The sequence below is a fragment of the Lissotriton vulgaris genome, chromosome 9, assembly GCF_964263255.1.
Source record: "Lissotriton vulgaris chromosome 9, aLisVul1.2, whole genome shotgun sequence".
Classification (NCBI taxonomy): domain Eukaryota; kingdom Metazoa; phylum Chordata; class Amphibia; order Caudata; family Salamandridae; genus Lissotriton; species Lissotriton vulgaris.
In genome coordinates, this window is record NC_141697.1 from 570,421,628 (window position 1) to 570,541,445 (window position 119,818).

At 45.6% G+C, this 119,818-nt stretch overlaps 1 protein-coding gene across 1 annotated transcript; it reads right to left on the reverse strand.

The window, feature by feature from the left end:
- Nucleotides 1-35,195: 35,195 nt before the first annotated feature.
- On the reverse strand, nt 35,196-118,242 carry LOC147691845 (forkhead box protein N2-like). Its single transcript, XM_086938123.1, has 5 exons — nt 118,109-118,242; nt 108,384-108,842; nt 68,281-68,384; nt 66,767-66,840; nt 35,196-35,705 (listed from the first exon to the last, which is right to left on the reverse strand). The coding sequence occupies exons 2-5, from the start codon at nt 108,822-108,824 to the stop codon at nt 35,401-35,403; spliced, it is 924 nt and encodes a 307-aa protein (XP_086794249.1). The 5' UTR covers nt 108,825-108,842; nt 118,109-118,242; the 3' UTR covers nt 35,196-35,400.
- Between the last annotated feature and the right edge of the window lie 1,576 nt (nt 118,243-119,818).

Genomic DNA, 119,818 nt, shown 5'->3' on the forward strand with positions numbered 1-119,818 from the left:
TGATCAGCCTGTGGTGCCAGTTTGGAGGGACAGCCAGGGGTGGCATAATACATGCTGCAGCCCCTGGTAGGCCTTGGATGCACCTATGCCCTGGGTACCTATGGTACACTATACAGGGGCTCACAAAGGTGACCCAATACCCAATCAGGTTTGTACCTAAAGTAGATGGTATCAATTTAGAGAGAGAACAGCTGGGCTGTGAGTCTGATTAGCAGGCCCACAGCCACACTAAAGTCGAAAAACCAGAGAATGACAGCAAAAAGTGGGGGTGACCATAGGAAGCAGACCCTACTCTCCTACGCACCAGGCTAACTTCTCACATTGGTGTGCAGCGGATGGGATAAGAGCTTGCTGTTGTTTTACCATATAATCTTAAGATATCATTTGAAAGATCACATTAAGGTACCTGTAGGTACATATAAATCAAGTTCTTATAATAAGTTCTACTGAACTTAGCAGTTATAGAGGATAAGGCTTAGCACACCCTGACTGCAACTCCTAGATAGGTTCTAGTCGGAAACCATTTAGTGTAGGTAGGTGCACACCTCACCTCACCTCACTAGAAAATGTCCTTGGAAGCAGGCCCTAGTGGACCTCTTCAAGAAGATACCCAGGGGGTGCCTTCTAAGTATGACTCATTCACTTTTAATGAACTTAGAAGCCTGTGTGCAGTCAGAAGGTTGAAACAAGGACAGAGTCCAACCCTTACCCACCTGATAGATGTCTTAGTGGCTCATGGTGTAGAGAATGCATCAGACCCAGGGAACGTAGGTAGTAGAGAGGGGGGCCATCCATCAACAGAGGAAAATTAAACTGGGGAAGATCCAGTGGTCTCTGATGGGGATGATGACCAGGATACAGTAGATGAACCTGACCTGGGCAACACAGGACTATCTGGAGGTGGAGAGGGCCAAGGTAGGTCCCCCTCTAACCTTCCAAGTAGGCCTAACCGTGGAAACAGAAGGAACAGATCACTGTCCAGTGGTTCTGGTCATTCTGATTCCTAAGTAGGGTCCAGTGCCTCTGCTAGGAGGAGGATGACTTCCCTTCAGAATAGAGAGCACAAAGCTAGGATGAAGGAAGTAAATCTTAGGATCAAGAGGCAATAAATTGCCCTTGCAAAAGAGACCCTGGCTCTTGCAAGAGAGCAAAAGTTGAGTGGGTTAGAGCCCACTGGTGGCAGCAACATTCCTAGAGATAGGGAACGGTCTTATGACCATAAAAACCTAAATAAGATTGTCCCTCCCTACAAGAGTGGGGATGACATCCACAACTGGATAACTGCTTTGGAGAGGGCCTGCAAAGTACAGCAGGTAACCCAAAGTCAGTAGGCAGCAATCTTATGGCTCTCCTTTTCAGATAAAGGAAGAGACAAGCTCCTCACAGTTAGTGATGGGGATGCTAACAACTACACTGTCCTGAAGAGTCCTCTGATAGATGGGTTTGGCTTAACTACTGAGCATTATAGGTTGCTGTTCAGAGACACCCAGAAGACATAGACTCAGGACTGGACTGACTTTGTAGATTGTGCTACTAAGGCTCTGGAGGGCTGGTTACTGTGCAGTAAGGTCAATGACTATACAGGATTGTATAATTTGATTATGAGAGAACAGATTCGTAATAATTGTCAGAACAAGTTATTGCATCAACACCTGATTGACTCTGATCTGACCTTTTCCCTAGAATTGGGTATGAAGGCAGACAAATTGGTCAGAACCAGGGTGAAGCAGAAGGTACAGAACCAAGGTGGTGATCAGAAGAAGCAAGACCAAAAGGGTGGGCGGAAAGCAAAAGACCAGAAGTCTTCACCAGGTCCCCCAAAAGCTTCTAATGATGGGGGTTCTAAGAAATCCAAAAAGAAAGAAGGTCCAAAGAAACCATGGTGCAACTTTTGTAAGGTTAATACTCACTGGACCAGTGATTGCACCAAAAAGGTGGCAGCTCCAGCCACCATTGCCCCTAAGGCAACTGTTCCCCCTAGTACAGCTAATAGTGGTGGTTGTCAACAAAAGGGTGTAGTAGGGTTGACCCTGGGAACTGAGGTGGATTCTGGCCTAGTCAGAATACCAACTCAAGCTATTCTTGTCTGTGATGTGGACATGGCTATGTCCTCTACTGTGAGCCCCAGTAACTTGGGCAAGTACAGACAGACTCCTGTAATTAATAACAAAGTGGCTCAGGCCTACAGGGACACATGTGCAAGTGTCACCATGGTGACAGCCAACTTTGTGGACCCTAGACAGATCATACTAGGTGACTATTACCTAGTGACCAATGCAAGCGGACGCGCTTTCTGGTGAGGCGCTAGCTGCTCTTCTTCAGAGCGCCCTGTTTGCTAATTTGCACAGACTTTTTGTTTTAAATCCCTTCATGCTGCCTAATAGTGCCTAATATCGCTCCTTATTCATATTTTGCACAAGCCGCTGATACTGTTTTAAATCTGAGGAGACTTATACTCTTTTTAATATACTGTTTACCAAGTGTATTGTGTGTTTTTTATCTACTGCACTTTGGTTAAAACGCTAGTCATCAGCCCCGTTCCACCACGGCTGCTGCTGCTTGAGTGGAGGGCTTACCGACCTATAGCTGTGCTCTCCTTGGAGTGACCTACTTCCGGGGACGGAGCAGGTGGGCCTTCCCGGGTGACTGCTACTTGATGGCTGGCGCGCCAAAGGCAATCCCGTCTGCGCCCGTCCGCGCCAGGTCGGGCCCAGGGGCCAGGACCCCTGGTCCCCCCTTGGTATACTCTAGGCAGACCGTGGTGTGTTGTGATTCTGATGCTCACCTACTGCCCGATAAAACACTATCGAAACTCAAGCGGGAGGGGCTTTTGAGACCTCATGTAAGTCCTAAGCTGGTAATTAGGGCCCTCTCCCCAGCTATCCCGCCAAAGCAGGTGAGCAGGCAGGGGTGTAGGTTTTCACTACTCAACACTCGCTCCCTACAGAAGCACTGTCTGGAGGTCTTTTCCCTTTTACATGAGGATATTTTGGATTTCCTCTGTGTCACTGAATCCTGGCTTAATGAATCATCGACGCCGGATCTGGTGGCAGCCTTGCCCCCAAATTTTATTGCTATTCATGCTAACCGTCCAGATAACATCAGAGGGGGGGTTGCTTTCCTTTCTAAGGACACTCTGAAAACCGAAATAATCTGTTCAGAATGCATTGAAGGCGCAGATGTTCTGGGTGTGAAGTTCTGCTCCCCCACGGACTGTGTTGTATTCCTTTTAGTATATCGCCCTCCTAGCACAACAATTAGGTTCATGGAACCTTTTTTGAAAGTGGTTCATGACCTTCGCACCCGCTATGAAGGATTGGTGGTGCTTGGTGATTTCAACTTTCACTGGCAAATAACCCTGAAGGACGTCCAGATTAAACAATTTGAACAGGTCCAAGTATCTCTAGGACTTACTCAGCTGGTGGGGGAACCTACACATGAGAGGGGTCATACTTTGGACCTGATCTGGTCATCTCGCCCACTTTTGGCCCCGCTCGTGATCTCCCCTTGTCCCTGGTCAGACCACTGTTTGATTGAAGGTCAATTTCCACTTTCTATAAGACAGCGGGAAGTTAAACCAGACTGGAAATGGCTGCGCAGTTGGAACCAGGTGAAAGCTTCTGACTTAACAGCTATTCTATCACAATCTGCTTATCCCCCGTCTTCGGTGGTTGACCTGGAAAGTGAAAGTACTGCCCTGGTGTCTATACTTAAGGAGGCTATTGAGGTAGTTGCTCCGGCCCATAAAATCAGACTGAGAGATAAGGACAAAGGAGCACTATGGTTCAATAATGCTCTCAGAGAACAAAAAGCAAGTCCTCCGCCAACGCAAGAGAGCTTGGCGTACATCTCGCACGCCTAGCGCGCGGGATGCATATACTGTGCAGTTCGCAGTATATAAAAAAGCCATCCGCCTGAGGAAGGCCGATTTTTATGAAGCAGCAATCTCGGAGGCGGCCAACCCGAAGAAAGAAGTATTTAAAGTCTTAAATGATCTGCGTATGGTGAAGGGGCCAAATCCGACCTTTAATTTAAAGGACTGTCAAGATTTAAAAAATTTCTTTTTGAATAAGATAAAGGACCTGATGGTAGAAATTAGACAGACCCCTACTTTTCCTTGCGCTAGCGAGCCGCCCTCTATTCCCCCGAGGCCAATATCGAATTTCTTGTTGGGGTTGCCAGCCCTTACCAAAGAGTCTTTACTCACTATAATGAATCGGGTGAAATCAGGCTCCCCAGCGGACCCCTGTCCTTCTGTGGTAAATATTTAATTACCGTCCTAATTTCTATGCAGGTAAGTACTAAAAATAAAATAACTCAATCGGAAGGAAAGACGCAGAGTCCGTGGTGTTAGAGTTCTTAGGGGTTTTATTCCTTAAAAAGGAATGGTTCTTGAACCGGATATCGGGTTCCTGACACCACTGGGGTTCAGGAAGGGATAGAGCAATGCTTTATTGATAATACATAACTTTTATACTCAAATCATATAATGGGAACCAATACAGTAGGCGTAACAGCTGAGAGAAACACGATAAGAGCACACACGTGTTAGCAATACGTAATCAGAAGGCGTGAACTAGGCGTGAACATAGAGGTGTGTGCCAGAAACGTCACATGAAAGTGTCACAAGTGGGTGGATACATAGCAGAATCTTGCAATGTCAGCAGAAATCTGAGATCTGGATGCGCGCGCAGCTGCATGACGTGTGATTGACGTGAAGTTGGAGGGTGCAGGGGATTTGACATTTACACTAGAGGAAAAAGACAGAAGTCTGGTATGTCAGATCAACTTGTTCCTATATCATATCTGATATCTGATGTTTGGGAACCATATTATCTAGACGGAAAGGTCTCTTGGGCAGAGGCTATTCTATACTGACTGTGAGTGCGTGTATAAGCGTCTACGTGTCTGCATGAGATGCGAGGGGCATGGGCCTACCATGGTAACAGGAGCTATGAATTACTTGCACGGAGACAGTGAGGCCGGGCCCTTTGCTCTGCAGCTGGAAGGATGTTTACTTGAACTAGTAGGCAGGAATGTATTTTTTGAGGAGCGGAGCAGATAATTCGAAGGTTGAATACAGTCTTGGCAGGCAACAGGCTGAGCTAAGCGCCGTTAGCCGCGCAGGGAGTAAGGTAGAGGTCACGGGTACAGAGGCAGGCCCAGGCTGAGGCATTCAGAGTCAGAAGGCAGGAAAAGGCTTGATGGCAGAATTCAGGGCCTACTTCGCCAGAGCTGAAAAACTTGTAAAATACACCACATAAAGACGTTGGCAAGGCATACTTAGGAACGGAATATTCAACCCGTTCAGGGTGGATCTGAAAGAGGACATGTTAACGGTGGACGCAAATGTATTTGCGTCTTCATAGCTGGCACAGGAGGGAAGTTACATGCACTTTAAGCTCGTACATGGAGACGGTGGGGTACACGTTAGGGAACATTTCTTGACCATAAAATTTATATTTCCTCATTCCCTCCTTGTTCCCTACGGACCCTTCATGATATATCGATCCTCATGAATCGATCAGTCTGTTCATGTAACATCATTTGCTCTTCTTTCTTCTTTTCGCGTTTTGAGTGGAAACTTGAATGCGGAATACATGATGTGGCACACAGACCACAAATCGCTGGCCCACATTGTAGGCACAGGCAACAACTGAATACTACGAGAAGGGCAATGCCTAGGAAGGATAGGATCTTCCATCCCCAAGCGGTCAACGTTGTCCAGAACCAACCGGACCAAGTCCAGGTGCCTGGATTCTGATGTATCAAACTTGCAATTTTATGAAGACGTGTGATAGCCTTATATACTGTTGGCGCGTTTTCTGGAATGAAAACACAGCAACTCGACCCGATGACCTTACAGGCTCCGCCCCTATCTGCTAGGATGACGTCAATAACAAGACGATTTTGAAGAACAACAACCCGCATGGCAGATTGCTCCTCTGTTAAGTTGCCTAGAGCGGAAGTAGTTTCATTCACTACTGCTTCGAGGGTTCTAGTTAATTTTCGTATCAGTTTACTATTAAAGACAGTACCTAAGTAGGGGAAGAAACCTTTATTGAAGTCTGTGTATTGCTCCCATGCCGTTTCAGTATAATCGACAATCGGGAGATCTCTTCGGAGTCTATTGTTTACTAGATTTGTATTTCTGTGATAATCAGGAGGGGCTAGAAAAACAGGTGGCAGAAGGAATGCAATGTAACAGGTACCATCCCAATCTGGAGGTAAGCGTATGTATGCGGTATGGTCACAAACAAAGTAGGAATGACGAGTAGCTCTAAATGTAGACTTGCCTTGATCACTGAATTCGACCACAGTAGTACATTTACTATGACCTAAGTGTACTGAACCCTTCTTTCTGACACATAAGTCACCCGTGACTGGTAATACTGACATAGCAGGGAGAACTGGTGCAGCTTCGGATTCAACAGTAAGAATCATGAGGTTAATTGTATAATTACCTAATCCATATACTTCATTTTCTAGATCAGTTCCTGTCCTAGTGGGAAGTCCCTTCTCGTCAGGGTAACAGGCCTTAAGCAGAACTAAGTTCAGGTTTCCCCAAACCCAATTTCCTTCGAAAACAGCAATATCAGAATCTAAAGAATTAATTAATCTAAACCATGCACCACATGAGCCATTGTGAGTGAACGGGTATGGAAAGAGAGGCAGAACTCCCTTGTATTTCTGATAGGGAGGGAGTCGGCCACATATCCAACAGTTTGTAGCATTATTAGTCTGATGGGAGTGATGTAACATGCTAATGAATGTGTTGTTGCGCAGCGCAAGTCTGTAAGATAACTCGTGTGGGGGTAATTCACTAAAAGAATGTTCGGTAGTGACATTGTAAGCAGATTGGGCACGCTTGAAGATAGGGTAATATATATGCAACAATATACTGGCAGCAATCATCAGAAGGCTTAGAAAAAACATAACCAATAATGTCACTATACAGTGACTACGAAGTGATTTACAATATGCACGTTTCTTGAGTTGTCTCTCTCTCTCTCTATCTCGGTCTAGGGGATACATGTCAGAAACTAATTTAACCGATTCACCTAGGGGAGGACTTAAACAATTAAACTGTCTGACTTGCTAGAACGCAACTTTGATTTATACTCCTCTTGCGGAGTTTTCTCTCTTTTGGGAACTTTAAAGTCACTAGAATCGGGGCAGTCCTTTGAGGGGGTGGAAGAGTCAGTCTCTGGCAACAGTTCATTACACTTTTTAATATGACTCGTATGAATCCACCCCTTTCGGCCCTCAACCTTGATTGCAGTCCTCGTGGTCAGAAGGACGAGCCTCGGCTCCTTCCAACGGGGCTCCATGGGACTCCTCCTATCGAAATTTCGTATCAGGACAGTATCTCCAGGACGGACATCGTGTGGCTTCACATCAGTGTTGTCGGGAAAGGCTGCGGCAACCTGTGAACGACATGATTGGAGTGCAGACATCAAGGAGGCAAGGTAATCTGTCAGCATATTACAGTCAACATCGGTTATTTTCTTAGGCATGGGCGTCCCCCACATATTTGGTGGTCGGCCAAAGACCACCTCATACGGGGATAGTCCTGATCTCGAATGTGGGACCATTCTCATGTAGAATAGTGCAACTGGCAGGGCGACTATCCAGTCGACCCCTTTCTCTTTACATATTTTAGCAAGACGTGTTTTCAGTGTCTGATTGTGCCTTTCTACAAGGCCAGCTGCCTCGGGATGTCGGACGCAATGGAATTTCCACTGGTATCCTAGCAGAAGTGAAACCTGCTTCATGAGCTCGGATGAGAATGGCTGTCCGTTATCTGAGTACACGATACGAGGCAAGCCGTACCGTGGGAAGAATTCTCGAACCAGCTGCTTGGCAGTGGTCGGGGCAGTGTAATCTGGGACTGGGTATGCTTCGGTCCAACGGGAAAGTGCACAAACAAATACGAGGACGTACTTGAATCCTCGACAACGTTCCATCTGGATATAATCTATCTGGAGGACTTCAAAAGGGTGATCGGGAGGATGAAATCCACCTTGCTCTACAGGGACACTTTTACCTGGATTGAACTGACAACAGATCATGCAAGTACGCACTTTCTGTTTTGCTGCTGCTCGTAAATGTTTGTTGTACCAGAGATTCTGTAAACTGTCTAACATAGCTTTTTCTCCTAGGTGTGCTGGACTATGTGCTGTATTTATTATGACTTGAACCATAGAGTCGGGGAGAAACCATGTAGATTTTCCCTTCGTCATCCATCCCTGATCTGTCTGGATCCCTCCTAGTTCAGTCCATTTCTTTATTTCATCTGGAGTAGCATGTGTCTGAATATCGATTACATCTAGTGTGGGATCCCTTACTGTCATACAATGTGTTGGCACTATGATCTTTGTTACATCAGTTGTCTGGGTGTGAGTCAATGCTGTATGTTTTGCTGTTTGGTCTGCCAGGTCGTTACCCTGGGAAATAGAGTCTGTAACTTTAGTATGTGCTTTACACTTCATGATGGATATGCCTGAAGGCAGATGTATTGCTTCTAACAGTGCTTGAATAAGGGGACCATGTTGGATCTTAGCACCGTGAGAGGTCAAGAAACCTCGTTCTTGCCATAACACTCCGAAGTCGTGTACGACTCCGAAAGCATAACGTGAATCGGTGTATATGTTAACATTTCTGTTCTTGGCTAGTATACAGGCTCGGGTCAGAGCAATAAGCTCTGCTGCTTGAGCGGACAGTGTATCTATACGATGTGTTTCTTTGACTTCAGTTTCAGTGGTCACTGCATATGCGGCTACTAATTCTCCTGTGTTTGTTCTCATACATGAACCGTCCACGTAAAGTGTCAGGTCTGGATTTGTCAGTGGAACATCTGTTAAGTCCCGTCGGGGCTTTGTTACTGCATTAATGATCTCTATACAATCATGCGGGGCTGAATCTGTCATAATCGAAGGTAACAATGTTGCAGGATTTAAAATGTTACAGCGTCTGATTTCTATGTGTGGCTGGAATAACGTTAATTCATAACCTGTCAGTCGTGCTATAGTCAGGTGTTGAGTCTGTGTTCGGTTTAGAAGGACCTCTACAGAATGTGGAACTTGTACTGTCAATGGATGTCCTAATACTATTGAGTCGCTTTGTCTGATTGCTAGGGCTGTTGCTGCAACTGATTTTAAGCACGCAGGCAGAGCCTGGGCCACTGAATCCAATGTACTTGAAAAATAAGCACAAGGCTTATGTGAACCTGCTTGATCTTGTGTGAGGACAGACAACGCTGTACCATCACGTTCTGTAACAAAAAGTGTAAAAGGTTTGCTGTAACATGGTGTCGCTAAAACTGGTGCTTGACATAAAGCTTTCTTTAATTCCTCAAAAGCCTGTGTATGTTCCTGAGTCCAAGGGAGGGCAGTCGAAGTCGCTGCCTCCTGTGTTGTCAACTGAATGAGTGGTTTAGCTAGAAATGCATACTGAGGAATCCATTGTCTGCAGTACGAGGTGAGGCCTATAAAGGCCCGCACTTCCTTTTGTGTCTGGGGTTGTGGCATGTTTACAATTAACTGGATGCGGTCTGGAGTGAGCTGTCTCCCCACTTTGGACAGCAAGTGACCCAGGTACACAACTTGCTGAACACAGAATTGTAGCTTCGAAGGAGACACCTTGTGTCCCTTGTCAGCCAGAAAATGTAGAACTGTTAGTGATGCTTGTTCGCATTCGGGTTCACTTCGTGCGGTGATCAGCAGATCATCGACGTACTGTAGTAAGGCAGTGTTAACTGGCATTTGGATACAGTCAAGTTGTCTTTTCAGTGCTTGGCTATAGATGCTGGGGCTTTCTGTGAATCCTTGAGGTGCGCGTGAAAATTTGAAACTTCGGCCATTTAAACTGAATCCGAAGAGATATTGGCTCTCTGGATCAATGGGTACACTGAAGAAGGCGTTCTTGAGGTCAATTACAGTAAAGAACGTCGCTTCTGAATCAATAGCAGTCAATAAGGATGAGATGTCGGGAACCACAGGATACTGTGGAACAATGCATTTATTCAGTTCTCGTAAATCAATCACCAGCCGATATACTGGCGGTGCATGCGGATCAGTACGTTTAAGAATTGGAATGATAGGGGAATTACAGATATTGGAGTCGGTTTCTACGACCACTCCTTGGGCAATGAGCTCTTCAATGATTTCCAGTAAAGCCACTACAGCGTCGGGTGGTAACTTGTATTGTCTGATTCGTGGTAAAACAACTCCTTGTTTGAGTGTAACACGGTATGGTGTGATGTGCATACAACCTACATCGGTCGGGCCTTGTGCCCACAGGTGTTTCGGTACATTTTTCAATCTGACATCAAACTCTCGTAATACATAGTGACCCTTAAAGTCACGCAGAAAAAGCCTAACTCCTTCCGGAGAACAACATATCACTGCTCCTAGAGCCTTCAACGTTTTGATACCTAGCAAGTTTTCTGGACATGATTTCGTGAGTAACAAGTCTGTAACGCGTGATAATGGACCTACTGCTAGGGGGACTGGTTTCGATACTTCATTTACAATAGGCTGTCCTGAAAAACCAAGGCAAACATTCTGTGAGCCTGAGAGGGGTGCCCCTGGGACTTCATCATGGCTGATTGTTGTGCGGCTTGCCCCTGTGTCAATTAAAAACTTTCTGTCTTTTCCCAATACTTGACTGTGTACATAAGGACCCTCTTGATCTACAGGAATCTCAATAAGAGGCAAGCCAACCTCCCTCTCTAGGCTGTTTCATGTGTATCGCTGATAATCGGGGTAATCAGATTGGGCATACTGGTACATCTGCTGTGAAACTTGCTGCGTCGCGGCAATGGGCTGTGGCTGTGATACCGCTGTGGTCTGTACTGTATGTGGTGGAGCATGCATAGGCTGTGTATTCTGTGAAGTCTGTTGCTGGACCTGGTCTTGTCTAGGCTGACGCGGTCTTTCTTTAGTTTTACCTGTTGATATATTGTGTTTCAGGACTGGACATTCATGTACGTAGTGACCTGGCTGTTTGCAATAGTTGCATGTCCCTTTAACGGGAGCTGCTGAATTACCTGTCTGGGTCGCACCCTTTCTCTGACCGTCGGCTGGAACCGACTGGGCCACTAACATTTTCATTTTCGTGTCTTTCATACGTCTCTGTTCGTGATCCTGTTCTTCTCTAATTCTGTTCTGGTGATATTGTAACATTTGTAACATCTGGGATGGCGTATTTGCTTGCCATGTACTTTCAACTTTATATACACGGTTCTTAACTTGTGTCAGGGAATTCTTGACTAGTTTTGTTACGAAGAGATGTGGGTATGACTCGCTACCTGGTTTCAGGCCACTAATAATAATAAAACATTTCTCGAATCTTGAATAGAAGTCACTAGTATCTTCATCGTGTTTCTGTTTACAGGCTGAGATTGCGTCCCAGTCTTCCTTTTTAGTTGTCAATAATCTTGGCAAAACCTGTACTATTAAACCTGGTAATGCTTTAGCTTTGTCCCCAAGGCCTAGCCCTGGAGTACGAGCTTTTTCCTCGTCTTCTATTTCAGTCCAAATAATCTTTTTATCTCCCACCTCCCATTCTTTTTCCTTCAGTTTCTCGTAGATGCCGGTGGGCAGCAGTACTTTTAACAATTTCATAATATCCGTATACGTGTAATCTCCCATGAGTAACATGTCCTTAAGTTCTCTGTGAAAACCTGCAGGGTCTTTATCATGACAGGGTACTAGTTTCTTCATTTCTAACAATTCCAACTTTGTTAAAGGTGTGTACACAAACACACGTTCCAAGGTATTATCGGCATTCATAACTGGGTGTACTTCTCGTAAAGGATTCTGCCTGTCAAAATGAAACATTTTTCTTTCTGGGGGCGGAGCTGAAACATATTGTGGGCCTAAGAAAGCGTTATATCTGCGCCGTTGTTCTAGAATTATTTGAATTAACTTGGTACTTAGGCCTCTCCATCTATTCATAAGTAGTGCTTCCAATGTATCAGGTAAGGGACCTGGATCAGAATGTTGTTGTCTGTATAACGTGATGAGATGCTGAATCATGTACACACCAGCTAGTTTCTGCTCGTCTGGGGAAAGGTTCAGAAATGTCTGTGCTACTGTATCATCATTGTATATGCTAGGATTGTCAGCCCATAGTACTGCTGACCGGGCTAGTTCTTGTTCATCCATAGAATTGAGTACATGGTACCCCATTTGTTCTTGAAGAATTTTATCGGTACCTTGAAACAGATATTCAGGAGAACTCGGTTTTGATATGCCAGAGAGAAAAACTCTCTTGCTTTCTGGGCGAATGCCTTTCTTAAGGTAATTTCCCTTACCCACATACGCTATCATTTCTTTAGCCGTGTCAGGTTCTTCAGGTCCGTCCTCCTCGGAGGAGTCATTCCTGCCGCTTCCTTTTTCTTTTTCTTGTTCTTTTTCGTGTATTTCTATTACTGTTTTTCTGATTTTCTTGTACATGCTTGCTATACAATTCAGTTTATCATGTTTTCCTTCGGCTATATTTTGACCCCACCTGTTTAGTGCTTCCATCTCTTCCTGGTCTACTCCAGGCCTGTCTCGTTCTCTTATTAAGCAAGTTATGAAGAAACGTAATATACAACCTTGAGTGTCAACTTTCTGATGAGCCAGGGCCTCTTTAATACTTTCAGGATCTTCCCCAGTCTGAACAAAATGATATATTCTATCTAGGTGTTCAGTCATTCCTGGAAATAACACTAGGTAATCTGCAACTTTTCGTAAGCGTAGCGATGCTAACAACATTCTATCGTCTTTACCTGGTACTGGATCATACCTGCAAATTGGAAGGGGTTCTTTAAGCATGTCTAAACGTGGTGTTTGGGGTGTACGTTGCTTCATTATGTCCCTAAGGTTTAATCTGTGTGTTGATGGCGGAGTCTGGAAACCTCCTGTCGCACCTCCTGAGACGGAGGCTTGAGCATTATGTGTCTGTGGAGTCGGTATCTGTACCTGAACTTGTCTCTTACTAGGATCAGGCGCAAACGGATTTAGTATATTCCTGCTAGATGTGGGAAGTGGTGGAGGTGGAGGAGCAGGTGGAGCAGATTGTCGAACGGGTGAACTTTGTTGCGGTAATGGCGGGGCATTGTCTTGGTGTGGGTTGCCACCTCCGTCACCGTCAGCAGGCGGTACGTGGGCACGTGGATTGGTGTAAGCGGGAGCTACATCGTCTAGATAGGAAGCAAGGAATATGTCCTTGGTGGTCCTGTGACTTACTTTAGTTGGAACCAATGGTGGCGGCAGATCTTTCGGTATTTCTTAAGTGGCTTTAGGCAAACCCTCGGCCACAAAGTACATGCCATTTGCAAGAGTGTTTCGCATGCGGTCTACTTGTTCTGCTTTTACTCGGATCCCTTCATTAACTAATTCGTTTTCTCGGACTTCATCCGACTCTTCTCTATGTTTATCTTCTTTTCGGAGTGCTTTTTCAGCACGTTTATGTGATTCTTTACGCCACAATTCTATGGCATCTTTCTGGGATTGTCTGGCTTTCTTTCTCCATAGCGCTTCTTCTACTTTCATGATGCACTCAGCATCCCACGTTTCTGTAACAGGCCACCTGTGTCTCTCTTCTAGGTGCTTGGTATAATCGGCCCATAAATGTAGGTACAGTATGGCATCTAAGCCATGCTTATGGTACATAAAATTTCCAGGAGTGTCCCTAGGGGGGACAGGAATTTCTTCCTCTAGTATCCCTTTCCTAGTTCCTATCTGTCTTAATTTATTGAAAAACGGCATCTTGTTACTTAGTACTGGATACTCGATACTTGTTACTTACTCTGAACACAGCTAGTTACACAAAAACACAGTAATGTACATCAAACAATCACTCATACCACGACATTAATCACATGAAAACATTTTGAACACATATGACTACCCTTGATACTAGATGTACTGCTAAACAGTACAGATACACTGTTGAGATCAGTGCAAGAACTTGAATGCCTGATGTACTGCTAAACAGTACAGATACACTGTCTAAAACAGTGCAGACCGTGTTTGTGTACCCAAACCCGTCTTTACCGGATACATAAATGCACCCGTCTAGATGCGTCCCCAGCAATGGTACTCACCGGGAAGCACGGAACAGAAGGCCTCGGAAAACTCGACTGGACTGGACCGGACTGGACTCGACTCGACTCGATACGTGAATACTTCGGAACTGGTGGGCCTCTTGACACCTCGGACCTTGCTTCTTTCGGCTAGGCTCTGGTCGGGATCCTCCGCACTCCTCACCGCCTCGTCTGGGTGCTGATCGCAGTCTCCGTCACCTCCGTAGGCCTGAGGGAGATACAGGAAATCCTGCAGGTACGCGTAACTGTCCGTCTTGACTTATGGCAAGGGGCAAAGGTTGCAACGCACCAACCGGCGCGTGAGGTGGGGGAGGGGTCCCTGTTCGGGCGCCAAAATAATGTGGTAAATATTTAATTACCGTCCTAATTTCTATGCAGGTAAGTACTAAAAATAAAATAACTCAATCGGAAGGAAAGACGCAGAGTCTGTGGTGTTAGAGTTCTTAGGGGTTTTATTCCTTAAAAAGGAATGGTTCTTGAACCGGATATCGGGTTCCTGACACCACTGGGGTTCAGGAAGGGATAGAGCAATGCTTTATTGATAATACATAACTTTTATACTCAAATCATATAATGGGAACCAATACAGTAGGCGTAACAGCTGAGAGAAACACGATAAGAGCACACACGTGTTAGCAATACGTAATCAGAAGGCGTGAACTAGGCGTGAACATAGAGGTATGTGCCAGAAACGTCACATGAAAGTGTCACAAGTGGGTGGATACATAGCAGAATCTTGCAATGTCAGCAGAAATCTGAGATCTGGATGCGCGCGCAGCTGCATGACGTGTGATTGACGTGAAGTTGGAGGGTGCAGGGGATTTGACATTTACACTAGAGGAAAAAGACAGAAGTCTGGTATGTCAGATCAACTTGTTCCTATATCATATCTGATATCTGATGTTTGGGAACCATATTATCTAGACGGAAAGGTCTCTTGGGCAGAGGCTATTCTATACTGACTGTGAGTGCGTGTATAAGCGTCTACGTGTCTGCATGAGATGCGAGGGGCATGGGCCTACCATGGTAACAGGAGCTATGAATTACTTGCACGGAGACAGTGAGGCCGGGCCCTTTGCTCTGCAGCTGGAAGGATGTTTACTTGAACTAGTAGCAGGGATGTGGAATTCCTATAGCCCGACTCCCAGGACATATTGTTTGGGGTCAAGGGCAACAAGTTTTAATGTGCATTTTGTCCTTGGGACAAGCAGGCCCAATCCCCTGCAGCACAAACCCTTTGGCTGCCAGTTTGCAGTACCACATTAAGGATCAGGGAAGCGCACTGCCTGCAGTTCAGTTAATATTTGTGTGCATATGTTAATGCTGTTCAAAATTGTATTCATGGTTCATTAATTGAGAGCCTTTATTATTAGGCTGAGCGCTCTCAGTAAATGTAAGTTCTGACTGCACTACTGACAGTAGTTCCAGTATAAAAATGTGGACACACGGTTTCAAAGTTTAGCAATATGAGGCTATGCATAATGCTCCCAGAAATCTCTCTGATTAGATGCAAATATTTGCAGAAGCTTGAAAGCAAGATTAATGATTCTTTGCTTTCAATATAAAATGTTCCTAAAAAATGAAAGTAGAAAAAACATTTTTTTGCTAAACTGCTGTAAAATTTCTTTGCAGCATCATTTAGTAAAATGTGTTGATGCATGCTAGTACTTTCCCAAAATATTCATATGAGAAAATCAGTGTAACCAGTTTTATTAAGATTTTGGGAAACATAAAAATAAACAAGCATTGGCAAAACCAGTAGGTCTGAAATGGTGGTCAGCTTTTTAATTTTGGCAATGCGTGACTTGTTTTGGCATGTTTTTTGTAAAACCTTATTGAAGTGAGAGCTGCCGGACCCTCACCATTATAACAAACATTGGCAAAAGCAACAATTGGTTTTGGTCTCAAAAAAGCACACACTGCCACATTAGTTACTGGCACTGAACAAAACTACTTTGTGTGCTGATATGCTCCTTGTGAAAGAGCAGAATGCGGTCACTCAACGTGAATCCATCCGATACAGAGAGAACATTTTAACAAACACAAAGGGTTCCAATTATTAAAGAAAACTTAAAAGCGCACCCTTGGTATATATACTTGCATTAAGGGCAGCTATATGACTTTCGTGAATTCACAAGAATGTACAGCAGTAGGGCAAGAAATAGTACTAGAAAATATTTGTCAACTGCATTTTAGCATGAGCAAATATGCATGTGTAGATTTGCTCATGCGAAAACCTGAGTGTTTGCAAGTTTATTTTCCCTCCAACCACTTTTTTCCCCAACTCTGGAAGAAGGTTTACGTCTGCCATTGTCAGGAGTAAATTTCCAACATTTCTCAGTTTTGGAAAAGATTAGAGAAGAGTTGTTGAAAACCCTTAAAACATGCAATTTAGTAGGTTTGCACAGACTCAAAAGGACATTCCAACCCTGGAACTATTCTTTACCCCCTACCTTCAGTCCCAGTATGTAGATCTGCGGAAACGTAGCAACATAAAGGGATTGCTAGTATTCAAACACTACTATGGTATGAGCCCTGGCATAATCAGAGAGGCTATATAAGAGCTCTTATATAATGAGATTGCTGCCATAATTTGTCGCCGCACAACATGGCACCAAAGGGACAAGTGGATTTTGTTACAGGACAAGTAGATTTATGAAGCAGCCTGCCCCATGGACAAGTAGATATTTTAATAAATTCCACACCCCTGACTAGTAGGCAGGAATGTATTTTTTGAGGAGCGGAGCAGATAATTCGAAGGTTGAATACAGTCTTGGCAGGCAACAGGCTGAGCTAAGCGCCGTTAGCCGCGCAGGGAGTAAGGTAGAGGTCACGGGTACAGAGGCAGGCCCAGGCTGAGGCATTCAGAGTCAGAAGGCAGGAAAAGGCTTGATGGCAGAATTCAGGGCCTACTTCGCCAGAGCTGAAAAACGTGTAAAATACACCACATAAAGACGTTGGCAAGGCATACTTAGGAACGGAATATTCAACCCGTTCAGGGTGGATCTGAAAGAGGACATGTTAACGGTGGACGCAAATGTATTTGCGTCTTCATAGCTGGCACAGGAGGGAAGTTACATGCACTTTAAGCTCGTACATGGAGACGGTGGGGTACACGTTAGGGAACATTTCTTGACCATAAAATTTATATTTCCTCACGCCCAGGATCTTCAAGTTGGGTTGGCCTAGGATGGAGGACAAAGTCCTTGCCCTGCTGAACCGCTCTTTAGAGGTGGGACTTGTCCCCTCCAATTTTAAAGCAGCACGGGTGGTCCCCCTTTTAAAGAAACCAGGTGCAGATTCTAAAAATCTTAAGAACTTTAGGCCCATCTCTCAGCTACCCTTTCTTGCTGAAATCCTGGAGCAACATGTTTAGCATTATCTCACACACTTTCTCGAAAGCAATCATCTTCTTGAGCTCAATTAGGCGGGTTTCAGAGCTCACCACAGCACGGAATTGGTGATGCTCTTCGTGCTGGATGACCTGAGACTTAAGGCTGACAAAAAAAACCCTTGTGCCCTGGTCCTCTTGGACTTATCCGCGGCGTTCGACACAGTGAATCACTGTCGACTCCTATCGTGGATTAAGGATCAAGTGATTCAGGGCACGGTCCTGGCCTGGTTGACCTCCTTTCTCAAGGATGCTCACAACGAGTTCAACTGACTGACCTAGTGTCAAAACCTGCCAAGTAGATGTGTGGCGTGCCCCAGGGTTCAGCTCTTTTGCCCCTGCTCTTTAATATATATCTACAACCTCTGATTGCAGCCCTGAATCAGATGGACTGCAGGGTTTACAATTATGCCGACGATACGCACATTTTTATCCAGATTGAACATTCATCCACGGCCTACCTGAGAATGCAAGACATTCTCAAGTTCACGATCAATTGGATGTCGGACAATTCTCTTAAAATAAACCCAGACAAAACGGAAGTCCTGGCAGTTACCACAGCAGCCAACCCGTGGAGTGATCTATTCTGGCCGGCCGAACTGGGGCCATTTCCAGAACCGGCAGTGGCAGTAAAGAGCTTGGGTATCAGAATTGATGCTCTGCTATCTATGACACAGCAGGTGTAGGCGGTGGTAGGCACCTGTGTTACCTTATTACGCCAGCTCAGGAAACTATCTTCACTGTTATTCTTTTCCACCCTCAGGCTGGCTGTCTCTGCCCTGATCCTGGCACGGCTGGATTACGGCAATTCCTTATATTATGGTCCACCAAATAACCTTCTGGCCAGACTTCGGGTGGTGATCAATGATGCGGCTAGGCTCATCTTCAACAAACCTAGGCGAACCAGGGCCACGCCCATACTTCAGGCCCTACATTGGGTGCCAATTGCTCAAAGAGCAGCTAAATTTAAGAGCCTCTGTATTGCACATAAAGCCGTCCATGGCTCAGCCCCTAGTTACATCAAGGACCGGCTTATTAAATACACGCCAAGTAGGACCCTTCGATCCATTGAAGCATGTAATTTGATGTGTCCTCGTTTCAATCTTGTATCCAAGGCTGGCAGAGCATTTTCAAGCACTGTCCCCCGAGCATGGAACCTTCTGCCAGCTAAACTTAGGAAAGAAACTAATCTTCTCCTCTTCAGGAAGAATCTGAAGACTGTGCTTTTCTTGGAGGCATGGGGACCCCTGTGAGCGGCTGGCTTAGTGTCCTTACTGGTGTTGTGTGTTCACTGATAGTGCTTAGATACCTCTGGGTGATAAAGCGCTCTACAAGCTTATACTAACATAACATAACATAACTACCACCCATAGTATGGCAATTGTTAATTTCTCCTGGGGAGGGGTAACTGGTCTCAAAAGAGTTGTTGTTAGTTCAGATCTCCCTGTAGAATGTCTGCTTGGCAATGACCTAGATTCTTCAGTCTGTTCTGAAGTGGAGTATCTGACTCATGCAGAGATGTTAGGTACATCAGCACATGTCCTTGCTATGACCAGGTCACAGGCCTAAAGGTGCAACACTGAACAGGCCCTGGATCCTGAAATAATGGACCAGTTGCCTACCAGGAGGAGAAGCAGTAGGGTTAAGGCAGTGCCTTCCCCCTTGCCTCAGAATGAGGATTAGCCTTCCAAGGAAGCTGATTGTGAGACCCAAGAAGGAACTGTCCCAGAAGAGCTTGAGCCTGATCAGGTTGAGTGTCTTGGGACAGGGGGACCTTCATGGGCAGATCTGAGGCAGGCACAGTTGGACTACCCTTCTCTTGAATCCCTCAGACAGCAAGCTGCTGCTGAGGCTGCTGGGAATGCTGCTGGTACCCATAGGGTGTATTGGGATTAAGGGCTCCTGTATTCAGAGGCTAGAGACCCCAAGCCTGGTGCTTCCAGGAGGTTGGTCATACCTTTGGCATTCAGGGGCTTCCTTCTCACCTTAGCCCATGATATTCCCCTAGCAGGACATCTTGGCCAGAACAAGACTTGGGACAGGCTTGTCCCTCACTTTCACTGGCCTCACATGTCAGAAGATTCCAAGGAGTTTTGTCGCTCCTTTGTCACCTGCCAAGCCAGTGGCAAATCAGGTGGCACCACAAAGGCCTCCCTAATACCACTACCTGTGGTGGGGGTTCCCTTTGAAAGAGTTGGGATAGACATTGTTGGACCAATGGATCCCCAAACAACACCTGGGCACAGGTTTATTCTGGTGGTAGTGGATCATACCACCAGATACCCAGAAGCTATTCCCCTAAGGACAACAACAGCACATGTTGTGGCAAGAGCCCTCCTGGGAGTTTTCCCAAAAGTGGGTTTTCCGAAAGAGGTTGTCTCAGACAGAGGTGCAAACTTTATGTCTGGATATTTGACTGTTATGTGGAAAGAGTGTGGAGTGAACTACACGTTCACCACACCCTACCATCCACAGTGCAATGGTCTAGTTGAAAGATTCAACAAGACCTTAAAGGGCATGATTAAGGGTTTACCTGAAAAGCTTAGGCAAAGATGGGACATCCTACTGCCCTGCCTTTTGTTTGCTTACAGAGAGGTCCCACAGAAAGGGGTTGGCTACAGCCCTTTTGAACTTCTGTTTGGGAACCCTGTAAGAGGACCCCTTTGTCTGGTGAAGGAAGGATGGGAGTTACCTCTCAAAGCTCCAAAACAAGACATTGTGGATTATGTACTTGGTCTCCGCTCCAGGATGGCTGAGTATATGAAAAAGGCATCCAAAAACCTTGAGGCTAGCCAGGAACTCCAAAAAGCCTGGCATGACCAAAAGGCTGTGCTGACTGTTTACCAGCCAGGACAGAAAGTGTGGGTGTTGGAGACAGTGGCCCCAGCAGCACTCGAAGACAAATGGTCTGGACCCCACACTACTGTTGAACAGAAGGGAGAGGTAACCTATTTGGTTGATCTTGGAACTCACAGGAGCCCCCACAGGGTGCTTCATTTCAACAGATTGAAACCATATGTTGACAGGGCAGACATGGGCTTGCTCATGGCTACAGATGAGGGACAGGATGGGGGAGAGTTACCCTCTCCTAGACCTGCTTTCTCAGAACCCTGATGATGGTTCAGTTGATGGTGTAGCCTTGGTAGGCAGCCTCACTGAGCAGCAGCAGAAGGACTGCAGACAAGTTCTACAGTCCTAAAGACAGCTGGTGCAACCATGAGGTGGACACTGGTGACAGTCTGCCTGTGAAGAGTAAAATCTACAGGCAACCAGATCATGTCAGGGACTGTATCAGGACAGAGGTTCAAAAGGTGTTGGAGTTTGGAGTCATCGTGCCCACAGAGAGTCCTTGGGCCAGTCCTGTAGTCCTAGTGCCTATTTACTTATTTTATTTATTTATTTTGTGAGTTTATACCGCGCTGGAATCTGACTCCCGAAGGAGTATCTCCCCGCCAAATGCCTTGTTGGGTAGACTACAGACAAAGAACAGTGTATTTAAGGCTATTAACATTGAAATAACAAGGTTTTCAATTTCTTCCTGAATGCTAAGTGATCACTGCATTGCACCAAGGGGAGTTTGTTCCAGAGTGCTGGACCAACAGAGGACAGGTCTCTACTACCTTGTCTGGACTTCTTTACAATGGGTGCCTGAAGAAGGAGCTGGTTGGAGGATCTGAGATTCCGGGAGGGATTATAGGGGATACATTTTTCGGCCAGGTAGGAAGGTCCTAAATCAGGCAGTCCTTTATGGACAGTACAACAGATCTTAAATTTGACCCTTTGGCAGATGGAAAGCCAATGTAGTTTTACTAATAAGGGTTTTGAAGGCGATCTCGGGGGAGCATTTAGGACCATTAGGTGTGAGGTTTAGGCATTAAGGAGGCCTAAACCTCACACCCAAGATGGTAAGAGGGAGATGAGGTTTTGCATGGATTACAGAGGCCTCAATGCTGTCACTAGGACAGATGCCCACCCAATACCAAGAGCAGACAAGCTCATTGACAGATTGGCCTCTGCCAAGTTTTTGAGTACATTTGACCTGACAGCTGGCTACTGGCAGATCAGACTAGCTGATGATGGAAAAGCCAAAACAGCATTTTCAACCCCATGAGGTCATTATCAATGTGTGGTAATGCCCTTTGGTCTGAAAAATGCACCTGCCACATTCCAAAGGTTGCTGAACCAAGTCCTCTCAGGTCTGGATGACTATTGTGCAGCTTATCTCGATGATATTGCTGGGCCCGATTCACAGAACTAACTTAAGACAAAATCTTAAACTTACTACCATTTTCGTATTCACAGAAGGCACTTACTCATTTTGGTATTCACAGAAAACGCATACTCATTTCAGTATTCACAGAAGTTAGGAGTCCTAACTTTAGAATTCCTAAATGCCGTCTGTGAATACTGAAAGTCTTAAAGTTAGGATTTTTCTCAGTTTAGTAGTAGTAAAGTTAGTACTCCTAACTTTAGGACTCCTAAATGCCTTCTGTGAATACCGAAAGTCTTAAAATTAGGATTTTCCTCAATTTAGTAGTAGTAAAGTTAGGACTCCTAACTTTAGGACTCCTAAATGCCTTCTGTGAATACCGAAAGTCTTAAAATTATGATTTTTCTCATTTTAGTAGTAGTAAAGTTGATAAAAAATCCTAATTTTAAGACTTTCGGTATTCACAGAAGGCATTAAGGAGTCCTAAAGCTAGGAGTCCTAACTTTACTACTACTAAATTGAGAAAAATCCTAATTTTAAGGCTTTCGGTATTCACAGAAGGCATTTGAGGATTCCTAACTTTACTACTACTAAATTTAGAAAAATCCTAATTTTAAGACTTTCGGTATTCACAGAAGGCATTTAGGAGTCCTAAAGTTAGGACTCATAACTTTAGGACTCCTAAATGCCTTCTGTGAATACCGAAAGTCTTAAAATTAGGATTTTCCTCAATTTAGTAGTAGTAAAGTTAGGACTCCTAACTTTAGGACTCCTAAATGCCTTCTGTGAATACCGAAAGTCTTAAAATTATGATTTTTCTCATTTTAGTAGTAGTAAAGTTGATAAAAAATCCTAATTTTAAGACTTTCGGTATTCACAGAAGGCATTAAGGAGTCCTAAAGCTAGGAGTCCTAACTTTACTACTACTAAATTGAGAAAAATCCTAATTTTAAGGCTTTCGGTATTCATAGAAGGCATTTGAGGATTCCTAACTTTACTACTACTAAATTTAGAAAAATCCTAATTTTAAGACTTTCGGTATTCACAGAAGGCATTTAGGAGTCCTAAAGTTAGGACTCCTAACTTCTGTGAATACCGAAATGAGTAAGTGCCTTCTGTGAATACCAAAATGATAGTAAGTTAAGGATTTTGTCTTAAGTTAGTTCTGTGAATCGGGCCCGCTGTCTTTAGCTCCACTTGGGAAGATCACCTGATCCACCTGAAGAATGTTTTTGGGCCCTGCAAAAGGCAGGCCTAACTATCAAGGCTACCAAGTGCCAGATAGGGCAGATCAAGGTTGTAATACCAGGGCCACCTTGTAGGTGGAGGTCAGGTTCAACCATTGGAGAGCAAGATCCAGACCTTAAAGGACTGGACTCCTCCCACCACCCAGACACAGGTCAGAGCTTTCTTGGGCCTGTCTGGGTACTACAGGAAGTTTGCTAAGAACTATGGGTCCATTGTGACTCCTCTTAATGACTTAACTTCAAAGAAAATGCCAAAGAAAGTACAGTGGACAGTAAGCTGTCAAAAGGCATTTGATGACCTGAAGCAGGCCATGTGCACTGCACCTATTCTGCAAAGTCCAGACTACTCCAAGGAATTCATTGTTCAAACAGATTCTTCTGAATTTGGGTGTGGGTGCTGTTCTTTCACAACTGAATAAAGATGGTCAAGACCAGCCAATAGCTTTTATTAGCAGAGGGCTGACCCCTAGAGAGAAACGTTGGCCTTCTATTGAGAGGGAGGCCTTTGCTATGGGTTGGGCCCTGAAGAAGCTGAGGCAATACTTGTTTGGTACTCACTTCAAGATTCAGACAGACCATAAGCCCCTCTTGTGGCTAAATCAGATGAAGGGTGAAAATCCCAAACTGCGTAGGTGGTCCATTTCCCTACAGGGGATGGACTTTACAGTGGAACATAGACCTGGGACTGACCATGCCAATGCAGATGGACTCTCCAGATATTTCCACTTAGAACATGAAGACTCAACGGGTCAAGGTTAGTTTAATCTCCCTATGTTTGTGGGGGGGGGGGTTGTTTAGGCGAGTAGGGTCTGCTTCCTATGGTCACCCCCACCTTTTGCTGTGATTCTCTGTTTTTTTTACTTTAGTGTCGCTGTGGGCCTGCTAAGCAGACCCACAGCCCAGCTGTTTTCTCTCTAAATTGATACCATATACTTTCGGTACATACCTGATTGGGTATTGGGTCACCTTTGTGAGCCCCTGTATAGTGTACCATAGGTACCCAGGGCATAGGTGCATCCAAGGCCTACCAGGGGCTGTAGCATATATTATGCCACCCCTGGCTGGCCCTCCAAACTGGCACCACAGGATGATCACTCAGCTTGGGTAAGGTGGTTTAATCACCCCTTACTTAGATATAGTATATCTATATCTACCTTATATATAGACACATAGTAAGCTATAAGTCACTCCTATGGCAGGCCTTAACAATCCTGGAGGCAGAGTGCTTGGTTTTATGTGATAAGGTGCCTTAGCATGAGCTGAGCCCCTCTGCAGCTTTCGGAACCATCTTCTTATAGCTGTCCTATGATATAGCCATACCATATACTCTTAAGTGCATTATAATCCTCACGGTTAATGCTAACTTTAGTTTGGCTTTATCAAAACATGTCGTGTAAGGTGTCAAACACTTTGAAATACTACCCCTCCCCCACCAGTTCTGGTGGGGCGGGTAGCATTCCACCCTTCTAGAGGGAAAAGACATGTATGTTCCTGCTTTACCCGGTTAAAGTTAAACAGAGCCCCAGCATCACAAAATGGAAGCTGCTGCCACAGACACAAGTCTGACCTCCTGCTGCTGGGGGGAACTCTAGCAAGGGAGGCCTGGACAATAGGGTTCCTGTCGAGGGAGATGCTAGCACCTCCCCAGACAGCCTGTAGTGTATTGGGGCAGGGTGGGTTGAATAGAAAGATGCTTTTCCAGACACTGCGTGGGGCACACTAGGTGCTCCATGCATAGCCCGGTTCAAACCAGTTGCTGGGGCACTCCAGCCCCGCTCTGGCGCAAAACTGTACAAAGGGAAAGGGGTGTAACCACCCCCTTCCCAGGTCCACCCATAGGAGGGACCTAGCATGTAATCCAGCCCATTTTTTTAGTATAAAGATAGGAGCTTTGTCCACAGACTTTAGATTATCCTGGAACGAAACTCTGATATGAAATTCTTGGACCTTCGACGTTCTATCCTGACTAGAAGACTGAAGACATCTCCCTTGTGGTCAAGGAGTGATCACTCTGTGCAAACAGGCACCACCAGTAACTTTTCAGTGTGCTTTGTCGATGCTCCCGCCGGAACCCGAAGACTCGGCAACACAGGAACTGGACTCTCAGACTTCTCTGACTCCGACCCACATCCACAGAAAAGCTGAGACCCGTGGCGGACACAAGAGATGTGGGACCGGACACCCTGGACATCCTGCATTTTACTAACAGTGCAACTACCGAGGCACCCTCGCAGTTGTGCATTGGGGTACGAGAAGCCCCAGACCAGAGCACCATTTGCACCGAAGCTCAGCCCTCCATACTCCACGAGTGCCGCGTGGGGCCCGCTCTTGCATTTCAGCTCAACACGGTTTTCTGGTTGCTAGCCTGCTGGCTAGTGAGCCCTCCGTAGATGAACCTTTGAAACTAAACTGCTCTCCTGGTTGCTCCAGGCTTGCTCCAGCTTCCCTGCAAAGGAGAAGCCCCTCAGACCTTGCTGGTCTGACCCGAAGCCAATCTTGACTTCCTGTGTGGATTGCGTTTGCCAAGGCTTGTTGGGTCCAATCCAGATTCTTACACCGCAGTCAACTAGATCCTTCATGGAACAGCTCGAATCCAGCTCCTGGTCGTTGTCGATGCCTCCTGGTCCTCGTGGCTGCAGAGATAAGCTTCACCTCTTCACCTGAGAAAATCGCGACATCGCCTGGTTCCTTCCTGGTTCCTTCCTGGTCACTGGCTAGTGACCCAGACTCTGTCCCCTCTGCTTTCAGGTTCTTCACTCCTTCGATCCACCCTTGGATCCACCCGGACACTCTTCCACTGGCCGCCTGCAGCACTTCTTTTGCAGATCTCCATTGAAAGCATCGACAAAACCAGACACGAAAAGACACCTTTGCACCCAGCTTCCCTGGGTGAGGTAACTTGAGTACTCCGGTGCTCCCATGGGTAGTGACTCTCCAAGTGTCCTAGTTTAAAGGAGTTTTATCATAGTCCATCCAGAAGTGCCCTTAAACAGTAACTTTGTAACTTCTTCGTTCTCCATTATAAGTCAATGGTAACTTGTGACTGTGTTTAGACACTGCACGCGTCTCCCGTGGGTCTCCTACTTCCTAACCTTTGGTTTTCTAGCGTAGCCCCAGCGATTCTCTAGGCCCTAGGGCTATTCACTATTTCTGAAGTGGTTCTTATACCACTTACTTAGTATATGGTTTGTGAGGCCCCTAGGGCAAAACTGTATTTGTGCAACCTATCGTATGCTAATTGAGTAACTTGTGATGTACTTCGATCTCTGACCTCATAAAGAGTTCAGAGCGGTTGTGTTAGAAATAAATACATATATATTTGATATATACCTTGTGAGTTGTCCTTTCATTTGGTATTCAGGGGATTATAATTGGTAAAACAGCTTGCTTCACATGCTTTCTGAGATCTTAGCCTAAGACTGCTGGTCCATACTACCACTAGGATAGCTTGTCTATAAGGTTGACTTTACAACCACCATCAATAAGGGTTGTTTAGACTGGTGCAAGGTGCCCACTAGAAAAGTGGACATCATATGCCAGGCTAACTTCTCACATTGGTGGCAGCGGTGGGATACTACCCCCACCACCGTGCAGGCTGCTACAGCTTTGCCGGACCCAGACAGGGACATCTTAAGGATTTTGGGGGCCCTGGGCCAAACAGATGCGCGCAGCTGACAGCGGTAGGATTTAGTGTTTCCTGCCCTGCTACTAGGTTTGTAATGCCTTTTAAATTGCATATGTGTGACTGATTTACTCTGTGCTTTTAAACAATTTCTCCTACTTACGCGCACTTTCACTTTACTTGATTCTGCTTGCCTACACCTCCTTAGTTGCTTTGATTTGCATCTCGCTTTTCCACCAGCCCAGATCTGCAGCATATACGCCGATTGTGCAGAGGGCTGGGGCTACTATCGGGCTCCTCAATTCCGCCTACCCAGTTTCCACTTCCTCAGCTGCGTTAACGATCCAGTTTGCATCATAGTCATTAGCCTTTATATTCCCGATACAAATGGACGCGTGCAGCGGATGCGCCAAAGGCAAGCCCGTCTGCACCCGAAGTCGTCCAGCGCCAACCATGCTGCCCAGTTCCCCTCCGGTGAGTTTCTTCCACTATATTACAATAGGGAAAAACTGCTTAACCTTAGGCTACCATTATGTCAGTGTACAGCGGCTAATCTAAGCTTAGAGGTGGACCTACGATGCAATAAGTGCAACTGGTCTCTCCTCCAGCCCAGGAATGTCACACCCAAGATCCTGCCTCACAACAATAAGTGTAAAAAAAGTATGAAAGCAAAGGACTTAAAGGCTACCCTTTTAAATTGTCGCTCTATGCAAAAGCATGAGCCACACGTTTATGGCCTACTTTCAGGGACATTTTAAGGATTCTGGGGGCCCTGGGCCAAAAATGTTGTGGGGGCCCCTGTTCAGAACAGCTTTGAATTCATGATCCAATTTGAGCCCCTGTTTCCCACGCAGTTTCCGCTTCCTCAGCTGTGCTAGCGATCCAGTTTGCATCATAGGCATTAGCCTATATATCCACGATGTAAATAGACGCGTGCAGGTAACATCGGTAGGATTTAGTATTTCCTGCCCTTCTACTAGGTTTTTAATACTTTTAAAATTGTATATGTGTGGCTATATTACTCTGTGCTTTTTAACAATTTCTCCTACTTACGCGCACTTGAACTTTACTTGATTCTGCTTGCCCACACCTCCTTAGCTGTTCCGATTTGCATCTTGCTTTTCCTCCAGTCCTTGTCCACCACGGCCGACACGCAGAGTGTGCGGAGGGCTGGGGCTACTATCGGGCTCCTCACTTCCACCCACGCAGTTTCTGCTTCCTCCGCTACTTTAGCAATTCAGTTTGCATCATAGGTATTAGCCCATATATTCCCCATGCAAACAGATGCGCGCAGCTGACAGCGGTAGGATTTAGTGTTTCCTGCCCTGCTGCTAGGTTTTTAATACCTTTTAAATTGCATATGTGTGGCTCAATTACTCTGTGCTTTTTAGCAATTTTTCCTACCTAGGCGTACTTGTACTTCACTTGATTCTGCTTGCCTACACCTCCTTAGTAGCTTTGATTTGCATCTCGCTTTTCCACCAGTCCTGGTCTGCCGGAGCTTATACTCCGATTGTGCGGAGGGCTTGGGCTACTATTGGGCTACTCACTTCCGCCCACGCAGTTTCCACTTCCTCAGCTGCATTAACAATCCAGTTTGCATCATAGTCATTATATTCCCAATACAAATGGACGCGTGCAGCGGGTGCGCCAAAGGCAAGCCTGTCTGCGCCTGGAGGCGTCCGGTGCCAGCCATGCTGCCCAGTTCCCCTCCGGTGAGTTTCTTACATTATATTACAATAGGAAAAAACTGCTTAGCCTTAGCGGGCTATCAATATGTCAGTGTACTGCGGCTGGTCCGAGCTTGGAGGTAGACTTTCGATGCAATACGTGCAACTGGTCTCTCCTCCAGCCCAGGAATCTCACAACCAAGATCCTCCCTCCCAACAATAAGTGTAAAAACAATAAGAAAACAAAGGACTTAAAGGCCACCCTTTAAATTGTTGCTCTATGCAAAAGCATGAACCACACATTCATGGCCTACTTTTAGACAAATAGCCTGATTTTTTATTTCTCACTCAGACCTGGCTGTCTGAAGCCTCCAATCCTACTATCACCTCGGCCATCCCTACAGCTTATAAAATCCTTAGGAGGGACCGACCGAGTGGGGGTTGGGAGGAGGGGGGTTTGCCATAATTTACAATAAAAAACTAGACTGCTCTCCCATCCCGATGGAAAACATCGAGGGAACAGAGTCCTTAAGCTTCCGCTGTTCCTTATCCCCCCATCATAGCATAGCTGTTTTTCTGATTTACAGACCTCCCAGAGCAATTGGACATTTTATTACTATGCTTAATACAGCCAACACCCCCTGGCCTTACAATACAACAACTGCCTTATTCTGGGAGATTTCAATACACATATGGACAATGGAAAAGACCCTCAAACAAATTCCTTGTTGGAGACGCTGCAGGCATGCAACATGTTTCCATCAATTTCTTCAGCCACTCATGAAAAGGGCCATACCCTAGACCACATCTTTCACTACCTTGACATATCAGTAAGCCTACATTTTCCCATTATCTGGTCTAACCACTTCCTATTAAAATGTGTCATTCACAACTCTGCCACAGCCCCTGGGCTAACGTAGGGCAGAGGGTCCCTAATTACAGGACGTTCCATAAAATATAGATCCCGATGTTAGCAGAGGCCCTCGGTCGTTCCTCACCGGAGCTGTGTGGCTGCCCCGACTCAGATTCTCTCTCAATAGATTCATGGCTCCGAACCAACATTGATGCAGCGGTACCAGTTGTTTCCCTCTGCTCAAAGAGGTCGCCCCCACCAGCTCCATAGTTTAACAATTCCCTCAGATCTAACAAAAGAAATTGTAGAAAAATTGAATGGAACTGGCGTAAATCCTATCTACCTGAGGACAGGAAGGTGTATAAAGACAATGAAAAAGCTCATTACATTCTTGTGACGGCAGCCAAGAAAAACTTCTTTCAAACCAAGATAGAAAATGCCCAAAATAAGACTAAGGCCATTTTTAGTATAGTTAAATCCTTTACCGCCCTGAAAGCCGGCAAAAAGGAAGGGCCATGCACAATAGAATGGTCTAAGCAAATAGCTCAATTCTTCTTAAAAAAGGTCTCTGTGATCTTACAAGCCTTTACTAACATCTCAGAGGAAGAACTGACCTTCTACCTTGGTTCTAATAGCATATTTCACTGCTTGGATCTTCCATCTTTACTAGCTTTCCCTAAGTTTCAGCTTGAAGAGTCACTGAAACCTTCTCCAAAGCATTAAGTCTGGCTCTCCTACTGACCCATGTCCAGCGAATATCCTGAACCTATTAGCTCCCACCATAAACCCCACGGTAAACCAGCTCTTTAATGCTTCCCTCCCCTCAGGCAACATGCCGAAATTATGAAAGAATGATAAGATTCTTCCACTGATAAAGAAGGGTAATGCCAAAGCAACGGACCCTGCCAACTACAGGGCGATCTCCCTTCTTCCAGCCCTCTCCAAAGTACTAGAGTAGCAGGTAAACAAGGCCCTCCTTCGTGAGCCCCAATCCAGTTTTAGGGCTAACACAGTACAGAGTCCGCTCTGCTGGAAGTGACTGAATGTCTCAAGGGTAAGCTGGACCAGGGAGGCAAGTCTGTTATGATACTTCTCAATCTGTTGGCGACCTTCGATATGGTCTCACATGAGAGGCTCCTAGAGAGACTTGTTAACATTGGCCTGGGGGGACCGCCTTAACATGAATTTAATCCTTCTTGGTAAATAGATCTCAGGACATCTGGCTCTCACCTTTCTCATCCCTGGTGCTGGCCATGTATGTAGGTGTCCCTCAGGGCTCCATTCTCAGTCCTACCCTTTATAATATATATCTATCCCCCTTGCATTTCTAGTAGAGGAAGAGGGCGCCAAAATTGTTTCCTATGCTGATGACACTCAGTTGATTTTTATGTGTGAAAAAGGAACCGACTTTGACAGGGCAATGATTAGGTCTGCCTCACAAAGGTTTTTAACTGGCTTAAGATCAATCAGCTGAAGTGCAATCCTAACAAAACTGACGTTGTTTTCTTTGGGAATCCAGAAACGCCTGACTGGAGCACTTGTTGGCCAAAAGATCTGCCGCCCCCGCCCGCGAAAAGGGAGAAAGACAAAAACGTAGGAATTGTCATAGACAAGACACTCTCGATGCGCTTTCAAATCAAAAATCTAACTGGCGTACTCCGGATGCTATAAAAATTCCTGCCACTGTTACCTCTTGAGAGCAGAAAGATCGTGGTGCAGGCTCAGGTTACATCAAAGCTTGACTATGTCAACAGCTTGTACCTCGGTCTTCCCAAATACCTTATCCAGCGCATACAAGTGGTAAAAAATGCGGAGGCCAGAGCCATCCTGAGACCTAAACCCAGATGTAGTATGACCCCAATTCTTAAGTCTCTACACTGGCTCTGCATAAAAGAACGGATTGACTCCAAAGCAATGACCATCATCTTTAAAGCTTTACCCGGCTTAGGAGCCGGCAACCTTAATAAGCGCGTTAATCGCTACACAACATCTAGATTCCTAAGATCTTCCAATGCTGAACCTGGCCATCGTGCCTAAAATATGCTGTTCCCGCACTGGAGGCAGATCCTTCGGCTTTCTAGGCGCAAAATTGTGGAATAGCCTCCCTGAGTCTCTGAGACTAACCACAGACCTACTCTCTTTCAGGAAGAATTTAAAAACCTGGCTTTTTAATAACTGATGGGTCTTTTATGCACGGTTTCCTCCTGCTGTCACGTGCCAGGACACTCTAGTCTGAGTAGCTGCGCACTTTATTAAATACACTGTTTCATTTTATTTGGTCCCTGGCAGTGCAAAGGAACACTCGTTCAAATTCTAAGGGCCTTATTTATGAGGCCTTGCTTCACTTTTATGCCGCTGGTGCATCACTTTTTGTGACACAATGGCAGCGTAAAAAATGTGCCATATTGCACCCAATTTACAAAGTGATGCATCTAGGCAGATGCGTCACTTTGTAAACCCCTGCACCACATTATACCTGCGCCAGGTATAATGAATGCAGGGTGGGTGTTGCCAGCAAAAAGCCTCGTAGAAGTGGTGCTTTGAAATCTATCAGAACTCATCGCGCCACTTCTACGACGCCATTGCATCAATATCTTACAACTGCCTCACAGCAGGTGTAACACTGATGCAGGCAAGCTCCATGTGAAAGGACACATTGCTGGAGTTGCGTCTATTTTCAGACACACCCCAGCAATGCATCACTTTTGTGCCTATAGATATGTCAGAAATACTGACGTATCTGTAACCCCTTGGGACATGATGCGTCATACAGTAAATAGGACGCATCCATCATGTCGCAAGGAGGGCGCACTAAGAAGTGACGTATCCCTGTTTTCACACAGCGATGCATCACTTCTCATAAATAAGGCCATAAATGTGTTTACATCTAATATTCAGGGTTAGTTATGTGTGTTTTCAATATTTTAACACAGCAGCAGTTCACCATTATTACTGCAAATATTCTCTGTGTCGCCCTCCCATTTCTTATATGTTATGCCTTGTTTTGATCTAAAAAACTTTTTTATGTATATTGCAGGAAACATAAACCCAACATTTCGCTGCAAAATAGCTGTAGTAGACTCTCACACATCAGGTACATAAAAAATGAATTAAAGGAAAACAGTATTTAAAACAATCTGTTTAAGCAATATTCAAGGTCATTAGGGCAAAACTCCGGAGAACTGAGCTGACTCTGGCAGGGGGCCCACTGAAAGGCTGGGGCCCTGGGCCAGAGCCCACTTTGCCCATGCATTAAAACGTCTCTGACCCTACCTGCTTCTGTTGTGCTTGCTGGCTGGAATCTACCAGCCTGCCAGCTGAGACACTGTTCTAACCTCCTAGGGTGACAGTCTTTGCTTTCAGGAGGCCCAGAACAAAACCCTGCCTGGGCAGAGGGTGTAAGAACCCCTCCCACTGGATGGCCTGTTGATTAGCCTCCTTAGGCTGGCGGGCTTCAAAGGAACTGCCGCCTTTGGAGTGCAAATCGGGCTCCCCTCACAAGGAGAATAAGCCACCTACCCTGTTCAGAGTCCACTTGGCACATTGACAGATGGGAATATTGGCTAGTCCAGTATGGTGCCACCCCCAGGATAGTACCACCACTAAGGTGGACCAATTGCGAGATGACACAAATTTTCAGAGGTAGCCATCTTTGTGATTTTAGGGTTGTGCCCACTTCCTACTAGATGTGGCCACTGGCTACTACTACCCTACACTCCCCTAAATCCCCTAAATTCAGTATTTAGGGGGATCCCTGGCACCAAAGAAACAAATCCTGATGACCTAAGAAGAGAGAGGACACCGAAGAGACACAAAAGCAGAGAAGACTGAAGACAGAAAATTACTTGGCCCAAATCCTGAAAGCCCGTCTGCAGCCCTCATGGAAAATTGTGCCAAAGTTGATTTGCCCTACAGCAATGAATCCAGAAATTTTGGAGAACGATGCCTAAAGACAGCTCTGCACACATCAGCCCTGAGCCTTGGAGAAGAGGACCAAAGTTGTCCCCTCGTCCCCGAGCATCGCAAGACCTGAGCCCACTTGCTGGTTCTGCCCAACTGGCTTCCTAGTTAGAGGTTGCAGCCTCTTTTTACAGAGCCCAATGCGATTGAAATGCATTGGGCTCCCAATGCTGATATGTACCCTGCACCCGGTCGTCCTTGTGCCGCTGATGGTGTATCTTTGGTGCTGCCTTGGATCTTGCCCACAACTCACCTTAACTCCTTGAGATTGATGTTGTAAGTTGATGTACTGTACCTGTTTGCGGAACTTGTTCTTCCTTCCATAGGATAACATCGCAGAACGCAGAAATTGCACTTTTTAAAGTGAAAAGAATGTGCATCTGAAAAACGTACTTGCCTGAACGATTTTTCTCTGATGCCTAAACATATAAAAATACACTTGATATTTTTATAAATTGGTGTATATCTCCTTCTTGAGTTGTGTTGTCATTTATTAATCATTGTCTGTATTTGCAAATGTCTCACACTCCTCTGTGTTAATCCTAAGGCTGCTCGACCACACTACCACCAAATAGAGCACTTTGGGATTGCATAGCAAGCCCTATCCATGAGTAAGGGATCCCCTAGACTCTTTACACGGTATATCAGATTATTGATGTATCACATAAAGAGCCAGCTTCCTACAAAAAGGAATGTAGGGCGGGTAAAGGGGGTAAAGATAAATGTTTGGAAAAGAAAAAAAGATAAGGAAAAAATGAAAAACGTTTAAAAAAGACAAATGGTGAGAAAATGGAAGTGAAACTGGAATTCTTTTTGCAAATGATTAAAAAAACGGTATCTTAAACTTGTGTATGTAATGACTGATCACTGGTTCCAAACCTTGAAGGTTGGTGCTATTGGTTAAAATACACTGTTGGGATCCAAGTGTAGGCTTTCAGGTCACATGTTCTAAGCCCAATCTAAAATCTCAGTGGGTTAATGCATCTACTGCACAGATCTCTGTGCATCCTGTTGGTCTCAAATTCTAATCCCAAAGAAGATTAATACACATTGCAGAGATTGGTGTATAGTGCATGAGTCACCGGTTCTAATCTAGTGAAATTGATTGAGGTGAATCACCTGTGGCAGAGAAGCTGTAACCTCTAGGGCACAGGTTCCTCAAGTCCAAGTGAGATAGATCTCTCCCAGCTGTGCACTGGCAGTTGTATGCTCTCTGACTGTGTGATTACAAATTCCAAGGATCCGAGAGTTGGCGTACTTCTTTAAATATTATCAATGAAATACAAACATATTAAACTATCAATTCATTGTGTAGTTGGACTATATATTCTTATATGCAGTTATCAATAGTTCTGCGTAAACACTTGGATTATAATTTCTTCATCAAAAACAGACTCCAAAATACAGACAGCTAAAACCTTGACTTGGAAATGCTCCCTACAAAAGTTTTTACCTGTATTTTATTCCAACTTTAAACCACTCTCACTTCAAGCTTATTCTAGGAATGAATGCATTTGCTGTTTGCTATACCTTTGCGTATTTGTGCCAAGTGCTTCAGAGCGTGGCTCCAGATGCAGGTCAAAATGTCAGTTGAATGATATTTACACACGTCTAAGATGTTGATGGTCCGCGTTTTTGCTAAAGATGTTATTGTAGTCTATATGCTCTATTCACAAATATTGTGCTGTGATTTACGCTTGTAGTACTCCTGGCTTACTCTTAAATTCTATGAGTATGCCAGCATAACTTCAAGAGTAGGTTAAACTTGCTCATAGCAAAATCTTTGTGAATCGAGCCCTAGATTTCCACCGGCTACTATGACCTGCACTTGAAAGGCCAAACAAATACAGGATATTTTGCTCTTTTTACCACACTTCTGACCATAACGCCACATCCAGTGATTCCTCCCTCGGTGCCTGTGACATCCTCTATTGCACCTCAGATCATAGTTCATAATGTTTTTTACACGTTGCCTCTGTGGCCACCGTAAATCACACTTATCTCACCCCACAGCGTTGCATTTAAGGAGTACCCTTCTGCCATTTTGCCCTAACATTCAGTGTCACACCCCAGCATATTCCAACCATCACCCCTTATTTGGATGAGACTGCCAGACCCCTTATCAAATAATGCTCTTTGACTTTGCTCTTTGTGGTTTTATTGGCTGTGTGAGAAGGCAGCATAACACCCCTGCCTTTGTCAGGAGGGCCTTAGGATCAGTCGTCTTTGGGTAGTGTCTTGTCAGCATCAGTTGTGTGTCAGCCGTACTGTATTTTGGATTTTCATGAGACTCCGAGGCCCTCAAAGCAGAATGTCACTGGTAATAAAAGACCACAGTCCTTTCTCCTATCAGTACTGGATCCCAGCAAGGTGAAGCAGGGACCTGGCAGCCTCTCGCGCTTCACTGTCCACCTCCACCAAACCCATGGCCTCAATGCACCAGTCCAGTTGGCTTCCAGTGTGGTCTGAGAAGACCAGGAGCTCCAGGCAGCCGCCATCCTCAGGGGTGCGCGGGCCCGAGGTGAACAGCACCTGCTCCGCCCCTCCTTGCACCAGCTGTATGTTCACAATGCTGTAGGTGTGGTCCTTATTATGAGGTCCGGCAAGCTGTAGAAGGTCACTGGTCTGCTCCCCACACCCTTCCGTTCCTCCGCCTATGGGCAAAAAGAAAGGTAAGGCACATTTTACTGTTGGGAAACACGTGTCGCTGTGATTACTGTAATTTATCATTACTTTAGACAAAAGAGCCTGGGATTCCCCATTTCGTCCACCCCAAGTTTTTTTATAATCAATTTTGTTGATTTTAGTGAATAAAAACAAAAGACAAAAAAAAAACAGGAAAACATCAATTCAGCAGCAAGGAAAGACATTAGTGCACAGCAGGTGCTTGGTGTTAATATGTCGTCAAATACATCGTGGATAGGCATAGAATAATGACAGAAAACAAAGTAATGCCCGCCTCGGGCCACAGTCGCCCATGAGAAGGGTCATTCTTCCAACACCCGTACCCATTGGCCCCACACTTTACTGTATTTCTTTGGGCATCCCCTAGCTTCGTACAAGGGCTTTTCCTGAGCTGCACACCATCCACACCCCTGCGCCATCGTGTCATGGTGGGTGCCACCAGATTCAGCCAGTTCGCCACAAAGTCCCTCTTAGCCACCATCATGGCCGTGTTCAGGAAGAGTTTGTCACCTCCGGAGCCGTCCAGCCCATCAATGACCCCTAGGAGTAGATTCAGTGGGTTAAGGGGGGCTCCCAGCCAAGGACCTCAGTGAGCTCCCCACCACAGACTCCCAGTAGCGTGTGATCACGGGGCAAATCCAAACCATGTGGAAGAAATTAGCTTGTGGGTGACCACAACGGGGCATGACGCATCAGGTCAGAGCCCTGCGCGGTGGAGGCGCAGCGGTGTAAGGTAGGTGGCGTGGAGGTAGTATATTTGGACTAAGCGGAGCCTCGCAGAGGCTGTGATTTTTTTTGGGTGTCAGAGCATCTCTCCAATCGTCATCCTCCAGGGTCCTGAGCCATCCCTCCCATCGGTTTTTAAGTCTGTGTAGTGTGGTGGGAGTGTTGTTTTTGAGGGAACAATATATGCAGGAAATCCCCCCTTTCCCCAGGTTGCCGGTCATGATTTAACTTCAGGTGGACTATATTCCAGTAGTGAGCTGCCCTCCTAGATGTGGGAATGGAGGGCGTGACGCAATTGCAAATAGCGGTAAAATTGTAAAGGGTGTAGTGAATACCGGGTTTGGAGGTCCTGGAAGGTACGTAGATGGCCACCCCCCCCCCATATGTCCCCCAACTGCGAGACACCAATGAGATCCCACGCTCGAAAGCCAGCTAAGTTGGCAACCTCCCAGAGCCAGGCGCCCTGCCAAAGTGGGGTACACTGAGTCAGCTTACCCGACCAGTGGGTATGGTGCAGAGAGGTCCTCCAGGCCATAAGCACTCCCTGTGTTACTGCGGGCAGGGTTCTGGGAATGGTGCCGCTATATGTGGCTAGACTGTCCATTTCCCCGAACCACGTCCTCAAGAAAAGTAAGGGTACGTTCTGAAGTACATATAAGAATCTGGACAAGATCATCATTTTGTATATGGCTATTCTGCCCATGGGGTTCAGCAGCAGCGTGAGCCCTCTTCACTAGCGGGGTTACATTAAGGGACCAGACAAGGTCTGGCAGAAGGGCAACCCAAATCCCAAGGTATTTGAAGGACTGTCTCCGGAGGGGTATTGTGGTCTGCCAGTTGAAGCAGTCTCTCGAGAGATGGAGGGGGACCAGGACGGAATTAGCGGAGTTCAGTCAGAGGCCGGAGGCCTGCTCAAAGAGACTCAACGCCTGAAGACACCGGGGTCCTGACTGCCCTGGCTCGGCCATAAATAGCAGAACATCGTCTGCGTAGAGGGCGATTTTGTCCTCGCCCAGACCTGGCCATTTCCACCCCATAATTGTTTGTATGATCGTATGAGGCAAGCAAAGGGCTCCATTGCCAGAGAAAAGAGGAGGGGCAAGAGGGGACATCCCTGCCTCGTACCTCTCCTAATGGGGAAGGGTTGTGACAGTGCACCATTGACCAGCACCCGAGCCTGTGGCCTACTGTACAAAATCTTCACCAGGTTACAGAAATACTTCCCAAGTCCCAGTTCTGCCAACACCTCCTCAAGGTACCGCCAGTCGACTTAGTCGAAGGCTTTCTCAAAGTCAACGAGAAGGAGCGACAAGTAGGGGGTCAAAAACTGGCGGTTCGCTAGAGCGAGTTGAAGGCGCCTGAGGCAGTGCCTGGTGCCCCAAGAGGGAATGAAGCCACACTGGTCAGGATGAACCAGCTTGGTCAAATATGGTCGTAGACGGTTGGCTAAGACGGAGGCAACACCTTGACCTCTGAGTTAATGAGGGAGATGGGACGGTAGACGCAGCAATTCCTCGAGGGGGGCTGAGACTTAGGAATCACCACAGTGGTGGCAATATCAGTTCCCGTGCGGAACGAGCCCTTATCAGCCGCCTCCGTGTACACCTACAGCAGATGGGGAACCAATGTGTCATGGAAGGTTGCGTAAAACTCCTGCGGAATCCATCTGGACCCGGGGTCTCGACAGAGGCCATGCGTGAAAGGGAGGTCCAGCGCTGCAGCTTCAGAATCACTGTTCTGCGGAAGAGAGACCCGCTCCAGATGAAGCAGCTCCGGGAGACTGGGAGGCTGTGCGGAGTAGAGTGCGGTGTAGTAAGTGCCGAAACACTGTTCCACCGCCACTGGGGAGCACTGTGCCGCACCATCCGAAGCTGCCACTTCCGGAATTATGTGGTTGGCCATTGGATACGTGGTCAACCGATGAAGGAGCTTCCCATTTTTGTCTCCCCATCCGTAAACTCTGGCCACAGAGGACCTCCACAACAGCTTGGCGGCCTCCAAGGAAGCCTGCCTAAAGCTCGTCCCTCAGAAATGCTAATTTCCTGCACCCCAAGTTTTTAACAAAGCATTGTTATTAGGAACTGTTGAAATATTAAAATGTTTAGGTGAGCTTGCCACTAATGTGGGTTTGTATATGAGTTCATAAAGGAACAACGTTTTGGAAACCCTGTTTTGAGAAACCGTTTCACCTAAACTGTTCAATCAAAACTTTCAAGAAAAATTGCGTTTAGTAGAAACCAGTTAATAAAGTTGCCTTTTCGTGTGTTTACTGTGTAAAATGCATTTCATTTTGATCCTGAATCCCCTTTTAGTATTTCTAAAAGAGTACTATTTACTTTCTTTTAATTTGCTACTCCTCAAACTTCTTCCTTCTATCCTTTTTTCTCCCATGTTCCTTACGTCCTCCTTTTTTTGTTGTGGTTTAGTCCCCAACCCATTCCATCTTTCATTTTTAAGCTATGCTTTCTGTAACGGGGTCCCCCAGGGTGGCCCCGCAACAGGGCGTGAACTAACCCGATGTGACCCCCCCCTCTTATTTCCACAGCCCACGCAGTATTCGGAGTGGTACAGCCCCGACTCCTACAGTTGCGACGAAGAGGACGTATGGCCCTTTAACGAGCCCGGAGGTCCAAAAGGGGAGGAGTCACACAGGTGGTTAAAAGAAGAGAACGCCCAACCTCAGGTGTGTCTATACACCGGAGGAGAGGTCAGAGTGAAGAGGAGCGGAGTGGCGGGAAGCAGCGTTGAGGAACAGAGAGAAGAAGGACGAGAGAGAAGAGCGGAGCGGAGGAGCGGAGAAAGTGGAGAGAGCGAGGATCGGCGGAGCACCATCACCGGGAGGATCGACGAGTCCGCGATCCAGTGGGGAGAACCGGCGGATCAAGAGAGGTCCTGGGAGTTTGTACCCGAGAGCAGCGAGAACCGAGCCTGGCAGGAGGGAAGAGACGTCGAGACACCCACGGAAGAACAGGGAAAGCCTGGAGGCCAACACCACGCGTCGCCCAGCCGTACGCCAGGAGGGGTACGGCTCACAGAGGTACGTGAACGCTTCCTGGGGTGGTTTTCGGATAAAGCCCGACGATTAACGGGCCGAGGGGGGAGGAACCTGAGGGAGGTCCCCAGGGGGGAAAGCACGAGCACTCGCCCTCCTCCTTGATTGTAAACCCCGAGCACAGTTGCACTTATCTAACACTTTCCCTCACACCCCCTTCCCTGTGTTCACAGCAGTAACAACGACACCTTACTGATACCTGCCTCTCATTTCCTTTCTCCCCTTCGGCCTCGGCGTGGGCGGCCAGCACGGAGCCTCCAGATCCCCCTGAGCGACGGAGTCCGGTCAAGCGGAAAGACGAGGGAACCCGAAGGAAACCACCCCGAGAGAGAAGCCGATCTCCCCGGAGGCCCATTTTCAGAAAGACCTGTACTGATGCGCTGTATGAACAATTAAAAGCCAGAGTAACTAAAACACGTCTCCTGCCCATTTCTGGTCCCGCCGTTACACTTTCTTTAACTGTTTCTTGTGTTCTTCCTTTTTTCATGACCATCAGCTTATGTACCATAATTCCCTGTCTTAACCCTTCCACTAATCAGCCTTCTTCTGCCTTTATCTTCTTATATTTTTTTCATTTCATTATTAAAACTATTTCCATTTTACTATTGGCCGCAAATTATTTATTGTAGTAATGCAATATTATATACTTTTAAACTGTTCTTGCAGGTTTTCCATTATTTTCAACCAAACTGTATTTCTAATCATCTATTCTCCAAAAAAATGATTTTTGATTATTTGGGTTGTTTTTTTATGAGTTTACATACTGCACTAATGTGGACCCTAAGCTCTCTTTTCTCTTACTTTCATCACAAATTCCAACTCTTGACAGCAACATGACGTGGGATCAATGCATCCCTCACTGTAAATATGACATTGTAATATTTATGCCAAAGAACAGTCCTCTACTGTATTGTTTCTTGCAAGAAATTGATAGCACTAAAACTTTTTCCCAAGTTTAAAGAGGTATAGTCAATGCATTCGGAAAAGAAGCCCACCAGTATCATTCCTTCTATGCAAATATTTATAGGACCAACAAAATTCAAGGTCGGTCAGGAAGCTTTACATAACTGAAAGACACATTGAGCTATTTCAAGAACAGAGTACTTGCGCTCCTTACACTGAATGACAAGCATATCCCCACTGCCATCCATCGCTGGCCACTTTTATGTTTTAGGATGCTTGTTTCTGGTCCAGGGAGGACTTGGCTTGGGAGTTTGGACTTGAGTGTTCCCATGAGGCACAAGGTCGAGACTGATTTGCATATGGCTCGGTCTAAACAGGGGTGGCATGGTGAGCAAAAGAACGATGGATTTAACCCAGATCTTTTGACTGGGGGTGCATGTTTGATTTGCTCTGCACTCCGTCTATCATCTTTGTGTCTTTCACCAATATGCTTCAGGCAGTTTCTTCCTTGAAGATGTCATGATTGGGTCCAGTGGAAGCTGTCTCTCTGAATCAGCCCACCATGAGCACTCCCAGGATCTCGTGTCGGAAAACAAAATATCTCACCATAAAAAGTTACCCTACAAAGGCACCTCTCCAGTTGATACTTTCCAATAAGGCTGCAACTCTTTGTTCACATGTTTCTCTTTTGGCCAACCTTGTATAAGATGCTCGAACGCTTCAGACAGACCCTCACCAGATTGTACAGCACCTCCCCAATGTCCTTTGAAAATTTCTCCCTTAATCTTTCCATGACATCCATCGGCTCGCGCTCTCTGCCCGGCTTAGGTTCTGGAGATCCATGGACAATGATAGAACCTCGCTGGAAGTTAGCCCATAACCAGAACCCAAGGGATGGCTCCTCTGCCTGGCTTTAGCGCCTCTGACAATCTGACAACACATATTTTGCATGTTCTCAATTTGTTGTATCGCTACAGCGCTGTCATTTGGCCCCTTATCACGGTCTTCTCTATATACAATTGTTATAAACCTTTGTATAGTCTTGCATAGGTTTCTTAGGCTTCATTATTATATATTTTGTACTTGCTGTTCTACATATTCCTACCATGTGCAGACTATTTTCATTTTGTGAAGTGCTCTGATGTGCACACGCCTATATAAAATCACTTAGTAAATAAATAAAGTACAAAACATAGTAGATATATTATCATTTATATCCACTGCTCCCTTTTTCTTCTTCCGTTTTCATATTACATTTCAAAGCAGTGCTTTCTTACATTTTTGGGGTATTTTAGGTCATATCATGGTAATGCATTCTATAGCAATAGCATATTATAAACACAGAAATACATAGTATATATGTACATGCGCACAGTGCAAAATGCTATTTATTGCCACTGCTGTATCTTTGGGAAGGTTCGTGGTGTGCATGTTACACAATAATACACTCGCCTCCATTTTTGTGGGTGCGGGGGACGAGTTTGAAAAGCGGATATCATTTTGGTTAAAAACTGCAGTGATTTCGCTCCAGAAGTGCCGGATTCGGGTTCTGCTTGTGTTCAGCGGCCCGCTGGTGCTAATCAGCTCCATGCCAGCCACCTGTGGCGGCCGCCTCAGGCCCAGGTTAGATCGACACCTCGGCTGGAGTGTTATTTCCACCTCGGTGTTTGTCTCAGCGCCTACACACCCAGCATCACCATTGCCGTCGGTTCCCATGGAAACCTCCGTTGCTAAGGATTTTTTGCACTCATTTGAAGAAAGAAAAAATGAATAAAACCATCCGCTCGGAAGCGACATTGACGAGCGAGACGGGAAGATGTGTGAAAACGTGCACCTGCTGTGATTACAGGCACAGATGCGACTGCGTCCATGCAGCTATGCCTGCCTCTGTATTTGCGTCTATGCCTCGCCTTTTGATGTGCAAGTGTTATCTGGGTCTGGCTCTGCCCTGAAGCCGGTTCCAATCCAAATGAGCGTCCTTGTGTGTTGCTGTGGATGTGAACCGTGCTTGTAGTAGGCGCACTGTATGTGGACCTGCTTAAAGAGGCAGGATGTGTTGGGTGATGGAAGAAAGAGAGAGAAGGTAGCCTCAAAACCAGGCACCCTTGATATTAACAGTACTCAATTTGTACGAAATTAAGTGCCAGGGCTCTCGTCAGGAGGCTACTGCAGCTTGCATTACAGATTGCCCCTGCCAGCTTTCAAATTATGGTAACACATCTCCTCCTACTCCTACAAATGTGACAATTTTGAATATTTCAGGCCCAATAAGAATGACTTGGGAGGCAGGCAATAGTCATGTTTGATGTACATTGATACTTAACTGTTGTTGTAGTCATGTCTAAATTGGCCAGACAGCACCACCTTGTGGCAGACTGTCACAAGTACCAGTGCTGACAATTAAGTGCCGGTGCTGAGCACCGGAAACCACCGGCTCAAATTAAGCACTTATTAGGCAGCCCTGTTTTGGGCACGGGTGACGACAGGGTCCAAAGGAAAGCTTTAGGATAGCACTTTTAAAAATGTAAAAACTTCATGTCATACTTGGGCCCCTGTTGTGCTACCATACTCTGATTTATCACTAGGAGTTACTGCTACACGATCTACACTATTGCCACTAGATGTCGCTGCTGCATATAGGGTATTAATTAGTTGCTTAGTGCCTCTGATGCCTATAGCATGTTTTCCTCATTACAGGCCTGGTCCGTGAATTTCTGTAACAGGGGAGGACCAAAGTATGTAGCAAGGTTGACTAAATTATGCAAAAAAATGCTAAGTAGATGGGGTAATGAGGTACATTCTATGATAGTATTACTTCATTATTTTGTTGTTTTTACTCGTTAATCATATGGCAAAGGTTTCAACTCAGTACTAGTTTAACTCCTAAATTAGGCAACAAACAGTGACAAGTCAACCTATGTGAAAGGCCATCCACTGTGCTGCAACAAGGTATCACTGTGTTACCAGTAACTTTTGATCTGTCTGAGCCAAAAGCAATTTTGTTAAAGTTTGCAAATTATAGAGAAGATGATCGATTACTTGCATGCAGTACTTCTAACATGTTTTGAGATTGGACTACAGCAATCATAATGCATTGTAATCTTAATGAAGGATTGATTTGTCTGCCGAGGATTGTATGGGAGAATTGTTACCACAGTATGACTAGTGTTGCTTCTTGTCACGATCATGACATTATGGTTTCGTTCAAAGCATCTAAACACCAGTTTACTATACACCGATCCACATGACACAGAATTTGCACATAATGTCCTTCATTTTATGGATTCAGCACACTTACTCCAGCCTACGTGATACCACTGGATGGACCAGTGCAGTCAATTGATCCTAGGATGTCAGGAAATTCTGATGCGGCATAGATATTTGCTTTGCTAGCATTAGCTGTGTGGGTGTCCAAGGGGGGCTGGATATAGAGATGGGCGAGCCACTGAAAGCTCAAGCCAGGATCAAGCCCAACTCCTGGCTCGGCTCTGCTCTCCCTGTTAATTTGTTGGCTGCCAACTACAAGCTGTATATGCTGCTCTCTCACTCTCTGCAAAGCATCCATCATTTAGCGAGGTATTTTGCTAAAGGTTGACTGAGAAATACCACACACAAATCCTACTCTCTAGGCCTGACGCGATGGACAATATCACTTTATTGTATATCTTATGTATTTAGTACTGTATTAATTTTTCTTGCTACTGTACTTTTGCTCGATTAGGCTCAATAAAAGTAAATAAAAAAATAACAAACCTATAATTCTACTATCTGCTGTGTGGTGCCAGTTGCAAAGAATTTTTCACGCAGAGGAGATGGTATTGGATCCCTGTGTTGGGTTCCAGGGTACCCAAAACAATGAAAATAAGTTTTGTATGGTGTATCCTCTGGAACTGAAGCTGACTCACATTTTTGTGTTCCAGCCTTTCTCTGTCAATCCTGGCTCTTGTGCCGCATTGCTGCACCATTTAAGGTTGTTGATTGGTGGCCTGGTTTTCAACCACATGCTAAATGGATCAGGCATAGCGTTTAGTGGCCTAGCATTGCTGCATCCTGGATGGTGTACAGCAGAATGAAAGTGTGAGCTGCAGCAATCAGCCTGTGAGAGATTTACCTGTCCGTGGCAGTTTATGTAGGTCTGGCCCTGTGCGCTGGTGTGTGAGCTTTCATTTTTTTCAGATCAAATAGAGTATGTACTGTTTTTTGCTTCCATTATTGTGTTGGTCTTGAATTATTATTTTTCTTACATCTTTTCTTTGATTCCCTACACTTTCAGGAATTTTTATCACTTGATTCTGGTTGGTGGTTTTTCAACGTGGTATTTTCCAGTGGTGGCTCGCCGAGGGAGTGCTGCGGGGCGGTGGGGCGGGCAGGGGAGGGGCAGGGTGGCGGGGTAGTGGAGTCTAAAACAATTTACCTTGCGTGCGCTGCATCGCCGGGTTGGCGATGTAGGACGCGCAAGGTAAATCATTTTTATTTAATGACTTACCTTACTCCTGTTCGTCATATGTCGGACTCAACTACCCCCCACCCAGCCCCTCCCCCACCATGCCCCACCGCAGCACTCTCTCGGCGAGCCGCTACTGGTATTTTCCACTGGTTTTTAATCATCTCTCATAATGCATGTGGTAACTAACACCCAATTGAAGTATGTTTGACTGATAAATATCACATACGGTAAATGGTGCATGTGTTAAATAGCGCACGGGACTCCAGACATGCGGTATTAGCACATTTGCCAAATAACACATGTTTTTAGGTCGAGTCTAGCGCAGCTGGCATGCGCTGCTCTAGGAGAGGTTCTCTTGGGATCCCTCCAGACATTCAGAAAGCTTTCCGAAAGCTTGTGCGTCCGGTTATCAAATTCTACTGGCCTTTGCGTGTTGTTTTCAATAAACGAGCGCACGCAATTTGCCAAAGGCGGGTGCAGTGGGGTGCATCCAGCCATATGTTTATTTTACTTGTTTCTGTTTCTTTTTGCAGCCCCTCTCTCCTTCTACGTATCAGGTCTTTGTGTCCTTTCAAACAACACCTGTTATCTCTCGGCCCCTCGCTACCACCAATCCTGTCCAAACTGTTGTCTTCTGTTACTAAATGCAACAATGGCCCCTCCCCTGAGTGCAGGCAAAAACACTTAAAGGGGCAGACCGACTCCAGACCTGGTATCAGAATGCTCGTCACTACTCCTTTCCCATATTCACACACCCCTTTAACATCCCAGCGGTAGCCAAGTTTAAAAAAAGTGTTGTTCTCTCTCTCCCAAAAACAAACGCGAGAGTACCTCCAGGAAACAGTGGATAGATATTTTAACTATGCCGCCAAAATAAAATTAACCTTAGTCTGCCATCTCATAGCCTATGTGCTGGTGAACCGATTTTTAGGTCTCGGCCTAGCGTACACTGCGCAGCAGTGTCGCGCAGCCGAGATTTTATGTTTACCAGTATGGGGGCTTGAACCCGCCCCTCTTCTCCATTGGCTGGCTCCCTAAACGGAGGCTAGCCATTGGAGGAGAGGGGCATCACTCCATTCAAGCCCCGTCTTTTTCGGATTCTGGGGCGTGTTTTTTGCAGTTTTTAACTCCGTGACGTCAGCCGTCACTCAACAGCAAAAACCACGCCCCCGAATGCGAAAATGTCGGCGCTTTTCCGACTCCATTTCTGCCCGACCGCCGCCGCAAGAAGTCGAGAAGCTGCCGAGTCCTCCGTTGAGTGCTTGCTGTCCTGCCCCCTTGTTGCTCGTGCTTGCTGTCCTGCCCCCTCGTTGCTTGTGCTTGCTGTCCTGCCCCCCGTGTTGCTCGTGCTTGCTGTCCTGCCCCTTCGTTGCTTGTGCTTGCTCTCCTGCCCCCTTCGTTTCATGTGCTTGCTGTCCTGCCCCCTCGTTGCTTGTGCTTGATGTTCTGCCCCCTCGTCGCTCTTGCTTGCTCTCCTGCCCCCCTCGTTGCTTGTGCTTGCTCCCCTGCCCCCTCGTTGCTTGTGCTTGCTGTCCTGCCCCCTCGTTGCTTGTGCTTACTCCCCTGCCCCCCTTGTTGCTTGTGCTTGCTCCCCTGCCCCCTCGTTGCATGTGCTTGCTCTCCTGCCCCCCTTCGCAGGTTGTGCTTGCTCTCCTGCCCCCCCTTTTTGCTTGTGCTTGCTGTCCTGCCCCATTGTTGCTTGTGCTTGCTGTCCTGCCCCCCCCCTGTTGCTTGGGCTTGCTCTCCGGCCCCCCTCGTTGCTCGTGCTTGCTGTCCTGCCCCCTTGTTTCCTGTGCTTGCTGTCTTGCCGCCTCCTTGCTTGTGCTTGCTGTCCTGCCCCCTCGTTGCTTGTGCTTGCTGTCCTGCCACCTCGTGCTTGCTGTCCTGCCACCTCGTGCTTGCTGTCCTGCCCCCTCGTTGCTTGTGCTTGCTGTCCTGCCACCTCGTGCTTGCTGTCCTGCCCCCTCGTTGCTTGTGCTTGCTGTCCTGCCCCCTCGTTGGTTGTGCTTGCTGTCCTGCCCCCCCTCGTTAGTTGTGCTTGCTCTCTTGCCCCTCCCCTCGTTGGTTGTGCTTGCTCTCCTGCCCCCCCTCGCTGGTTGTGCTTGCTCTCCTGGCCCCCCTCATTGATTCTGCTTGCTTTCTTGTCCCCCCTCGTTGGTTGTGCTGGCTCTCCTGCCCCCCCCTTGATGGTTGTGCTTCCTCTCCTGCCCCCCCCTCGCTGGTTGTGCTTGCTCTCCTGCCCCCCCCCTCGCTGGTTGTGCTTGCTCTCCTGCCCCCCCCTCGCTTGTTGTGCTTGCTCTCCTGCCCCCTTGTTGCTTGTGCTTGCTCTCCTGCCACCTCGTGCTTGCTGTCCTGCCCCCTCATTGCTTGTGCTTGCTGTCCTGCCCCCCCTCGTTGCTTGTGCTTGCTCTCCTGCCCCCCTTGTTGCTTGTGCTTGATGTCCTGCCCCCTCGTTGCTTGTGCTTGATGTCCTGCCCCCTCGTTGCTTGTGCTTGCTGTCTTGCCTCCTCGTTGCTTGTGCTTGCTTTCTTGCCCCCTCGCTGCTTGTGCTTGCTGTCCTGCCCCCTTGTTGCTTGCTCTCCTGCCCCCTCGTTGCTTGAGCTTGCTGTCCTGCTCCCCCTCGTTGCTTGTGCTTGCCAGTGGTCGAAGTGGGGAAAGAAAAGTAGGGGAACTGTGGGCGGAGAATCAGGGGGCAGGAATAACCGAAGATTGATTCAGTGGGCGGAGTCAGGGGCGGGGCTAGAAATAGCAAAACATACCAATTTTTAGTACGTTTAGCATTTCACTGACCAGTTACAGCTTAGAACGTTATTTAATTAAAACAATGGATAAACATGTTTGAGGTTTAATTCAGGAAAAAGCAAACAGTCATAGGGAATACAGGTTTATGTAAAGCGTGTGAAATATAAGCAGGAACAACATGTTACCTTAATGCTTTTACTCAATGTTCAGAAATCCATGATTATCAGGGCTCGACAAATCCCCTCGACCGCTCGCATTTGCGAGGTAAATTTTATGAGGTCGAGCTATTTTTAGCCCCTACTCGCCCTTTCTGTCGAGTAGGAAAATATACTAACTTTTGTCCGCCGTCTTTGAAAGCGGAGCAAATGTGACAAGATAACAATATTTAAAGGCCTTTTTATTGCTCACAAAGCAAATGAGCAATAAAGATGCATTTAAATCTTGTTATCTTGTCACATTTGCTCCGCTTACAGAGACGGAGGTCAAGTAGGTTACTGTTAGGTCGAGGAACATTTTCAATGTACTAGACCTGCAGGACTAGTACCATTTTTCAGATTTGTCGAGCCCTGATTATTTTTTGTCTCAAACATTGAGGTCATGAATACAGGGCTCCTCCTGTACACATGTGTTAAGCAGGACTCAGAAGAGAAAGGGACTCTTCAGGAGAATCCAGACTCACGGAAACCCACAAAGGCTCCTTCATATTCATGTCGCCAGCTAGCTGCTCAATCATAATATAGCAAAAAGAACAACTGAATGCAGAACAATATCATACATTCACCCCAGTACAGAGATCTGGGCCTAAATCCATTGTTTCTTTGCTCACCATGCCATTCCAGTTTGGACCCAGCCATATGCAAATCAGTCTAGATTCTGCGCCCAATGGGAACAGTCCTGCCCCCTCCCTTCTCCTGCCCCCGTCACCGCTCCTGCCCCCGTCACTTCTCCTGCCCCCGTCACTTCTCCTGCCCCCGTCACTTCTCCTGCCCCCGTCACTTCTCCTGCCCCCGTCACTTCTCCTGTCCCCGTCACTTCTCCTGTCCCCCTCCCTTCTCCTGCCCCCATCACCGCTCCGGCCCCTCACTTTCCCTGTCACTTCTCCTGTCCCTGTCACTTCTCCTGTCCCCGTCACTTCTCCTGTCCCCGTCACTTCTCCTGTCCCCGTCACTTCTCCTGTCCCCTTCACTTCTCCTTCTCCCTTCACTTCTCCTTCTCCTGTCCCGTCACTTCTCCTTTTACTGTCCCGTCACTTCTCCTTCTCCTGGTCCCTTCACTTCTCCTGTCCCTTCACTTCTCCTTTCCCCGTCACTTCTCCTGCCCCGTCACTTCTCCTGCCTCGTCACTTCTCCTGTCCCGTCATTTCTCCTGTCCCGTCACTTCTCCTGTCCCGTCACTTCTCCAGTCCCATCACTTCTCCTGTCCCGTCACTTCTCCTGTCCCGTCACTTCTCCTTCTCCTGTCCCGTCACTTCTCCTTCTCCTCTCCTGTCCCGTCACTTCTCCTTCTCCTGTCCCGTCACTTCTCCTGCCCCGTCACTTCTCCTGCCCCGTCACTTCTCCTGTCCCCGTCACTTCTCCTGTCCCCGTCACTTCTCCTGCCCCGTCACTTCTCCTGCCCCGTCACTTCTCCTGTCCCTTCACTTCTCCTGTCCCTTCTCTTCTCCTTCCCCGTCACTTCTCCTGCCCCGTCACTTCTCCTGTCCCCATCACTTCTCCTGCCCCGTCATTTCTCCTGTCCGTCACTTCTCCTGTCCGTCACTTCTCCTGTCCGTCACTTCTCCTGTCCCGTCACTTCTCCTGTCCCGTCACTTCTCCTGTCCCGTCACTTCTCCTGTCCCGTCACTTCTCCTGTCCCATCACTTCTCCTGTCCCATCACTTCTCCTGTCCCATCACTTCTCCTGTCCCGTCACTTCTCCTGTCACTTCTCCATCTCCTGTCCCGTCACTTCTCCATCTCCTGTCCCTTCTCCTTCTCCTGTCCCGTCACTTCTCCTTCTCCTGTCCCGTCACTTCTCCTTCTCCTGCCCCGTCACTTCTCCTGTCCCCGTCACTTCTCCTGTCCCCGTCACTTCTCCTGTCCCCGTCACTTCTCCTGTCCCCGTCACTTCTCCTGCCCCGTCACTTCTCCTGCCCCGTCACTTCTCCTGTCCCGTCATTTCTCCTTTCCCCGTCACTTCTCCTGCCCCGTCTCTTCTCCTGTCCCCGTCACTTCTCCTGTCCGTCACTTCTCCTGTCCGTCACTTCTCCTGTCCGTCACTTCTCCTGTCCCGTCACTTCTCCTGTCCGTCACTTCTCCTGTCCCGTCACTTCTCCTGTCCCGTCACTTCTCCTGTCCCATCACTTCTCCTGTCCCATCACTTCTCCTGTCCCGTCACTTCTCCTGTCACTTCTCCATCTCCTGTCCCGTCACTTCTCCATCTCCTGTCCCTTCTCCTTCTCCTGTCCCGTCACTTCTCCTTCTCCTGTCCCGTCACTTCTCCTTCTCCTGCCCCGTCACTTCTCCTGTCCCCGTCACTTCTCCTGTCCCCGTCACTTCTCCTGTCCCCGTCACTTCTCCTGTCCCCGTCACTTCTCCTGTCCCCGTCACTTCTCCTGCCCCGTCACTTCTCCTGCCCCGTCACTTCTCCTGTCCCGTCATTTCTCCTTTCCCCGTCACTTCTCCTGCCCCGTCTCTTCTCCTGTCCCCGTCACTTCTCCTGCCCCGTCACTTCTCCTGTCCCGTCACTTCTCCTGTCCCGTTACTTCTCCTGTCCCGTCACTCCTCCTGTCCCGTCACTTCTCCTGTCCCGTCACTTCTCCTGTCCCGTCACTTCTCCTGTCCCGTCACTTCTCCTTCTCCTGTCCCGTCACTTCTCCTTCTCCTGTCCAGTCACTTCTCCTGCCCCGTCACTTCTCCTGTCCCCGTCACTTCTCCTGTCCCCGTCACTTCTCCTGCCCCGTCACTTCTCCTGCCCCGTCACTTCTCCTGCCCCGTCACTTCTCCTTTCCCCGTCACTTCTCCTTTCCCCGTCACTTCTCCTGTCCCCGTCACTTCTCCTGTCCCCGTCACTTCTCCTGTCCCCGTCACTTCTCCTGTCCCGTCACTTCTCCTGTCCCGTCACTTCTCCTGTCCCGTCACTTCTCCTGTCCCGTCACTTCTCCTGTCCCGTCACTTCTCCTGTCCCGTCACTTCTCCTTCTCCTGTCCCGTCACTTCTCCTTCTCCTGTCCCGTCACTTCTCCTTCTCCTGTCCCGTCACTTCTCCTTCTCCTGTCCCGTCACTTCTCCTCCTCCTGTCCCGTCACTTCACTTCTCCTGTCCCTTCACTTCTGCCCCGTTCACTGTTCCTGCCCCCGTCACTTCTCCTTCTCCTGTCCCTTCACTTCACTTCTCCTTCTCCTGTCCCGTCACTTCTCCTGTCCCCGTCACTTCTTCGAGTGGAAGATGGGCACATTTACTTATGTTGCTTGGTGTGCATCAGAGGTTTACTGCAAAATGGGGGGCATTCTAATTTTCTGACTACTCCCTTGGTTGGATGGAGCAGTGGAGGCCTCTCTTTTAGGGAGTGCAAAGCACACTCACATCACGTGCTGCTTGCCATTATAAGTGTAGTTCAAAGTGTGGGGCATTTTGATTTTCTGGCTTCTCCTCTGAGCAGAGCCTCACACCTTAAAGGCCACAGGATCGCAGAGGAGGGCTTAAGATCACGTTGTCCTCCAGCTGCTCAATCATAATATAGCAAAAAGAACAACTGAATGCAGAACAATATCATACATTCACCCCAGTACAGAGATCTGGGCCTAAATCCATTGTTTCTTTGCTCACCATGCCATTCCAGTTTGGACCCAGCCATATGCAAATCAGTCTAGATTCTGCGCCCAATGGGAACAGTCCTGCCCCCTCCCTTCTCCTGCCCCTCCCTTCTCCTGCCCCCGTCACTTCTCCTGCCCCCGTCACTTCTCCTGCCCCCGTCACTTCTCCTGCCCCCGTCACTTCTCCTGCCCCCGTCACTTCTCCTGCCCCCGTCACTTCTCCTGCCGCCGTCACTTCTCCTGCCCCCGTCACTTCTCCTGTCCCCGTCACTTCTCCTGTCCCCCTCCCTTCTCCTGCCCCCATCACCGCTCCGGCCCCTCACTTCTCCTGTCCCCGTCACTTCTCCTGTCCCCGTCACTTCTCCTGTCCCCGTCACTTCTCCTGTCCCCGTCACTTCTCCTGTCCCCGTCACTTCTCCTGTCCCCGTCACTTCTCCTGTCCCCTTCACTTCTCCTTCTCCCTTCACTTCTCCTTCTCCTGTCCCGTCACTTCTCCTTTTACTGTCCCGTCACTTCTCCTTCTCCTGGTCCCTTCACTTCTCCTGTCCCTTCACTTCTCCTTTCCCCGTCACTTCTCCTTTCCCCGTCACTTCTCCTGCCTCGTCACTTCTCCTGCCTCGTCACTTCTCCTGCCTCGTCACTTCTCCTGTCCCGTCATTTCTCCTGTCCCGTCACTTCTCCTGTCCCGTCACTTCTCCTGTCCCGTCACTTCTCCTTCTCCTGTCCCGTCACTTCTCCTTCTCCTGTCCCGTCACTTCTCCTTCTCCTGTCCCGTCACTTCTCCTGTCCCGTCACTTCTCCTTCTCCTGTCCCGTCACTTCTCCTGTCCCCGTCACTTCTCCTGCCCCGTCACTTCTCCTGTCCCTTCACTTCTCCTTTCCCCGTCACTTCTCCTGCCCCGTCACTTCTCCTGTCCCCGTCACTTCTCCTGCCCCGTCATTTCTCCTGTCCCGTCACTTCTCCTGTCCCGTCACTTCTCCTGTCCCGTCACTTCTCCTGTCCCGTCACTTCTCCTGTCCCGTCACTTCTCCTGTCCCGTCACTTCTCCTGTCCCGTCACTTCTCCTGTCCCGTCACTTCTCCTGTCCCGTCACTTCTCCATCTCCTGTCCCGTCACTTCTCCTTCTCCTGTCCCGTCACTTCTCCTTCTCCTGTCCCGTCACTTCTCCTGCCCCGTCACTTCTCCTGTCCCCGTCACTTCTCCTGTCCCCGTCACTTCTCCTGTCCCCGTCACTTCTCCTGCCCCGTCACTTCTCCTGCCCCGTCACTTCTCCTGCCCCGTCACTTCTCCTTTCCAGTCACTTCTCCTGTCCCCGTCACTTCTCCTGTCCCGCCACTTCTCCTGTCCCGTCACTTCTCCTGTCCCGTCACTTCTCCTGTCCCGTCACTTCTCCTGTCCCGTCACTTCTCCTGTCCCGTCACTTCTCCTGTCCCTTCACTTCTCCTGTCCCCCTCCCTTCTCCTGCCCCCATCACCGCTCCGGCCCCTCACTTCTCCTGTCCCTGTCACTTCTCCTGTCCCCGTCACTTCTCCTGTCCCCGTCACTTCTCCTGCCCCGTCACTTCTCCTGCCCCGTCACTTCTCCTGCCCCGTCACTTCTCCTTTCCAGTCACTTCTCCTGTCCCCGTCACTTCTCCTGTCCAGCCACTTCTCCTGTCCCGTCACTTCTCCTGTCCCGTCACTTCTCCTGTCCCGTCACTTCTCCTGTCCCGTCACTTCTCCTGTCCCTTCACTTCTCCTGTCCCGTCACTTCTCCTTCTCCTGTCCCGTCACTTCTCCTTCTCCTGTCCCGTCACTTCTCCTTCTCCTGTCCCGTCACTTCTCCTCCTGTCCCGTCACTTCACTTCTCCTGTCCCTTCACTTCTGCCCCGTTCACTGTTCCTGCCCCCGTCACTTCTCCTTCTCCTGTCCCCGTCACTTCTCCTTCCCCTGTCCCCGTCACTTCTCCTTCCCCTGTCCCTTCACTTCACTTCTCCTTCTCCTGTCCCGTCACTTCTCCTGTCCCCGTCACTTCTTCGAGTGGAAGATGGGCACATTTACTTATGTTGCTTGGTGTGCATCAGAGGTTTACTGCAAAATGGGGGGCATTCTAATTTTCTGACTACTCCCTTGGTTGGATGGAGCAGTGGAGGCCTCTCTTTTAGGGAGTGCAAAGCACACTCACATCACGTGCTGCTTGCCATTATAAGTGTAGTTCAAAGTTTGGGGCATTTTGATTTTCTGGCTTCTCCTCTGAGCAGAGCCTCACACCTTAAAGGCCACAGGATCGCAGAGGAGGGCTTAAGATCACGTTGTCCTCCAGTTAAAGGGGTCTGGTAGTTTAAAGGAAAACCCCGTTCTCTTTATCAAGACCTGTATTTCGAACAATCCCCAACAATAGGCATCCCACGATGTTCCCTTGTTCAATTACGTCTGCTGGGTGTTGAGACTAATGTAATATTCGCCGGATTTCCCCTTTAATACATCACGTACCGAGCAGCAAAACACACTTATAAAAACACAGCTTAGAGCACTAAGCAAAATATATATTCCATAAAACGTATTAGAAGAAGCAAGCACCTTCGGGCACGCCTTTGACAGCCACAAGTGTTTTTACAAGTATACTGTCTATAAAAAATAGCTTGATCGGATGTAATGCTTTTCCTCGCCTCCTCCGCGTCGTGGACGTCAGGGTTGTGTTTTCCAAACAGCAGATTACACTGCCCACAGTGCACCTCTCACGCCCCAGCGGGATTGTTTTAAAGTTTTGATTACACATAGCGGACCCATCTTGTATATTTGTTGCACAACGAGCCATGGCCTGCACCCAGATACCAGAGACACCTCATGCAGATCTCGCTGGCATATGCTAAAGGCAGGCAGCGGGCGGGCGCATTGTCATTCCAAAGGGGATAATCAGCCTCAATCGGAATGACAATGGGCCTGCCCTCGGTCTGTGCGAGGTCAGGGAGGGGCTGCTGCAGCCTCTGGAGGTCAACAGAGAAGTGCGAGCAGCCCCTGGAAGCTGAAAAAAAAATTATCGTTTTTAATAGGACTATTCTCTCCGTCCCGGGATGCTTATTTCAAAGAAAGAAGTAGGGGAACGGGCTGAAATTATTTTTAGAAGTAGGGGCACGCCGTGCCCACCGATCCCCCTCCACTTCTACCGCTGGTGCTTGCTGTCCTGCCCCCCCATTGCTTGTGCTCGTTGTCCTGCCCCCTCGTTGCTTGTGCTTGCTGTCCTGCCCCCTCATTGCTTGTGCTTGCGGTCCTCCCCCTCGTTGCTTGTGCTTGCTGTCCTGCCCCCTCGTTCATTGTGCTTGCTCTCCTGCCCTGCTATTGGCATTGTAAATGACAATGCCATTTATTTATGTTTTAAAAACAAAAACATAAATAAAAATAATGTCATGAGCAATGCCAATAGCTCTAACTTTAAGAATGCTGAGACCATTGCATTGTAAATGCTTGTTTTCTGTGGCACGTAGTATCATGCATAGCGTAACAACCTGTCTGCCTCTTTGCTATGTAACCAGCGGACGAAGTGCGTTAAAAAAGTACGGGGACTGCTTTTAGGGAACTTCTCAGATTTCTCTTTCTTTCCCTGTGTGCTCCCCTAAACCCTGTGATCTGTTTCTCATGTACTTCTCTCCTGTTCCCTCGCTGTCTGTTGTTGTCACCCTCGTGTGCTTTTCCTCCTGTTCCTTATGTTACTGTGCTGTTTCTCGCACTCATATGTTCCTACCCACCACCTTTTATTTTTGTTTTCGTTTTTAGAACATAAATAAAAGGCATTGTCATTTACAATGCCAAAAGCTTAAACTAGCATAAATGGGTGACCTATTGTATTGCAAATGCTTGTTTAACCTGTGATCAGACGATTTGTTAAAGTCATACAGTTTTCGCCCTGGCATGCAGTAATGTGCCTAACTCGTAATCGGGGCCTTAGTCTGTGTGAGCAGGGCTGTTTCTATATGGTGTTTATCCAAGTCAACCTGCTGTGATAAGGTACACCATTTTGAAACAATCACACTCGTCAAAATTGACTTTTTCAATCATCAGAGTATTACAGGATTTACATTGTTTGGAGGACGCTTAACGTGCTGTGCAGTGCACATATATCGACCAGTGAAATTCAATGTTGGTGTTTAAGTCTATCCGCGTGGACAAATGAAAAATGTTAATAAAACAAATCCAGCGACTTCCACTTTCAGCAGATTGTTACCAGATTTAATGTTTGTTCTGCTTATTAATGCCATTTGACCCGAGTTCCTTGCATGAAAAGGATAGACGTTTCTCTACTAAAAAACACATACACAGCACTTGACGTATTTTGCACAATAAAACTCATGCAGTACCACAAACGAAATCCTACTCTGATAAAAACTCATATGCTGAATTATTCAGCCACAGGTATGTCTTCTAATAAAAAAAAACACACACACACACATAACTAACCCATAGGTCCATTAGCAAAAAGTATCACATACATGTGTGAAAATATACCAAAATAAACCTAACACATCAAATGCAAAGGTACATATGCAGCCAAGGGTGCTCATGAACACTAACAGACATACATGCAAAACAAGCCAATCAAATGCATACACACAAATGGCTACATAGACAAGTTCAATATTCAACACAAACAGAACAATCCATTAACATCTATACACAAAAACTAACCAAGCAGAAGAAGCACATAGACACAGACATACGTTAGCCCACTATAAACACAAAATAGCAACGAAACAAACACCAACCCCATAGCTCATCCGACGCACAGTCAGAGATGTTATAATAAATTATAACTCTTGTGATGTTTCACATTTCTATGATCCTTTCATAAATCTCCCTGCACCAGATGGACAATAAAATCGGCCTGCGCGCATTGCTTGGCTTTCAAGTTAAGCTTTCCGGTCTTTTCTGATGTTGCAGCCCCATACAGAGCAGGAACCTCAGAGAGACCTTTTTGAAAAAACATGTTATCCCCATGTGGCTGCTTAGGAAATCTGGGCCATGAGTTCGAAAATATCATTGCTGTGGCTGTATGCATGAGAAAACACACTCCCAGTTTTTCACAAAAACCAGCAAAATCATTTGCCATATTTCTGTATAAGCCCTTGAGATGGGAGGAGGCCGACAAGTACCGCCTATTTCTAGCCGTCGATCTTACCGAACCTTTAAATAATTAGGACCTTATTTATGAAAACTGTCGCATTGCCGCGAAAAAACAGCGATGCAACAGTTTTCACAGCACCCTCCTTGCAACACAATGGATACTCTGTATTTAAAGTACGGCACTCCATGTCGCAAAGAAAGACAGATACGTCAAGAATTCTGGCGTATGTCGGCACAAAAGTCATGCATTGCCGGAGTTGTGTTGCAAGCATGACACAACTCCAGCAATGCATGGGGTAGAGCTGTGCCTATGGCACTGCGTTACCCTTATGCCTGCCATGAGGCAGGCGTAAGGTTTTGACGCATTGGCATCCCAGAAGTGTCACAGTGATATCCCATAGATTTCACTGCAGCACTTTTACGAGGCTTTCTTGCGGGGGAACCCTCACCCTGCATCCATTATACCTGATGCAGGTGTAATGCGGCGTAGGGCTTTACAAGGTGACGCATCTGCCTAAATGTGTCACTTTGTGAATATGGCACATTGTGGCAAATTGTATATGCCGCTGCTGCATCACAAAAAGTGGCGCAACAGCAGTGCCAAAGTGTTGCAAGGCATTCATAAATAAGGCCCACTGTTACTTGCAATGGAAGACCTCTTTGAGCTAGTTGAGCTACCCATAATACTATTCCAATGTGGGGAGGAATTCCCACCTGGTGGAACAAGAAACAAGTTTGTTGTCATTTGATCTAATATCTCTCTATGCCACCAGCTTGCTATGTGTGCTGCAGTATGCAGCACACATAGAAAAAGGAAAAACAAGGAGAAATATTGACTTTTCCCCCCGTTGCGCCTCCCTTACGCCTCCCCTGGGGACATGTCTGCTGTTGCTGGACCCCTGGGTGGAGACCCCCGCTCTCCTGGACCTGCAACAATGGAACTCTCTGCCTTCTCAGCTGAGACAAATCCCTAATCTCCTCTCTTTCAGAAAGAAATTAAAAACATATCTTTTCACCCAAGACTAATTCCCTCCAGCTCTCCTACACTGTCATGCCCTAGTATGTTTTTTATTTCCTACAGAAGCTACGCGCGGAGATACCCCTTCGGGGCTGATTCAGGCGCGATAGAAGAATATAAATAAATAAATAAACAATGCACAACTTGGGCGAGGTGCTAGGTCTCCTCCCCCAGGATGGGCAGGGGGAAGCTTCAAAGGCATGCCACCTTTGTGAGCTTCTCCAGGCCACTTGCTGTACTCAGCAACTGGCCCCCACCAGTTCTTACCCCCACTCTGGTGGGAAGACTGGCGGGAAACCCTACGTCAGGAAAGGGGATGTGTCAGCCTGTGCCAACTCCACCCCTCAGGTGGGAGAGGTGAGGTGAAGCACGACTCCAGGCTACCACCATCTTGTGGATGGGGAGCCCTACCCACTCACAGCTAGGATCCTGCCCCCCCCCCCACAGGAGAGGAGCAGGTTAGGGGGTGCACCCACCCCAGGACAGGGACCTATTGGTTCATGCCCTCACCCTACCTGTAACGGCCCTAAATGTAGTATTTAGGGGCACCCTGAACCTTCCTTACTCAGATTCCGATTTCGAAACTAGAAAGACAGCCAAGAAGAAGAAGACCTGCCGTGCAGTTGCTAACAAGAGGACGACACCAACTGACTTGGCCCCAGCCCTACAGGCCTGTTGATCCTTGAACCTGCTAAATTCCGGCGTCTCCTGTGGACAGCAACCTCAAGAAACCCGGAGGACCTGCCTGCCTTGACCCTTTTTGAGACTGGGACTCCCATGAGAAGTGGTTCTGCTTAAACAACAATACACCTGGTGCCAGCCAGGAACCGCGAATCCAGCCCACTCTGCACCCGCCGAGCCCGGCCTGTGCCCGAGTGGACAAAGACCCTGAGGACGCCCCCCCCGGCGATTCTGACCTGGAATCCAGTGCACAAGGACCCTCCTTGGCGATCCACACGACGCCTGCAGTCTCAGAACCAGGGACCCCCAACCGCGACCAGCAGAAGGTAAGATTTCCTGACGCCAAAAGACACCCCTGCAACCGGCGCTCCCGGCCCCTTGTGCCCAACTCCGGGGTACCTACCTACCCTCCAAGATACCAACTTACCCCTTGAAGTGTTGGTCGCTCCAGAATATCCTCTGTCCCGAGCCTGCAGCATTTGTTCCCTTTTCAAGATCTACACTGAATAACATTGAGCGCCCGATGGCTCAAAAGCACCCTGCACCCAGCCGCCCGAGTGCCCCTGGCAGTGCAACTTTTGTCCTATTCTACTTCCCCATTTGCCCTGAGCAAGTGACCAGGACCCCAGCTTCCACAGCCGCGTGGCCTGCTAGCCAGCAGCCACCAACCGAAGGCCCCCTGCCTCTCATTGGATAACATTGGGCCTACCTACCTCTGCACCCGGCTGCCCCTGTACCACTGAGGGTGTACCAACTGTACCTACCTGACCCTGGGAAACCCCTGAGTCTGTGCCCAGAACCTTAACTCTGCCAGTCGAGTACTTACCTAAAAGCCGATAACTCACTTTTCTTCCATAGGATAACATTGACTGGTTTCACTTGGAAATTCTTCTAAGTGTGGAGTTTTGGAACTTTAAAATATTCATCTAAAATCAGCCGAACTACGAATTCCGATTTACTCACCTGTTATCAGGAGAGACCTCAAGGCTGCATCTTTGAGCCCAGTACTAACCGTGAAAAGAAATTCAAACCTTACTTACCAGTAACTTGAAATTCATTCCATAGGATATCATTGCCTGCTTTTTGCTGAAAAAGTTTCCAAGTGTCGATTTTTGAAACTTATAAATATTTTCTAAAAATCATGCCAATAATAAAAACGTAATTACTTGCCTGTTTTAGATAGAGGTCCCAGTGCTGAACCTAGGAGTCCAGCACTGGATTACAAAAGTAACGTGAACATACTTTACCTGCAAATTGAATTTTCTTCCATAGGATTACATTGGTAATTTCAACTGAAAAAGTTTCTAAATGTCAACTTTTAAAATACAACAATATTGCCTAAAAATCACTACCGTAACCAACATGTTTTTACTTAACTGTTTACAGCTCATGTCCCGGGACTGAATCTAGGATCCAGTCCTGTTGTTAGAAAAGTAATCTACAAAGTAACTAATTGCATTTAACTGAAAATTCCCATTGAGCTCAATGTTGCATTTTGTTTGAATTTGTGTTGCCTATTGCAACAAACTGTAACTATTGCATTCAAAATGTCTATTGCCTATTTGAAAAGTATTTAACTAAAGTAATCCATTCTGATAAAGTATATTTTGATACCTTGTTGGTTCTAAAATAAAACAACTATATCTTTTGATGCAAAACAATTGGCCTAGAGTTCAGTTCTTGAGTGTGTGAGACCATTTGCTGACTCAGTGTGTACAACAAATGCTTTACAATGTCCTCTGATACTGCCTTACTGCTCGACCAAGCTACTACTTTAGAGAGTAAGGTTATATCTAACTTTAGCCTCTGCTCAACCTCTGGGGACTGTGGACTCTATACACACTGTACCTTACTTTGGTCCAGTATATATAGAGCCACTTTCCTACATATTCTTCCCGCTGAAATTTGTGACACCATTCCACGTCGGTCAAACCATCATCATGCTGGCATTCTGTGCTCCGCCTCACCCCTCTAAGGAGGAGGAGAGACTCCATTGCTTGGATCCCACGAGAGCGCTGAGCCTCTAATTAGATTGTACCAAACAACCCTGGGTGGATAAAAGGCAAGGCAGTGCAGAAGAGTGCAATCTCCCATTGGATTGTGCTCTACATAAAGATCTGCTATATATTGCTCAAAAGAAGCCTCCAGAAGGACATCATGCTCCTTGTACCAGGTCCAAAGCTGGTGTCTCTGTGTTAGCATGCAGAGTCCCTTCCCGAGACATTTGCCAGGCAGCTAGGTGGGCGTCCCTCCATATGTTCACAAATCACTATTGTCTCGACAGTCATGTCCGAAGAGAGAGGCATTTTGCCCGCTCTATCTGGTGGGACTTCTGGTTTGATTCCACTCACAAACCCATCTCCACATAGGCACTGCTTTGGTATCTATTCAAAAGGTGAGAAATCTGTGGCAAGAAATCTCTATCAGAAGAACAAGTTACTTACCTTCAATAACGTCTTTCCAGTTGAGACTCTATTTAGCCCTAGATTCCGCATCGACCACCTATCCTCGCCGTTCTGTGATTGGACTCTGCTCATTATTTAGATCCTAAGTCTAGAAATCCGCACACTACCAGTTTGCTTTTGTAACTCTGCACAGGGATTGACTGGCCTTAGCGTTCACTGGACGTTTTCCCGGTGGGCCGGAAGGGTGGGGCCGGTTTTGGACCAGTGTGGGCGTTTTTGGTACAGGGGGCCGGTTTTGCAGCAGTGCTGCAATATCGGCCCCTTCAGCAAATGCAACAGCAGTGTTTACCATCAGCACCCACCCCACAACCAACACCCCCGTCCACTGCTGGTCAGACTTCATTGCCAGGGCCGGTTTGCGTTCCCAGTCCAGCACTGGCTCTGCATCTGGTGGCGCGGCCAGTCCCCAAACCAACTGACGTCAGCGCGCAGTAGTAGCGTCTATATAGGCCCTGCATGTCATTTCCAGAGCGGAACGGTGTCCGTGTGGAGCCGCAAAGTGCCACCTGTTGGCATGTGGAGATACTGCTAAAAAGTTTCCGGATATAGTCTGACGCCTGGAGAGCATTCAAAATGTAAGGAATCTGCGACTAGATGGAATATCTACCAGTAAGAGTGTTACTAAAAGTAAGTAACTTGTTCATCTTGGTTTTACAGTGCTTAATTTAAGCCAATAGTTTATGGTGCTCAGCACCGGCAAATAATTGGCAGCTCCGGCTCTTATGACAGTCTGTTGCACAGAGTGGCACTGTTAGTAGAATTTAGAGATAAGGACAACATCTGTTTATTAATTCAATACACAATAGAAAATGACTAATACCTACCACCTAGGCCTTTTTGTTATATCTTTGGGGGCTGGAACTGTCACACTTTAAAGGGTGTGATGATTAGTAGGATGTTGATGCGGTCATTGGCAGCTGGCAGAGGCAACTGATGAGGGCCCTGGCACTTATTATTTTTTACAAATTAATCACTGTCGTTTTATGTATGTTAGTACTCCTTCAACTGGTGTGTGTGGTTGGACTTCACAGATTAAAGGAATTGTACAAGGAAGAAGGAGTCGACGCGGAATGTACCTCCTATCATGCACCGCTGATTAATTTGCTACTTGGCAATTGTATGGACCCAATGTCTGCCTCTATTATGTCATTTTGTACATGCTGTTATTTCTACATATCATTGCTTTTCTCCCACAATTATCTACCTATGTGTCCGTAACACGTATGTAAAGCGCTCTGATACCCTCTAGGGTCATGTTGCTCTATATACAACTTTTGAAATAAATAAAATAAATTAGGAAGACGCAATATCTAGATTACTTGGGATAATCTTCATTACTCTTTCTCTGTTTCTTTCTCGTACAATTCATTTTCTAAAGCCAGGACGGGTTCCACAGCAGTATTCGTACAAGCGCCTTGAGACCCTTGCGGGTGAGTAGTGCGCTATACAAGTATCAATTTACAATTTTTACAATTTACAGAAAGGTGGCTAATACAAAGACATTTAAAAAAAGGAAAAGCAGAGGGACTGTTTATGGTGAGAGTAGTTAGCCTAACGGTTAGGGTGGTCAGCCTCGAATCTGGCGAACTGTGTTCGATTCTCGGCAATGACGCTGAACATCCTGTGATTCTGGGCAAATCACCTAATCTTACCGTGCCGAACAAAACATGAATGTGTCCTCATGTAATGCAACTGGGGCTATGTAAAGCGCTCTGATACCCAATTCGGATCAAGTTCGCGCTATGTAAAACTCTATAAAATATGGTACGCTGCCGATTGAAAAAGAGTAATGTAGGTTCCCGCGGGTAACCTAGACTTTATGTTGCGTACTTATTTGCTGCCCTCAGTGATGAATTGCTGGAGCTCCAAAGCTGAAGGTGACAGTGAATCAAATCAGCCACCATGATTATGGTGAGCTTGCCTTCATGCTTATGAATGTTTTCAGCCGGGAGCCGTTTACAGGCCCTTGATTAGGCAATTGATGTATAAAACAAGCTGGAATGTATAAAAGAAGTGGGAATGGCATTACAGATTGCACTCGCATTTCCAAATAAAACTGCCAGTATGAGAGGAGCAGGCAAAAAATAGTTCTTAGCCGCTGTAGAGATCTTCAATAAAATGAGAAGAATGCCTATACTTTACTGCATATATGCAATTTTTTGACGTTTCAGATTCAATATTATGCAGCCAAAACTTCAGAGAAGTCCCCTCTACTGGCAAAGTAATTAGTCCTTTCTAACTTGTTCCAGCTACTGCTGGAGAAGATGGCCACTGGATCCTCCAGTGACGTCAGCAGCAGTACCAAGCCAGGCAAAGCCACTTCAGCCCAGAGAGAAGAAACTTTCATGCCAACCTCATGGAACCACCTTCCCCGTGAAGAAAAAGGGGACCACTTTGCTTCCCACGTCAGGTGGCTTACCTGATTTCCTTCCACTAGCAGGTCTCTACAGAAGGAGCCAGTTTTCAGTTAATTCTGTGCTGCATACCTCTCGACACTGTTGCAGTTGCTAAACAAATAGGGAACTATTTTTCATTCTATTACTCGTAGTACTCAGATCAGGACCCTTACCACGTTGCAGGGGTTTGAATGAAATGAAATGAAAAGAAATAAAAGGATTTGATACAGCACAAACAGCCACTCCAAGTATAGTGGCCTGGCGCTAGGATGGAACATCAGGGATAGGAAGGACATAGTCGCAGGATGCAGAGCACTGGTTGCGCCTCAAAGTCAGGTTTTAAGGGGTTTTATGAAAGTTGCCAAATCAGCTAAGGCTCTCAAAGAGGCGGGTAGGCTGTTCCATGTTTGTGCACACAGAAACCCAAAGGATCGTCCCTCTGTACGCGCTAAGCGTATTTTGCGGAGGCGTGCAAGATCTGCTGTAGAGGTACTTAAGATCCTTGTTGGAATGTAGCAGATAACGCGCTCCCTGAGATACTTGGCTCCTTGGCCATGGAGTGCTTTAAAGAATATCACCATGGCTTTAATGTTAATTCTTTGTTTCATTCAGAGCCAGTGCAAAGATTTGAGAATAGGAGTCATATGGGATCTAGGCTTTGGCCTAAGGATCGTTCTATCTTGAAAGCAGCTAAAATAGTAGCAATGCCAGACAAACACACAGGTCACACCTGGCACCAGTCAATCCTTAAAGGGAGGCACTGGCCCGCAATAACAGCAGGCACAGAGGCATGGTGTGCATTAATAATTTAGTGCCATTCAGATGCACACAATCTCTTTTTAAGGGCTATACCCTGAATCGATCGGGATTTGCCATGGCAACGGACGGCAATATTATTGATACCTCGTCGCCATCTTGAACATATCCTGTTTTTTGTTTTTTCAATAGAATTTGCATGGAACTGGTGACTCTCTTAGACCTGTATCACAGAAGAAATTGCTAATGTAATGAGTGCCAGACATGCATAGCCCTGCACAGCGATCTCTGCCTCCATCTTCACATAAGCTAGATCTCATAATATTCTTTGGGTGGTTAGCACTTAGGCCAAAGCCATTTGTTTAATTGGAAAATAACCACCAATCTCTAAGCAGAGATAATAAATGTATATGTATATATTATCTAATACTATCCCTCCTAGAAAATCAGCTGAGGGGTAGCAGTACTGCTTTGCTCTTTATTACCCTTTCATGAAACTACAAAAGATAATGTGTTGTGCAGCGATTTTTTTTATAGAGCTAAATACCAAATATAAATATAGAGCTGACGATTCTGTCTTCCATTAAATAGAAAAATGTTAGCATAATAGTCAGACCAAGATATGTATTCCCTTGTGTCACTGGATTTATGGATATCAGATATGCACAGGTTTCACAGGAGTTATTATCTGTACTTACCTGTTTCTGTTGTATTTATTTGCTTGGAATGTGCAACATATAAGCATTCTAGTTTCACGGCGCGGGGTAAAGAGAAAGAGGAAAGCGACAATGGAAAGGGGCTCTTACAGAGGCAGAACACCTTCAGTGATTATGTAATGTTCTGTTCTTTTGAATGGAAACACAGAGCTGAAATTAAAGCTAGCGAAGTTATATGTCTTTAGATTGTATCCACCCCAAATCATCTATGGGGGTGGGGGGGGCAACCTCTAGTTGACCTGATTATCTTGCCACAAAGGATTAAGGGAAGTGGTGCTTCTGTGTTTGTTTGAATTATGGTATTCAAAAGATGTATTTTCTGTTCTCCACCCCTCAGATATGGACATATCAGAGGATATAGTGCACCCATATGTTCCCAGGATCAGGATATCTTTCTAGAGTCACCTAAGTGTAGGATAGTACCAGTAAATTATAAAGGTGCATTAGTGCTGAAAACCCCAGGCAAAAATACAAATTCATCTTAAGGCAGCATGTTTGACAAAATAGTAAAATGTGGTGCATTCGATATAACATAAATGTAAAAAATACAATTATTGTACAAAGACATATCATAACAGATGAGGGGTTATTAGACTTCCGTAGAATTTAAAGTTATCAGCTGGTTTAGCAAACATTTTCTCTTGGAAACAGATTATACTTGTATTGTGGGAACCTCTTCTGGTGGGGAAGAGAGTAGTGGCGGGTCTACCATTCTATGGCAGACCTGCCATCCTTGAGATTATTTCAGATAACAGACTATGAAATCTGCCTTCACACATTTAAGAAGATTAAAAGGTCTTGTGTAATGGCTCTATACATAAGGCGGATTCACAGCAGAGCTGTAGAGCACTCTGCCCCCGAGAAAAAGGAGTTATAGTTGGAGGAGGTTCACTTTTTAAAAATTAAGTCACATTTAATGTATTTCTAAGCGTCATTTAGCATTGTAAGGTTAGTTTGCAATGGGCATTTTTGTTAACGCTGCCATTCGTTTTTATTGTTTTCTTTTTCTCACACCATCATGTTTGTTGTTGATGGAACTTTTTATACTTTCCACCTCCATCTTAATTGCATGGGGTATTGTTTCAGAGTTTTTTTAAAGGTGTTCTTGGAATTATTGTCATGACTTCGACTTTATTTAATGGTTTATGAAGTTCTCACTTTCAGCAACCTATTTTGCTTAGGGTGTAAGATTTTGGAACTGATTTCTGTCCTTCAGATGTGGCCAAGCGGGGATGAACACCAGAATCCATGTGAGAGGAGGGTCACAGGGCACTACACATAGATGGGGGCTAGTTAGTGTATGAAATGCCAATGATATTACATTAAATTATGTTGCGCAAAGTTACATCACAAAGCTATTATACACCTGACTATAATGGGAGTGGGTAGGTTATTTTCTATATAGTCTAGTATTCTGTAAAGTCACCTAGACAACATTCTATCTAGTTCCCTAGCTACGAATATTTTGTTATGCATCTCATGAACTGCCTTTTCCTTATGCCTCATATATGTTATAGTTTAGCGTTGAAACCCGGCGTATGTCTTTTAGTATAGCTTTGTGGATTAAGCGCTCCATGTGGGAATCTGTTTGTAACCAGTAGGTCACGATTTCAGATCCCTCATGATCAACTGAGCTTTACATCTTCCAAGGGGTCAAAGGCATTAACATGAAATTAGACTGCGTAGTAACAATTGCATACAAAAATGACGTGAAGAGCCACAGATAAAAGCGCTACATAAAAAGTTGTCACAAAATATTGCATTTTTCTCGCCTCTAAGTTTGTTTTCAGTCAAAGCAGGAAGCGCCCCCCTCAACCCAGCAGAGACATTCGTACGTCTTTGAGATCTTGATACATGGACCAAAGAGTAACTGAGGGGAGACCTGTGTCATAGAATTAAGAGCACCAAAGATTCTAGGGCAACTTTCAGACACATAGATCCCCCAGGGAGTTAAAAGTCATAAGGCTCCATTGAAAGTGTATGGAATAGCCTGGAGCAAAGACACAGGGCCCCAGCCATGGTGGGGGCGTGCAGCACAATGTGATATTATTGGTCATTTCACTTTAAGGAGAGCTTATCCCTCCTCCCTCTCCACAGGACTAAGGGTGCAGCACCCCTCTTTACAAATTAAAGAGATGCATTCACTCTTCACTGGTGCCTGCAGGGTGACCTCTGTTTCTTACAGTTTCCTATGCCTATGTCCGCTCTACCTCCTACTCCACCCTAATCGTTCAGATGGTACCTGTCTCGTTGGGGGTGCTGTCTTCCAGCTCGTCAGCAGGAGGGCCCAGGAGGATCTGGCTCAGAGCACCTTGTCTAGAATAAAAGGGCAGGAAGAAAGACCATCAGATTATTAGGGAGGACAGAATAGGGTTAGGAAGTAAGAAGGGGCAACAACACAGGCACTTGCACTGGGCATCAGAGCATCAGAAATCTATTGCACCACCATGTAATACAATACAATACTGGGACACACCAGGGACACTCACCAACACGACTTCACCACCCTAGTCCTGAAGGTGAGATCTTAACCCTCATTAGTAGACTAGGTCCCCCTCAATTACTTAGGGAGAGCAGGCTCCATATTCTGTATTGAGTGCTGCAATATTCACTGGAGAACTCCTATACTACTTGGTGCACAGACTCCTACATGACTCCCAGCATTTCCCTCTACCCATTGCCTGAAGAAAACCAGTGCCTCTGCTGAGAATTATGTAGGGCCAGACTGGGAACAGCAACCAGCCCTGGCAGACTGCTGCTGGACCAGGCCTGGGAGCGGGGAGGCAGGGGGTGCTGGCAAGAAGCACCACTCCCACGTTTGTGACAGGGGGCCGAAATTGCAGCACTGCTGCAAAACCGGCCCTCAGTGACAAAACTGGCCCCCACTGGCACAAAACCGGCCCAGTGCCCTCTACGGCCTGTCCGGCTGTGGATTTTTGGAAAGGGCAAAGTGGGCTCTGGCCCAGGGACCCGGACTTTCAAGGAGCACCCCTGATAGAGCCAGCTATGTTCTGCAGAGAGTCTTGCCCAAATTACCTTGAATAATTCTTAAATAGATTGTTTAAAACACCCTTTTCCTTTATTTTATTTTAATGTGGGTGATGTGTGAGTCTATTACATATATTTTGCAAATAAATGTTTTGCTTATATTTCATGCAACATACATAAAAAAGTTTTTTTAGATCAAAACAGGACCTCACATATGAGAAATAGATAGGTGTTACAGAGATTATTTGCAGTAATATTAGTGAGCTTCTGCTGTGTTACAATATTGAAAACACACATCACTTTCCCTGAATATTAGATGTAAACACATTTAGACATTGGACGTGTGTGTCTGTGCACTGTCAGAGACCTAGTCGAAGAGGGCATGAAAGAGCTGAAATTGTATCATAAATTCAATTCAAGCTGTTCTGAACAGGAGCCCCCAAAATATGTTTGGCCCAGGGCCCCCAAAATCCTTAAGATGTCCCTGTGCCTCTGTACCACTACCTGCAGACCCTCTGCACCACAACCTTGAGGTGTTTTGTACGACTCCCTTACCGGCCCTGCACCACTCCCTGAAGACTGTTTGTACCACTTCATGAAGGGCATTTGCATCCCAATTATTACAGCTGCTGCACAGCTTCCTCCATAGACATATGCGCAACATCCCACGCAGACTCCCAGCACATACTAGCACTGCTCTTTGCAGATCCATATTCACTACCTGTGCTGCTTCCAACAGATGCTCATGCACCACACCCCTGCCCTTACCTTGACGTGTCACAGTTTTGTCCACACCAGTTCTTCCTCAGCCCGTCTATGAGCAGGTGCCGAAATTTTGGCTCCACACACCACAAGGAGCCTTTGCCCTCAATCTGTGAACACGAGCATAAGAGAAATAACTTAGGATTGTTTTCCTGAATGCGTGCAGCAAAGTGGATGTCAATTGGGGCCCAATGTTGGAGTGACATTGTCACCTAGGAATCTATGCGTGTAGACTACCTTGTTCAATGTGGGAGTGATGGACACCTACAGGGGGAGGGGACCTAGTCTAGGAAAGAAGTCTGCGCTGGATAGTGTGGGAGTGACCTACCTCTAGCAAAGGATCTCAGGCTAGGAATGGAGATTGCCCCGGTCAGGGCTGGGTTGACATACATCTAGTAAAGGACCTCAGGCAAGTTAGTAGTGGACAACTTGCACATCTCAGGATACAAAGGTAGACTGCATAGGTCAGGACATGTGTGACTGAGCCTAGTAGAGGTCTCAGGCTAGCAAAGCAGACATTCTGTATTAGGATGGGAGAGTCAGAAGCCTAACAGGCAATGTCGTCGCCCACAACTTTGACAAACGGCTTCAGTTTTGGCAACATTGTGGGAGATGATCACATAAAATTAATGGGCAAGTATTGATAGACATTCCATGTGTTTGAAAGTCTAACTACTTTGTATTTGATTTTGCAGTAGATGGCTTCCATGACAAAGAATGGGAAGTGGGTGGTTAGATGAGGTACCAGGCAGAATTCACATCAGTGTGGAGAGCAAAATCAAAGACCGATCAGCAACGAGATCCATACAAGTCTGAATGGAAGCATGTGCATAGGAAGATTCTGAAAGAAAACAACTGAAAATATGCATAGGAAAGTGCCCTTTTTGACATGGTCACCCCTACTCCACTTTTTTGCCTGGTATTTGAAGTGATTTCGACTAGAAAGGTACTTGGTTCCTGCTAAGCAGGTCCCAAGTGCCAGGTCTCCTTTCCAAAACTGTGCAATTGTTTCCCCCAATTTGCAATACCTTTAGTACCCTCTGTAAGTCCCTAGTAAACTGTACCCCTGTTACCTGGGGCCTGAGGCTCTAAACAGAGTCCCCAATGGCTGCTGCACTAATTGTGCCACCCTGAAGGACCCCTCGCCAAGCTCATTTAAACTGCCACTGTAGGCTGCGTGTCTTGGTACAGAAAAAAGTAAAAACATAACATGCCACACATCCCTGGGTGCCATGGTCCTCGTAACACTGCATGTACTATTTGTAAGCCACCCCTACAGCAGGCCTTACAGCCCTAAGGCAGAGTGCTGTATATTACATGCAGCAGATATGCCCCTATGCTGACCAGTTCCCCGGTACGAGTGAACAGATAAGCCATTGTTAAAACATGTGCTGGACACTGGTGAAAATGTGTTTCCAAACTACATGATGGCTCCACTGAAAAGAGGGGTGTTTGGTATCAAACATCTCATATTGATAAACTCACACTGATGTCAGTGATGGATTCAGTGATACATATACAGAGAGGGTACCTTAGAGGCGCCCCCTAAAAACCTACCAGCCCTCTGGTGCTGACTGACTGGCTTTCATCAGCCTGCCATCAGAGACAAGTGTCTGACCTCCAAGGGCGAGAGTCTATGCTCACCTGGGCCCATAAACTGAGCCTTCTTGGGAAGTGGGTGCTTTCACCTCCTCCCACAGGATGACCTGCAGATTAACATTCCAACCAAACACAACAAGATGATGGGCTGAGTGCTGAAATGTTTCAAACACTCACCCCCAGCCACAGACCTGGGTTTAATCCATCATTCGTTTGCTCACTATGTCACTCCAGTGTGGACCCAGTCATATGCAAATCTGTCTGACCCTGTTCCTCAGTCCAGCCCAAACTGCCAGGCCAGGTTACTGGACTGGAAACCAGCATCCTGGGGTAGGTTTCGGGGTATTACCCCTCATCAGCCAGGCTAGCTTGAATCCAGTGGCACAGTGAGCAAGGGACCCACGTCTGAGCATACCCGTGGCCACTTAGGGTGAGTGTTTGCTATGTTCACCCTAAGTGGCCACTGGATTTAAGCTAGCCTGCCCTAGGATTCTTGTTTCCGGTCCAGGGAGGACCTAGCCTGGCAGTTCGGGCTGGACTTTTCCCATGAGGAACAGGGTTAAGTCTGATTTGCATATGGCTGGGTCCAAACTGGGGTGGCATGGTGAGCAAAAGAACCATGGATTAAACCCAAATCTCTTGACTGGGGGTGAGTGGTTGAAAAATGTCAGCACTCCGTCCATAATCTTGGTATGTTTGATTAACATTGTAAGGCAGGGAAACTTCAAAGTGCCTACCGCTTTTGATATGTGAATCAGGTTTTTCTCCCCAGAGAAGAAGCTGACCTCCTGTGTCCAGAGACATTTTGCCACCTGGACAGGTAAGAGAATTATCTAGTCTAATAGGTATGCCCACCCCAGACTAGTACCACCCCGAAGGGAGCATAACCTGAAGTAGGCACGACTCAAAGGCAGCCATATTGGTGATGGCAAAATCAGGAATTATGGGACAAGGATATGACCACTCCCCCCCAGGAAGGTGTCGTACAGGGGGCGTAGTGACCAGGGCTGGACTGACTGTAGCGGGTTCCAGGCGTTTCCCTGGTGGGCCGCCAGGGTGGGGGCTGGTTTTGGAGCCCTGGGGAGCCGTTTTTGTTATGAGGGGGTGGTTTTGCAGCATAGCACCCTGTAACAAGAGTGGCAGCAGTGAGACAGGAGTGGTGCTTCCAATCAGCCCCCTCTTCCCCTTCGGGGGCCGGCCGAGCTGTTTGACGAGACCGGTTTTGGTTTTGGTTCCCAGTCCGGCCGTGGTAGTGACCCCAAGGGTAGGTAGTCGACTGGCTACCACTATAGACTCCCCTGACACCCCTCAATTCAGTATTTAGGAGAACCTTGGCACCAGAGAATCAGATCCTGATGACCTATGAAGAAGCAGGACACTGATGACCTATAATAAGCAAAGACTAAGGAAGTGCAACTGACTTGACCTAGGCCCTTCCGGCCTGTCTGCGTTTCCCTGTTTAATTGCGCCGAAATCGTCTCATCTTGTATGCTGTTTACACCTCCAAAACCTAGGAGGACTTGCCTGCCTTCAATAAAGGCTCATGGACTCCTGCAGAGCAGGGATGCCACTCCCCTGCATCCTGCAGGGACCCCAAAGAAAACTGAGAGACTCCGGAACCGCAAAAGTCCAACGCTGCAAAGCACCACTGCACCCACATTTCCTAGCCCGAGCTGAAGTAGGCCAACAGTGTCAGAGTGGTCCCCAAACCCTCAAGAGACAGAGCCCACTTTGGTTTTGCCCCTTATGAAGTCTTCGCCGCCTGCAGCCTCTGTTTGCAAGCCCCCTCTACCGCGAGTTCTCCCTGTGATGAAAATCTGTCACCTGCAGGCACCTCTGCATCCGTCACCCATTGGCCTGCGGAGAAGTGGACCAAAGGGGTCCCAAGTCCCAGGCATTGTGAGACCAGAACTTTTCTACCAGACTGATCCCCATAGGGTAACATTGGGCACCCAATGCTGGAAAGCACCTCTGCACCCAGCCACCCCAGTGTCTCCTGAGGTGACCTGTTGGTGCTGCCTTAGACCTTGCCCGACACATACCTTAAGTCTAGGAGCTTGGTCCCTTAAGTCGCTTTGAAGTGCCCAAATGCAGTACATGTTCTTCCCCCATAGGATAACATTGGACCTTGCCCCACACTCACCTTAAGTCTAGGAGATTGGACGCATAAGTTGCTATACTGTACTTGAATATCATAGATGGTTTTCCTACCACTGGATAACATTGCATATTCAAAAAAGTGTCAACTTTTTAAATGCAAAAGTATTTCTCTTGAAAAACGTACTATCGGGTAAGGGAGAGCCAGATTGAAATCACGTTAGAAGAATAGGGGTGGACCTTCAAATATAGGCCAATCCTCGACCTTAAACTAATGGAGGTCTCGCCTGATGCTTTCTTCTGCATAGCCCGCTGTAAGTCCCACAGGTGAGTTCCAGCTCCCGAACTGTGTTCTCACCACTCTTTCCGATGTTGTAGCACAGAAGGGAGGCTTTGGGGTAGTTTTACAGCTGCTTGGCGTCGCTATTTTTAAACTGAGATATTTTTACCAGTCGCACAACACCTGCTTCCTTAAAGATATCTGGGTCAAGGCCCTCAGGAGAAACCTGTTTGCTTTTTCTGGTGGTATGCGACAGGAAGTCTGTCAAGCTTAGTAGATAAATTTCCATTTTGCAGGATTCTATCAGCCAATCAGAATAGACCTGAGTCTTTTTTAATCTTAGAAACTGTTTGAAAGTAGTCGCCAGAAAACCATGTGGAGGCCAGTGCGAAGAATACTACATTATAGTGTTTCCAAGCAGTGGTGTGTCTTGGTCTGTTTTATGAATAAATAAATTCCCCTTTTGGCCACAGATACATTGTCATTTCTGTTTCTTGAAATCATTTGTGTGCAGTGATTTGTACTTTTATATTGCCCGTCAAGATGTGTTGTTTAATCTCTTGCTGCTGAGGTTTATTTCACTCTCTTGGCAAGTTCTTTTCTTTTGCTCGTTTAATTGCATGTTTTCCAGGACATTTGTGCAAATGTCGACAGAAGTTAAAAATAGCAATTCTTTCGACGCACATGTTTTGCAATACTTATTTTGCAACGAAGGTATTTTTTTCTTTCTACACCATATTTTGTTTTTTTGCTATGGAGGAGAACCCTATCAACTCTTCTTTCCCATTCATGCTATTTAGCTTCCTCTGTTTATTTTGTTTTATTTTACACCTGTGATGGTGTGCGGTCAGAGCCCTGTGTACCCTTTCCATATTATGATGAATACATTGTATTGCCAGAGTTCATTTCCATATTGTGATAAATATATTGTATTGCCTGAGTTTATCCCCTTCTTCCAAAAGAGATCAGCAAAAGAAACCCAATTGTTTCCCCCACGCTGAAGTAAGCTACTGTGTTTCGTGATAGAGTCTAAAAATCAAAAAGATTATAAGGTATTTTTTACAGTTTTATTTTTATTGCCTTACAATATTTAGGTCTTGGCGAGGAATAGCGTTACCTTTTTTTTTTTACCAGCCTCTTGTAATAAAAAAAAAGAATAAATAGAAAATAAATTCATGTATGCATACATACAGAGGCTTTGGGTCAGCTCTCTTCATTCATTGGTCTGTTCATCTGTCATTCACAGACTATTTGCAACCATGACATCATACAGCATGGGGCAGAGGTCAGTCGGCTTCAAACATTCGCTCTCCCGCCCTGAATGATGACCACTTTTCCCCTAATTACGTGTAAGAAAAAAAGCACAGTGCTGAGAGCCAATGCCCTTTTTTTAGGTCTCGCCTGTCGATGCGCATGCGCATCGAGCTTGCGAGACTATGGGGGCTTATCCACTCTTTAACCAACTTGCAAGGAATCGTGGCGATTCCTTGCAGTGCACGAGAAATTTAAGCTCAATGCGCATGCGCATTGAGCTTAAAAGCGCGTGCACATGCCCCCAGCCGCCTGCCTTGCCTACTCTCTCTCACTGCCTCCCCCAGCTCCGCCTCCTCACTTCTTGATTGCACGGCCGCTAGGCCGTGCCTCCCCTACTCTCCTCCCCCCTCCCCCCTCCTCCTCCTACTCTCCTCCCCTGCCTGCCGTGTCGCACCTCTCCCCTCTCCCCGCTCCGCCCCCTCCCCTGCCCGCCGTGTTACGGTCTTTGCAACTCCCCAGCCATATGTTAAAACCCCTCGGGTTCTTGAAAAAAGTAAAAAGGTCCCATAAATTATTTCGCCGCTCTCTGATGCCTGAGGTGCGCCCCCCCCCTTCATGAATTTTCCCTGGTACGAACACCGCCTTCAGTGGAGTTTACATAGCCTCCCCCAGCTCCGCCCCCTCACTTCTTGATTGCACGGCCGCTAGGTCGTGCCTCCCCTACTCTCCTCCCCCCTCCTCCTCCTACTCTCCTCCCCTGCCTGCCGTGTTGCACCTCTCCCCTCTCCCCGCTCCGCCCCCTCCCCTGCCCGCCGTGTTACGGTCTTTGCAACTCCCCAGCCATAAATTATTTCGCCGCTCTCTGATGCCTGAGGTGCGCCCCCCCCCCCCTTCATGCATTTTCCCTGGTACGAACGGTTTTCCTGTGCTTTAAACGGCCAGTGACGTGTGGCAGTTCATGCATCCTGTAATCACGGAAACACACAATCGGGGGCGGGCAGAGGCTCGCACGCCTTCCTTTTCTGTAGACGTGGATGTTATCCCTCAGGCTCTGGTGGGGGAGGAGCTGTAGATGAACAGCACACACCCTAGAACAGGGTCCGGGAGCAGGCAGCCTCGCCTATGGTCGCTCTCCTGCAGTGGTGTTCTAACCCACCCCTCTGCAATAACATACTATAGCTTGTAGCTTGTAGGGAAGAGATCGCCGCTTTTCTTTAAAATGCACGGTTTATTCGCCCCATAAGGCGTACACTGCGAAGTATGTTTTACAAAGGGCATTGTTAATTCCTCGTAGTGGTGCCTACAGAAAATATGACTTTCTGTTGCCGACAGCAGATACGGCTGCTTCCTCTGGAAACACATAATACATAGGCAGGCTGTTTTGAATTTATAAAGGTACAAACAACTAAACAATTGCAAGTAAATGTAAAAGGGCTACAAGCTTCTGCTCAGAAACAATCAAAACAACACAGCCCTTTCATTTTTGAAATCCTTCCAGTTGCTGAGGGATGGTATACCCAGGATGCTGTTTCTCAACCCCATTGCTCCAAACCTTGGAACTAGCTCAACTCCGACTATAGAACCTGCCCCCCCCCTCGCCCCCCCCTCTCTCTGCCGTCCTGAATCCTTTCTCCCCCCACAACCCATCCTGCCCGGCCAATTGCTCGGGGCTTTGAAAACACATTTCAAAGCCTGCTTCCGACTTTTAACCTCTGGCAAACCCTTGGCTTAAACCACAGATATAATTTGTACACTATTCTAAATGCTGATTTCCACGCGCCCTGCAGCCTCTTAAGCAAATACAACACAATGAAACAATTGGACCAGCAGCCATGCGCAAAACTTTTTTTTTTTTTAAACAAGCCAAAACGGGGCCTTGAGATGTCTCAGTTAACAAGGAAATAGAAGCCGCTCCGCCCCCTCCCCCGCCCGCCAGCAATGCTAATTAACGCAGTTCCAGCATCTAAGCACAGGGGCTGCATTAGATCTTTAACATTAAACAATTGCAAGTCAATGTAAAAGGGCTACAAGCTTCTGCTCAGAAACAATCAAACCTGCCCCCCCCTCGCCCGTTTAAGCTATTGCCATTATAAATTACAATACATTTTATTTCAGTATTAATTATTTACAAAATTAAAAGCCATTGTTATTTGTACTATCAATACATCTAAGTCACGTAAATACAACACACATTGCATTACAAATGCTATAGGTGTCACATTTGCGAAAGTTAAAACTATTGACATTGTAACTGACAAAGCTATTCATTTTGCTATTTTCAAAACCAACACATAAATAAAAAAAGTGTCATTTACAATACCAATCGCTCAAACTTTCCTAATGCGAGACCTACTGCATTTCCAATGCTAGTCTTACAGTTTGTGACCTTTTTTAGGTTATCCTTGTGTGTTTACCCGTAGCGCTCAGGCTAAAGTAAATCAAATCTAGTAGTACATTTTCTTTGTCTCAATAAGATTAATAGTTTCCTGTTTTTTTCTTTTAATGTGGCACATGCTTGAAAACCTTGCTTCAAGTCAAACCTATTGGCTTTGTTAGTGCCTGTTTTTCTTGTGTGCTGAATACCTTGATTTCTTCCATAGCCTTCCAAGATTGCAACTCACTTTTGTTAAATTCTGAGGAAACCCCCCTGTTCCCGTAGGCTTTTGAGAAGCATCATGGCAAATATTAGGGGGTTCTGGGTGAAAGCTGCCCGTCTCCTTCGGCGATCAAGAAGACCAGTTGTATTAGACCAGAGGTCTTCAAACTTTTGGATGCCGAGACCCCCCTGTCAAAATTTTCAAGCGTAAGGACCCCCTCCTGACAAAAATTTCTAAACCTCTAGGTCAGAGGTCTTCAAACCTTTTGATGCGAGACCCCCTTGTCAAACCTTTTTAGGAGTAAGGACCCCCTTCTGACAAAAGTTTCTAGAACCTGGTCCTCCTCATTATCGACAACCATAAACGCCCCCAATTCCCACACAAAATAATTTTACATTAGGGAAATAATATTAGGTCAGAGGTGTAGCTAAAAACAAAAGGGCCTCATTTATGAGGAATTGGCATTGGGCAGCGCCACCAGTCTTCTTACCGCGCCAATGTGAAAAGGCAGGAATGCGCCATATTTATGAAATACGGTTAATTCAGGACCTTTCCTCTTGCGTTGGCGCACAAATTGCTGCTTAGCACCAATGTAGGCAGGATTGTTTTTGTGCAGGAAGGGCACCTTCCTGCACAAATACAATCATGAGAGATGTTTCCCTCTTTCTATGTGAGCTGAAAAATGCAGCAGACATGGAAAGAGGAAAAAATAAGGAGACATGTTTTCACTGGGGATATATACATTTTTGGTGCTGCCTCAGGTTTAAGTGATTTTGTAAATATAGGACAGCATCAAAATCCATGGGTGTTGCATGGGAACACCCATGCAGCGCACTTGGAATACCTCCTTGATGCAGAATTAGGCAAGCCAGCAACTTCCCCTGCTTTGTCTTACTGACTATCTATGAGGCCATGGAAAGTGACTTTGCTCCACCTCATAGATATATTTTAGACGCTTGCGTCGCCAGAGCGGCACTTTTATATTTTGAGAGGAAGAGTACCGGTACTTCTCAAGCGAAATGCTGTACATGCACTTCAATTTTTCCATTCCAAGCACTGATCGCGTCCCACAGATTGAAGACGTCTGCCCTAGGGCGACAAGACAAGACGTCCCGGATTTCCCTGGACAGTCCAGGTTTCCCAACACTTTTGCTAATTTCTAATCTATGTCCCGGTTTTTGAGTCCAAGGGCAAGTCTTACTGCACGGCTACATTTTTAGGTATTCTCTCCTTTCACGAGCCTCTGAAGTATGACATATTGTATTCGTTTCTACCAGTTATCACAGGAGGAGGTCGCTGCCTGCTCTCAGCAAAGACACAGTGGGATTAGGGGAGACTGAAGGCTTTAGTCCTACTTTTTTGTCCGATCTGTCTCGGTTTTCCCTTCTCAAATTCTGGTCACCGTCCCCCCCCTCCACCCTTGAATATGCAGGTTTGAGTCCAACAAGGTTTCAGACTATGAGGGGCAGAGGCAGTAGCCCCCACGCACCACAAAGCTTCAACTAAATCCTCTAGACACTACCCAATCACTACCCATGCCACTCCTAGCCCCTCCTCCTTCGTCCATGCTAACAAATAAATTGTGTAATATGTGACTTGCTAGTTGTACACCTCCTTCCAGTTACTTGTGAATTGGAGCTGACAGATTTGCAACCCACATGTTTTTCGAGAGAGCAAAAGTCTGTTGTTTTATCTGCCCTGACAGCAGCACCTGCACATGTCCCACCACAAGCCCACTGGAGGAGGTACAAGAATGTAATGCATCTCACCTGGATTTTTTAAGTGCCTGAGGTTTTACAGGTATTTCTTGTGATTTCGGTTTAGTTGTAGGTGAAGTTACCACAAACACTTTGTCGTCCTTCTTGTAAACTGACTTTAAGGTACAAGAATGTAATGCATCTCACCTGGATTTTTTAAGTGCCTGAGGTTTTACAGGTATTTCTTGTGATTTCGGTTTAGTTGTAGGTGAAGTTACCACAAACACTTTGTCGTCCTTCTTGTAAACTGACTTTAAAACACACAATTTTGCAGCACGTTCGCTGACCCTCAACGCTCCTAGCTCCACAACCAGCAAGGTGCCATCCAGCCCCCAGTATCTTAGTTTAATTTACTCTGTTGAGGGATCATCAATGCTTATGTTACCAATGAAATGTCTTCCATTTTGTCTGTCCCCATTTATCCTTTACTCCTGGTCTGTCCTGGATCCGATTTGCCTTCTGTTATGAGGGAAAGGAATGTCTGTTTTATGTTTCTCATGCAGATTCAATGTTTAAAGAACTGTCTCTGAGGTCATTTTTTCAAGCATGCATGGTGTCCATATTAGTGCATTTGGGTGTTTTAGGCAATTGTCACTAACACGTTGTCTGGGCAGTGTCTTGCGTATTATCCAAAGGATAGTAGGAGGGGGAGGGCAATAGAAGTTTATAAAAAAGCAGGGTGTTCACCGATGACCAGGTCAGGGACAAATAGTGCTTCATTAATGCATTCTTGTGGCACTGATGACTGAAGCTAGGTATGCTCGAGGTGACACCAAGAGAACAACATAGGCTTCTCCAGCCTCACTAAATGCTCACGGAATTGCTACAATAATGACAATTTATGTTGACATGTATGCAAGGAATGCTTGCCCACGGAGTATGCGGCTTGAGGGACTCATTTTGCCACCTTTGCTAAGGTGTCTGGAAAAAGGAATGTTACAATGTTTTCATCTTCATCACTTCCATGTGAACGGCTGGACTTTTTATGACACTTTTAAGACACCCACATCCTGATGTAACACTAACACAATTGTTCTTAATAGGGGACACTGCACACAGAACAGTATTTTTACTGCACAGTTTCATTTTGCACTGCAAAATTTCACAAACGGTAAACTTGCAGGAAAATTCTGCATATCTTTTCCAGCTTAGGAATTATCCATCGACATGAACATTTTATTTGTTATCCAGTGAAAAATATATTGTTGTTATGAAATAAACTTTACCTACGGCGAAGGACCATGCACTCTTCACACTTGCAGATAAACTAATGGGGCACATTTGCATTTCTTTTAGGCGCCCTGGCACGAAACATTTACACAGCTCAGGAGACTCGACTTGACTCGACTCGACTCAGAAAAAGCCTTTAACGAGCGTCATTTGCTGTCTCAGGAGGGTTGTCTTTTTTCCAAAACAAAAGCAAATGTTTTCGAATCCAGGCAAAGTGAGGCAGGGGAATGCGCGACCCCCTTCCCGGGACTCCAGGACCCCCTTGGGGGTCACGCCCCACAGATTGAAGATGTCTGCTCTAGGTTATGAGGAAGGTGAGGACCAAATTATGCGACAGGCTTCACTAAATTGTGCGAGTAGAAAATGTAAATAATGTTCTGTGATGCTGCGTATTTTGGGGTAGCATTGCTTTATTATTTAGAATTTTTTTAAACACAGTAATACTGAGGAAAGATTTCACCCCATCAGTACAAGTTTATAACCAAAATACAGCAATTAACATCAAAAAGATGTCTAGTCAACCTCTGTGAAGGGCCTCTCAATCCGCAGGAATACGCGCTACCACATTAGAAGCTCACCTGGCCATGGCCGGGAGCAGCAAGGGTGCATTCAAACCGTGGTGGTCTTGTGCAGAGTTAAGCAGTTTACCCATGCCCCTTTCCTCTCACCCCCTTCCTTCCATCCCTCTCTTCTCTCCTCTCCCAACCCCGGATCCCTCTCTCACATTGCAGGCTGATGGTTATTAGCCCCAGGACACCTTTTGGTAACAGTAGCGCACTACAAATGTAAATAATAGGCAGAAGTAGGGGATCCACTAGACCGAACTTCGGGGAGGGGGGGCGGGGTTAACACTCCCAGCCAGGGCTTGTCCAAGCACTGGTCGCACACGGTGCAACAGTCTTTCCACCTTCTCCATGAATTCCCTCACTCCCACTCACCAACAATACACCTCATCTCTCTATAGCACCTGTCTGACAAACATTTCATTTTTTTTATAGCGCTACTCATAGTTTACTCACACTCAGTTCTGTGATGTGCATGGTACATCTTCTTTGTACCAGGCACTTTAACCTTCTGCACTGTGTGGGTGACAAGAGTGCCCATGTGTCTGCACGGTGAGCAATGCAACAGTGTGAGAGTATGGTAAAAGGAGTGACTGCAGGGTGAGTGAGGTGACCATATGAATTTGGGTTCGGCTGTAAGTGCATAGTGGGACGAATTAGTGCATGGTTAGTGATGGCCTTGTTTGAGTGAGCTACAGATTGAGCAGTAAGGGGGGGACAGGTGAGTGGAGTGTCACATGAGTGCAGGGTGAGAAGTGTGCTCGTGTGACTGCATGGTGAGGTACAGAGTGAACAATGCAAGCGAATTTTTAGTGCAGAGTGATCACTGTGAGAGCAGGGTGAGCAGGTGAATGTTGTGAGTGCATGGTGATCAGTGTGAGTGCATGGTGATCAGTGTGAGTGCAGGGTGAGAGGGTGATCAGTGTGAGTGCATGGTGATCAGTGTTAGTACATTGTGATCAGTGTGAGTGCATTGTGATGGCTATGAGTGCATGCTTATCAGTGTGAGTGCATTGTGATCGCTGGGAGTGCAGGGTGACCGTGAAAGTGAAGGCGAGAATGAGAAGTGAGTAGTTTGAAAGCAAGGTGCAATCCCAGAAACTTGAAGCGTAGGGTTTCAGATATAAGTTAAACTATTGCTATAATGGCATTAATCAGGGTTCGAGGGTGAAGGAAATAAATATTGTGCTGATCCTGCAACAAACTTACAGTCTAATGTTTAGGGTTACCAGCTCATTATTTTGATGGCCCAGAAATAAGCAGTCACATACAGCTGTATTTTTTGCACTTATCTGTGAATACTTAGAACAGCAAATATAAATAGGAAGCACTTTTAATTGTGTTCTAGGGCTGCCTCAATGATCTATGACTAATAATTAAAGAAAATAAAGACAGAAAAGTCACATCACTAATTAATACATACTTTTTTATTTATGACTCAATTTAGTGTCAAGAGCAGGTCTCTGCAGGATCTTTAAACAACACATAGCAGGCATGTTTCTTTTGGCAACCGAACTTTATATTTCTTATCATTAAATGCATTTTCACACTACAGCAGTAAGTGTAAAAATACAAATGCAAGGAATAGGCAGAGTGGGGGCCCAGGGGGTACTGGAACCATAAAAAAAAACTAAGCTTTGGTAATCAGTTAACAAAGGCATGTAAATATGCTAATGGTCTTTAAAGACCTGTGAAAAACTCGGGCCGGAGATAAGACTCCAGACACTACCCAGCCGAGGCCTCAGGAGCGCGAGCTGCACTGCAGCAGCCCGGGCTGAGACACAGGATGGGGGAGGAGGGGGGCTGAAGCTGTGACACTGTGAAGGCGCGACCTCCTTTGCATCGCTCCACGGCCCCCCTGGGGGTCGCGCCCCACAGTTTGAAGACCCCTGTATTAGACAGACCTTCCCAACCCCATTTCCTTTAGGAACAAGCACTACTAGACATGACTAGGTAGGGCAAGGGGGCAAAATCACACACAGCTGCAGTATCTTCTGGGTTTCAAACTGTGCTGTTTCATTGGCAGAATTAGGGCACTCACAGAAGCAAGGCTTGGGTGGGTGGTACCGAATTATCCACACCTTCTAAACAAACTCAGGCAAAACTACATGGCCATACTAGTGGCAAGGCGGGTCTATACAAATCTTTATAAGATACTATATTCATGTAAACTCCCCGTAACCGTGCTGAACAACGAGCCAAGAATGTCTCGCTCTAGGTAACTTTGTTGAAAAGGGGTAAGCCCTCAGGATTTTCAATGACTGCTACCTATGGGGAAACCCTGGCCTCTTTGAGCAAATCTGTGACTACATGGGTTCTTCCTTCATGTATGTCTGCTCCCCCTGATTTACATGGAATAAAGGCCTCTCATGGTAGGATTTCAACACAGTGACATGAAATACCTGGTAAGCCCAGTGCAGTCTTTGAGGTTTTCAGCATAGTTTCCTTCTATAAGCCATGGACCGCTTTGTAGGTTCCAGTCCACTTGGCCTGTATTTTAACAATAGCTCCTCCTGCTTTATATTATTAAAGGTAGCCATGGCACTCTGGCCATACCAGATGCATTGTCACTTCTGGCTGCACAGTGGTGAGCTATAGACAAACATGTAAGAAGTAACCTTGTACCTAGGTTCAAGGTGCTGGGATACCCCATGGTGTTTTTTCTCTGGTTGAGTGCTGTTGTTCCTCAAGCCACTCTGTTCTTTTGGGGTAACTCATTATGAGATAATACCCGTTGGTGAAAAACGTTCCTCATTGTCTTCCCCTCTGTTTTCCAAAACAACAGAGCAAGGTGTCTAGGCCTATAGTGATAATTGTGAATTACATTTTGGAACTTTTTGTGTAAGCCGAGGCCCTCGGTGTAGCTAATCCGTCTCTTTAGGCTCATTGTATGTGACGTTGTTTGTCCAGGCTATGTGCAGTCCTCAGTTACACAAAAGGAAAAATGTGCCTCTAAGCTTGTCATGTTCTTCAGGCTTCTGTCAGCCTGTCAGGCTTCTGTCATGCCACTCAGGAAGTTGACAGACGACAGACCGTGCTTGCTACCAGTTATGATACCAAAGGGGATGATGGACGGAGCGTTTGAGCAAATCAAACACTCACCCCCAGTCAACTGATCTGGGTTTAACCCATCACCATTCTTTAGCTCATTCCACCACCCCAGTTCAGGCATGGCCATATGCAAATCAGTCTGACCCTGTGCCTCATGGGAACAGTCCAGCCCGAACTGCCAAGCCATGTCTTCCCTAGACCGCAAACAAGCATCCTGGGACCGGTTTCGGATTCATAATCCTCACCAGCCAGGCTATCTTGAATCCAGTGGTAGAGCGAGCAAGGGACCCACGTCTGGGCATACCCTGCCAACTTATGGCGAACAAAGCGATACCAAAGGGGATGATGGACGGAGCCTTTGAGCAAATCAAACACTCATCCCCAGTCAACTGATCGGGGTTTAATCCATCACCACTCTTTAGCTCACTCCACCACCCCAGTTCAGACATGCCCATATGCAAATCAGTCTGACTCTGTACCTCATGGGAACAGTCCAGCCCGAACTGCCAATCCATGTCTTCCCTGGACCGGAAACAAACATCCTGGGACCGGTTATGGACATTCTAGCTCAGTAAGTGGACGTCCATGCTCAAGCCTGAGCAATACAAATTCAAGAGAAGTGTAGACATCCTACCTAATGGCCGCCTCTCTGACCATGCTGAGCTCGACCCTACTTTCTGCTAAATCCACCTCCTTGTCCCCTGAGCCTCATATAGAGGTAGGACAGAGAACAGACCCAGATGGGTTTATTTTGCCACTGGGTTGTTCCACGGCAGTCTCATTTACCCTCCGGCACCCAGAGCTCTCTCTGTCTTCTCACACAGTTCGGCGCTGGTCGAGAGGACAAAAAAATCAAGCAAGCGAGATGGATCTGGCGGAGAGACACCCAGACGTGCAGGATCGTCAAAGTAGACTTATAGGAAAAGAAAAGAATATGCTAGGTTCTGTTTTTTAGTGTTTATTCATGATTTTGGAAGCAGCAGCGTTTTTCTAGAAGAGTTTGTTGTGACTGGTATGTATGGAAATTAGTTCTGTTTTTTCCTCTGCCTTACATTCAGTGGAGGAAACATCTACACTAAATGAGTTTCATTTTATATAATTCCTTATCTTACTTTTATCTTTGATGGCTGATTTGTTGTAGGCAAGATGATGGTAGGATAGTCTGTTACAAGTATTACTTCCTGTTGCATTTCTATGCTCTTCCCTGCCACTGTGATATGGACCTGCAAAGGATGCTTGCGGGTGTATTCCTTGGGATGGGCCACTGTTCAGTTGGCTCACAATGTCCATCGCTCACCCAATCTTCCCTCATATTCAATCGGCCGGGCTGAGGCTGCTGGTCCTGAAACCCCTTCTTTTTCTTAAAGCTATCAGTATTTTAAGTATCATTAACTTTTTACAACTCTATGATGTTCCCTGTGGCGCTGGGATTAGGTGTCCATGGCTGGGTGTGAAGTCGTTGATCTGGCAGCAGAAACATGCCACTTATGTTGCCTTCCCAAGAAAAGTAGATTAGAGCATTTATGTAAATCAAAGCGGTGGCTGACGCAGGTAAGCGCGGCGGGGTGGAAGGAGAGGGAAGTCGATAGACGACGGAATAGGTCAAATTAAATAAAGAAATAAAACCTATTCTGTCATCTGTCGACTACCCCCCGCCCCTCTCTACCGCCTCACCGGGCTTGCCAGCCAGCACCAGCCTCAACTGGTAAATTGTAGTTGTGATTCCTTTTAATTCTTTAGTGTTGCAGACCTTTCATGGCACGCAGCACAATTTAAATGTATCTTGAACAAAAACGAATTCAGAATTATGACATTTCTCAGTTAGTGTTTGTTGTAGTTTTTTGTACAGTGCTTCATAACATATCCCTGCCACTGTAAATATATGCATATTTTACTATTACCAATTTATTGGTACTCTTAGAAGGATGGAATGCAAACTCTGGCTTGGTGTCCTTTATACTTGTGACCTGAAGAGATAACTGAATGTTTCAGGAGCAAGCCTTTAATTTGCTGATGTGCCAATTATTCTAGCCAATTATTCTAACTCTCATGACGTGTGTATATATATATGTATATATATATATATATATATATATATATATATATATATATATAAAAATGTTCCAATCTCCTGGCGACGCTGCCTCACAGGCAAAGTAATGGATGCGGACCACAGGATTTGTGCTGATTAATTTATTTCTGTGCAAAAGTCGGCATGACGCGTTTCGCGCTGCAAGGCGCGCTTGATCACATGACATGGTGAAGTAAATGCATTGGTTTAAATATAATTGGACTGCTTTCGTATGTGATTGGATTTGATAGCATACAACTTCAATTGACATGAAAGAAGTACTGTGTTTAAAAACTACAGACACATATTCTATAATGTTTCATCACATAAATGTCTTTGAAATGCTAAAATCAACCAACAATCCACATTAAAACCAATGATAAATATTTGTACAAAAAGTGCCAAAGTGCATTAATAAAATATAGTGCAAATTAGAATTAAAATAATTACGAGCTTTATCCACAACAACCTGGTAAATGGTAATGGTGTGCTGTTTATCACTGTATGAATACATCCAGGTTGATGTTATGGGGGCACGTAGTGAAACAGATGTGTATGTGACAGAGCAACATTAGGGCCCCAGTGTTGTTTTTGCCCCGTATCTTGGTGCAATAAAGTTTTTTCCCAAAGCTTTATTAAGGTTTTTCAAGAGAGCTAACAGTGGTCACAGGGATTTCATTACAAGACTGGAGGCTACCATTATGCATACAACTTTTAATGCAGTCCAAGCATAGCCGCATATGTCATAAAGCAAAAAGTTCCAACTTAGAATACATAACAAGTAACTATAGCATGAATCACTAGGCAATCAGCCTCTTTTAAATGCGGCTCCAAGCAAGATAAGTCAACTTCTTCTTAACTCCTGATAAACCTTATTAATTTATGCTTTAAGACTACTATTTTATTATTATTCGATATCTGTTGATACCTTATACTGAATACTTTATACTGTTTGCTATTAACTCTCTTTTTTCCTACAGGAGTATACTATATTTATACATCATATATGTTTTAAGCATCTTATAAGGTACAGTAACGCCCGATCAGCTGTTTATCTCTGTGCTTCGTTTTTTAGTTAGTCTAAATCGGGGATTCACACCATTTATCTATCTACAAGCATTCACTTCCCCCTACATTATTCAGTTCTGTTAGAATTGCTATTATTAACTAATTTTTTTGATATAAAAAAAGGGGGTGTTATTACAGAAAACTCATAGAGAAAAGTTAATTAATTTAAAATAGAGTTCAGACATTTTATATACTTATACATTATCTATTTAACAAATACTATTCATTTATCAATATGTCTGACTCAGATTCGGATTCAATACGTAGTAATACTGCTGAATCTGATCCTTCTACTGATGCCATCAAAAAACTAATACATAAATAGATGAGATCATGTATGTTTTCTACTCTCTCAAGCTATCACATCTAAGAGATCCTTCATCCACGAAAATTATGATCCATCTGATTTGGACATAACAGAAGTTAATGATCTCACGGAAGAAAGGGGTAAGAGGCATAAAAAAAGTAAGAATATCAATTATACCCCAGAGAGCACGGGAGGTCCTAGCACCTCATGTTTTATAGGAGGTCCTCGCACCTCATTAGCCTCAGGTGTCCCTCGCGGCACAAATGTAATGGGTGTCCCTCACGGCACAATTAATCAAAGTGCTCTAGATAATGATATGGATGATGGCTCAGAATTTCCTGATGAATATATTCTTGATCTCGACGATGATGATCAAGATATTGATTCCTTTCTCTTAGATGATGTTATTGATCCTTTATCTTCTAAGGATAACATTTTGGACCCTTTGGGTGAGGAGATGTTCTCCCCTTTTAACATTAAACACCCTAGAAGCTCTGAGTGGACCCCACACGAGCATGTATCCAAATTCATATCTAAATGGATTAGAAATCCTTTAGAAAGAGAGATTCGTAATCTCTTAAGAGCAGAGTATACCAGACCTTCAATCGAAGGTAAAGTTTGTCATACTCCGAACCTTGACCCAGAATTAATTACTTACTTATTTAAGTTAGGGAGAAACCCTTGTAAAGGTCTGGAAAGATCCCTTAAGATCTGTCAAGATAAGGTTCTCGACATTCTAGGCCCCCTAACAAAAATAATCGACGCAGCAGAGGAGAACTACCTTAGTGGCTGCCCTCTTGATATACACTCCATTCGGGGTGGAGCTAAAGGGCACTAGTCCTCTTAGGCAACGCAAATGCGGGACTTAATTGTGAAAGAAGAAGAGTAGTCCTCAGTAAAATTAGCCCTAAACTAATCGACATGGCTGAAAAAGAAACCTCCATTAATCCAAAAGGTTTACTTTTTGGTGAAGATTTAATTAAAAGTCTGGGTAAATATGTATTGACCTTTACTGCTTTAGATAAAACACACCAAAACATGAAAAAAGTTTTTAACTACAACAGCAACCTTTTTGGAAGGGCCGGTAGAAGGGGGCAATCTTCCGGCCGGTTCAACCGACACGCCCCTTTCCAAGAAACAGAGGAAATTTTGGTAGAGGATACCTACCACCCAACCAACCACAGTTCTATCCACCCAGAGGAAGAGGTTTCCGCTCGAGAGGATTCCGAGCTAGAGGAGCACCTGTCAATTCCACCCCTCAAAGTGAGTACAACTTCTCCCCTTTCTTCGAATCCAAAAGTGGGTGGGAGACTGAAATTCTTTTATCACAATTGGAAAATTATCACACAAGACACCTGGGTTCTAAACACTGTTCTCGGTTTTTCAATAGATTTCATTCAGACTCCAATCCAGAACTCCAACTTATGAGATTCATAAGTACTCTCTTCCTTGTGGAAAAGAAAGACAAGGGTTGGAGACCAGTTATAAATCTCAGAGAACTCCACAAATTCCTTGTCTATCGACATTTCAAGATGGAGGGGATCCATCTTCTCAGAGACCTCTTACTAGAAGGAGACTGGCTGGTCAAATTAGATCTGAAGGACGCCTACTTTACTATTCTCATGGCAAAGGAACACCAACCCTTTCTTCAGTTCATTTGGAAAAACCATCTCTTCCAATTTCAGGCTCTCCCCTTCGGTCTCTCATCTGCCCTGTGGTGTTTCACCAAGGTACTGAGAGCAGTTACCTCATGTCTAAGAAAAAAAGGTATTCGTCTCATCATCTACTTAGACGACATCCTGATTCTTTCTCAAGACTATGTTCAAATCATCAAAGATCTCAAGACAGTTATAGACCTTTTGGAAAGTCTGGGTTTTATCATAAAAAGGGAAAAATCCATTTTAATTCCCTCAAAAAAGATGGAATTCCTGGGCTTCACAGTAGACACAACAGAATGTCTTTTCTTTCTCCCTCCCAAGAGGATTACCAAAATCAGAAAGGAGATAAGACATGTATTGAAACAAAAAAATCTCACCCTAAGAGAACTAGCCCGACTTTTAGGCCTTCTTTCCTCTTCCATTCAGGCCATTTTTCCGGGACCACTGAATTATCGAGCCCTTCAGAGAATAAAAGCAAGAGCTCTGAGGTCAGGTCTTTGGTATGGAGATCGAATTTCCTTAAACCCAGATGTTATCTTAGAACTAACTTGGTGGTTAGACAACCTAGATGTTTGGAATGGGAGAGCGATATTTGGTTCAACACCAGATTTTGTTCTAGAATCGGATTCCAGCCTTCATGGCTGGGGTGCTTGTCTACAGAACCAGAACACTGGAGGAATTTGGTCGCAGCAAGAGTCCCTGCACCACATCAATTATCTAGAATTAACTGCAGGGCTTTATGCTCTAATGAGCTTCAAACACTCTCTTCAAGGAAGATCAGTCATATTGAAAATGGACAACATGTCTGCTGTCGCATACATAAACCGTCTAGGAGGGACCAAGTCAGAAGACCTCTCCAATCTAGCATAGAAGCTTTGGTTTTTCTGCCTAGAACACAAAATCTCGCTCAGAGCACAATATCTTCCCGGGAAATCCAATCTTTGTGCAGATTGGAATTCAAGATTCATTTTGGATTACAGCGACTGGAAACTCAACACTTCTGTCTTCAACTCCCTCAATAATTTCTGGGGCCCTTTCCAAATAGACCTTTTTGCGAGCAGATTAACTACCCAATTGGTACCCTATTTCAGCTGGATGCCCGATCCTGGTGCTCTAGCAGTGAATGCCTTTCTCCAATCTTGGAAAGGGATCAATGCTTATGCCTTCCCTCCATTCGCAATGATCCAGAGACTACTTCAGAAAGTGAGACAAGAACACTCCTCAATTGTCCTAGTAACTCCGTTCTGGCCATCCCAAGCCTGGTTCCCAACAACTCTCGAACTAACCTACGATTTTCCCTTCCTAATTCCTCCTCTGATAGATCTTCTCACAGACGCAGACGGTCAAATTCACCCTCTTGTTCAAACAGGGAATTTGAACCTTCTTGCTTGGAAGGTGTCAGGAGATCTAACAATCTCGCAAGACTTTCGTCAACAGCTTCAACTCTCCTCCGAGAGTCGTGGGCCCCTGGAACACATTACCGATATAACAACATTTGGAAGGTTTGGTCACATTGGTGCTTGGAAAGGGATTTGGATTAAGCATGGGCGAATTTTGCGAATCTCGCGTTCGCGAATTTTGCGGATTTGCGGACTCGCAATTCGCAAAATCCGCGAATTTTTTTTGTGTGTTCGCGCGGGTTTCTGCCAGTTCGCGAGGGTTTTGTACAATTTCGCAAAACACGAACTTACCTGTCGGGTCGCAAGTTTCGCGAACTTGTTGTTTCTACGTGTCCAGCCTGTTTGGGACACTCTTCTTCATCACTGCCACTCTCTGTCACCACTGCCACTCTCTGACTACTCATGCCACCCTCTGGCCCACCCATGCCACCCTCTGTTTCATCACAGCACCCTCTGGTTGTCCAGTCAGTGTACATTATTGTGGCAAAGCAAGCACACCTTCCCTGCCTCAAGTGACCTGAATTAATTTGGGGCTGATTAATGTGTCACAGAATATTTTTTTAGCTGGCACCTGCTTCCTTAGTGCTTCCTGATTAGTGATCTTTTGCACTTGCTAAGTGCTTTCATTGTTGCAAAATTAGCTACAACACCTGCCCTGCCCCAACTGACAATAATGAATTAGGGGCTGATTAATGGATTTGAACTTCCAGCCTGGCTCCTGCTTGTCTCCCTTAGCTGTAATTCAGGACCTTTGTGGCATATGTGTAACTATTCTGAGGTTCAGAGCAGGGTCACATAATAGTTGCAACTGGCAACTGAACTCTGGAGGGGCCCCTCAGGAAGCACTACAGGAAATGGCTACTAATCATGAGCCTGAACTTTTGAACCTGGTAAGTAGTTTCAGTTTTGCTAAGATCGTATTTCTGCAATTTTGCGCTTATTCGCGGGGCGCGAAGTTGTACTGGGAAGCCGCGAACTCACGTGAACAGTGCGAGCAAGCCATAAAATCCGCTGCTCGCGGATTTGCGGATTTTGCGGGAGATTCGCGAATCTCGCGGATTGCGAATTTACCGAAAATCCGCAAAATCCGCGAGCGAAACGGATTTTCCGCCCATGCTTAATTTGGATCCCGTGGAGGCACCTATTGTTGATATAATTAATTTTCTTGGAGAACAATTCGATAGAGGTTTAAGTTACAGATCCCTCTATTGTTTTAGATCTGCTATTTCTGCTGGACATTCTTTAATTAATAATAAAACGGTAGGTAAAAATCCTATTATTTGTCGAATACTTAAGAGTATCAGACTTAGAAGACCTCCTCAACCGAGATATCAATTTCTATGGGATGTTAATTTAATTCTCGACCTTTTCTGTTCTTGGCCAGTTAATTCTCTTCTCAGCAGAAAGAATCTTTCTATCAAATTAGCTAATCTTCTTTGCTTAATTTCATGCAGAAGAGTCTCTGATGTTAAAGCTCTAGATATCTCTTATAGATCTTATGATATGTTTGGAGTTAAATTTGAAATACATAGAAGAACTAAAACTATGTCAGACTCTATTTTCTATCCACGATTTGATAGTTGCACTAAACTCTGTGTTGTTCAATGTATGAAAGAATACGATGTGATAATGAATTCTCTTCGCCCTTTGAATGTATCTCAATTACTCATCTCTTTTGTTAAACCCCACAAAGGAATTTCTTCTTCCTCTATTGCTAGATGGGTTAAGATAGTCATGAAGCTGGCTGGAATCAATTTGGATGTTTTTAAACCCCATTCTGTTGGGGGCGCAATGGCCAGTAAGTCTTTCTGGTCAGGTGGTAAGTTAGATGCTATTCTAAAGGCTGCTGATTGGCCTAATTCTAGGTCCTTTGCTCATCATTATTGCAAACCTGTGTCTCACATGTCTGATGTTGTTTTACATGACTACCAACATGCATAATGGTAGCCTCCGGTCTTGTAATGAAATTGCGATTCTCCTATTAACATGACCAGAGAATCTGGATTTCATTAAAGACTCGGAGGCTAACATTATCCCTCCCACCCTTTCCCTGGGTGGTTGATTATATAACTTGATATGTTCTCTTCTTTTACAGGAACAGGTGATCTTAATATGCTTATTTGTTTATTAACTTTGTTACTATTTTCTTATCAGGAATGTTTTTCTCTAGTGATTATCTATTAGATTAGAATTTAGTAACATCCTTTATTCCATTTACAGATAATCTTCCTTGATTCTGTTTCTTCTGGATTCCCGATCTCGTGGACCAATCGTAGAAGGATGGTGTATTCGTTGTATTCTTCGTGCTTCTTCAAGTTTGATGTTATATTGGAGTTTATTGTACTTTTTCCTTTCTTCTGTCTCCACATTTAAAAGAGGCTGATTGCCTAGTGATTCATGCTATTGTTACTTGTTATATATTCTAAGTTGGAACTTTTTGCTTTATGACATGCTTGGACTGCATTAAAAGTTGTATGCATAATGTTAGCCTCCGAGTCTTTAATGAAATCCAGATTCTCTGGTCATGTTAATAGGAGAATCACAATTTACGTATCATCAGAAATATATTGAAGGTCTGTTGCAGGGACTGATTTAGTCTTGTTTAGTTGATATTTCAGTTTAAATACCTGAGTATTAGTGGAGGGGGACCAACACGTTTGTTAATATTATATCATATTAGAATAGGCTGACTAGGGAGAATTGTCTCATTCAATTTGCCAACGGTGTGTCATAAGGCGCTATAAATGCCCTGATGTCAACACCAAGTAACTGTTACACAATAGACTACTTTTAAGCTAAAAGACTAAAATGTGTTGAATAAATAATACATCAGCTTAAAAACTATTGCTATATATAAAATTCGATTAAATATAAAATTCATATATAAGAAAAACATGTTACTAGAATAAATAGTCAATAAATATTATACAAACATAATCAAACCCCTAATAAATTTCATAGTATAAAAACCTGCCAGACCAATGTACCAATTTAAAAGAAATAATCCCGTTTGATAGACTTAGATGTTATCAGAGGTATGTAAATAAATCTTCAGTAACGTTAAGACCTGATGGTTGTTTGGTATTAAGTTCCAGAATATATCTGGTCTCATAACGGCGAAGTTTCTCCTCTCTGTTGCACCCCCGTCTACTAGCTGGGACACAATCAATGACAAAATACCTAAGTTCACGGCTTTTAAATCAATGTTTTAATTTGAAGTGTCTTGCCACAGGGTTGGTGTTGTCTTGGTTTTTTATGGCTCAGAGATGTTGTAATATTCTTTTGTGCACTTGGAGCTTAGTGCTCCCTACATAGAGTAGATTGCAGGGGCAATACAACACATAAACCGCATATTCAGTTTTGCATGTCAAAAGTCTGTAAATGTTGTGTTCCCTTTGATCAAATGGCGAGAAATACACACTTTTGTTTACCCCCTGTTGGCAAGCTTTACAAGATTTACAGTTAAAAAAGCTGGTATGTGTTTGAAGCCAGTTGGAAGATTCAATACGTTCTGGACTGGTTTCAACTAATTCATCTTTCATTGACTGTCCTCTGCTATATGTAATAGACGGTCTTTTAGGTAGTTTATGACCTATAACGGAATCGCTTAAAATTAGACACCAATTTTTCTTGATGATGGATTCAATCTTTTTGTACTGATTAGTTTCTGTAGTGTTAGCATCCACAACTCTGTTGGTAGTGTCTGATCTTAAACCCAATAAATCTACTCTATTTCTAAGCATAGATTTAGAGATGGCTGCATTGACAACTTTGTCAGAGTAGCCTCTTTCCAAAAATCTCGTCTTGCTCTCTTTTTGGGGTAAAATATATATTCACTGAAAAAAACATAGGTTTCAGGCCTGATATAGTTAGGAATTAGCATTTAAAAAACCTTCGAAATTCACTGAAAAAAACGTAGGTTTTAGGGGTGTTATAGTTAGCTGGACATTTCACCCGTACAAAGCCATTGAAATTCCTTTGATATAGTTAGTTGTACTAACTATATCTCGCGCGCCCGCACTCCAGTGCTGATGATGTCACATATTACATCATTCATGACATGGTCAGTGACATTACTGATGACATCTCAAATGACATCACTGATGACATCATCCACTGAATGTGGTTTGCTTCTCTATTTAAATATGTATTATATATATAGCAATTTGCATTGAGGAATGAGTGGATATATAAATATCTGGAGGGAGGATTTAGTAGCAGGGTGATTGACTGTTTACTTGACTAATTTAAAGTGTCTCTCTAAATATATTGGATAGTGACTAAACCGTGTGAACATCTGTATCACTTTGTCAGTTTTTGTCAAAACTACTTCTTCAGTTGGTTACTAGCTATTTGAAATTCTATATTAGTTATTGATTAGTTAACTTAGTATTTGTATGGGAGAGTGAATGTGTGTGTGGTTCGGTGGGAGGTGTGTTACTGCCCAAAGATGTGTGAATAGTTGATTTAGTAGGTATAAAGCGTTAAGACTACATGTTGTAACAGTTGTTTGGGTGAGTGAATATCTTTATGGGTGTGGTGATGAGCAAATATCTCTCTTAATGGTACATGTCCAACAAAGTAGAAAAATAAAAGGCAATGTATGTGTCAGTTGTTGTTTATAAATAAGTATACATAAGACTCAGTGATTGTATGTGTGACTGTATGGATAATTGTATACTTGTAACAGTGATTTAATAACACACTAAGTATAAGTACCTATCTTTATGAATAGATAAAGTGGTGTTTGTATAAGTGTATAGCTAAGTAAATGTAAGTTTGATCCATTGTTTGCATAAGTGAATAGTATGACTTCATAAGTGAATAGGATGTGTGCTGGTGTGTAATGTCGATATAGGTGTATAAGTATATTTGATAGTGTTCTATTGATCATTGACTGCATGTATGAGTTAATCTGTAGGTAAGTGATTAGATGTGTGTGTAGATCTAGGAATCACTGAGTGGGTTTTTAGAAACTTGTATTGGTGTGTCAATGGATTCAAATATGGTACTCTGTATTTTACAGTGAGTGATGAAAGGTTATACTAGTGTATGATGAGGTGTATCTTCACGTGGCTGATGTCATCAGTGATGTCATCAGTGATGTCATTTGAGATGTTATCAGTGATGTAACTGACCATGTCATGAATGATATAATATGTGACATCATCAGCAGTGGATTGCGGGCGCGCGAGATATAGTTAGTACAACTAACTATATCGGAGGAATTTCAATGGTTTTGTACGAGTGAAATGTCCAGCTAACTAAACACCCCTTATTTTCAGTGAATTTCAACATTTTTTTAAATGCTAATTCCTAACTATATCAGGCCTGAAACCTTTGGTTTTTTCAGTGAATTTTGTAAATGAGAATTTTTAAATGTATTAATTGTTATTTTTTTATACTGATTTACTACATTTTTTAAACTATTTATTTTTAGATATTTTATTAACAAAATATACTTTCTCAAAATGAATTACTTTACTTTAGTTTAAATACTTTGCAAATAGGCAATAGACTTTTAAGCATAGTAGTTACAGTTGTTGCAATGTGCAACACAATTTCAAACACAATGCAACATTGACCTCAATGTGTTTTTCTAGTTATGGATTACTTTTCTAACCACAGGACTGGATCCTAGATTCAGTCCTTGGACATCTCGTGTAAACAGTTGAGTGAAAGAGTTTTAGTTACAGTAGTGATTTTTAAGGAATATTATTGTAATTTAAAAGTTGACGCTTAAAAATTCTTTCACATAGAATCACCAATGTTATCCTATGGGAGGAAATTCACATAGCAGGTAAGTAGTGTTATAATTACTTTTTCTTACTCAGTTGTGGATCCTGGTTCCAGCACTGGTGCATCTACTGAAACAGTTGAAAGAATGTGTTTAAGTCATACAGGCGATTTTTAAGGAATATTTTTAGTTTGTGAAAATAGACACTTCGAAACTTTTCTGGTGAAAACCACACAATGGATTCCTATGGAAGGAAATACAAGTTACTGTACGTACGATTAGAATTACTTTTCAGGATCAATACTGGGCTCAAAGATGCAGCACTGAGGTCTCTCCTGATAACAGGTGAGTAAATCGGAATTCGTAGTTCGGCTGATTTTAGAGGAATTTTTTAAAGTTCCAAAACTCCACACTTAGATGAATTTCCAAGTGAAACCAGTCAATGTTAGCCTATGGAAGGATATTCAAGTTACTGTAAGTATGGTTAGAATTACTTTTAGGGATCAGTAGAGGGGTGAAAGATGCAGCACTGAGGTCTCTCCTGATAACAGGTGAGTAAATCGGAATTCGTAGTTTGGCTGATTTTAGAGGGATTTTTTAAAGTTCCAAACTCCACACTTAGAAGAATTTCCAAGTGAAACCAGTCAATGTTAGCCTATGGAAGGAAATTCAAGTTACTGTAAGTATGGTTAGAGCTACTTTTCAGGATCAATAGTGGGCTGAAAGATGCTGCACTGAGGTCTCTCCTGATAAATGGTGAGTAAATTGGAATTCGTAGATCGCCTGATTTTAGAGGAATATTTTGCTCAATAGTGAAGGAAGGGGGCGGGGCCTGAGGTGACGTGTGCAAACACGCCCTGTGGCGCATTTTAAGTTGGGGAATTCATTCCTCTTCAATCATGAGGTCCCCTGTGTGCCAACTAGCCCACCAGGTACCTCCAGTATGCGCCAGGGAGCTGCGTTGCAGAGAGGTGTTCCGAGGCAACGCCCCCTTTTTACAACACTCTGCAACGCAGCTCCGTGGCGCTTACTTGAGGTACCTGGTGGGCTAGTTGGCCCTTAGGGGACCTCTGGATTGTAGAGGAATTAATTCCCCAACTTAAAACGTGCCACAGGGCATGTTTGCACACTTATCACCTCAAGCCCCGCCCCCTACCTTCACCACTGTGCAAACATGCCCGGTAGCGCGTTCTTAGTTGGGGGATTAAGTCCCCTTGCATACTGGGGGTCCCTGGGGGTCAACTGGCCCACCAGGAACATCCAGTATGCGCCAGGGGGCTGCATCGCAGAGAGGTATAAAAAGGGCTGTGGCCTCTTTACACGACTCTGCAAGGCAGCCCCCTGGCGCATTTGCAGAGGGGGAACTAATACTGGGGGTCCCTGGGGGCCAACTAGCCCACCAGCAACCTCTAGTATGCGCCAGGGGGCTGCGTTGCGGAGAGGTGTAAAAAGGGGCGTGGCCTCATTACACCTCTCTGCAACACAACCCCTTGGCACGTTTGCAGAGGGGGGACTATTTCCCCTTGAACACTGGGGGTCCCTGGGGGTCCCTGGGGGCCAACTAGCCCAGCAGGAACCACCAGTATGCGCTAGGGGGCTGCGTTGCAGAGAGGTGTAAAAGGGGGCGTGGCCTCTTTATACGTCTCTGCAAGGCAGCCCCCTGGCGCGTTTGCAGAGGGGGGAACTAATTCCCCTTGAATACTAGGGGTCCCTGGGGGTCAACTAGCCCACCAGGAACCTCCAGTATGCGCCAGGGGGCTGCGTTGCAGAGAGGTTTAAAAAGGGGTGTGGCCTCTTTACACGTCTCTGCAAGGCAGCCCCCTGGGGCATACTGGAGGTTCCTGGTGGGCTACTTGGCCCCCAGGGACCCCCAGTATTCAAGGGGAATTATTTCCCCCTCTGCAAATGCACCAGGGGGGGCGTTTGCAGAGTGGTGCCTTTTTTTTGGGGGGGGATCGGCAGGATAAGCGTACCCTACGCGTATCCTGCGATTTAAAAAAAAATAATAATTGGGTGGGCCTTGGGGGTCCTTGTCGGACCCCCCGAGCAGGCCTAGGGGGTCAGGAACCTCCAGTATGCGCCAGGGGGCTGCCTTGCAGAGAGGTGTAAAAAGGGGCGAGGCCTCATTACACCTCTCTGCAACACAGCCCTCTGGCGCGTTTGCAGAGGGGGAACTAATTCCCCTTGAATACTGGGGGTCCCTGGGGGCCAACTAGCCCACCAGGAACCTCCAGTATGCACCAGGGGGCTGCGTTGCAGAGAGGTGTAAAAAGAAGCGTGGCCTCTTTACACGTCTCTGCAAGGCAGCCCCCTGGCGCATACTCGAGGTTCCTGGTGGGCTACTTGGCCCCAGGGACCCCCAGTATTCAAGGTGAATTATTTCCCCCTCTGCAAACGTGCCAGGGGTCGCGTTTGCAGAGTGGTGCCTTAATTTTTTGGGGGGGATCGGCAGGGTACGCGTATCCCGTGATTTTTAAACAAGTGCGTCTTTTGCGCACTTGTTTATCACTTTTCTTGTGCCTCTGTCCTACTGAGACACAAAATGGGTGCCAACACGTCCTAGTTTGGAGTGTTTACAGACAGTTTTCAGCCAATTAGCATGCAGCTCGTGCTCGTAATGGTACGCCTACTGTCCTCGAACGGTACGCGTACGGTACTTCATCTATGGATATATCTATGATTTTACTTTTGATTTTCTAAGGAACTACTGAACGGATTTACACCATTTAAGAAAAAGAGTAATCTGCGAACCGAACTCTACCTTTTTGCCAAATTTGGTGTAATTCCGTTCAGCAGTTCGGGCTGTAGCCTCACTTAAAGGTAAGCATGGGCGAATTTTGCGAATCTCGCGTTCGCGAATTTTGCAGATTTGCGAACTCGCAATCCGCAAAATCCGCGAATTCTCGCGAATTTGCAGAAATTTTTTTTTTGTGTGTTTGCGCGGGTTTCTGCCAGTTCGCGAGGGTTTTGTACAATTTCGCAAACGCGAACTTACCTGTCGGGTCGCAAGTTTTGCGAACTTGTTGTTTCTACGTGTCCAGCCTGTTTGGGACACTCTTCTTCATCACTGCCACTCTCTGTCACCACTGCCACTCTCTGACTACTCATGCCACCCTCTGGCCCACCCATGTCACCCTCTGTTTCATCACAGCACCCTCTGGTTGTCCAGTCAGTGTACATTATTGTGGCAAAGCAAAGCACACCTTCCCTGCCTCAAGTGACCTGAATTAATTTGGGGCTGATTAATGTGTCAGAGAATATTTTTTTAGCTGGCACCTGCTTCCTTAGTGCTTCCTGATTAGTGATCTTTTGCACTTGCTAAGTGCTTTCATTGTTGCAAAATTAGTTACAACACCTGCCCTGCCCCAACTGACAATAATGAATTAGGGGCTGATTAATGGATTTGAACTTCCAGCCTGGCTCCTGCTTGTCTCCCGTAGCTGTAATTCAGGACCTTTGTGGCATATGTGTAACTATTCTGAGGTTCAGAGCAGGGTCACATAATAGTTGCAACTGGCAACTGAACTCTGGAGGGGCCCCTCAGGAAGCACTACAGGAAATGGCTACTAATGATGAGCCTGAACTTTTGAACCTGGTAAGTAGTTTCAGTTTTGCTAAGATCGTATTTCTGCAATTTAGTGCTTATTCGCGGAGTTGTACTGGGAAGCCGCGAACTCACGCGAACAGTGCGAGCAAGCCATAAAATCCGCTGCTCGCGGATTTGCGGATTTTGCGGGAGATTCGCAAATCTCGCGGATTGCGAATTTACCGAAAATCCGCAAAATCCGCGAGCGAAACGGATTTTCCGCCCATGCTTACTTAAAGGTCCCTATGGAAAATTGCATGGGGAAAACACGTTCTGGGACCCCCCCTTTTTTCTCAGCCCTCACTTGACGAATCACCCCCAAACTTTCAGGGAAGGAGCGGAGCAGGCCATTTTCTTGGAGAATTTCGCGTGTGTTCGTCGACCGGCGCCAAAGTTATTCCAAATAGAATGTTGCGTATTTCCTATGGAATCTAGGTCCTAACTATATCTACCTACTGGCGACCGCCAGTAGGTAATATATATATATGTGTGTGTGTGTGTGTGTGTGTGTGTGTGTGTGAATATATATATGTATGTATTTATAGATATGTGTATATATATATATATATATATGTGTGTGTGTGTATATATATATATATATATATATATATATATATATATATATATATATATATATACACCACGTGACTCCTCTGGATCTCTCGGTGTTTCTCGCAGCACTCCAGCAAACAGGAAGGATATATATATATATATATATATATATATATACACACACACACACACATATATATGTGTGTGTGTATGTGTGTGTGTGTGCCAGTATTATATCTTCTGCACGTATCTATGTGCAATCTGTATCCCCTGGATACATTTCGACAGGTCAAACTTTACTGGTCAAACTTTACAACGAGAATAGTGCGACATGCAGGTTGTGTTGTAGTAAGCACCAAGATCTGCATGTTGTGACCCATTTTGCAGGCAAACCTTGGAAGAGGTGATCATTATCTCACACAGTAAAAATCTGAGCATCTTAGTGTTGGATTGTAGCGTATGAGATAATTATTGCACAGAACATTGGAACACTTGTAATGCCACCCAAAATTGACTAAAAGAGTTCAGCGGGTGCAGCACTATCTGCCAAAAAACAGCAGACCTCCTGTCTGGCGAACTCACAGCTGGCTAAATGATTTTCTAAATGGGCTATGATTGTGCTAATCAATAACCCTGATGAAGACCAAACAGACTTCAAGTTGCATCGACCTTTATTGATGTTAAGCTTGAAGATTCTCAGTGGAGACGCGGCTTGGAGAGCATTGATGGTCGTACAGGACTTAATACACCCAGATCAGTCAGGATTTATACCCTGGCAGAACGCCATTGTAAGCTTACGTAGATTGGTTCATGTTAGTCACTTCTTAGACCTGGATGAGCAAGAATATGCTGTGGCCGAACTTGATATGGAAAAGCCACTTAATATTATGCCTTGGGAGTTCCTATTTAAAACCATACAGTGATTCAGATTTGGCCCACATCCCATCAGTCTCATTACACTGAACTACTCAAAATGATGTGCTATTGTAAGCACGAGCCAGGAGACACCTGAGAGCTGCCGCACCAAAAAAGGTATGCTTCATGGATGTCCTCTTACACCTCTATTATTTGAGCTTGTGGTGGAGCCTGAGGCCACTATGCTTATGACTTACCTGAGGTACTGGGGAATACTAAAAGAGAATCTTATGCATTGGTGTCCCTCTGTGCAGGTGACACTTTATTATACCTATGGGACCCTTTGAGATGTGTGCCCTGTATGTTGAGGCCTCCTCATCACCTGGGGCATCTACTGCTTCACCTCCGTCATTGTCAAACTCCACGTGAGAACATCCCCTGCTGTAATAGTGACCAACAAGGCCACCAGGCAGTGAAGCAAATTCAACACACAAATTACAGCAGCTCTACAACTGGCATTCCAACAGCTTAACCAGTCTCATTCTCGTCGAGATGTTCCTACGATCAAACCATCGACCTATGACAACTTGGCTAAACAAATACATAAAGAAGATGGGAATAGAAATGACTGCACTCCTATCTTAGTGGAAGGAATGTGACACCCATCATAGCAATACTAACCTTCAACCAGATCATTGGTATGCCCAAGTGCCATATGGAGGAACTTCATAGAATTCTCAAGTAATTATGCAACCCAGACTGCACCATTTCAAGGAGCCCCCAGTCTCAAGCTTTGTCTAATGCAGTGTTATTTAAATATTTTATTGTCGTGCCCCCCCCCCCCAGTGGAAACAAAAATCATCAGGCCCCTTCAGAATCTTTCATAATTATTCTAGTAAATTGCCAATGTTTAAATATGTCTAGACGTATTTAAACATTGCAGTTAAGTTCTATTACCGTATTAGAAATGTAATCAAATACATGATTGCCAAATGCACTGTTCTGGTCAGTCAGGCCTTAGTAACTTGTACAAATATCAACAGTGAGACTTTGGAAACCTAGCCAAGGTTCCCAGAGTCAGGAAGGTACGTACAGGGGGTCGCCGCTTTTCTGTAAACGCTGCAAAAAACTGGAACTCCCTTCCCAGTCGGATTCGTACTGAACCCTGCTATTTTAAGTTTCGAAAGGCCCTAAAAACATTTCTTTTCCCCAAGGACACCTAATTTTTCGGTTCCCTCTTCAGTTGTTCTCTGTTCTATTTTGTTACCGCTGGGACGCTCTCGGGCAGCCATGCGCTTTATAAATCAAATTTCATTTCATTCATTTCATTTCATTATTAGAAATGGGAGTGGGTGTTTTGAAGAATATTTGGAGTCTTTTCCCTTTTGACACATACTCCAAGCTAGGATATGACAAAAGATGTTAGTGATGGCCCATTAGAGAGTGGATTAATGCCGCTAACTTCTTCTGCTTAAAACAAAGCACTGTTATCAGCATAATGCATCTTTTGGCCACAGCATGCCCCCCCCCCCCTCTGCATTACTCGAGGCCCCCCTAGGAGTGGGCTGTCCCCCAGTTTTAAGACCCCTGCACTAATGCCATTGTAGATCACCTCTTTCAAAAGCAAAGATGCTGGTCAACCGCCTCAGGAACAAAACTACTAGTATACAGCCCACACAGTCTGAGATGAAGAAGGTGACACCTACCAAGAGACTTTGAACCATGGCCTCTATCAATCCGCTCTCGGAGTCCGTATACAAGGAATTGGTCATTATGTGGCCTAACTGGCTTAACATCAGTTCCCTGTCCTGTTTGAATGTGCAAGGACATCTTGATTGTTGCCACCACTGCAGGGGCTTCCTTCAACAACTCTGACTTCAGGCAGAGAGCAAGAGAGGCCCATAGAGAAAAAGACCCACAGAGAAATTGTGCAACTAAGAAAGAATACCCCTAAAGACAGCAAGTGAAAGAAACCCAGCTGTACTTAAAAGTAAAAAAAATCTAAGATGCTTTGTTACTCATTTGAATATCTCCTTGGCCCATCAAAAGGTTCATCAAAGCAATACAAGTGGAGGAAGCAAAGGTAGCTAAAAAAGAAGAGCAAACAAAGAGGAAAAAGTCAAATATAAAAGAGGGAGGAAGAACATTTTCAATGGAATGGTCTTACCAAAGAAACTGAGGCCCACTTTTAGTGAAGCTTTGCTTGGGTGTGCAAGTGAATCAATGCAATGCACATGATACCGTCAATGTACCTACCATTTTAAAGGTCTTCATATGCACGGCTAAACTGTGTTGCGCTCTGCAAGCGCTAACATTGGTAAATGTAGGCCTCATTTCTCACCGGAAAGAGCAACGGTGCTATGCTGAGCCATCTCATCCGCAGGGATGGGATCAGAGTAAACAGAAAATAACAAACCAAAAAATAACAGGGCAGGAGGGGCCATTGAGATGACTCACGGGATGGAAAAAAGATATAAACGAGCATTCCGTTGATTCTAGGGCAGGCCAGAGAGAGAACATTTGAGGCAGTAGACTGTGTATCCAGAGCTGGAAGGGAGAGGGAGGATAATTGGGAAGTTCAGAACCCTTCTCGGAGGGCAGAAACCTTCTCTGAGGGCAGAGATGAACAGGGATGGAAACCACACCTCTAACATTGGCTGAGGGATTGAGGCAAGAAGAGCGTTCAGTTACCAGGCATGGCAGTACTTTAAACAGTAAGTGCAGGCATTGACTGTCTTTAAATATCTGCTGTGAAGGCTGAAAATTAAATGAAGTTGGGCATATGATTGCCAAGCTTATTAATTGTACCCACTTCCATGCTTGCTGCACCACAGTAGACTATGGTATGGTTCACCCTCATGCCTCCATTTTCTCACATCGATTATGCTCATTTGGAAAAAAACCTGTTTAAATCCAATTTCTGATTTAACTGGACCAGTCCTGCTAGAAGCCGGTTTCATGCACTTACCTATCTGCAAGAAGTGTTTTATGCTACTAGTGACCATTTGTTCAAGATATCTTATTCTTTTATCCCTTGCCTCACTTATGAACTCCGATAGAATACACCTATTTTGCCATATTTAAAAGTTGCAGAGTTGTTTTAGCTGAGTTGCTCTTCATGCACTGTTACCCAATATGTGCACAAATAATATTGCTTTGTAACTTGCTGCTGTTACGGGTGATCAGAGGGACGTTGCATGTTTCGGTATTGATTTTTTCTTCTGGAAGGACCTTGGATAATCTTTTGTGCGGAGTTTCTAAGCTTCATGTGTGTTCTGCAGCTAACACCTTTCCAAATGGAGGATGCATCTAAGGCTGTGAGAATTCCGGTGCAATGACCACCAAGAATATCTTATGTAGTTTGACCAGATTTTGAGAACAAAAAACCGAAACAGGACAGAAATAAAAGTAGGACTAAAGTCTTTAGTCTTACTTCTATATTTAGCCTCCCCCCAGGCTACATTTACCTAATATTATCTATGGCAGGACCTCCACCTTGAGCCCCCTGCGCTTCTCCCAACCTGTCTCCCCTTTGCCTGGAGCTCGCAGTTGAATTCCCCTGTGCTGCCTGACAGAAACAGAATAAATTGCTTAATGTTTTTTCACAGTCTTATGAGGCGCCTGTCTAAGGAGAGCATACCTTTCAATTCTCCTTCCAATTACTTGACCTCCTTTGTCCCAGAAATCGGGATGTATTTAAAATGAAGAAATGTGTTGGGACACCAGGACAGTCCACCGTAACCGCAGGGACTGTCCCGGGGACAATGGGACGTCTGGTCACCCTATGAACAGAAACTCTGGTTTACCATATAACACCAAGGTGCTTAGATTTCCCATGATATATGTTATGTAGTCTGGACAAGTCACCACCACACTGCTACAAGAGCATTGCTCCTGTATTAACACTCAATTTTTCAACTAACATCATTATATTATGTGCTGATTAATGCAGTATGACTAGAGCATTAACTTAAGAAATGTAATTAAACTGTAAGGGGCATAGTAGCAAGGAAAAGCGATATTTATCGCAAAATGCACTTTTTTTTTATCACTGGATATGTTAGCGGAGAAAACATGCTATTAGCAATGTTTTTCTCCATTGTGCTAAAATATCCAACGATAGCAGCGAAATGCGTGAATATCGCTGGAAATCCAGCGATATTCACGCATTAACGCCAATGGGGACTTAACCTGACAATCCAACTCCCACTGAATAAACAGGTAAGCCATGTTTTTAGCAGGCTTTATATTACAGCGATAATCGCACTTAGCACAATTTTTTTTATTGCCATGCCTGCCTTGCTAATTGGCAATAGCTGTGTGAGCGACTGCTTTCAGTCACTAACAGTTTGGGTACGCCCGCTTTGCATGTCATTAGCGATAAATATCGCTGACATGCAAAGCGGGCCCCAAACCGGTTGCTATCGCCTAAAAGCTGTCGCTAACTGCTGTTAGCGGCAGTTTGCTGATAGGGCGATAAAAATATCGCCGCTTTAGCAGCAAAAAGTGCCGCTAAAGCAGCGATATGGCCCTTGCTAATATGCCCCTAAGTTTTTACCTCTTGCCATGTTTTAAAATCCACTATTCCCTATATATGTTTCCAGAGAATCGACGTTCTATACTAGGTGTTGTTCCAGAACAGTACAGGGAGCCCTCACAAGTATTTCTGACTATAATCTGTAGGTAGCTGTGCCCACACTCTCAGAGGTCCTAGCCCCTTTGCTGTAAAGTTTGGTTCTAGGTGTGCCCCTGGTGTTCAGCATTTCAATTTCTTTGAGCTGTGAAGTTTTCATGGTCACGAAGCAGAGAGCAAACTATTGGTATTCTGTAAGCCATTGGAACAGTGGTGTGGGTTATGTGGAGAGTAGCTTTTAGAATATCACTTGGGGCAAAAGAGTCCCTTTTATTAACTCCAGTTTGACACCACAGCTGTCTGTAAACCTGTTATTGCCAAGTCTTTAACGTACACATAGAGTGGGCATTGGCTCCACCCAAATAAGTATCACTCTTTTACTTCTTGCTATTGGCTGTTTGATATATCATTCCACCTCCTAAGGTGTGCTGGTCTTACAATACTTGAGGAACTATTTTTTGTATCTTAAAAGTACACTGATTCATGACACATTTTTAACTCATAGATGCATTGTGTAGCGAAAACAATTGTTTATTGTTTTTTTTTTCATTGCAGCATTCTTTTCTTATGTTTTAGTCAGGACTCAAAATGCAGGCCAGACCTATTGGCTTTACTACTGCTTTTTATTGTTGTGTGATTGTGTGGAGTTCAGTATGTGTGTGTGGTTAGCAGTGTTGAGGTTAGGGGAAGACAAGTGCATTTTTGCATTATGTGGGGTATGCGTACACGTGTGCGCTCTTGTTTTGTCATAGCAGGTTTGGGTGACCAGCACCCTATGATGTTGTATGTGCATATAGTGTGCAGGGTCTTTTTTGGTCAATGTGGGTTTTGGGAATATTAACATGCTATTGAATAATAATGTGGTGCATGCAGCAGAGTGTGTAGGTCTTTCTTTTCTCATTGAATGTTTGGGGAAGGGAGGGGCTCTTTTGCATGGTGTGATGTGTGTATGAGTTTCAAAAGTGAGTGTTACAGTGTCAGAGAGTGTGATTGGAAGAGGGCATTGCCTGTTTGTTCTGTGAGAAGTGTCTTGTCTGTTCTGTTTTTAATGAAAATCAATGATGTAGAGTCTCGGGTCCTGATTGACTGACTGATGGTATTTATAAAGTGCACTAATGCCGAGGCGTCTTGGCGCTAAGTAAGGTAACCAACCAGGTACTGACTGATGCATCATTGAGTAAAGAGCCATGTCTTAATTTCCTTTCTGAACAGTGTACGGTTAGTGATCTGTCTGATATGAAGTGGAGCTGAGTTCCATAACCTTGAGGCCAGATGGGAGAAGCGCTTGCCTCCCCAACGTGATCTTTTGATATTAGGAACCTTAACCAGACACTACGCGGCAGACCTAAGGTAACGGCTTGGCTGATATCGAGAGAATAGGGATTGAAGATCTAAAGCCCCATCTTCAGCCAAAGCCTTATGGACCAAGCATAGTGCCTTGAACTCCACCCGACGTCGTACTGGAAGCCAGTGTAATTGAGTGAAGGAGCGGGAGGTAGGAGGATACTTGGGCAGATTGAGAAGTAATCTCGCAGCTGCATTTTGGACTGATTGCAGCTTGGCCATATGGGCTGTACCAGCTCCCAGATAAAGGGCATTCCCGTAATCAATTCTTGAGAAGATAGTAGCAATTATAACCGTTTTCCTGAGAGAGAACGGAATAAACAGCAGTATCTTTCTAAGCCCTTTTAGCATGAAAAAGCATGCTGAGGCCACTTGATTATTCTGTGGCCGCCAGGACATGTCTTTGTCAAACACTATGCCGAGATTCCTGACTTTAGCCACAGGAAGTGGACAGGGCCCAGCTGAAGTAGGCCACCAAAGCTGATTCCAGATGGAAGCCTTTTGGCCAAATTCAAGGGCTTCAGTTTTTGCAGTGTTCAGCTTTAAAAAGTTCACATTCATCCAGGATATAACCTTGGATATACACAAGGAGAAGTCTATCTGCCTTGGCCTCAATTGAATGAGAGACTTACACTATCAACTGAGTGTCATCAGCGTACGACAATAGCTTAAAGCCTTGTTGGTGAATTAATTTCGCCAAAGGGGCGACATACACGTTAAACAAGGTGGGCGACAGAGAGGATCCCTGCGGAACTCCTCCTGGAAGAGTACATTTTTCTGGTTGGTAGTCATTCCAGAAGATCACCTGTTCTCTGTCTGACAAGAAGGAGGTGAGTAGATCCAACGCCATGCCCTTGACACCAGAGTCCCTAAGCCTTTGAATCAGTACCATGTGATTTACGGTATCAAAGGCTGCTGTTAGATCCAGCAGGACCAAAGTGACTCTGCTTCCCTCGTCCATGCCCTTTTGTATTTCCTCTGCCGCCATTATTAATGCTGATTCCGTGGAATGATTTGCACGGAAGCCGTGTTGGGTATTATCGAGCACGTTGTTCACCTCCAGGTATGAGGATAGCTCCGAGTTCAAGGCTTTCTCCTGCAGTTTGGCAGGCAGCGCCAGACAGGAGATAGGGCGATAGTTTCTTTCATCGAGGGGGTCTAGTGTTGTCTTTTTTAGACGCGGGCGGACACAAGCCTTTTTCCATACTGACGGAAAGACTCCTGAAGTCAGAGCCTGGTTCAGGACCGGCATTAATAATGCACTGATCTCTGAAGGAGCCAGATGAAGTACATACGGTGGAAAAGGATCAGTGGGGGATCCTGACTTGGTTTTTAACAACAGATCTGTCGCCATGTTCTCATCAAAAGGGGAGAAATGTAATAGACTCCCTGTAGTATGGCTACTGGTAGCTAGCGTATCTTGGTTGTTATCTATACTGTTTGCTGCATTAGATAAATCATTATAGACAGATTGTACCTTGTTTTGGAAGTAATAGGCCAGTTTATCCACAAATGTCTGGTCTGGTCTAAAACTAACATCTCGAGGACATTTCATCAGAGCACTAACTGTTGAGAACAGTGCTCTGCCTGAATGCACAGCGTCCCGTATCTTCCTGGAGTAATAACTGGATTTAATCTGGATAATAAGATTCTTATATTCCTCAACTGCCGCACAATAGATCTTTTTTTGGGCTGCATTTTTGGGTCCTCATTACTAGTGCCCGGTAAAAGATGTCATATTTCTTGCACCTGATAAAATCTAACTCCACTGAGTCAGAGTTTATTGGGTGCAATAAATACCACCTGATTACAAGTTTTGACTTGTCAGTAGTTATCACAAAATCCATAATTTCAGTATGTGCAGTAACAGTGGTTTCTGCACATATCGCAATTAACCAAGCAAATTGTATGTAATATTTGTCCTGGTTTTAGTTTATTCATATGTACTGAGCCATGGTTGCTATAGAATGGTGAGTATGGATGAGATGATGCATGGAATTTCGAGGTGTCTGAGCTGGGAAAATCTGAGAATGGTGCCATAGTTGGAGGAATGATGACACCCAAATTAGAGCTATTAAGATGATCCTGTATCTATGTCCCTAACATGTATTGAAGACATATCTTCCAAATCCCTGAGCATCTCCAAAAACATCTTAGTAACGACCTCCTTCAGCTACAAACCTTATCATCTGGAGCAGTGAAATGGTACTGAAGCTTCTCTAGGAAGCCACAGTGGCACTCATTAAATTTTGCAGAAATGGAATCCATGGTGCATTTATTTTGTAGCAATCATCTTTTAACCCAACCCTACTGATCTTGAGTTCTAAAAAGCAGCCACTTGGGCACCAGTCATTTCCTGGGCAGCTCAAGCCCAGGTGCAAGTAAATGAACTTGTAATGGCGCTGGCAATCTAAATGTTCCCTTTTGGATCATAAATCTGGGATGCTTGTAACTGGCAGTATCCCCTTACCTTGGCACTGTCTGTCTGCACCTTCCGGAAGCACTTGCTGAGGGATAGGTTGTGGCGCACCGAGTTCTTCCATCCCAGTGATGCTTCCTTATAGTAAGGGAAGGTGTTCAGGATCCAGCTGTAGATGTCCTTCACTGGCAGGCACTTGCTCCGCGACCCCTCGATGGCCATGAAGATCAGGCTGCTGAAGGAGTATGGGGGCTTGGCCAAGCAATTTTCTCCACCTGCCGCTAAAGGCGGCTTCTCTGTGCAGCCAAGGGGCTCTGTTCTGACCCCTCCCTCCCTTCCTAACTGCAGCCCCCTCAGCAGGTTTTTATTCTTGTGCAGCCAGTCTAGGTTAGTCAGGTCTGTGTCAGCACGAGTCGGATCTCTGGGGGGGACCTTTAGCCAACTTCCAGCAGCATCTGTCAGGGTCTCGGTGTGCCACGTTGGCCTTGCCATCGATTACGGTGTTCTGATCTGTAACATAGACACAATTAGAAGAGTTTCGCCTCCTCCCTATAAAACATCCAATTCTTGGGTAGTGTCCTCTCTATAGCAGAAGACTGCTTCCCTTTCAGCACTGTAAGGGAAACTTGGGATTCATATTCTAAGCTACTTTTGGATTCTAGGCCAGTGAAGGACACTTAGGCCATGTGTCTGAGGTTGTTAAATTGTATGCAATTCAAGTGTTCTAGCTCATTGAGGGGTACACTACTCCCTCTGTTCCAAAATGTTGAGTGATACATTCCCCACATGCTGTGCGTTAGAACGACATCTGCCCCCCCTGGTATAGGTCATTTAGGGTTACTTGGTCCCTTTGCTTTAGGTTATTGAGGGGCACTCATTCAACCTGTTGTCGATCACTGAGATACGCTTGGTCCACGTATCCTTATGTTGTCTTATCATGTCTGTCTTACTGAAAGCCACTTCTCCGCCAGTTCTACGTTATTGAATGAAACTACTCCAATTCTATTTCACCGACTAATACTTGAACCACCTGTCATTGAGGGCTACTAATGCTCCATGTACTAGCTCATGGGTAGGATATAGTTCTCACATGCTTTAGATTGGTTAGGCTCAACAAACAAAATAGCCAGACAGATTTACTTTTGAATTTTCGATACCGCCCAGCCTATCAGTTCTGGGGGATCACCTATTTTATTTTAGTATTTTTGTATATTTTTAGAAAAACATGTTATCCTTTGATTTACATATATCATCAAACAGACAGTCATCAGACATTGAAAAATACATACAGACAAATAAAATGTGCATAAATGTACAAGTGTACAAAATCCTTACAATCAATACTATCACTTTTTTAGAAACAACACCAAAAACTATTTAATCAGATACCTAACAATTATTCCACGCTAGGAACCAGTCCTTTGTATTAGGTACAAGAAGACAAGCGGACAAACAGTTTTTGAGTACTGCCTGCCTGTCTTACTAAACCGGGGATCAGGAATTGAATTATAGGAATGCAAGGCTTGGGATAACAGAATGTATTGAGTTTTGAACGACCCTAGTGGCACCGTTCAAAACTCAATACATTCTGTTATCCCTAGTCTTGCAATCCTATAATTCACTTCCTGATCCCCGGTTTAGTAGGACAGGCAGGCAGTGCTCATAAACTGTTTGTCCGCTTGACTTCTTGTACCTAATACAAAGGACTGGTTCCTAGCGTGGAATAATTGTTAGGTATCTGATTAAATTGTATTTGGTGTTGTTTCTAAAAAAGTGATAGTATTGACTGTAAGGATTTTGTACACTTGTACATTTATGCACATTTTTTTTGTCTGTATGTATTTTTCACTGTCTGATGACTGTCTGTTTGATGATATATGTAAATCAAAGGATAAAATGTTTTTCTAAAAATATACTAAAATAAAATAGGTGCTTCCCCAGAACTGATAGGCTGGGCGGTATCGAAAATTCAAAAGTAAATCTGTCTGGCTATTTTGCTTGTTGAGTATAATTGAGTGGTCCAAGCCAGTTCAGGATACAGGACCCTGCCTTCTTTCTTGCTTAGATTGGTTAGGGACACTAGGTTCTGCTTTACTGCATCATTGATTTCCACATTCCACTAATTTAAAGGTCATTGATAGAAACTTTGTTCATCTGTTTCTATGTCATATATGTATTCTTTTTATTTTGTTGAACTCAATGTGTCACTTTGAGGCTAGTTCAAAGCATTTGTTCACCAGGCTGACATCTAACAGCGGAAATTCCCATCTCTGGTAGACATGCAGTACTGGTTACTGATTGTATGATAGCTATATTGTAAGAAATCTGGAGGACAATGAGAAGCAGTCTTCTCTGACTGATTCTGGGGGATCTGTTCTCCACCCAGTGAGAAGTGTGGCTCACTGGGTGGAGAAGTGTGGCTCACTGGTTAGAGCAGGCAGACCCTGAAGCAGAGGTCAGACCCGGGACCAGGGTTCGATTCCCGACGCGGCAGGGTGTTGAGCTCAAATGTCCACGGACTCGATAATTCTCGCTTCGGTGCCTGACCTAATCATGGGTTCACACTCTGCAACTCAGGGCATTAAGCTTGCTTAATCTCCACAACGGCCCCCTGCGGCGGGATGCCTGGCTTTTACCTTGGGGATGCCCTGTAGGGGCTATCTCACAGGGAAAAACCAGGACGGGTTCCCAAGGCAAGCGCGGAGAAACCCCTTCGGGGGTCGATTCTGGCGCTATATAATAATAATAATAAAGAGGTGAAGGAGTCTTAGAGATTGGCCCATTTCTCGTTGGCCTACAGGCCAGGCAAAGCTTTAGGGCCTCCCGCCTGGAACCATTTATAAACAAGCTAACTGTCAGAGTTAACAATATATAGACAACGGTTCTGCCGTGCAGTTTGTCACTAATGATATATTTCTTGGTAAATCCACCGTTACTTAGGACTGACAATCAATGTTACATTGAATGCATTAAAAATTTTAAAAATCACGACGACACTCATGATTGAAAAAATGTGACCGATATATTAAGGAATTGTATAAGGTGACATACATCTCAATATTCAAAAGACAGGACAAATGTCTTTCATATTGCTGACGGGACGCACCGCGAGTGGACTGATTTGTTCAGTGCTCTGTAGGTAAGCCATTTTTAGAAGTCTAGGATTTCTTCCAAACTCTATTTGGGGCATTTTTCATGTAGCTCTAACAGACTTGTAAAATATCATCTGCGCTGGTTTCAGACCATTTAATGAACCATTACATGTGTTTTGTCTTTATGGTTACTCTAACTACCCAAGGAACCATCACTGCACCAATTCTCTGGATGCCTTGTTTTTGAATATGTGATGATGCCAATTGTGGCTTTAAGGATGCACGTATACGGCTCTGTATTGAACGCAACATGGATGAATTAATTACATCCATCTGTAAAGGTAGAATGTGGCTTACTAATCACAATAAGGGGGCAAGGGCCAAACTATTTATACAACTCCACCACCTGAGCCCCCAAAGCACAACTTAACAGCTAGGGGTCGCGTAACTAGTTAGCATGGAGGAGTCTCTTCGTTATCGGAATTAACCAGACAAATCGCTCCACCAACTAAGAACGGCCAGGATGTGGCTTACCCCACAGTCCTATATGATCCTTGTCCCATGTTTGGGGCATAGTAAGAACCTCAATTGTAGTAAATAAAATGTGCACGCTATTTCTAATGATGTAGGTCTCCATTCATTTAAGACACAATAATGCGTGATACCTACTATTGAAACTCAGACAGAAAAAACATCCATTACACTTGAGAATACAAGAGAGTTCCGCCTTTCTAAAATATCGGACTTTTTATAACACACTAACACTCATTCCATTTCTTCACTACACAGGCTGTCACTATCGAATATATAGTCCTGTGGAAGACCCCAGGGTGATGTCATTCAACTACACTCACATTTCTTTTGCGGTTCGAAACGTCAACGCAATCTGAATAGTGTTCTAATTCCCAGCAGACACATCTATGTTAGGATGTAAAAAAACATATGGCTGTCTAGGGAATAACAGTTGTCTGGACAATTGAACCATGTATGCTTCTATGTTTGTTTATGTTTTTTCTTATTAAATGTATATATGTTCCATTGTGTTCAGCATATATGTAAAGTATCAAGCACATTTGTCTGTAGAGTTTAACTGTTATGCATTTGTCCTGTCTTTTGAATATTGAGATGTGTGTCACCATATACGATATATGATTCCCTACTATATTGGTCAAATTTTTTCAGGCCTGAGTGTTGTTGTATTTATTTTATTTTTAATGCATTTCAATGTAACATTGATTGTCAGTCCTAAGTAACGGTGGATTTACCAAGAAATATATAAGAAGTTACAAACTGCATGGCAGAACAACTGTCTATATACTGTTAGTACTCCCCATGTTCTGCATGTTACTGGGATACCCCATTGATATTAATGAACTGTCAGAGTTAAGCATCATATAGAAGCTGTTCTAGATCATTCATGGTCCGTCCCATAGAGATAGGCCTTCGGGGGACGTTAGGCTCTGCCGATGAAAGCCATTTAAGGGCAGTAATTCACCTTGGTCTAGTTCCACTTGTCCTACAGCATTAAGTCCCATGAGATCATCTTTTCCTAGGCAACTGGAGGACAGTTTGTCCACCTCTTCTAAGCCACAGAGAGAATGCTTGCTACATAATAGATAAGAGAGGGACATAGTTGATTGGTTAACGTCCTTGACTGAATCTTGACTCCTTTATAGTTTCACATTGAGATTCACCTGGACCAAGTGCCCTTCAACTTCCAATAACAAATGGCCCAGGTGCATCTCAATAATTAAGAACAAACGTCATGGTTGAGGGTCACTTGATTGATCTGTTTTAGGCCACCTGGGTCCCTATAATCTATTCCATGTTACTGTAGGACACGTTTCCCATCTGTTCTAGATCATTGATAAAACTCACTCTGTGGGTTCTAGGTAATTTAGTTTACCGTGTAAGTGATTGAGGGACGTGCCCCACCTGTTCTATGCCATTGACAGCACCATAGGTATCACTGAGTGACATTTGGCCCACCTATTCTTGGTCACTTACCAAACAAGCCAGAGAGTGAATACTCACTCTACTTGTTTTAGGTCATTGGTGAGATCTAAGCTGCTCTTGCTCATTTTCATGGATGGGTAGTTGTTTGGTGGGTTCTATGACCTTGAAGGACACTTTGTTTTGATGTTCTAGGTCACTAGTACAAGTGTTTTCTGTCTTTGAAAGCCACTTGCTTCATCTGTTCAAGGTCAGTGAGTGGCATTTAGTCCCTTTTTTCTATGTCATTTTAGACACCTGATCCTTGTGTTTAGAGCATTGAATGCTTCCTGATGCCACATTCAGGATCAAGCGTTCACACGTATTCGGTCTTCTCTAGGCTGTTATTGGATACTTGTAGTACCTGCTCTGGGTCAGTGAGGGGTGCATCAGATGATGTATGGTGTCTATCTGTTCTAGAAAAACCAAACACAAAAAAGTGATGGGAGTAATGCTGGCTATAAGTCTAACCACTGTCAGTTGGTTGGGTATCATTCCAATCGATATTTCTTTTATCTACCATGCCACCTCAGTTTAAAGCCAACCATATGCAGGCCAGTCTTGCCCTTGCTCCAAATGGAACAGTCTAGCCAAAACTGCTAGTCCGGGTTTTTCCTGAGCCAGAACACAAGCAACCGAAGACTAGTTTCACCCTGATTGAGTCTCGTCAATTGAGTGTAGCTTGGTTCCAGTGGCACAGTGAGCATAGGACCCACTTCTGGAGATACCCCTGCCACTTAGGGCAATACAATATACAGACAAATGTGATGGAAGGAATGCTTACAACAAGTCCTACCAATGCAATCACTTGGAGTAGCATTCCAACACGTCACTCTTTTGCCAACCATGCCACCTCGGGTTTGGACCCAGCAATACGCAAACCAGTCTTGACTCTTCTCCTATTGAAACAGTCCAGCCCGAACTGCTAGCCCAGGTCATCCATGAACTTTAAGACAAGCAACCTATTACCAGTTTCATCATTACTGGGGCTCATTCAGATATAGCTTGGTTCCAGTGACACACTGAGCACTGGACTCACTTCTGGGCATACCCTTGCCATTTAAGGTGGTACATCAAACACACAAAAGGAGATGGGAGGAATGCTTGTCTAACCTCTGGCAATAGCTCAGGGTAGCAATCCAACCCATTGTTCTATTATCCACCATGCCATCTTAGTCTGGACCCAGAAACATGCAAATCAGTCTTGCCCCTGCTCCAATAGGAACAGTTCAGCCTGAACTGCCAAGCTGCACCAGACTGATGAGCACCAATCAGGACAAAACCTGTCTTGGGTTCATGTGTACTGCTTTAGAGAGGACCAGGCCTGCCAGTTCGAGCTGGACTGTTCCTACTGGAGCTGGGTCGAGACTGATTTGCATGTGACTAAGTGCAAACTGAGGTGGCATAGTGTGCAAAATAACAATGGTCTGGGATGCGGCCCAAGTAATTACCAGTGGCTAAGATTAATTCAATCATTTCATCCATTACTTTTTAGTGTACGTCATTGTAATGGGTATGCCCAGACGTGGGCCCCCTTGCTCACTGTCCCACTGGAACCAAGCTGCACCCGACTGATGAGCCCCAATCAGGACAAAAACGTTCTGGGGTTGCTTGTGTTCCAGTTCAAGGAGGATCTGGCCTGGCAGTTCATGTTGGACTGCTCCCAGGGTCAAGACTGATATGCATATGGCTGGGACCAAACTAAGGTGGCATGGTTAATAAATTAACTATGGACTGGAATGCAGCCTTAAGTAATTACCAGTGGCTGAGATTAATTCAAGCATTTCACCCATCACTCTTTATATTCTCCAGTCGATCTGTTCTCGGCCATTGGTGGGCGCTTGCTTGCAGATCACTGAGAGACACATGGGTAACCTGTGACACACTATTGATTGTAGATAAATGAGGGACACTGAATCAAACTGATATGGGTGCTTGAAGGACATGTCCATGTGCTCTAAGTTACTCAAGGATACCTTATCCATGTGTTCTACAACACGGAGGCGAACTTGATCTAACTTCATTGGGGTGGATGTGGAGCATCCCCGCCTCCCCCATGATCTCGGTCTTTGAGGGACAGGTGCTGCACTGGTTCCAGATCAAATGGGGGCACTTACTTTACCCTTTCGGAAACATGGCATGCCTGTGCTGGATCACTGAGGAGCCCTGTTTTGCATCAATGCGCAGCACATATATAACTTGTTCTGGGTTATCATGACACGTTTGGTCTTTTCCTTTAAGTTAATTGAAGTACAATTAGTTCATTTGTTCCAAGTCATCATTAAAGGGTAGTTTGCATGTTCTTTTTCCACAAGAGACACATGTCGCACTCGTTCTAAGTCAATAAGGAACACTTGATACATTTGTTCTGGATCACTGATGGACAGATGGTAGGACTTCTGTAGGTCACTAAATGGTCACTAAATTGTCCCTGCTTTCCAATGGTCTGTCTCATTTGGCAACACTTATCCCTGTTTCAAGTTGTTGAAGGATACACTAACTACTTTTTGTAAGCCGTGAAGAAACATCTAATCAATCTTTTTTAGATTAGCGATGGGAACTAAGAGTACATGTTCTAAATTACTCATAGACACTTAAACGTAATGTTCTAGTTCATTGGGGACCTTTGGCCGATGGTTCTAGATAGGGACACTTGATCCACCTCTTCTGTGGTACTGATGGGTCCTTGATTCGTAGACACATGAGCCCATTTTGTAGATCATTATTAACTCCCTCCTGTTTCAAGCTATGCCTGGGCAATTGGTTTGTCTGGTTTAGGCTATGGTGGGAATATAATGTTTCAACAAAGTTTAAGGTAATTGTAGGTAACTTACGCCTTATGAACTAGGTCATTGATGGATAACCCCGTTTTCTAGATAATTGAAGGATGCTTGGACCACTTTTTATATGGCAAGGAGAGAAATATAGTTGATCTGTTCTAGGTCACTGGGGAACACCCTAACTACATCTTCTGGGTCACAAGGTCTTTAAACGGCGCTTGCCCGCCCTGTGTCAGGTAAATGCGTGATGTTTGCAGCTTGGACTGTCGTATGTGGCAAGTGGGACTCAGCCAGAAGGGCTGGCCAAAAGGCCGGTATAGCAGTTTTGTGTGAATATGGGTGGATTTTGTGGCCAAAGTGGGTTCGTTTAATAGTGGTTTCTGTATGAGTACACCAGTTCATGGATTTGTGGAGCAATAGAAAACTTATGTAAGGTAAAAAGGCTAAGGGGAAAAGACAGGCGACATCCTTTGCCTTTCGCGTTTTTTGAAATACTATTAGAATGCGTAACTTGCCACAAATGTGTTCCATATTTCTTTAGTGGATGTTTTTGTTCTGTGAAGATGTCTTAAAATGCTATCCAGTTTTGCTCAATGTCCCTGGCCCACTATGATTTCCAATTGATTACCTAACTTCCCTCCGAGATACAACAGTGTGTCGTGAAAGGTCTTTATTTGCATTTTGTGAATGAGGTAGGCTTTTCTTTTGGGTGCTAAGACCTGGTATTTTTCCCTGTCCAGCCACTCCTCACCCCACCTAGCCTCCCCTATTCATCTCTAGACTGATCCCCTGCTCCGCCGGCCCTCCTCCGTCTTTTCCACCTGCCACGCTCTCTCCCACTGACTGCATGTGTTCTCCCCTCTCTACTAGACATGTAGAGAGGGAAGGACAGACAGCAGTAGTACTAGTACGTGTTTTCTCCTTCAAACTCCCTGTTTCCTCTCTCCCCACCCCAGCTGCTCTTGTCTGCCCTTTTCATTCCCATGTCTCCCCATCTCTGTTCCTTCCCCTTCAGCTCGCGCTCAGTCCCTCGTCCCCCCCCCCCCCCCCCCCCTCCCCCTCCAGTGCTCCCTCGATCTCCCTCCTTTGGTCTGCACATGTCCCACACAATCCCCCCAGATGTCTCTCTTTCTGTTTTCACCCCGTCTTTCTAGCTCTCTCATGATCTCTTCAGTATTCACTCTCTCGCGGCGGGGTCTGTCTCCTTGCTCTTCTCCCCCGTGTCTCTTCTGTCACATCTCCCGCGTTCTCCTCCTCTTCCCTCCTCTCTTTCGCCCATCTCGCGTCCTTTCTCCTCCTCCTAGTATCCCGCCGTTATCCCACCTCTCCCTTGGTCGCTCTGTTGCTGTTCTGCTGTATCTTCTTTCGCCCCTGCTCTCTCTCCTGCGCTCTCTCCGTGTTGTCCCTTCTCTGTCCCTCTTTCTGTCACGCACTCTCCTCTCCGGCTCTCTAATCTCTCTCCCGCTTTACCCGCCTTCCTTCTTCTCTCTCTCCAATCCTTCCTTCCTGTCTCTATCGTGTTCGGTTTTTCTTCATTACTTGGCTGCTCTCGCACTCCCTCAATTGTTGTCTCTTTTCCTCGTCTGCTCGCCTCCCTCCCCAATTGTACCTGTCTCTCTCCCGCGCTCTCTCTCTCTTCCTGTCTGTCTGATGCTCTTTGATCGTCTTTCCTCATTTCCCTCGAGCTCTTTTGTAGGTGTTTTTTTTTCTCTCTCCTGTTTTTGCTCAGCACTCTCCCCATCTCTCCGTCACTTCGGCTGTTTCTCCTGCTCTCTGCCCAACTCTGGTGTTCAAACGTCTCCCGCTGGTTTCCCATCTGCTGTCCTCTTCCTCTCCCCCACCTCGCCCCTTCTCTCCCTCAATGCTTGGGACCTCGGCAGCCCCTGCCGCCGCCCCGGCCCCTCTGCCTTACCTCGCAGCGCCGGTCTGAGTTCGCCATTGCTTGAAGGATAAAGAGGCTGCGAGGGGCTGGGACTGGGGTGCCCCCTCCATGCCTGCAACCACCGGTCTCCATGACAACAAGGACGCTGCTCCCTCTCCTTCCTCATTGTGTCTCTGAAAGCATGTGGAAAGGGCTGGTGGGGGCAAGGGGGGATGAAGGGGCTGGGAGGAGGAGGAGGGAGAGGAGATCTGGGGACGGGTGCGAGGAATGGAGCAGGGGGGCCGAAGGGCGGAGAGGGAGAAGAGGAGGAGGGAGAAGGCATCATTGGAAGGGCCGGGGTGCAGATAAGGGGGGAGTAGAGGATCAGAGATGGAGGAGTGGGGATTAGAAGGGGGGTAATCTGTGAATAGCGAATGCAAACTCCTGCACCTATCAGCATCCAGACCCACAGACTTCCACCAGCCCTCGCCACGGACCTGGGGGTACAGTACAGTGTGCGCATCTCTACCAGCGCCCCGGAGCCACGGGGTGCCCCCAGCATTCACAAGCACCCACAGTCGTCTCCCGCCGGCACCTAATGAGGCACAGCCTGCCGCTGTCCTCTCTCTCTCACACAGGGAGGGTACACTCACACCTACTGCCCCTCAGCGCCCCGGGTTTACAGACTCCAGCACGGGCCACATAACTCATGAGCGTCACCAGCTGCCGCCCCGGCTGCACCCACGGAGACTGGCATTTCCCACCACCAATAAATGTCACATGGGAGATGGAGACTGTAACCCAAACACCCGTCCAGCACACTTCTCATCCCCGAAAGTGCGCTCTACCATCCCCTCTGTACCCATGCAGCTACTAACCCCCCATTACCCATCTAAACTCGGGGTTACAGCTGGCGGTACCCCAGCACCCCCGGGCGCCCCAGCACCCCCGCCCGAGTTTCCGGCTGCGCCACCAGCACACGGACCGTTTCTCTCTCATATTTGTTATGTTGAAGGAAATTCTCCGCAAGTTGGAGGATTTGTGGTTCCTTCTACTCTCGCTCTGTTTCTTTCCACCCAATACACAGGTGGCTCTTGGGACGAGGGTGTCCGCCTGTCCGTCTGTCCGCTTTGTGTCTGTAGGTGAGCGCTCACAGGGGCGTGTCCCTCGCCTGCACGGCTGCACCCCTCCCGGTTTTCGGCTCAGTCTCTGAACTGCTGCTGTGTTTTTCGGGAAGGGTGCCTCTCCGGTTCTGCCATGTGCCGGTTTTCACCGGCCAGGGGTGCATTTCTACGTTTTGCTGAATTTCAGTAAGTAGTAACTTAGGCGCGATCTAAAAGACTGCCGCCAGGGTAGAGAAATCGAGAGAGAGATGTCAGTCAGCTTCACCGAGAGGAGGGGAGGTGAAGGATGGGGGCGGAGAGCACTAGGAGGGACCGGTACGTGGCAGCGACAGGCGAGAGCTCCCCATGGTGCCGCCCTGCCAGCCTTGGTAGCATAGTCTCCCGTGCAGACCCTGGCAGCTGGAGCCAGGCTGGCATGACCACATGAGATAGACCCGTGCAGCTGATGCCACGCTGCCATCATCCCTCGGCAGCTGGAGCCAGGCTGGCATGATCGCTGGATAGAGACCTTGGCAGCTGGTACCACTTTGCCATGGTAGCGCGAGCTGCATTGGCACTATAACTCAACGCACCTGGGTCCATGTTGGCCAAGGCCACTGCTGCGATAGCGGCTTCATCACTTGAAACACTCCCCGGC

Bases quoted from the DNA above. Each gene is read 5' to 3' on its own strand.
- LOC147691845 (XM_086938123.1), bottom strand. From the start codon at position 108,824: ATGGCAAGGCCAACGTGGCACACCGAGACCCTGACAGATGCTGCTGGA. The intron at 66,841-68,280 runs GTAAGGGCAGGG...CTTTTATTCTAG, and splicing joins CAAAACTGTGACACGTCAAG to ACAAGGTGCTCTGAGCCAGA. The intron at 35,706-66,766 runs GTACCATCTGAA...TTTTGCCCATAG, and splicing joins CAGCACCCCCAACGAGACAG to GCGGAGGAACGGAAGGGTGT.